Genomic DNA, 144,179 nt, shown 5'->3' with positions numbered 1-144,179 from the left:
ATTGCTACCTACTAAACTGAGCTTGAGGAAAAACCAGGTCTGAGGTGCTTCGTTCCTGGTGCTATCGATGGGTCGTTTTGTTTTTAATTGAAGTATAGTTGATTTACAATGTTGTGTTAGTTTCAGGTGTACAGCAAAGTTATTCAGTAATACAGACACATATATCTATTTTTTTTAGATTCTTTTCCCTTATAGGTTATTAGAAAATATTGAGTATAGTTCTCTGTGCTATACAGTAGGTCCTTGTTGGTTATCTATTTTATATTTAGTAGTGTGTATGGGATAAATTAATGAGTCTTAAGTTCATGTAAATTACAGCTGCCTTTACAGTATAGGGTCCCCTAGGGAACTTCTTGTGATTCCAGGGAAAAATTTCTATCTCCATCCAAGGCTTGATTCTGACTTATGCAGTATGAGCTCCTGGAAAGCCTGTGTTGGTTCCCAAATGAATCTATTTTCATATTAAACTTGGCTACTGTAGTCTATATGTGCTCAATCACCCTGCACAGCTGCAATCTCAAACCAGCTGCAGCTCAGTGACAGCTGACAGAATCACTTTCAGGGCCAGTGAGTGAGGTCAGGGGCTTTGCAGCCAGGAACCCTGCCCCAATCATGCTGCAGGTGGTCTAGTGAAGACACCGTTCTCCTTGCAGCTGGATACTAGACGCCACCACTCACCCTTCTGATGCCACTACCACTGAATTTTGCCCACCCCCGCTAGAGCTAAGACCATTGCTGCTTCTACCACCTATCACCAGAATGGATTCTATATAGTTTGTCATTCTCTCCATCCCAACTCAAAGCCTTGGGAGGAAGCACCTGATTGGCAGAACTTAGGACATGTGCTATGCCTGGTTGCAAGGAGGCTAAGAAGGTAAGTGTCTCTTATTTTCAGCCTCTGAGGTAGGAAATAGGTAGAGGTATTCTCCAACAATAGGAAGCAGGTTCAGAGACTCAGCAGCAAAAAAGAGAAAAATACTGTTTCCCTGTAACATCCCTTCATGCCCTCCCAGCTCTCCACACACCATGAGAGCTAAGTCACAAAGCTTAGTGTCTCCCTTATAAAAGTAACCCCTTAGAAAAGAAACATCCATAAGGTCGGAGCAAAGAAGACAAATTTAGGAGGAGTTCTGACTAGCAGAGATTAAGTAGAATTCTTACTGGGAAAGGGAGAAAGATTAGGAGGGTAGATAATAGGGGGTGTGGTTGGCCTGGGGTCTTCAGGGACCCAACACCCCTTTTCCCCTTCCGGGGCCAGGGCCTGAGAGATGGGGGAGAGAAGAGGATAGAAAGACCAGATAGATATTGACTCTGAGAAGACACTGCTATGCAAGTGACTTTGAATCATCATAAAGTGACTGCGGCAGAATGTTAACGGCCTTGTTTGTTTATGCAATAATGTGCTGAAGGTCCTATTCCTGTTTCCCTTGGCTCCTGGCTGGCATGGAAGAGATTTATTTTTGTTTGTTTGAAAATTTTTTTTTAGACTCACATAGAAGTTGCTAAAATAATTCCGAGAGCGAGAGACAATGCACAGCAGATTCTAGGAATACCTGAGCCCACATGCTGATGCAAACACGTTTCAGAGGCTGGATAGACTTGAGTTGGGGCCAAGTGCAGGTAGGTTGAGGATCACTGAGACGTCTCAGTTATGTTGAGAGAATAAACCTCAAGTTCTATCTGCCACATACTTTATCAGTAGCTTGGGGGAGAAACAGAGGCCAGCAGGGCTTTAAGGACCACTCCTACCCCTGCCAAATCTTTCCTCTATCTTAATGTGACCTTTAGGCTAGAAAAGGGAGGAGGGAGAAATCCTGAAAGATTGCATTTACCCCAAATAGACCGAGTTACCTTTAACTGGTACCTTTAAGTCTCTTCTTCTGCCTCCCCCCACAAGAATGAGGACACGAGAACAAGCTAAGAGCATTAGAGAACAGTGTACACTAATAAAGCAACCCTCTTTTGTAGTGTATCATACACCTCACTCTGCCTGCGACTAGACAGAGCCCAGCTGTGAGTCTGGGAAGTGGTGTATTAGCTTCCCAGCAATGGCTGAGAAAGCCTTCATTCTCGCTCTTGTGGGCCTGTGGCTGAGCACACCTCATGGAAGATCACAGTTGGGTTGATTTTGCACTGACATTTCTGAAAGTAAGAATAACGCACACAACCTTTTTTTCTTTTATTCTTTTCGCAGTTTTTTTTTTTTAAACAGAATAACGGGATTATTGGAAAGACCACAATGCAAGATTGAAGCAAGTACCCTGCATGAAGATCTGGGTACTTGTGCCAGGTGGAGCTTGGCGACGGAACCGATACTCCGCTTGCTAGGCTCCCTCGTGAGATTGCGTTTGAAGAAGTTTGGCGCTGCTCAGTCGCCGTAGCTACGCCCTTCTCGGCAGCGGGCGGGAGCGTGGAGACCGCAGTTTACTGAGTTGTCCCACTGGCTTACCGTTGGTGGCCATATGCCCAAGGCTCACATTTACATCTTGATTCGAGTCTACATTCCAAACGCCCGCGGACTTCCTTGTGCCCAGTAAGCAAAGAAGCTCGCCGTTGGCCTGATGCTAGGATAGCGTCACGGGTAGACGCGCCTTTGTAGGGAGCAGGGGGCGGGGTGACGGGCACCAACCCTCCGGAAGAAGAGGGCCCCGCCTCCAGGCCACGCACCCTCCTGGTTGGAGGCAGCGCGGGGGCGGGGCGAGGTCCTGGCTCAAAGCCCAGGAGTGACCTTTCTTATTACAAGGGCTTTTTTAACTTTCAGCGCCTTGGAGTCTAGCCTTTCCGGGTTTCGGTGAGCCCCAGAATCAAGGGGTACAACGTCAAAAGGCATATGTGGACAAAGGGCTAAGAGTGCAAGGGGCTGGTGTAGGGGCGAGTTTTCAGTGACAGGACTGCGTTGGAGATTTAGGCTTGAGTTACAGAGAGACTTTTCTTGCTCTGCTTGAGAGTTGAAACCAAACTTTCAGAGTTGTAGAACCATAGCTGTCTGTTTGGCATCTCCAGCCATAGCTTCACTTCGCTTACTGTAGGCAGTTTGCCCAAAATTGAAATCGTGTTCCCTCCAAAAGCTGATCTTCTCCCACTATTCCTTATTTTGATGAATGGCCCACCGTAACCTAGATTCTCAAGCCAGAAATATGGGGGTTATTTCTATCGTTCTCGTACATTCTATTAATCAAAAAGACCTATTGACTCCATTTCCAAAAATAGGTAACTAATAAGAACCTACTGTATAGCATAGGGACCTCTACTCGATACTCTGTAATGCCCTATATGGGAAAAGACTCTAAAAAAGAGTGGATATATGTATATGTATAACTGATTCACTTTGCTGTACTACAGAAACTACACAACATTGTAAATCAACTATACGCCAATAAAAGTTAATTAAAAAAAAATCTCCAAATTACCCTCTCTTCAACATTTCCTCTGCATTACTTCTGGTCTCAATTTTTCCCAATAGGTTTCTGTCTGTTACCCCTGCCCACCTACAATCAATTCTCAATTATGGGGCAGAGTGATCTTTCCATGATGTAAACATTTCTCTGGAGTAATCCTGCTTAAAATATTTTAAGCACAAAATTCAAACACCTAAATGTGCTCTGACTCTGCTTGCTTTCATGCCCATACCCCATCTCCAATCTAGCTAGTACTTCTGTTGCCTGAGCAGTATTCAGTATAGTTCCCTGTGCTATACAGTAGAACCTTGTTGTTTATCCATTTTATATATAATAGTTTACATCTACTAACCCCAAACTCCCAATCCATCCCTCCCCACCCTCCTTCCTCTTTGCAACCACAAGTCTGCTCTATGTCTGTGAGTCTGTTTCTGTTTTGTTGATAGGTTCATTTGTGTTATATTTTAGATTCCACATATACGTGATATCATATGGTATTTGTCTTTCTCTTTCTGACTTACTTCACCTAGTATGATAATCTCTAAGCCCATCAATGCAGTAAGCAACAAAATTAAGAACCATTAAAAGATACTGCCTATGGGCAACTTGTGTGTCAACATACGTTAATGGGTGTTTTTTATGTGCATGTGCTTAGTTTGCTCTGCTGAACCTCTTTGTACTTACACTTTTTCTTATCAGTTCCACAGGAAAGAGAAAAGCTGGAATAGAAATTCAAAACAATAAGAAAATCATACATGGGTTGCTTTGTCTGTTAGTGCATAGACTCACTTTGGCTTGAGGAAACGTTTTGAAATTGATTTTAGAAAAGATTATCAAAGAGAACTTTAATAATGCACTTAATATTTGCAATGTCTACAGCACATAGCTCATTGTGTTTACTTTTTCTGGGTTTTTTTTTTTTTTTTTTCTGTACGCGGGCCTCTCACTGTTGTGGCCTCTCCAGTTGCAGAGCACAGGCTCTGGACATGCAGGCTCAGCGGCCATGGCTCACGGGTCCAGCCACTCCGCAGCACGTGGGATCTTCCCGGACCGGGGCACGAACCCGCGTTCCCCGCATCTGCAGGCGGACTCTCAACCACAGCGCCACCAGGGAAGCCCCTTTTTCTGGTTTTGATCATCCTGGTTTAATAAAAGAAAACTATTAGGATACTGATTCATTTATGTTAGTTCATTAGCTATAACTTAACATTTGCAAACATTTCTGTTAACCTCAGAAATTAGAATTTAAACTTGATGTGATGCAGTATTAATGTTTCTTAATTTTTGTTGAGAAGAGAAAAAGAACTGCTTATCTATAGACAATGTTGAAAGGTTTGTGATTTTCCTGTCATTTTATGTATTTTATTTTTGCTATTTCCTGATTATCTTTTTCAATGTTTCTAGTTTTATTTTGTTGTGAGACATATCATGGGAGAAGGCATAGGTTTTTACCAAAATTTGTTTCCAGGAACTTGATTTTTATCAATGAAACATTTCTTTTTTTTTTTTTTTTTTTTTGTGGTACGCGGGCCTCTCACTGTTGTGGCCTCTCCCGTTGCAGAGCACAGGCTCCGCACGTGCAGGCTCAGTGGCCATGGCTCACGAGCCCAGCTGCTCCGCGGCATGTGGGATCTTTTCGGACCGGGGCACGAACCCGTGTCCCCTGCATTGGCAGGTGGACTCTCAGCCACTGCGCCACCAGGGAAGCCCCTGCCCATTTTTTAATTGGGTTGTTTGTTGTTTTGATTTTGAGCTTCATGAGCTGTTTGTATATTTTGGAGATTAATCCCTTGTTAGTTGCTTTGTTTACAAATATTTTCTGCCATTCTGAGGGTTGTCTTTTTGTCTTGTTTATGGTTTCCTTTGCTGTGCAAAAGCTTTTAAGTTTAATTAGGTCCCATTTCTTTATTTTTATTTTTATTTTCATTACTCTAGGAGGTGGGTCAGAAAACATCTGTGATTTATGTCAGAGTGTTCTGCCTATGTTTTCCTGTAAACGTTTTATAGTGTCTGGCCTTACATTTAGGTCTTTAATCCATTTTGAGTTTTTTTGTGTATATGGTGTTAGGGAGTGTTCTGATTTCATTCTTTTACATGTAGCTGTCCAGTTTTCCCAGCACCACTTGTTGAAGAGATTGTCTTTTCTCCATTGTATATTCTTGCCTCCTTTTTCATAGATAAGGTGACTATAGGTGCGTGGGTTTATCTCTGGGCTTTCTATTCTGTTCCACTGATATATATTTCTGTTTTTGTGCCAGTACCATACTGTCTTGATTACTGTAGCTTTATAGTATAGTCTGAAGTCAGGGAGCCTGATTCCTCCAGCTCCGTTTTTTCTTTTTCAAGATTGCTTTGGCTCTTCGGGGTCTTTTGTGTTTCCATACAAATTGTAAAATTTTTTGTTCTAATTCTGTGAAAAATGCCACTGGTAATTTGATAGGGATTGCATTGAATCTGTAGATTGCTTGTGGTAGTATAGTTATTATCACAATATTGATTCTCCCAATCCAAGAACATGGTATATCTCTCCATCTGTTTGTGTCGTTTTGATTTCTTTCATCAGTATCTTAGTTTTCTGAGTACAGTTCTTTTGCCTCCTTAGGTATTTATTCCTGGGTATTTTATTCTTTTTGTTGCAATGGTAAATGGGATTGTTTCCTTAATTTCTCTTTCTGATCTTTCATTGCTAGTGTATAGGAATTTTACATCAGGAAGTGTTTTAATATAGCCACTATGAAAAACAGTATGGAGGTTCCTCAAGTAATTAAAAATAGAACTGCCATATGATCCAGCAATTCCACTTCTGGGTGTATATCCAAAGAGAACAAAATCATTATGTTGAAGAGACATCTGCACTGTCATGGTCATTGCAGCATTATTTCATAGTCAAGACATGGAAACAACCTAAGTGTTGACAGCTAAATGGATAAACAAATTGTGATACACACACACACACATCAGAATATTATTCAGCCATGAATAATTGAACTTTGAATTCATGAGTATTTCATGAATAATTGAACTTCTTTCAATTGATATGTCTGTGAGTTTCATTTATATTGTTGTATGTGGATTTTGATTTTGATTCTCATTGTTACATACTACTATTATGGACATATACCACAGTTTATTTATCCATTCTAGTGTTGATAGGCATTAATAGTGTAGTTGGCAGTTTTGGCCTATTATAAACAGTGATGTTATAAACATTCTAGTTCCTATACTTTTGTAAATCCATCTATGTATTAGGTGTACACCTAAGACGGAAGGAAGAAAATAGAGAACAAAATTATATAGTTCTAAAATTAAATGTCTTTAAAATATAAATAATAGATGATAGACTCAGACATGACCATCTACTTAAGCAAATAATCTGAAATATTTTCCATTAGATATCACACATGGCTCTACTGATGTTCAAAGACAGAAAATTTAACCAAATAGACTTAAATGAAATTAAACACATCTTTGTCTGTCTTTGATGATTCAAATGTACCCTGGAAGGACCTTACATATATAAATAAAAGTTGTTAATTTTGGACGGTCACAGTGGTGAAAGACTGTTTAGAATAGATCAGTTTAAGCAGATTGCATTATATAAACTGAAAAAATCCAGCTCTGGGGAAATTTTTTAGAGTATTTAAAGTTTTGTCTTTTCATCTTTATTTTCATTTAAGAAAACTTTTTTTTCTGAAAATAATTGGCTCTGAAAAGTATCTTTTAATAAAGATTTTTAAAAACTTTTTTCTAAACCTCTAACCCGTAAAAAAACTCACTGAATTACTATGCCTGCATTAATTTCCATCTACTGTTAATTTAAAACTCAGTGGATTTTCTTAAACTAAACATACTGTGTAACCAGCACTGAGATCCAGAAATAGATCAGAACAGTACTATACGATCTGCAGTTGCTGAATCCATGGGTGCAGAACTGTGTATAAGGAGGAACCACATAGAGGGATGGCCGATTATAAGTTATACTCAGATTTTCAACTGTGTGGAGGGTTGTTCAACAATTCTCTCATTGTTCGAGGGTCAACTGTACATTGTGATTCAGCTTCTCCTTCGGCCAGATTCTGCCTTTCTCACATTCTAACAGGTGAACTTCCTAAGAGCATTGTCCATCAACTTTCCCATTAAAAATCCCCATTTTCAGGAAACCCGATCTAAGAAAGTACCAGCACAAATCCCAGAACATCCATATGGAGAACTATTAGGCTTGCTAAGGAATGAGGAAAACTATGTGCTGCCGTTGCTGCAGGATTTGGCTAATATGTACCAATATACCAAGAGTAGATGCACAGGATTGTATATGTTAAGGATGCTGAACGAAGGGGAACAGAACAAAAAAGAAAGTTGTGGATGGGGGAGTTTATCAATATGGGAGATAGTCCTGTGAAATAGAATTTAACACTCTGGCATCTACAGTGGGAGATCATGCTATTCTCTCCTAGGATAGCTATTAGAAACATTTAAAAAAATACTGACACAAAATAAATTAAGTAGGAATGTCAGAGTTATCAGGGCTGATGATGGAAAAAGGATTCAAAGATTCAGAAAGAGAGCTAGGTAGGATATATAACATAAAGCTGAATAAACAGCTGACAGTATTTCACGCGAAGGCCTAGAGGACATGCCAGGTGACAGTACTAAGCAAGTAACTGGTGAAAGGGGAACAAAAATTGTTTAGGAGCTCAGGGATGGCTGTTCCGTCTAGGCAAAGAATGACAGTAAGAGATGCTGTTTTAGGACTGGGAATCCTGATAGCAATTAATTTGATTGCATCTCAAAATAACAAAGAGGAGATGGTAGTGCTTAGCAAGCAAAAGCAAGGTAAGTGCAATTATCACAACGAGCAACAAGATCTGTGCGGCAGATGAGGAAGCTTGACTCACAGTGAGATATAGAAATGGTTAACAGGATATGTTAGTCCTTACAGACATATGAATATGCAGCAAGCAAGCATTTTGCATAATATGTGCAATCAAAATAAATAAAAATAAATGATAAGGAGGCAGAGGGAAGCTGCCCATTAAAAAGTCACAATTCTTTTTTCCTAGATTCCAGATGTGATCTGATTCTCAGACCATGAACCCATTGACTGGAAGAGAGGCCTATGATGAAAGATCATTTTTCACTGTGACAAATGTATAACAGTAATTCCCCTGTACTTTACCTAGGTGACCCCGAACTTTAATTCAGGTGCCTCAGCACTGGGAAAAGGGAAATGTCCAGATCATTCCAGGGTTGATGTAAACATGAACATAGTGTGGACAGAAATTCCATATATTAAAAGGAATAAAATAGAATGTCTAGAACCCAAAATACGTTATGTGCAGATTAAACACCACAGAAAAAATATCAGTGAGCTTAAAGACATAACAATAGAAATTATCCATACAGATATATTTAGCTTTGGTGAAATATGGGATGGTACTAAGAACTCTAACAACAGTGTTATTAGAGTTCCAGGAAGGAGGTGGACAGGAATTGAATAAATAATGGCTAATATTTTCCAAATTTGTTCAAAATTATAAGGCTGCATGTCCTAGAAGCTCAAAAAATTCTAATCAAGAAAAAGAAAAGCAAAGGCACATAATTCAAATTTTATAAAATCATTGTTAAAGAGAAAATTTTAAAAGCAGCCAGAGAAAGGAGAGATTAAGTGCAGGAGAATAACCATAAGAAAGTTGTTGACTTTTTATCAGAAACAATGCAAACCAGAATATTTTGGAACAACATCTTTAAAATGTTGAAAAAATGTCTGTCAACCTAAAATTCGATATCTAGAAAAAATATTCTTCAGAAATGAAGCTAAAATAAAAACATGTTCAGGAAAAGAAAAATGTGGAGAATTCATCACCCAAGGATCTGCACAAGAAGAAAATTTACAGTAAATTTCTTCAGGCTGAAGGAAGAGTAAACCAGAGTTTTACTAAGAAATAAAAGATACTGTGAATAGTCACTATGTAGATAATTTTTTTTTTTTTTTTTTGTGGTACGCGGGCCTCTCACTGTTGTGGCCTCTCCCGTTGCAGAGCACAGACTCCGGACGCGCAGGCTCAGTGGCCATGGCTCATGGACCCAGCTGCTTCGTGGCATGTGGGATCTTCCCGGACCGGGACACGAACCCGTGTCCCCTACATCGGCAGGCAGACTCTCAACCACTGCGCCACCAGGGAAGCCCTATGTAGGTAAATTTTTAAAAATTCCTTCATTTTAAAATTTCTTTAAAATGTATTTTATTGTTTAAATTATAAAATAATAATATATTTGTGGGGTTTATGCCAATGAAGATGTAGATTATTTGACAATAAAAGTATAAAGAAGAGGAGGGCATAATAGAAATATACTGTTATACATTTCTTACATTAAAACTCAAGAGGCATGATATTACTTGAAGAAAGACTGTGATAAGATGCATATTGCAAACCCTAGAGCTCCTACTGCCTAAACTTAAAAGTTATAGCTAGTAAGACCATGGTAAAGAAAAATTGAATATTGAAAACATTTAAATAGTCATAAAGAATGCAGGGACGGAGAATAAAAAATATATGGGACACGTCCTCCTCAGCATCATGGCCGCCCTCAGACCTCTCATGAAGCCAAAGATCAAAAAGAGAACCAAGAAATCCATCCAGCACCAGTCAGACCGATATGTCATAATTAAGCAGAACTGGCAGAAGCCCAGGGGCATGACAATAAGGTGTGCAGGAGATTCAGGGGCCAGATTTTGATGTCCAACTTTGGTTACTGGAACAGCAAGAAAACAAAGCACTTGCTGACCAGTGACTTCTGAAAGTTTCTGTCCACAGTGTCAAGGAGCTTGAAATGCTGCTGATGTGGAGCATATATTACTGGGCTGTGATTTCTCACATCGTCTCCTCTAAGAACCACAGAGCCATTGTGGAAAGAGCAGCCTAGCCGGCTGTCAGTCACCAATCCCAATGCCAGGCTGCACAGCGAAGAAAATGAAGAGACAACTTGTGTGCACATTGTATTCGTGTTAATAAAACCATAAAACTCAAAAAAGTGTACATATAGGACAAATTGAAAACAAATAGCTGGATGGTACACTTAGAAACAACCATGTAAATCATTAGATTAATTATAAATGCTCTAAACTTTCTAAAAAAAAGCCAAAGAATATTACACTGGATTTAAGTGCTAAATCCAATTTTATATCATCTAGAGGAAGTGCATTTTAAATATGGAGTTACAGATAGTCCAACAGTAAGAGAATGGGAAAATATACAGAGAAGTCCTCACAACGAGGAATATTGACAAAGATGAGAAGGGGAATTTCATAAAAATGAGTGTCAATTCTGAATCCCTGTGAACCTAATACCAGAGATTCATAAATCTATGAAGCAAAAACTGAGAAAAATCTGCAAGCAAAATTAGACAAATCCACATTACAGTTGAAATTTCTGCAGAAAATTACTAAGATATAAAAGATGTGAATAAAATATCAACCAGCAGGACATACCTGAAATTTATAGAAGAATTCACCAAACAATGGAACATACAAAGTCTTTTTCAAAGAGCACATTCAACAGGTGGAACAAAAAATAAAATTAATTAATGAATAACTGAAAAAAAGAAACTTAACAGTTGTTTGGGACACCTTCCATCTGATTTCACATTAAATGGAGGCATATTGTGGAAATGAATCCTTAGTGGTTATCCAGACTTTAAAAGTACTCACATCAGTTATTAAAGCTAATAGGAGCAATTTCAGTTTAAAAGCAGGACTTCCTGTCCACTTAATACTGCAGTAGTATTGACTACATTACTTGGAAATACCCTATGTCTAATTTTCCATTCCTTAACTGGAGGAGAACATTGTCTCGAATGCAGATGCCTCAGATACCTTGTAATTTTATGTAACCAATTTCAATGGACTTTATGCCATTTTTAGCTTGTCACCTATGTGTGATTACCCCAGAAAACAATCTTTTTTCCCCCAAACTCACTATTTATGTACTTATTATGTTTAAACTAATTACTGAACCTTAGTACTTCCCCATTGAAGAATGGGCTTATAAGTATACTTCCTCATGATTATATGATTTTTAGACTAGATGGTTTATTTGGTAGATTTCCTAGCATCATCTCCCTGGGCTCTAAGTTATTTAATACATTAATTTTGGGCAGTTCATCATGATGGTGTTAATTTTTTATTATAGCCTATTTAGTAGTTTTATCTTCTAAGATCACAAAGATTTTCTTTGATATTTTCTTAAACAAATTCTGGTATATCCAAACAATAAAAAGAAACAAACTACTAGACACACAACGTTGACGAATCTCAAAAAATGTGCTGAGCTACCTAGGACACAAAAGAACACATACCATATGAACCCATGTATATACTATTACAGAAGAGGTAAACCTAATCTATAGTAATCTCTGGCCTAGGCAACAACTGATAACATATCAGTTGTTGCCTAGGCCAGAGGTGAGGGTGGGTAAAATGCAAATGGATACAAGGAAAATTTGGGGGGTGATGGAAATATTCTGTATCCTGATAGGGTTGATGATCATATGGGTGTATACATTTGACAAGCTCACCAAACTGCAAACTTAAAATAGGTGCTTTTTTATTGCATGTAAGTCACACTTCAGTAAAGTTAATAAGGAAAAACAAACAAACAAAAAACTATTGTGTAGGCAGAAGAATGGAAGCAGGGAGACTAGCTAAAGTGCTGTGAATAATCTGAGCAATGATGGTTTAAACAGTAGAAATGGAAAACAAGAAGATAGATTTAGGATATGTTTTGAAGGCAAATTGTACATGATATGTTGATAATTTATATACGTACATTTGAGAATGAGGATGACAGTGAGAAATAAGGAAAAATCCCTGAAAGTTTGGCTTGAAAAATTGGATAGTGTTATTTATTCAAAACAGTTCATCTGAGAAAAGAGTTTGGTAATTGAGTTCTATGAAGAATCAAGAGTACTATTTTGGCTGTGTTAATTTTAAGATGCTTTTTAAAAACACCTGTGGGAGGGCTTCCCTGGTGGCGCAGTGGTTGAGAGTCCACCTGCCGATGCAGGGGACACGGGTTCGTGCCCCGGTCCGGGAAGATCTCACATGCTGTGGAGCGGCTGGGCCCGTGAGCCATGGCCGCTGAGCCTGCGCGTCCGGAGTCTGTACTCCACAATGGGAGAGGCCACAACAGTGAGAGGCCCGCTTACCACAAAAAAAAAACCAAAAAAAAAACCCCAAAAAAACACCTGTGGACAAATATCCAGCAGGGTGTTGGGTATATGATTCTGAAGTTCTAGGGCATGTTTGAACCTTAAGGTACAGATGTGGAAGTCATAGCAGACAAGTTCTATTTAAAGCCATAGGCTTGAAAAAATATCGCCTAGAGAGCCCAGGACATTTAGTGGTGGAGGAGGAGAAAATGAACCAGCAAAGGAGACTGCGATGAAGCAGCTAATAATGCAGGCACTCAGGTACAAGCACATGGGGTCGTAGACATTAAGAGATGAGAGAGTTTTGTGAAGAAAAGTGAGCAGTTATGTTGGAAGCAATGGAAAGGTCTGGTTAAGGAAAGAATGGTGATCACTGGATAAATTTTTGTGTGTGTGACCCTGACAAGATCTTTTTCTGGAATAGAAGGGGTGGAAACTTGATTGGACTGGATGTAGAGATCATATTGACATGACTATATTTGTCAAGAAAATGTACAGTGAATTGGGAAGGAATGGAAGAATGGTGGGAAGACGATTCAGGTCAAAGTCATGGGAGGTTTTATTTGATTTGATTTGAAAAAAAACAATATTAGTGCTTGTTTGTATGCTGGTGGTAATATTCCATCAAGAACTGAGAATTGGTTGAAGCAGGAGAGGGAGTGTTTGAGGAAAGTCTTTGAGAAAACACGGGATGCAAACCCCAAGTGGAGGAATTTGTATTTGATACCATGCTTCATTTTGGGATACATAGCATTTTGCTAAGAGAATGTATTGATGTCATTGTGCTCTATGCTTTAATACTCAACTTAGAACTAAAAAAGAAGACTGAGAAAAATAAGATTTGCTTCAAGTTAAGATTCGATTAACATTCTCTGATTTCTTTTTTGGTTTGGAACACACAATTTTCCCAGTTTTGCCTATCCTTCAGGAATATCTTGCCTTCATTAGATAACTACTATAAAGTTAAAATGAAAAGAGAGCATTTTCTAAAGGTTATACTATTTAAGGTTGTATTTATTGAAGGGAAAAAAATCTAAACAATTTTATCCTGATGGGAAAAATAGTTTCACCTGAGCCACAAATGAGACGAAACAAAAGACAGAATCTGAGAATTTGTTTGCAGGGTCTTCTGTTCAAAAGAATACAGCCCTTTGAAAAATCTGCAGCCATAGTAACAGCCATTCCCAGTCCTGTGATCTACAGAGCATAGGACCCTGTTAGGTGTCACAAAATTATACACCATTGCACGCCAGTCACTAGTGAAAGGTTGAATTTTTTTTTTTTTTTGATTGCTTTGGGTCTTGGTTGCTGTGCGCGGGTTTTCTCTAGTTGCAGCGAGCAGGGGCTACTCTTGGTTGCGGTGCACGGGCTTCTCATTGTGGTGGCTTCTCTTGTTGCGGAGCACAGGCTCTAGGCACATGGGCTTCAGTAGTTGCGGCACATGGGCTCAGGAGTTGTGGCTCTTGGGCTCTAGAGAGCAGGCTAAGTAGTTATGGCGCATGGGCTTAGTTGCTCCGAGACATGGGGGATCTTCCCGGACCAGGGATTGAACCTGTGTCCCTTGCATTGGTAGGCGGGCTCAACCACTGGGCCACCAGGGAAGTCCGAAACGTTGACTTTTTATTGTCAGTTCTTGAACAGCCACCAACAATCATTTGGAGCTAACGACACACTCTTCATCTAATGTGGTGAATGGAGCTAATGAAATAGTTAAGAGCCAGAGCAAGAAGTGAGGAAAAAGCTGTGACTTTAAAATCCCAAGAAACAAAGGATGTCTTAAAAATGAGAAGAAAACTTGAGATTGTGAAAGCCTGAGGTCGGGTCTCAGGAAAAAAGAATGTGAAAAAAGCAGATTATTTTCCCAAATACTGGCATTTAAGCTTCTAGTACTTCCACGGGGGTGACCACCAAGATCGTGAGAGGATCTCCTACTCTTGCTGGTAGATCTGCAGAGCTTGGGCTATCCCCTCACCTCTTCTCCTACCTCCTTCAAACATAGATAATAACACTAAAACAGGTGTATCAGCGAGGATCCTTTAGGTGCAAGTCACTGAATAAACTAAAAGTGGCTTAAACAACGAGAATAATTCGCTACCTCGCATAACAGGAAGTCCCAAGGTCAGCTCTATCAGAGTTGGTTACCTGCTCAGCTCCATGATGTGAGGGCTCCTGTCACTCTCTCTGGGAGTCTCTTGACTTTCCCCTTTGGGGCACAAAAAGAATACAAGTAGCTCCTAACATAGAGGCCTCACGTGGCAGTGCCAAAGGCAGGAACAAGCGAGTCCCTATTTTATTTCTCCTTTTTTAATTATGAGGAAAACAATCCCAGAGGCCTCTCACTAGACTTTCCTCTTTGTCTTGTTTTTCTAATACATGACCATGTGTAACAAATCACTGATAAGGGAAATGAAATTATAATGGCTGGCATAGACTGATGAGCATCTACCCCTGGGGGTAGGGAAGCCCCTTAAAGATACACAAAAAACTAGTTCCTAAATAAAGCTGGGTTTCTGTCAGCGGAGTAGAAAGGATAACTGTGACCGCTGAGAAGAGGGGGCAATGCACGCACAGTGATTAGCAGAGTGACTGGTGCCCAAATGCGCTTAATAAATATTAGCTGCTATTATTGTCCTATCAAGCCGCTCTTATGGGAAATACAATAGAAGAGCCCAGCCTCACACCCCAGACTACGTATTCTGACCGCCATCCAACCTGTCATCAAATAGTACAGTTAACCCTTAGCTGTAGCTTTACTTTCTTTCCTTGACTATAAATCCTTTTCCCTTGTCATCCTGTTTGTCTCAAAAAGTAGTAGCTAATGAGTTGTCTGCCTCCAGCCTCATCGATTTTCAAAAACTTTGCATATCGTAGCCAGACTGATCTTTCTAAAGGCAGATCTAATCATGTCACCATCTTCCTTAAGAGCTTATCACAATTCCTCATTGCATTACATCTGAAGGTTGAACTCTTCAGAATCATGTCCATGTAGTTGTTCTTCAATGCAGGTGGAGGGAGGCTCCTCTGTCCTTCAGCTCCACCATATGGAACATGCAGTCCCCTTGGTGCAGGAGGAGAGAAACAGAAGACTCCCAAGGAGGGTCTCCATTGTCCGTGAAGAGTGAGGTGCCCAGCCCATCTATAAGGGGCTGAGAAGCACCGTCTTGCATTCACCCAGAAGGGGAGGAGGACATACTTTTAGGGAACACTATTGTAATAGATCCAGAGATGTGCCTCCCAGATCCCCCTTCAGGGAAGGGCTTGCTGCCCAATTTCAGAGAATTTGTCTCAGTGGCTGAGAGCTGCTTTGCCTGCGGTCACGCCTTTCCTGGGGTAGCCAGGCAGAGGGGTAAAGACATGGCCGTTTTGGCCCATGCACATAACTCCAAGAGGCACTGGTCACTCGAGGACTCCCTGCTGGGGTGGCCAGGGCTTCCTTGTGCTTGCTTCACAGTTCGACTTCTTCCTCTTCTCTATCCTGTTTCATTGTTTCTTTCATATGTTTTGATCCTTTATGAACATCTTGTACCCCATACTCTACATGGTATCTGCTTCTGGAAATTACAACCTGCAACAACTAGTAATTTCGAGCAGAAAGTCCTTTAACCCTCAACTCTCTTTTCTCCCTCAATGATCATTATCTAAGTTGAAAAATTTTCACTCCAGATTTATAGAAATACAGTTACCTGAATGCATCACCAAAATTTCACAGATAAAATACATATTATTAAGTAATTACATGCTGCCAAGTGCTTTTTTTAAAATAAATTTATTTATTTTTGGTTGTGTTGGGTCTTCGTTGCTTCGCGCGGGCTTTCTCTAGTTGCGGAGAGCAGGGGCTACTCTTCCTTGTGGTGCACGGGCTTCTCATTGCAGTAGCTTCTCTTGTTGCAGAGCACGGGCTCTAGGCGCACAGGCTTCAGTAGTTGTGGTGCATGGGCTCGGCAGTTGTGGCTCGCGGGCTCTAGAGTGCAGGCTCAGTAGTTGTGGCACACAGGCTTAGTTGCTCTGCGGCATGTGGTATCTCCCCGGACCAGGTATCGAACCCATGTCCCCTGAACTGGCAGGTGGATTCTTAACCACTGTGCCACAAGGGAAGTCCCCAAGTACTCTTTTTTGTTTTGTTTTTCTTTTTTACTCTCTCATTTTCTCTAAGGTTCCCTATGAGTAGATAGATGCGTAGAAGAAAAGTCATCTGCCCAGACCCAATAGTTATTAAACCAGGGAGTTCAGACTCTGATCCTCCTTCGCCCTTTATAACTTTACAGCCTGTTTCCTTTATAACTAGTTTAAACCACCACTGCCTGGAGCACCCTTTCCCCCTTCTCTTTGAGGGGCTCACTGGTACTCACTTAGGTCAGCATCAGTACCTCCAAAAAACTTCCAAAGTTATCCCCTATCCTTGCATGGGCTGTCATGCTGTGTTCCGATAGCGAATACCCAAACATTTATCCCCATCTTGGTACTTATCAATACTGTATTATAGTCGTCGTTGCCTGTCTAGCATCTCTAATGGCTGACCAGCGCCTGGTGCATCCTTCTTTACCTACTTCTTGAAAGGATTTTTAGTGATTTAGTGTCAGCATGTAGTAGGTACTGAAAAGTGTTTACTGAGTGAATTTAATAATGCTCTTTTCTTTCTCTAGTTTTGCACTAACTCTATCATCCTAGGAGATTCAGTTAAAAGAGGAAAAAATACTGCCATTCTAGAATGTATGCAACAAACATCTGCGAGTCTAAAGGAATTTGGTTCATTAATATTTCTTTTCCAGTTCTGATAGTTGGCTATACTCGTGGCTGACTACACAGTGTGACGTAGCGCAGATAACTTGAGAAGGGCAGAGGTGTCTAGTGAATGGAGAACTCTTCCTAGACAGAACTATTTTCTGTTCATTTTTTTTTTTCACAAATCCATGTTCAACATCTATGACATGCAAGACCCCTTCAGGGATTACTATCTCAGTCAGTTTAGATAATCACTTTCAAGATATATGTGTGTAACAGGAATTATGATATGAGTATTCACATTCTGGTTCTCTTCCCTGCCCCCAAATACTATCCCCATTAATTTTATTTGAAATTAAGCAAGATGAGGGGAGAAATATTCTGAGCAAAATGTTTTATTGTCTGATAACAAATGAAAATTATGCAAGTGGAAAAAAACTGAACCACTCTACAAAAGAACCATGTTGGGAGATTATAATATCCTTCATGGAACAGTACTTTATTAAAAGCCAGAAAAAATACTTTATCAATGGTAGCATCCAAAAATCTGCCATTAATCTATGACAGGGATGCCAATGAGAGTATCATCTTCCAGGTAGAAAGTTCATTTACTTAACTGAATAAAAAGAGAGTATTTTATAGCATTTTAATTTCACTCCTCATTGCTATGTGCTTTAAATAAGACAATTGCCCTTATTTTTCATAGAAAAATAAAAAACACATGTACATTGTCTATGCAATTTAAAATAAAAATATGTACATATTTTATTGACTTCATTTTAATTATTATTAAATATGCAAATATAAAGACATGACATGAGAACCCACTTTGTCTTGCACAATATTTAATAACTATGTCCTATAAATGGGTGTGACCAAGAGAGTTCCACGGTGTGACAAGGTGGGCAGGGTGAAGATTACAAATAACACTCACTCAATTGTTGGCCTGCAGAAACCAGTGCTCAGGTGAATGTCAAAGTCAGGCCACGTTTCCCAGCTGTGACGACAGCCTTTCTACTCCATTTTTGGACACTCCTCACATTTTTAAAAGTACACCCACCAGGTCCCCCTCGCTCCCTCCTGAATTTTTTCCTTCCCTTTTGTCTTTGTGTCTTTCTACCTTTCCTTCCATCTGGCTTTCCCTCCAATTCTCTCTCCTTTCTTCAAACTAGTATCCAGCACCTGCTCTGAGTTCAGCCAGATTCTGACCCGGAGGGATACAAAGATGAATAAGTCAGCCGATTATTGTTTCCAGGGGCCTTTATTTTCGCCTCTCTCCTCATTTTAGACTTAACATTTGCTTTCCTATCTATCACAATAAGGCTTCAAACTATTGAAGTTTCTGTAACTGTCTCCTTCCAAATCAAAAAGTTACTCCTTTACTCTTTCATTGGATCACGTCAGAATATGTTCCACTTATGTGCAAGGGATGCTAATGGAATAAGGATGTCTCTCACAGAGAAATTTTCATATTTTCAGCATCCTGGGTTGTGTTTATCCTTAAAGGATATATCTACCTGTAAGAATTGTGGGCTCTAGGTAAGACATATTTTTGAGGATGTAGGTCTTGAGAAAAGGATTTGTGAATGTTGTTCAGAGTTGAGCTCATGGAGAGAGAGGGTTTGGGAAGCAGTTAGTCCTCTGGTCCATTCCCAGCTTGGCCATTTACTAGTTACGTGAAGCTGAGACCCTCGGTTTCCTCATCAGAATTCAGTAATGGGAATTAAATCAGCTGCAATTTGTAAGGTGTTATAAGTTAATGTCTGTGTTATAATTCTTAAGCTATTCCTACCCTAAACTTCTTCTCTTCATGTACTTGTCTAAAACCTCAATAATGAGGAGTTGGATCCTTAGCATATATTATTATTATTTCTAGATGCTTCTCGTTTTTTGCCAGTGTGCATGGCTAAAAAGCAGTGTGATGTGCTTAAGTTGGCTGATTCTACCTCTGAAAACCTGATTGTGAGCCTTTCTTCCCAAATTCACATTGCAGTATCATTAAAATGATAGCTTGAAATAGGTCATATTGGGAAAATTTATAGCGTGGAAATTAATAAACACTACAAAAAATGGCTCTGTTTTCTTCTGGAGGGAGAAAAAAAAATTGTTAACCCTTTACTAGCACACCGCTGCCAAGAGTCCAGGCAGAGAAAATCCTCTTTTTTCTTTTCCCAAATAACAGAATAGGACACGACAAGTCCCGAGTTTCCATTTCCCTATGACTGTGCTTCTGCTAGGAGGGGAACATATTTCCGAATTCTCTCCAAACCCAACTCTACCTTCTGATCAAGGTGGCCTTAATGTTCTCTTCTGCCTTTTGTTTCCAGAGTTGAGTTCAGTTTCTCTCCATGATTGCAGTAGTCTTGACCCCTAAGCAATAGTATTTTTTTTTTTTTAATTTTTAGTTTTGGCTGCATTGGGTCTTCATTGCTGCACGTGGGCTTTCTCTAGCTGTGGCGAGCGGGGGCTACTCTTCATTGCGGTGCGTGGGCTTCTCACTGTGGTGGCTTCTCTTGTTGCAGAGCATGGGCTCTAGGTGCTCGGGCTTCAGTAGTTGTGGCACGTGGGCTCACTAGTTGTGGCTCATGCGCTCTAGAGCACAGGCTCAGTAGTTGTGGCGCACAGGCTTAGTTGCTCCGCGGCATGTGGGATCTTCCTGAACCAGGGATCGAACCTGTGTCCCCTGCATTGGCAGGCGGATTCTTAACCACTGCACCACTAGGGAAGTCCCTAAAATAGTCTTGAATGAAGTCTTCCTTGCCTATTTAACCCCATCAATGCAGTTTTTCTTTGACACTGTCCCAGTTTTTTGACACTGACAATTCCATTTTTTTTTTGCAATACCAATCTCTATTCACACCCCTCTTAAAGCATGTACAATATTTCATGCTCCTAACATGTAGTGCCTCTGAGCTGTCAAATTCTTTGACCATTTATTAGAGAGTCTGGCTTATTTTGTCTCTATGATTAAAAAAAAAGGACAGGTTGTCTGATATTTACAGAGAATCCCAGGTAAATTTTATTGGCATCATTTGAAAAGTACTTAGTGGATTCTTTTTTAAATATAAAAACTATTTTCAAAGAACAGATTGAAAAATAGAAAGTTGTTCCCTTTTAGTTCCGCAAATTTTATCAGGTTCTGCAGGTTATTTCCCACAGCTGTGCTTTATGAGAGGCAATGAATCATATTTATTCAGCAGCTTCTCCGGGGCTGTGAACGCTGAGCTCTTGCTCAGAATTAGCATAAGTAAGCAGCACATTCCTGGTTGTCAGGCACTTTTGAGCCTCCAAGTCACCCTCAAGGGAGGCATAACACAGTGCTTCCACCTATTTCAGCTCTGTGCTTGCTGCCCTACCGATCACTTTAAAATGCAAATATCTCCTTTACTATTTGAGGATTCATGCCTGCTTCTCCCTTTCTCATTAAATTATCCCTACACCCACCCCACACCAAGGTGGGTCTCTGGATTGCAGACCAGTTGCCAAGAACCTTAAGAAGAACTGAAAACCTTTCACCTTCTACCCCACTTTCCTCTCCTTTTTTATTTGCTGTGGTCTCCGTGGCTGAGAACTATTTCTGGAGCCGTGCAGGCTGACAGTCGAGCCTTAGTGTGCTTCTTACTTCAGCGTTTCACCCAAGTAGATCTCAATCTCATGCTGGCCTCCAGAATAGAGGCTCCTTAGAATATTTTGCTCCCTTCGCACCTGCCTTTAATGGTAACTAGAAGTAGATATAATGATCTCCAGGTGCACCTATAACCATCCTCAAACAATCTGGATTTCAATTATTCAGTTTACTGTGGCCAGGGACCAGGACTCACCTTTCTTAGGGAAGTGTAAATTCTACTTATTCCCTATTTCCTCTCCATTTGGGCTCTTTACTGCCCTTCCTGTCCCCTGCCTCCCACCATCAAATCAGGAGAATCTTTGGCTGTCATGGTGTCATGGTAGGAAGTCTGTCTCTAACTCTGTCTTCAAATCTATTCAGACTCAGGATTTTGCCTTTAGAATCCCAAATGCCTTCTTTTTGCTATAAAATTATTTTCTTTATGAATGTCTCACAGTTTAGGTGCGTGAATGGTGAGAAGGCCATGGTCTTATAAAAAAACCCAAAAGATTAAAAGAGGAGAACTTCTGCTGATATTTCAAAATATTATGCCACCACATAAATACCATGCCGACTGAAGAAGGCATTTTAGTGTAGATGCTGTCTTTTAGTATCTTTAAGCAGAAATCCACTTAAAAGATATAAAAGCCCAAGCTCTACTTTTTATGTTCCTTAACCTCAAATAAAAGGGAAGTTGATTTGGGCAGAGATTAAACATAACAAATACAAAACTCACTTTCCTACCCATAGATGAGTTCCATTTAAAATAAATATTTTTTATCAAATCATCCCATTGTACACTTGAAATATCTTCGTTTTATTTCTCAATTATACCTCAATAATGCTAAAAAATAGAATAATATTTTTTCAGGAGCAATTTTGTATTGGTGACTGTAAATTATGATTTAAACCTGGCACAGTCACTGGTAAGTGTTGCTTGAAATGCAGGCAGGGGATAAGCAAGCCCTTCACAGAGTTTACAAAATGGAAGTAGGATACTACCACAAAGTCACAATTATCTTTCACAATGTGCATTAATATTTTCCTGCTGAAAATTCCATGCATTTTACCTGTTAATGAAGACGGTTTAAGTTAAAATTCCCTTTCTGAACAGGAATACTGTCCATATATACTATATATATACACACACACACTAATATTACACTTCTATTATTATACTATTATATATAATTATATATACTATTATATTTATGTAGTTATATATACATAATATATTTACTATTAAACTAGTTATTTACTATTAAGCTATTTAGCTATCACAATTAAGCAAGTTTTCAAAGAGATTCTTTCCAAATGTGTGCTTCTTTTCACAATATACATTATAAATATTTCAACAAGGAAAAGAATATGAAATGTTTGCAGAGTTCTTGTACACAACACATTTTTGTTCAGAAATAATGACTTCAAGGATTCTATTCAAAAATAACGCTTTGCAGGAAGTTGAAGAGGAAGCCCTTACTCCTTGCCCCTTCATTTCTTTGTGTCCTGAAATTTGTGACTCAGTGCAATGAAAATAATCAGAATGAAACCTTGCCCAGAGGGAAGTCCTCTCAAATTCTGGCGGGGTTCCACTGTCCTCCTCTAGCATCATCCCTCATTTTCTTTGGAATATTGTAAATTTTAAGACCTGCTAGTAGAATCTATATCAAATATATTTTATTGGGAAAGAGATTTTGAGGTGGAATAAAAGCATATTTTCTTAATCCTTTCATATTCTGATCGATTTACTTTGATCTGGATTAACTAAAATTCCTGAAGACCCTAAGAAATTACATGAGATTTCACTTCAGAGAACATTCTTCTCATATGTAAAACTACAATGCAATTAGGAAGCCAGGAATGGTGTTTGAACTCAGTACTCTTGAAGCTGAGAAAAGAAGTTTATTTGCCTTTACACAATTTTCATTCTTTTTGTGGCTATTCTTAAGTCTCGCTCAGGGCAAGACTCTCTATTGCTAATAAGCATTCCCAGTAATTTAGGGCACCTCCTGTTTTCCCAAATATTTGTTGGTGCAAATAAAATCTGTTTTTCTCTTATGTTTTTTCCCCCCATATTTGCAGGGGCCTATATTGATGTGTTTAATTTTGAAAAGTGTTATCGGATACCTTAAAAGAGAGTCAGTCCTTCTCATGCTGAGAAGTTAAACCTAAGATATGTATTGTTGAGTTTTAAAGGTATGTTGGGTGTAGTTTGAATCAAAATATAGGCCATGTGGCACATTTGAAATGCACCTTATGCCCTTGGGAGTGCCCCAGAGAGAAGGGTAGTCATCTTCCAGAGCAGATGGAATGTTGTGATTAGAGACCCCAGTGACTGTTAATGGTAGGTGGCATGGCATATATATCATGACATTTGGATAGTAAAAACAGATGTTTCTAATAAAATTTTCAGATCAAAGCTCTAAAAGCAGACACTCTAATTTGAATAACTTTGTAGCATGTTTCTGGGTGACCAGTAGCAGAAAGTTATTTTGCAATAGTTAACAGTTTTCCTGAGCTACAATCATCAAGCTCCCTACTGATTAATAAAAACATGCCAGGTTCTTTGATGTCAAGTTACTTGGGTAAGTTACTTCAGTTCCCTCAGCATGAATTTGTTTATTCGTTACATGTACATAGGACCTGGCTCTGTAAGCACACGGTAATCACCTGATTTTCAACAAATGAGTGCACACCTACCTTATTAATTGGTAGGTATTTAAAAGATTAAATGAGATAAAATAATATCATGTAAGCAAAAGTTTCATCATGCACTTGGCATCCATTAAACACTAACCACTTGAGTGTCTTTATCCCTTTTTCACAAAGTGTCTTCACATCGAATACCTTATTTAGACCAGACAATTTCTAGTTTTTATTTAGGGTACATGTTACCTTCATTTTCCAACAAAGCACTGAGATTCAGAGAAACTAATTGGCTTTCCAGTGTCCATGTGGCCAGTGCATATCTGAGCCTGGAGTTAATATTCAGATATTCAAGGTTCTGTTTCAGGTCCTAATTTCCAGCCCTGTTTCCACTACTATCCATCTGCTTCCACTTTTGGGGTCTGGTTTTCTCCTCTATAAACTGAAGGAGTTGAAGTTGTTGGGTATGGTATCAACTAATATATGGCACAATCAACCACATAGTCTCAGTATCCCACAGCAATAGGCATTTACCTGGTTCACAGATCTGTAGGTCACCTGAGGGTCTCCTGTTCTTGGCTGGGTACATCCCTGGCTGGCTCAGCCCTGTAGGTCTCTAATCCTTCTCCTCAGCTAGCCCAGGCTTACTCTCCTGCTCTGACAAATGTGAAGGAGAGCAGGCACAATAGCACAAACTATTTTCTATTAACATTCCATTAACCCAAGCAGATCATGTGGCAAACCCAAAAGCAAGGGGTAGGGAAGTATCTTCTGTCTCTTTCCTGGGAGAAGGTACTGCCAGGTCGTATGTGAAGGATGTGGATAAGGGCAGGGTAAAGAATTGAGGACATTAATGCCGTGTATTTCAACCGCTAAGATTGCTTTTAGCTCCAGCACATTGTGATTTTCTTCCAATTTACATTTGGTTGGCAGAGTCTCTTTTCCTTATTTCTTTTCTTAATGTTTTTCTTTTTTAAAAATGTGTTATTTTTTAAAATTAATTTTTATTGGAGTATATTTGCTTTACAATGTTGTGTTAGTTTCTGCTGTACAGCAAAGTGAATCAGTTATGTGTATACATATATCCCCTCTTTTTAAGATTTCCTTCCCGTTTAGGTCACCACAGAGCACTGAGTAGAGTTCCCTGTGCTATACAGTAGGCTCTCATTAGTTATCTATTTTGTACATAGTAGTGTATATATGTCAGTCCTAATCTCCCAGTTCATCCCACCCCCCCTTCCCCCCTTGGTATCCATAAGTTTGTTCTCTACATCTCTGTCTCTATTTCTGCTTTGCAAATAAGTTCATCTGTACCACTTTTCTAGATTCCACATATAAGATATATTATATGATATTTTTCTCTTTCTGACTTACCTCACTGTGTATGACAGACTCTAGGTCTATCCACGTCTCTGCAAATGGCACTATTTCATTCCTTTTTACAGCTGAGTAATATTCCAGTGTATATATGTACCACATCTTCTTTAACCCATTCCTCTGTTGATGGACATTTAGGTTGCTTCCATGACCTGGCTATTGTAAATAGTGCTGCAGTGAACATTGGGGTGCATGTGTCTTTTTGAATTATGGTTTTCTCTGGGTATATGCCCAGTAGTGGGATTGCTGAGTTATATGGTAGTTCTATTTTTAGTTTTTTGAGGAACCTCCATACTGTTCTCCATAGTGGGGCTGTACCAATTTACATTCCCACCAACAGTGCAAGAGGGTTCCCTTTTCTCCACATCCTCTCCAGCATTCATTGTTTGTAGATTTTTTGATGATGGCCATTCTGACCAGTGTGAGGTGATACCCCATAACCTCTTCACACTCTTTTCAGATCAAAATCCCTATATTCTGCATCTAGGAAGGACTAATTATTTCCCTCTTTTCTGTTTAAACAAAAAAACCTGCATCTGTGTGAACCCTGAGAGCATATTCACAATGAAGAAAATATAGTGCTCCAACCTCCTATGAGATTGTCCTTTAATATTGCCTTCTGGAACAATATGTTCAGGGAACGGCAAGATCAACATATAAAAAAAACACAGAATGGCAAACTGACATGAGTTTTCTGCCCTTCAATGAATTCCTGTTTGCCCTAGGCAACTTGAAAAACATTGACACTAATTATTAGAAAAGTGCAAATCGTAATGTTTTTGTTTCTATGTCCATCATTGACATTGACCTATAATTTCCTTTTTTTGTGATATCTTTGTCTGGTTTTGGTATCAGGGTGATGGTGGCCTCATAGAATGAGTTTGGGAGTGTTTCTCCCTCTGCAATTTTTTTGGAAGAGTTTGAGAAGGATAGGAGTTAGCTCTTCTCTAAATGTTTGATAGAATTCGCCTGTGCAGCCATCTGGTCCTGGACTTTTCTTTGCTGGAAGATTTTTAATTACAGTTTCAATTTCATTACTTGTGATTTGTCTGTTTATATTTTCTAATTCTTCCTGGTTCAGTCTTGGAAAGTTGTACCTTTCCAATAATTTGTCCATTTCTTCTAGGTTGTCAATTTTATTGGCATATAGTTGCTTGAAGTAGTCTCTTTTGATCCTTTGTATTTCTGTGGTGTCAGTAGTAAATTCTCCTTTTTCATTTCTAATTTTATTGATTTGAGTCCTCTCTTTTTTCTTGATGAGTCTGGCTAAAGGTTTATCAATTTTGTTTATTTTCTCAAAGAACCAACTCTTAGTTTTACTGACCTTATTTATTTATTGCTATTGTTTTCTTAATTTCTATTTAGTTTATTTCTGCTCTGATCTTTTTGATTTCTTTCCTCCTACTAACTTTGGGGCTTTTTTTTGTTGTTCTTCTTCTTTCTCTAGTTGCTTTAGGTGTAAGGTTAGATTGTTTATTTGAGATTTTTCTAGTTTCTTGAGGTGAGATTGAATTGCTATAAACTTCCCTTTTAGAACTGCTTTTGCTGAGTCCCATAGGTTTTTGGTCATCATGTTTTCATTGTCATTTGTTTCTAGGTATTTTTTGATTTCCTCTTTGATTTCTTCAGTGATCTCTTGGTTATTTAGTAGCATGCTGTTTAGCTATCATGTATTTGTGTTTTTTACAGTTTTTTTCCTGTAATTGATTTCCAATCTCATAGCGTTGTGGTCAGAAAAGATGCTTGATACGATTTCAATTTTCTTAAATTTACTGAGTCTTGATTTGTGACCCAAGATGTGATCTATCCTGGAGAATGTTCCCTGTGCACTTGAGAAGAAAGTGTATTCTGCCACTTCTGGGTGGAATGTCCTATAAATATCAATTAAATCTATCTGGTCTATTGTGTCATTTAAAGCTGTGTTTCCTTATTTATTTTCTGTCTGGATGATCTGTCCATTGGTGTAAGTGGCATGTTAAAGTCCCCCACTATTATTATTATTATTTTTTAAATATTTATTTATTTATTTTCGGCTGCATTGGGTCTTAGTTGTGGCATGCGGGATGTTTGTTGTGGTGCACGGGCTTCTCTCTAGTTGTGGTGCAGGGCTCCAGAGCGTGTGGGCTCAGTAGTTGCGGTGCGCAGGCTCTCTAGTTGTGGCACATGGGCTCCAGAGTGCATGGGCTCTGTAGTTGCGGCACATGGGCTTAGTTGCCCCACAACATGTGGGATCATAATTCCCTGACCAGGGATCGAACCTGCGTCCCCTGCATTGGAAGGCAGATTCTTAACCACTGGACCACCAGGGAAGTTCCCCCCCAACTATTATTGTGTTACTGTTGATTTCCGCTTTTATGGCTGTTAGCATTTGCCTTATGTATTGAGGTACTTATATGTTGGCTGCATAAATATTTACGATTATTATATCTTCTTCTTGGATTGATCCCTCGATCATTATGTAGTAATGTCTCTTTATCTCTTATAACAGTTTTTATTTTAAAGTCTATTTTAACTGATATGAGCATTGCTACTCCAGCTTTCTTTTGATTTCCATTCTCATGGAATATCTTTTTCCATCCCCTCACTTTCAGTCTGTATGTGTCTCTGGGTCTGAAGTGTGTCTCTTGTAGACAGCATATATACAGGTCTTGCTTTTGTATCCATTCAGCCAGTCTGTGTCTTTTGTTTGGAGCATTTAATCCATTTGCATTCAAGGTAATTATTGATATATGTGTTCCTATTACCATTTTCTTAATTGTTTTGGGTTTGTTTTTGTGGGGTTTCTTCTTCTCTTGTGTTTCCCACCTAGAGAAGTTCCTTTAGCATTTGTTGTAAAGCTAGTTTGGTTGTGTTGAATTCTCTTAGCTTTTGCTTGTCTGTAAAGCTTTGGATTTCTCCATCGAATCTGAATGAGATCCTTGCTGGGTAGAGTAATCTTGGCTGTAGGCTTTTCCTTTTCATCACTTTAAATGTATCATGCCACTGCCTTCTGGCCTGCAGAGTTTCTGCTGAAAAATCAGCTGATAACCTTATGGGGATTCCCTTGTAGGTTATTTGTTGCTTTCCCTTGCTGCATTTAATATTTTTTCTTTGAATTTAGTTTTTGTTAGTTTGATTAATATATGTCTTCGTGTGTTTCTCCTTGGGTTTCTCCTGTATGGGACTCTCTGTGCTTCCTGGACTTGGGTGGATATTTCCTTTCCCATGTTAGGGAAGTTTTCAACTATAATCTCTTCAAATATTTTCTCAGACCCTTTCTCTTTCTCTTCTTCTTCTGGGACCCCTATAATTTAAATGTTGGTTCATTTAATGTTGTCCCAGAGGTCTCTGAGACAGTCCTCATTTCTTTTCATTCTTTTTTCTTTATTTTGCTCCTCAGCAGTTATTTCCACCATTCTATCTTCCAGCTCACTTATTCGTTCTTCTGCTTCAGTTATTCTGCTATTGATTCCTTCTAGTGTATTTTTCATTTCAGTTATGTGTTGTTCATCACTGTTTGTTCTTTAGTTCTTCTAGGTCCTTGTTAAACATTTCTTGTATTTTCTCAATCCATGCCTCCATTCTATTTCTGAGATTTTGGATCATCTTTACTACCATTACTCTGAATTCTTTTTCAGGTAGCTTGCCTATTTCCTCTTCATTTATTTGATCTTTTAGGTTTTTACCTTGCTCCTTCTTCTGTAACATATTTTTATGTCATATCATTTTTTTTGATGGGTGGGGCTGTGTTCCTGTCTTACTGGTTGTTTGGCCTGAGGCATCCAACACTGGAGTTCGCAGTCCAACACTGACAGTTGTGTAGAGCCAGGTCTTGGTGCCAAAATGAGGACCTCTGGGAGTCCTCACACCAATTAATATTCCCTGGGGTCTGAAGTTCTTTGTTAGTCCAGCTGTTTGGACTCAGCACTCCCACCACAGGATCTCAGGCCTGACCCCTGTCCTGGGAACCAAGATCCTGCAAGCTGCAGGGTGGAGCAAAAAAAAAAAAGGGCACCAAACAAAAAGGAGGAGAACAATAACAAAGAATGAAAAATAAAATAAAGTTAGAAAAATAAAAAGTATATTAGAAAAAATAATAATATAAATGAAACAACAACAAGAAGGCAAAACAGAACCACAACAGCAAAAAAAAAAAAAAAAAAAATACCGGAAAAGGCCTTGGGGGGTTAGATGGGGGGGCGGGGCTTAGGCAGGGGCAGCTGGGCCTAGGCTCAGTGTGGCTGGAGGGGGCCCCGGAGGGCGGAGGTTCAGGCCCGGGACCCCAGCAGGCTTGCTGGGGCCCAAGCAGGTCAAGAAAATGCTGGCTGCATTCCCCTCCGATTCCCTGATCCCCCGAAGTTCTCTCCCTGTCCCCACTGATCCCTTCACCATGAGTGGGCCCCTCCGAGCATGGGAACCCCTCCCCTCCCCCAGCTGCCCCTTGGGGTACTGGTTCTCTCTCGCCTCTACTTCTCCTCCCTCCCATGCCCACAGGACATGCGTGACTGGAGGGGGCCCCAGAGGGTGGAGGTTCAGGCCTGGGACCCCAGCAGGCTTGCCCAAGCAAGTGGGGGAAATGCTGGCCACATTCCCCTCTGATCCCCTGAAGGTATCTCCCTGTCCCTGCTGATCCCCTAGTGGTGAGTGGGCCCCTCTGGGTGTTAGAACCCCTCCTCTCCCCCAGCTGCCCCTCAGGAGCACCAGTCCTATCCTGCCTCCACTTTTGCTTCCCTCTTCCCAACCCCCCACATCCTACCTGGTTGTGCAGGGGTTCCTCCTGTCTCCTTAGGTGTCCAAGGTCCCCCACCAGAGCCTGGTAGGTGCCCTAGTTGTGAGGAGATGTGAACTCTGCATCCCCCTATTCTGCCACCTTGACTTCACCTGCCCCCCATCCTGGAAATAAAGCTCCTTGACATGGGTCTTGGTAGTAATTTCTTGAATGTGATACTTAAAGCACAAGCAACAAAATCAAAAATAAACAAGTGGGACTACATCAAACTAAAAAGCTTCTGTACAGCAAAAGAAACCATCAACAAAGTGAAAGGACAGCCTATGGAATGGGAAAAATATATGAAACCCTATAACTGATTAGAGATTAATATCCAAAATATATATAGAACTTACACAAATCAGCAGCAAAAAAAACCAAACAGTGAAAAAATGGGCAAAGAACCTGCATAGACATTTCTTCAAAGAAGATATAAGAAAGACCAACAGGCACATGGAAAAAATGCTCAACATTACTAGTAACTAAGGAAATGCATTAAAACTGCAATGAGACATCACCTCGCACTTGTTAGAATGGCCATTATAAACAAGACAAGAGATAACAAATGCTGGTATGGATGAGGAGAAAGGGTTTGGTGGGATTGTAAATTGGTACAGCCACTGCAAAACAATATGGAGGATCCTCAAAAAATTAAAAATAGATTACCATATTACCCAGCAATTCTAATACTTCTGGGAATATATACAAAGAAAATGAAAACTCTAATTCAAAAGATATCTGCCCTCCCATATTCATAGCAGCATTATTTACAATAGCCAAGAGATGGAAACAACCTAAGTGTACATTAGTAGATAAAATGAGTAAAGAAGTTGTGGTATCTATCACAAAATGGAATATTATTCAGTCAGAAAAATGAGGAAATTCTACTATTTCTGACAATGTATGGACCTTAAAGGCATTATGCTAAGTGAAATAAATCACACAGAGAGTGACAAATACTGTGTCATCTCACTTATATGTGGAATCTAAAAAAAAATGTCAAACTCATAGAAAAAGAGATCAGACTTGTAGTTACCAGAGGCTGAGGGTGGGGGGAAGGGCAATTGGAGGAAGGTGGTTAAAAGGTACAAACTTCTAGTTATTAGATAAATAAATATTAGGGATGTAATGTACAACATGATGACTATAGCTAGCACTGCTGTGTGTTGTATAGGAAAGTTGTTAAGAGAGTAAACCCTGAGAGTTCTCGTAACAAGGAGAAACAGTTTTTTCCTTTTTGCTTATTTTTTCTTTTTATTGTATCTATATGTGAGCTGAGCCTATTGTGGTAGTTGCTTCACAGTATACGCAAATCAAAAAATCAAACCATCCTGCTGTAGACCATAAAGTTATATTATGATGTATGTCAATTATTTCTCAATAATTGGAAAACTGGAAAAAATAAAGAAATAAAAAACCAAACTAAATTAAACTTTTGTTCATTTGAATATTTTCTTTCTGGCTACCTAGAAGATTTCATCTTTTCTTCAATATTCTGTAATTTTACCATTATGTAGTCAGGTTTAGTTTTGTTTGTATTTATCTTGCCTGAATATTCTAAAATTAGATGGTTTATATATTTTTCATCAGTTTTGGTTAATTGTCAGTCATTATTTACTCAAATATTGCTTTTTCTTCATGTTCTCTGTTCTCTACTTTGGAATTCTTACATATCTCTTTGACCTTTAAGTTTTTTCCAGTATTTCATGATTTTATTTTTTCCATGTGCTTATGTCACATATTTTATTTGACCTATCTCAGATCACTAATTCTATCATGTGTAATTTGATAGTAAATACATTTTTGAAATTCTTAGTCATTATATTTTTATTATTTAAAAAAATCCATTAGATCATTTAAAATTTTCCATTCATGGCTTAAATTTTCAATCATTTTTTATTACCTTGAACCAAATAAGAATAATTATTTTGAAATCTATGGTCAGTAACTCTTATCTGGAAGCCCTTGGTGTCTGTTTTATAACCTTTGATTTCTCATGGATTTTGTTCACATTGTCTTGTTTCTTCAAATGCCTGGCCATTTAAAGCTATATGCTGGAATGTATATGTGTACATATATACACACGCACACACACACATGCACACATATGAATGTATATATATACATATTAATATGTATATATATAATATATTCTAGAGTATATTTAAATATGTATATTCCAGCATATGTTAAATATATATGTATATGTGAAAGATAATTTAAAGTTTTTAATATAGTATAATATGCATAATATTCATATTATCTAGCATAATATATAATATGCTAGACTTTATATAACACCAGCTGACATTTTTTAAACAATTTTTAAAAATTGAAGTATAGTTAATTTACAATGTTGTGTTAGTTTCAGATGTACAGCAAAGTGATTCAGTTATACATATGTAGATATATCTATTCTTTTTCAGATTCTTTTCCATTATAGGTTGTTACAAGATATTGAATATAGTTCCCTGTGCTATACAGTAGGTCCTCATTGTGTATCTATTTATATATAGTATTGTGTATATGTTAATCCCAACCTCCTAATTTATCTTCCCCCCACGCCCCCTGCTATCCCATTTGGTAACCATAAGTTTGCTTTCTATGTCTGTGAGTATATTTCTGTTTTGTAAATAAGTTCATTTGTATCATTTTTTTAGATTCCACATATAAGTCATATCATATGATAATTGTCTTTCTCTGACTGACTTACTTCACTTAATATGATATTCTCTAGGTCCATCCATGTTGCTGCAAATGGCATTATTTCATTCCTTTTTTGGTTGAGTAATATTCCATTGTATGTATATATATATATATATATATATATATATATACACACACCATACCTTCTTTATCCAGTCATCCGTTGATGGACATATGGGTTGTTTCCATGTCTTAGCTATTGTAAATAGTCCTGCTGTGAACATTGGGGTACATGTATATCTTTGAATTAGAGTTTTCTTCAGATATATGCCCAGAAGTAGGATTGCAGGATCATACGGTAACTTGACTTTTATTTTTTTAAGGAATCTCTATACTGTTTTCCACAGTGGCTGCACCAGTTTACATTCCCACCAACAGTGTAGGAGGGTTCCTTTTTCTCCACACCCACTCCAGTATTTATTATTTGTAGACTTTTTAATGATGGCCATTCTGACTGGTGTAAGGGGATACCTCATTGTAGTTTTGATTTGCATTTCCCTAATAATTATCAATATTGAGCATCTTTTCATGTGCCTGTTGGCCATCTGTATGTCATCTTTGGAGAAACATCTATTTGGGTCTTCTTCCCATTTTTTGTTTGGGTTGTTTGTTTTTTTGATAATGAGCTGTATGAGCTGCTTATATATTTTGGAAATGAATCCTGTGTCAGTAGCATCCTTTGCAAATGTTTTCTCCCAGTCTGTAGGCTGTCTTTTCATTTTGTTTATGGTTTCCTTTGTTGTGCAAAAACTTTTAAGTTTAATTTGTTTAGTTCTGTTTTTGTTTCCATTACTCTAGGAGACAGATCCAAAAAAGTATTGCTGCAATTTATGTCAAAGAGTGTTCTGCCTATGTTTTCCTCTTAAGAGTTTTATAGTATCCAGTTTTTCATTTAGGTCTTTGATCCATTTTGAGTTTACTTTTGTATATGGTGTCAGAGAATGTTCTAATTTCATTCTTTTACATGACCAGTTTTCCCAGTACCACTTTCTGAAGAGACTGTCTTTTCTCCAATGTGTATTCTTGCCTCCTTTGTCATAGATTAATTGACCATAAATGCATGGGTTTATTTCTGGGCTTTCTATCCTATTCCACTGATCTGTTTGTCTGTTTTTGTGCCAGTACCTTATTGTTTTGATTACTGTAGTTTTGTAGTGTGGTCTGAGGTCGGGGAGGATGATTCCTTCAAGCTCCATTCTTTCTCAGGATTGTTTTGGCTATTAGGGGTCTTTTGTGTCTCCGTACAAATTGTGAAATCTTTTGTTCCAGTTCTGTGAAAAAATGCCATTGGTAATTTGATAGGGATTGCATTGAACCTATAGATTGTCTTGGGTAGTATGGTCATTTTAACAATATTGATTCTTCCAATCCAAGAACAGGGTATATCTTTCCATCTGTTTGTGGGGTCTTTAATTTCTTTCATCAGCATCTTATAGTTTTCAGAGTACAGGTCTTTTGTCTCCTTAGGTTTATTCCTCTGTATTTCTTTTTGATGTGATGGTAAATGGGATTGTTTCCTTAATTTCTTTTTCTGATATTTTGTTGTCAGTAGAAATGCAACAGATTTCAGTGTATTTGTTTTGTGTCCAGCAACTTTACCAGATTCATTGATGAGCTCTAGTAGTTTTCTGGCAGTGTCTTTAGGATGTTCTACGTATAGCAACATCCCATTTACAAACAGTGACAGTTTTACTTCTTCTTTTCCAATTTGGATTCCTTTTATTTCTTTTTCTTCTCTGATTGCTGTGGCTAGGACTTCCAAAACTATGTTCAGTAAAAGTGGTGAGAATGATCATACTTGTCTTCTTCCTGATCTTAGAGGAAATGCTTTAAGCTTTTCACCATTGAGTATGATGTTAGCTGTGGGTTTGTCATATATGACCTTTATTATGTTGAGGTATGTTCCCTTTTTCTCCCTTTCTGAAGTGTTTTTATCATGAATGGCTGTTGAATTTTTTATCACAAGATTTTTCTGCTTTTCTGAGATGATCATATGGTTTTTATTCTCCAATTTGTTAATGTGTTGTACCACATTGATTGATTTGAGGATATTGAAAAATCCTCGCATCCCTGGAATAAATCCTACTTGATCATAGTTTATGATTGACAGTTTCATATCCAACTGAATTATCATTTAATACTGAGGGTGAAATGAAGATATTTTCAAGTAAAATAGTAAGAGTTTATCAACAGTAATCCCTGTTGGTGCTGCATTGTGTTCCCTCAAAATTCTTCTGTTGAAACCCTGACCCCTAGGACCAGAAAATGTGAGTGTATTTAGAGACAGGGCCTTTAAAATGAAGATTAATTTAAAATGAGGCTGTTAGAGTGGGCCCTAATCCAATCTAACTGGTGTCATGTAAGAAGAGGAAATTTGGACGTACAAAGGAACACCGGGGTATCTGCTGCAAGAAAAGACCATGTGAAGACACAGTGAAAGGCAGCCATCTGCAGCCATTAGGAGAGGCCTCAAAAGAAACCAAACAAATCGACACCTTGATCTTAAGCTTCCAACCTCTCCAACTGTGAGAAAATAAATTTCGGTTTTTTAAGCCACTAGTCTGTGGTATTTGTTATGGCAGCCCTAGCAAGCTAATGAAGATTCTTATAAGAAGTACTAATACTTTAACTCCTAAATATTTTCAAATCGTAGCACACATATAAAATATTCCTGCAGTATTCTGACAGAAGTACACAGGGGTTGGGGCGCTGAACAACACAGGGGTTGAACAACCCCTTGAACAGCACAGGGGTTGGGGCGCTGACCCTCTGTGCAGTTGAAAGTCCTCATATAATTTATAGTTGGTCCTTCATATCCATGGTGCCACACCATGGATTCAACTAACCTCAGATCTTGTAGTACTGTAGCATTTACTATTGAAAAAAAATTCACCCATAAGTGGTCCTGCACAATTCCAACTCATGTTGTTCAAGGGTCAACTCTAGATAAGAATGGTCACAGGTCAGAGATCAGCCAGGGCGTTCTAGCCATTCTGTTCTCCACAGCCGCACTAAGGGTTGAGGATAGCAAAATTTCATGCACATCTGTAACCCATTCATGACACCTCATCTGGCAAGCTCTTTTCTAAAGGATAAAATTCAGGAAGAAGTAAAATGATCTCATAAGGAATGTCCGACATTCACGGAGGAAGTTTCTTTCTGTGTATCAACTGAACCCCAGGCAGAGTTTCAGGATGGCTATTAAAAAAATTTTTTTTTTAAACAGAAGGACACTAGCTGATGACTTCTCAGAGAGCTGAGCCCCAATCTCCTTTATCACCTTTACCTTCCAGGTATATTTTCCTGCTTCTGCACTTGGATTCCAGTAAGTTGTGAGGATAGATCTGTGAGTATAGCCCCATTCTCTGCTTTGGGTTTCTATCTGGAAATACAAAGATTTTTGTTTGATCCTAGCTTTATAATTCTCTTTTTGTATTTTATTTATCATCACTATGTCTTTTTAAAATTTTTTAAAATTTATTTTATTTTTGGCTGTGTTGGGTCTTCATTGCTGCACGTGGGCTTTCTCTAGTTGCGGCGAGTGGGGACTACTCTTTGTTGCAATGCATGGGCTTCTCATTGTGGTGGCTTCTCTTGTTGTGGAACACGGGCTCTAGGTGCCGGGGCTTCAGTAGTTGCAGCACATGGGCTCAGTAGTTGTGGCTCATGGGGTCTAGAGCACAGGATCAGTAGTTGTGGCGCACGGGCCTAGTTGCTCCACATCCTGTGGGATCTTCCCGGACCAGGGCTTGAACCTGTGTCCCCTGCATTGGCATGCAGATTCTTAACCACTGTGCCACTAGGGAAGCCCATATCATCACTATGTCTTTTGGACAGAGATAGTATATTGAGAGTGTGAACAAATGGAGACTTAATCAGAAACCAAACATAACCATTATTCAAAAAGTTTCAGATTTCTCTTTGCCTAAGATATTGACTTATGAGACACCACATGAGGATTCATATGTTCAATTCAGTTGTGTTAAAATGCATGACAATATCCAAAATGAAATTTCACGCTTGAAAATTGGACACCACTGAAGCTATTTAGTAACTATTTAGAAAGCATTATTTTCACCTTGGAAAATAAACATTAAAGTTTATTTTTTCTGGTAAAATTATGTTTCCAAAAATGTTACTTCTGAGGCTTAGTTTATCTTAGTATAAACTAGTTGTTCTCATTCAGGGGTTATCCCCACCCCACCCCAACTGAGGACATTTGGCAATGTCTGGAGGCAATTTTGATTTTTGTGACTTGGAGGGGTGCTACTGGCATCTAGTGGGTAGAGGTCAGGGATGTTTCTAGACATCTTACAGTGCACTGAACAACCCCACATAACAAAAAAATTATTGACCCCAAATTTCAATAGTGTCAAAATTGAGAAAACCTACATCATTTGACTGTACTCACCATCCAAAAGCAAAAATCATTTAGGAGCACCTGTTGACATTTTTTTGTCCCCTGAGATTCTGTTACCAAGGCTGTTGCCCCGGAATCATATCCCTGCCCCTCCCTCGAATGGAAACCAGTTGTTCTTATCTAAGTTCAGGAGGAAGATGCAAAGAGAAAAGCAAGGACTGGTTAGAACAACTAGACCCAAGATGACAGAAGATTTGACTTCCAGTAGACCTTGATCCTCATTATATGCTTATCGTAATACCGTTAGCATGCTAAAGGGCCCATCCACCAGCACCATGACAGGTGACGATCGTCTTGACAACATCTGGAAAAGCCCATACAAGGACTGAAAAAGAGTGTTGCATCAGTTCTGTGTCCAAACCACAACGCTGTTCTCAGATAAGACGTGAGTATGCCTCCCACTCTTTCCAAATCCCTCCCTTTTACCTCGGCCCTCCTAAACATATGGTGTCTCTGTCCCAATTAGGTTGTGAAGTTGATTTGCGAACTAAATTTGTGCTTCTCCATTCTTTGGCCATTAATTAAAGCTTCTGCTGTTCCAGTCTCAGCATAGGTTTCATGATTGGCTGTGCGAATCTGAGCGGAACCTCCCTGGGTGTCGGCGCCTGGCTAGGACTTTAGTGAGGGTCCATTGGTAACAGTTCCATTTGGGAGGTCAGCCTGGGGGCCCAGGACTCTGCGTCTTTCCAGATGGTTTCCAAGAGGTCCAAGGATTACGTTCTAAGAAATCCTTTTTACCCCTTGCTATATATATATATATATATATATTTTTCCTGCGGTACGCGGGCCTCTCACTGTTGCGGCCTCTCGCGTTGTGGAGCACAGGCTCCGTACGCGCAGGCTCAGCGGCCATGGCTCACGGGCCCAGCCTTTCCGCAGCATGTGGGATCTTTCCGGACCGGGGCACGAACCCGTGTTCCCTGAATCGGCAGGCGGACTCTCAACCACCGCGCCACCAGGGAAGCCCACCCCTTGCTATTTCTGAAAGCTACTTAAGAATAGGGGCTGCATCCTCGCCTAAATCCAGAAAACTCTGTTGAGTGAATGACAAAACGATGGATGAAAGTATGAATGAAGTTAGGGGAGTCAATCATTTTACTACACAGGTCCCAGCAGCTCCCATTACTTCCGGCCGCAGAACTGGCCCTTTCAAGCCAAGCCTCTTGGGCAGGCTCTACCGGCGACTGGAGGCATGCTGGCCTACATTTCCCAGAGTTCCAAGGGATCGCTGCGCAGGCGCACTTGTAAAACTACGGCGTTTCTCTCCTCCGCAGAAACTGGCAGGTCATTGCCGTCCTGACCCAGCCTTTCCTCCTGTCCTCCTTGTCCCGCAGTCTGAACTCCAGTAGTTCTGCTAGTGTATGTGTGTCGCTGCAGGCTGGACTTATGGCCGTGCCGTTGAGGTTCGACGGGCGGGTGGTACTGGTCACCGGCGCGGGGGGAGGTGAGTACGCGAAGGCTAGAGGGCCGGCGTCCTCCAGCTCGCTCTCGTGCTGGGAGTCCCCCTTTTTTGGTCTGGAATCCGCACGCAGCCGTAGTTGCGATCTCAGCATCTGGGCTGCGGGCAGCGGGGGCGGCTTGGGGAGCGAGCGACTGGACTCGGTGGGGTTGAGGGTGGGAGGACGGACAACGATTGTTCTCCGGGCGCCTAATCGGCTGAGGATGGAGAGGAGGGGCTGGCCAGCCTTGAGTGGGGAGCCAGAAACTCCTGGTGCAGCCCACTTCTCCACCCCCCCCAACCCTGTGGGAGCTTCTCAAGGCTTCAGGTCTTGAGAGGAGAGAGGCCGGGCTCGGCTGCGGGTTGCAAAACTAGGTAAAATTCATCCCGACGCCCGTCTGTGCGTATCGATTGCGACTCTTCCTGTTAATAGACTCCCTAGGCCTCTGTCAGGTGTTTTAAACGTGGCTGAAAAGCCGTCTGGGGGCTGGAATCACCCCCGCAGGAGTAGAAATGTCAGCCCCTTGCCTTTGAAAAGTCAGTCATCTTTCCCTCTGTCGGATGATTTTAAGTTCTTGAGAGGGCCTTCTTTAAAAAAAGGCATCTGATAAGAGTCCTCCGTTTTGGACTTTGTGTGTTTATCAAGCGGATTGCAAACTCCAGTGCCTGCAGGACTCAGGCAGGCGATAGAGGAATAAAATAAGAGTGGGGTGGGGGCAGTAGGAACTGGAGAGCAGAGGCCTTTCTGAAGTGGACCAGATCTTCCTGTATTTCAGAAGCCAAGTGGAGATTGGTTATGTGAAATAACCCTATTTTTATTTCTATTTATTTATTTGTTTATGGCTGCATCAGGTCTTTGTTGCGGTGCGCGGACCTCTCTTTGCGGTGGCTTCTCTTGTCGCAGAGCCGGGCTCTAGGCGCTTACGCTTAGTTGCTCCACGGCATGTGGGATCTTCCCGGACCAGGGCTTGAACCCCTGTCCCCTGCATTGGCAGGTGGATTCTTAACCACTGCACCACCAGGGAAGTCCCAAAGTAACCCTGTTTTTAAAGGACAAAATTTAAGACAAACCACTCATACCCACACGGATGCTTTGCAGTGAGGTTTTACACTATTTCCCACCTGTCCATGATCTCTGTAATCTCCAAGTGCAGGGACCCTTGACCTTATGGGCCTTTGATTACCCACTGGTAGTGCCTTATACCTAGAATGGACTTAATGCAGAATTAATTTGAATTATATATTAAAAGTCACAAACAGTGGAATTCTGACAGTTAATTCATACGTATTTTCATGTCTCCATTTATAAAATGGATTCGCATGCTTCCTTTCAGAAAATATCTTTAGTATTAATTGGTGGCCAAATGTTTTATATCCATAGCTATATTTATTCTAAAATGATTATGTTTTGGGGAAAACATTTTGTTTACACTTTGCTTTTGATGGAAATAATTAAGTAATGCACTCATGTTTTAAACCTCTTTTGACAGTGAGTGATTCACAGTATGAAATACATTTTATACCAAGACCTGGTATACACACACACACACACTATATTTGAAACAAGCTCATGACACGGTACATAGTAAATGCAGTGCACTTCGAACTTTTCTATTCTTTTTCATTAAGTAAATGCAGATTACAACCCACTAAGTTGATTTTGTGAAGTATTAATGGGTTGTGACTAGACAGTTCTGAATTTAGCACCTCCTGTTCACGAACTGATTCATATTTTAAAGAGCCTGGATTATGATACAATTACTAGCCATTAGATTTGAATACTGATCTGGGGCAGATATAATTTTGTGGTAAAGTTGAGACTGTCATTAGGTCTACAGTGGGCCATCATTATGAAAGAGAGATTGAGATCTAATTCCAGTCCTATCATGAAGACTGTTGTCCTTGAGGTCTTGGGGTTCTCATTTAAGGATACATATCTGTAGAATTGAGGCACTGCTAAACATCCCAGGAGGGTGTCCGTGAATGCCTGCCAGGCCTGTGTCTGGGAATTAGTCTGACTCCAACCCATGCATGTTCTAGAGATGAATAGAAATATCTTTGCACTATTCAGGTGCTGTTGTTTAGCTTGGAATATTGAATAGTTTAATGGGAGACCTGGAAGGAGAGGTTTAGAATTGTCTAGGATTAAGGTAAACAATTTTGCCATGATGGGTGGGATAATGGGAATTCGTATTTATTAGCTGATTGTAGTAGTTGCTGGGGATGTAGTTGTGAGAGTGGTGGAGGTGGGCCGTGGAAGAAGGGAGTCTGGCCACTGTGAATTTGAGATGGTTATAAAATAGCAAGCTGTAGATCTGGAGATAGTGAAGTGAGAAGTGTGTGAGTAGTTGGAGATTCTGGAGTCAGGAGAGGTTTCGAAGTCATTTGACTTCCTTTGATTGGTAAAGCCAGAAGGTGAAATAGTCCAGGAAGCTAATCTCAGAGGCTCTGTCAACTTGAAGCAGAGAAAAGTCTAACCCACTGAAGAGAGCACTGAACAAGCACTGTGAGAAAAGAATCAACTGATATTAGACAATGCTAAAGAAGTTAAGGTCTGAAGAGAAATGGGGAAGAGAGGACAGTTGACAATGAACTTAGGTGTGGGAGAAAGTTAAGGCAGGATTTAAAAGAGGATTAAGAGAAAATAGAGGCTCTTGGCTTTAACTTTTTGTGCGTTTTGACTGTAAAGATGTGCTGGGCATTGTGGGAAATGTAAAAGAATGACATAATCTCAACCTACAAGGACCTTCTAGTTTACTTGGGGAGACAGACTAAGACACATAAAGTATTTAAATAATGTTTATGTAAGCACAGATACAAAAACATGGGAGGACACTTAGCGAACCTGTTAATGGACGAGTGGTGTTACAGGGAAACAGGGAGGAGAATGTCACTTTTAACTTTATATACAGATTTGTGTACAGTTTGCATGGGCCTTTATGGTAAAAGTAGATTACTTACATATCTTTTCAGAGTATTGTATAGCTTGGTTTTGAGATAATTCTCTGATTAACTTAGATCAATCTGTACTAGAGACATACCCCATTTCTTTCATCTGATGATTTTCCACTTTGTTACCATTTTTTTTTTTTTTTGCGTTCTGGTTATGAGTATTTGATTTCTCTGAAAACCTCATGTTTAGAGCAAGTGCTTCAGCCTAGATCTGATAAAATATGAGGAGACTGGAGTTATTATATTGAGTGGGTTCTCTCTCATCCATTCAGAGTGGATTAAATTTTAAAATAAATTATTTGGTGATCTTTTAGTTTTGGAAAACTTTATAGTTTGGGTTCTTTTTAGAAGAGGCTGATAATTTAGCCATCTCAATATTTGTTTACTTGTTTATCAATTCAAATTAAATTTACCAATTAAATTTATCAATTACATTTTAAAAAACGTGTGCATGTTAAAATGATTTAAACAATACAGAAGTAAGCTTTCCACCCCTTGTTGCTAGTTACACAATTCTGTTCCCCAGAGGTAACCACTAATTGCCAGTCTCTTATATAGTCTTCCTGAGATATTCTCTGCCTATAAAATTTATATAGGCACGTATCCATTTTTGGATGTATAAATTTACACCTCATACCTTTGAGTCTGAATTAAATATTTCCTGTGTTTGGTGATTATGTAGTCAAGGTTCAGAGCAGGATATAGAAACCACTAGATATTTGAAACAGGAAAGGACTTAATTTAGGCAGTTGGGTTTTAGGCAATTCCTCTTGGAATTCCTTGTGGAACAGTATAAAACTGGTCCATTAGTGGAGCCACTACCTCTGAGGCTACCATTGGAACTGCCACAGCCCAAATAGCCACTGGCCCCAGGGATCTAGAAAATGGAAGCTGCCATCCAGAAATTAGGGAGCTAGATCTAGAAGCTGCCACTATATCTGCTTAATACCTAGGAAGCCTCAAGAAATCAGCTTCTTAACCAACAGTAACATCCAAAAGTCACAGTAAGGTGGCTTCTGCCTCATTTCCTCCTTCCACATTTCATGCAAATGCGTTTAATGGTGGAACCCAATTCACATCTAGCATCCATCCTAGAAGCTAGGTAGAATGATAGGAAATGGTAGGTAGAATAGGTGGAAAATACAGTGTTAAGCTTTCCAACCCCTGAAAGTAGAAGTAGGTGAAGTAAAGGCTGAGAGTACCAATGAAGGCTCTGCCCTTGTAATGTAATTAATTGTTCACCAGTTACTTTGCAATAGGGATTGAGTTGAATGGACCAGAAAAATTATGCTGACATTTGCTCAACCTTCTGATTTTTTTCTTTTTTTTTCAATAGGATTGGGCCGAGCCTATGCCCTGGCTTTTGCAGAAAGAGGTGCATCAGTTGTTGGTAAGTTGATATATTTTTCTTTTCATTCAGTAGCTAGGAACTAAAATACACAGGTCACAGGTTCGAGCCCATGTTTTCACAAGCCAGAGGCCTTTGTATTCACATCAAATAATTTGTCAAGGTCAAATTTCATCACTAATATTTTCTTCTGCCAACAAAATTTTTTTCCCTGTTGTGGCTAACTTTGTAACTTACTTTTTAAAGTAAACTAGTTTCATAGAATTTGCAACTTAATAGAACTGAGAGAGATGAGCCAACATTCATTATATAAAAGGAAATTCTTGAATTTGGTATATTGTGGGCTGTAATTTTTCGATGTAGAAGACTGGTGCAAGATGAATCCTTGTAAGTGTAAATATATTGATAAGGTAAGAAATAAGTGCATTTTCATAACTAAATGTTTGGAATCGGGGAATCCAAAGTATTTTTTTTAAAATCTCTTTCATAAAAATTTTTTAAAAGGAAGCTTTTATAACAGTTAAAAATGTTTTTAATTAAAGGGGCACTTGCATGAGTTTTATTGTGGGGGGATCAGTTGGAAGATGGTGTATTGAGGAATACACCAAAAGTGGGAGGTTTTAGTAATCTCAGTGGTTTGCCTGATGTACTTGGCAGTTGGTATGGACATAGGAGTGGATTTGTGTACAGCCAAGTCTTTGTGGGGAATATCTAAATGAGTGCCGGGTAGGTACGTAGGGCAGATGTATGGCCCAATATTTATTAATATCTTTCCTGGGCTAAAATTGTTGGCCCACATTGACCTCCCAATCCCAGTTTTCCTACATCTTATCAGGGAATACAGAGAGACAAATTTCTCCCAATTTGTTTACAGAGATGTGTAATAAAATACTGAACAAGCAGCCAGGTTTTCTAAACAAAGAAGACCTAAGCAGGATATTGGATATACTTTTCTTCCTCAGCATATATCTTTTTTTTTTTCATTCATGAGATATTTATTAAAATAACACATTTAGGGAAAAAAATCAATACAATTGTATACATCATTACTGAAAACTGTATACCATCATACAAAAAAGGATTTTATTTTGGGAAATCAATTCCTAATTTATGGCAGATTTTACTTTCAGAAATAAAACCACAAAACAACACAATCTAATTCAGTCTTAAAGGCTGGCATGCTGAGCAAGGAATGTTCTTATTCTTTGTAGGAGCTCTCTCTTTACACCGTCAGGTACCAGGGCCCTGCCTTTTGGTGTGATTTCAGCCACCAAGTCATCAACAGCAACGTGTTCTAGTCCTTTTTCTTTAATTACCTTTACAGTGTGCCTTCAACTGATCCTTCCAGCCACGTTCAATTAATTTAGCTCTCAGCAACTCCTTGAGGCGTTCTCTTTCTCCAGTTTCTATCAACTTTTGGTTAGTTGCTGCTCTCTGCGCATCTTTGTTCATCTTGCTAACCACACTCTTCGGCTGTCCAGACCTAGCATATATCTTTATGGAAGGGACACAGAGACTTTGGATATTCCTTGTTTAAGGTCATAGCCATTCTCTGTTAATCCAATCTACTTCTTGGGGCAAGGACAAATTTTGATATTGTGGTATTTGGTCAGGGGGTGTATAGTTCAGGCCTTTTTTGCCAGATTTTCCCCAAAATATTTCATGTCAGGGCCTAAAGGCACATGTTGTAACTTTTTTTTTTCCTTTAAAAAAAATATATTGCTATTTATTTATTAATACTTACAACTTTTTATTTATTTACATCTTTTCCACTCAGTTCCATAAGTGCAAGTATCTCATTTTATCTTTTGTATCTCCTAAGGGACCTAGAATATTGCCTTTTGTAAAGAAGGGACTTTGTTCATTCGTTCCTTTATTGTTTGATGTAGCCCTTTTTGGGGGGTGGGGTGGGCTGGGGAGTGGTTGGTGTGTCTTTGAGATTGGTTGAATAAATTCCTGCTGTTTTTGTTGTGACTAACTTATAATCTTAGTTTATAAACTTGTTTTGTAAAACCTTTTGCAGCAATATGTGTTTATGTGGATCAGTTTTCCTGTATTTATTTATTACCTTTGAATTTGTTGAACTCAGATTGGAGTTTTTCAGTTCTAAGAAAAAGGTAAACAGGGACAGTGTATCTGTTTATTTTGTCATTGCCTCAGGGATGGTATTGCAGCAAGTGCTTGTGAAAGTCCCAAAAGGCAGAAAATTAGTGTTTTGGGAAAAATATTTGCCAAACTTGGCTGGAGAGCCAGATTTAGTTTAGTTTAGTTTATGTGAAAATGTAGAACTTTTCACTGATATTTTCTACCACTTTTTAGCCTGTGACCTAGCTGTGAACTTTCTAGGCTACCAATGGGTTTTGTTCTTCCGTAACCACCACTACCCTCTGCTTTAACTTTTTTAAAACACAGATGCCCTGAGTCCAGGTTTTATCATGTGCACTAACATTTCTCCTGCGTTAATTTTGTTCTGCTCAGCATATTTTTACCTGAGTAAGCAAAAAATAGTAAAGAGGAGTAAGCAAACCTAGGATTTATAACATCGGAGTATCTTGTTTGTGGAAAAATTACTAATCAGTTAATCCTATGACTAGCTCAGAGGCCAGTAAGAAGCAAGACCTTAAGAAATGGAGTACCTTGTTTCTCATATAAGTCAACTTTTGCTAGGTTATGCTGAGTTAACAGACAAATCTCAATGGTTTATAATAATAAAGGATAATTTCAGGACTTCCCTGGTGGTGCAGAGGTTAAGAATCCACCTGCCAATGCAGGGGTCACAGGTTTGAGCCCTGGTCTGGGAAGATCCCACATGCCGCGGAGCAACTGAGCCTGTGTGCCACAACTACTGAGCCTACGCTCTAGAGCCCATGAGCCACAACTACTGAGCCCGTGTGCCGCAACTACTGAAGCCCACGTGCCTAGAGCCCATGCTCCGCAACAAGAGAAGCCACTGCAATGAGAAGCCCACGCACCGCAACGAAGAGTAGCCCCCGCTCGCCACAACTAGAGAAAGCCCACGCACAGGAGGGAAGACCCAACACAGCCAAAAATAAAAATAAATAAATAAAATAAATTTATTAAAAAAAAAAAGGGTAATTTCATACCTACCTGACCTTTCAGCTTCTGGGCAGCTGTGTCTCTGCTTTATGTGTCTTACTAATTTCAGGATCCCAGCTGAAGGAGCAACTTTCATCATGGCTGTTCTTCCGGCAGAGGGAAAATAAAAATGGATCCCCTTGGTGTCTCATAAAGCTTCTGTTTAGTAGTGGCATGTCACTTCTACTCACCTTTCATTGGCCAAAGGAAATCACCTGGCCAAGCGCAAAGTTAAGGGTATCACTTAAGATACTCTCTTCATGTAAATATGATTGCTCTGTTTTATATTCCATAATATAAAGCATTATGGGAGATTTAAATCTGGATATAAGAACTGCTAAGCCTTTGGCTGATAATTACAACAAGGGGCATTTGGTTTCGTACACATTACATCTTTCAAGAAATGTTCGCACATATCTGAAGGAAATGTTGGGAATGGAATAGGTTTGAGGTTTCCTCAGTAGGTAAGCTGTATCGAGTTCTCTGAATATTAAGTTTTGTCTTGAGGGCGTGAACACAAAGAATATCAAAGTGTTCCAGCAAGGAGAACCTCTTTTTTGGACAGTAAGAAAGGCAGAATGCTTTCTATTCTTGAACTGGAGGAGTAGCACTTTTGGGTAAATGAAACTGCAATCTTTTGAAGTAAGATTGACATGATTTCTTTTCTGTACTGCAGTTGCATAGTAACTGGTAAAGATGAGTTACAAGTTCCTGTGGTCTGATGCCAGAGCCTGTATTTTTAACGGCTGTGTGATCCTGACAGCCAGAAGGTGAACTGTAGTGGGGAAAGTGAATTGTCTTTGAAGTTAGGTCAGGCTATAAATCCTGTTTCTGCTGTCTAATTACATGACCTCTCTGAATATTAGTAGCCACCTTACCTAATAACTTCCAGGATTATGATGGGGATTAAATGACATCAAGAATTAAAACCTTTTGTAAAGGGGGTAAAAAGCCAATAATAGTGACTGTGTGCTGGGCACTGTGCTCAAGATTATGTCAAAGTGAGCTTAGGGGGCATCCCAGGCTGGAGTGAAGTTATCTAGGGGAACAGAGTGAGAGATGAGAGATCACAGGAGGTCAGGTCATGTAGGACCATTTAGTTCAGAGTAAGGACTGGCTTTTACCCTGATTGAGATGGGAAGCCATTGGAGAGTGTGGAGGAGCAATGTGACCTCATTTAAGGTTTAAATGGCTCATTCTGAGTGCTGTGTGAGGAATAGGTTCTAGGGGAGCAAGAGTGGAAGTGGAGAAGTATGTTGGGCATATTGGAGTTTATTATCCTATTAACTCTTCTTGTCCACACTTGTAATTTTTCATTAAAAAGAAGAAGTGGAAGCAGAGAGATCTGTCAAGTTATCGCAATAATCTGCATCAGAGATGGGGGTGATTCAGACAGGTGGTAGGGATGGAGGTGGTGCAAAGAAGTTAAATTCTGGAAATATTTTGAAGGTCGGTATGGCAGGATTTGCTTATTTGCTGATGTGGGTTGAAAGGGAGAGAGAAGGATAAAGTGGTGGTTTACCGAGATAGGAAAGACTGGAGGAGGGCCGGATTCGCAGAGAGGGGACATTCCCAGTAGACTTTCAGATGGGGATAGTAGGTAGGCAGTGGGACATAGGACTCTGTAGTTGGGGGGACAGGTTGAAGCTATATAGATCTATTTTCAGTTTCTAGGTGGTATTCAAAGCCAGGAGACTAGATTAGATTACCCGGGTGGTGAGTGCAGATAAACAGGAGATGGGGTCCCAGGACTGAACTCTGGAGGGGACTCAATCTTTCATTTTCAGCTTCTTCTCCCTTTAAGGAGACCTTTGATGCCTTCTTGTTGTTGAGACAGATTAAGTCCCTTAAATTAAAGGGACCTAATTTAAGACGTTGCTTTCTAAACTATCATAACATTTTGGAGGCCTTCAAATATTTAGATACATTTATGGCCATCCTGGAAAAGACTCTGATGAACTAGGGTGATTGTGTCTTTCTACCAAACAGTGAAAATAGTATGGCAGCTCTGTGTTTTCCACCTTTTCTTTGGCTGTCAAGAAGCTTAAGGGTAAACCTGGCACTGTCCCCAAATAGAGTAACTACCATTAGCATATGCTTTGAGTAGGCTTCTCTTTCTCTGATGTAACGTTTTCTTAATTTTTCCATTTTTTAATAGTCCTTGCACATTTTTAAGGCACCTTAAATACTTTTTGGTAGCAGTCAGGACATGAACAGAATACAGGAAGAAATCCCCATTGGGCCCACAGCTCTAAAATCAATGAAATGATTCTTAGTGCTATTGTTTGCTGTCGGAAACTTTATCAGAATAGGAGGAAAGGCATCAAGCATAGAAAACAGAAATGTCTGGAAGAACATCCAAGAGATGGTTAATAGCAGTTACCTCTGGGATAAGACAAGGATTAAAAAGACTTTTTGAATCTGCGGGGTTTGAATTTCTTGAAAGCATTAAAAAAAAAAAAGTAAATAACCTCTCCAAAAAATAAGTACACTTGTAGTACAATATTGCCTGTGTCATATATATATATATATTTTTTTTTTGCGGTATGCGGGCCTCTCACTGTTGTGGCCTCTCCCGTTGTGGAGCACAGGCTCCGGATGCGCAGGCTCAGCGGCCATGGCTCACGGGCCCAGCCGCTCCGCAGCATGTGGGATCTTCCCGGACCAGGGCATGAACCTGTGTCCCCTGCATGGGCAGGCGGACTCTCAACCACTGCGCCACCAGGGAAGTCCCCGTGTCATCTTTTTATATGCTTCTCAGATTACTCATTGTAAAGGATGTCACAGAATCAATACATATGAAAGTTATTTTGATTTTGTAGCTTTGGAAGCACCATTTTACTTTGGAAATAAAAGTCTTTTATAGATATGTCATTGGTAGTGGATATGACTCAGCTGGTGTCAAACCCTTGGATTGAATAAATATATGAACGTGAATATGTGTAAGCACAGTTATAAAGCACTCTTCAAATACAAAGCTTTATAACATTATTACTCTTGTTAATTAAGTGGCAAGTTAGAAACTGCTATATAAGCAATTTCCCTCACTGAGCTACAGCAAAAAGGACGAACTACTTGTAGTAAAGTGAAGCAGTAAAGTGAGGGCAGACTTTAAGGGATCTTGAAAGTTAGGCAGTGAATAATAGGGTTCCACTGCAGATTTTGAGCAAGGGGATGACTTAGTATAAAGACTGCCTTTGGGCCATTACCTAGCAACAGTCTGCTGATTGCCTGGGAAGATTAAGATTGGAGGCAGAAGACCACCGGGAAGGCAACTGTAGTAATCTGGGCATGAAATTATAGAATAGGAAAGAAATGGCAGTAAACGATTCTTCGAAAGAACTGGAAACTCCTCAGTGCACAAACTACCTTGCGAGCTCAAAGCACCTAGCACAGTGCTGGATACAGAGTGGGAACAGAGTGAACATTTGAAGAATCATAATGAAATTGATGTCAAGCCTTGATGGCTAGTGACATGTGCTGTTCAGAAACGGGAGAAAGGAAAGAGTACCTGGGAAATATCTCACCCAGCAAAGTGATGTTGAGAAGGTGGGACAGTTTGAGGAAGATGATAATCAGTTTGATTTGCATTTTTTTTTTTTTCTGTCAAACTAAAAGTGACATATATTCCCTCAGCTGGTTTAGCAGCCCTGATATCAGGAGACCCAAAGCATGTTTCTTGCTCTAGTCTTTGGAGCCAATAGTCAGGGCTGAAGGATAGCAAGAATGAACAAGAAAACCAACTTCTGAGAGCAAAGTCCTGTACACAAATAGGATTACTAAAGACAAATCCAGATTTCTCAATCTGGTTTATGTAACAAAACACTGAAAAACAATGTACGTAATGCTCATCAAATAATATTAATGCTCCAGTGTTACCTCTGTTTCTCTTTCAACATTTCAATAAAGGAACTTATGATTTGCAAGACATATGATATAGAATTAAAATCTTTTATAAGTAAGGGACACGTACACATCTGTAAGAAAGAAAAGCACCCCAAATGAAATGTGATTTAAGCAGGCAAAACAATAAGTATAAATGACCAATAAGCCCATGAAAATAATGTTACCTTACTAGTGCTCAGAGAAATGTAAATTAAAATAATGAGCTACAACTTGTAATCATTTAATTGTTATACTGAAAAGAATGATGTCCAGTGTTGGGAGGATATGGGGAAACAGGCATTGTCACAAACATGGTTCTGTTTTCAGGCTTCGATAGCTGATAACTTGGTACTTTGTATTTAGGTATCCATTTACCTATTAGTAGAGTACTTTTACAGGCTCCAAGTGTGTTTTAGAATTCTCTGGATTCTTATATCCCTGCTCTAGTGGTTAGCATATTGCAGGTACTTAGTAAAATCTTGGGGTGGATTTTTAGTAAAAAACCTTATGTAGTCTTTAATAGACTATCCAAGTCATTGATTTATTTAAAATGACAGAAATAGGAAAAAGATTTTACATCTTAAAAAAACCCAAAACTCTTCAGAGCTATAAACTGGATTTTATATGGAGGATTTACAAATATATCACTTTTGGGGATATTTTGATGGTTTTAGCTGAGAAGACTCTGTCCTTAACTATCATAATCTTAACCATTTTTACTCCCTATTTTAAAGCTATTTGTTTGACTGGGGTGCCTGATTTACTGTTCCTTCTATATTCTCCCCAAGCACATGTGATTTTTTTTTTTTTTTTTTTTTTAGTGGAAATAATTAGGATAAAAGAAACTTGTTTACAGCATTAGAGGAGCAGAATGGTATTGTGGTAGGTCAAGGTTCTAGTCTGAATTTTGCCATTTCATACAGCCTTGGAGCCTGGACAAGCTTTGGAGCCTGGAACAAGTTACATAACCTTTCCTAAACTTTCCTCTTCTGTGAAAATAGGAACAACTGTTTCTGCCAAAGTCCTAAAAAACTGTATGGAGATCAAATGAAGCAATGTACATAGATGGGTCTTTGAAAATGCAGAGTATATACATACCAGTATAAGGCGGTAATGGTATTTTAAAATATTATTGTGATTAGAATTTTAGTGATATATTTAAGCGGAACAGTGTCACATAGTGTGGATACATTTCTCTTTGTATACAGTCTGTTAACATTGTTGCTATCCAAGCCCTTCAGTGTGTAATCAGTGCTTTTTTACTTAAACCTGTAATCCCTGTGATTTAGTTCTGGTGATAGCGGGATAACTGAGTGGGGTCAGTGTTAAGTTTGTACTCTCTAAGGTAGAGACTTGTCTTGAATAAATCTATTCTGAAACTGTTTCACTACACATCATTGATCTCAATAATTATTTATCCAGTCTTCAGTTCTTAACCTTTGACTGCACTTAGTTGCACTTTGAACAGTTTCCACTTGGGGGTAGTGTTTCATTTCACAATTGAACAATTCTTTCTTAAGTATGGCCTTTGCCAGTTTGCTCTTGAACTTTCCCTTGCTTAGTTAAAAAGGATCTTAAAAGACTGTTAGCAGCATGTTTTAAAATCTTGATTTTTTAAAATTGTTTCCTGTCATTTGAGTAATTGTACAGAAATGAATAATTAAGAGGAATTTAGTCTTGAGAATCATAACACTTTTTTTTTTAAATCTCTGAGGGATAACGTAAGCCTTTTCCCCATTATTTTGTGTCTTTGCGGCATTTTTTATTTACAGTAAGGCTGTTAAGACTATATTGCTAGAAAAAATATATCCCAGTCCACATTTTGAAAAACGCATTTCCTTTAAGCGTAAAAGCACATTAGGCGAGCTTTGCTCGGTATCATCCCTGTATCTCCCTTTACCACCCAACCCCACTTGCAGCCCTCACCCCAGCCCCCACCAAAAGAGAACCATTCTTGAAAAGAAAAATAAAATCTTGTGGGCTTTCTTTTTTCCCCAGTTATGGTAATTATCAATTTGGTAATATTAAGAGACTTTAAATTTTAGTATATACTTCTATGCCATTTATTAATTAGTAATTTTTAAATTCCGCACAGTATGTGCAATAACCCTACAAAAATGATCACTTTGCAATGCAAATTAATTCTTTGTCCCAGGTATTTGTTTTAAATTCTGTTTTTTCCAAGTTATTTGGCATTGATCTATTTATCTTTTCATTTGTTTTTTGTAAATAATTAAATTATTGTATAAATTACCTTTGTTATATTATTTAGTTATGTTGACTTTTATAAACTTTATGATGCAATTAGTGCATTAGTGTAGTTACCACATACTTAACTTTCAGTAGATTATAAACTCTGAGGATAGGCACCATTCTTATACATCTGTAGATTTCTGTAGATTTCCTTGCAAATAGTAAATGTGCAATTAATGTTTGTATCTATATAATTGGATATAGGGAGATGTTATGTGGTAAGTGTGGTCAGTTGTTAAACATATAAATTACATATATGGTATAAATTAGTGACTGAACACATATTAGTTGTGTATGTAATTTTTGACCTCTTTTTTTGGTAGACCATGACACACTATGTTTTATAAAAATTCACGTGTGCTTCTGCAAGAGTTTAATACTGTGCTTGTTCTTTATCACCATTCCTGTAAACAAACTCTTTCTTGACATGGAGAAGATATTTCACATTGTGTATTTGACCTTTCTTTGTTTCTTTTTTTTTTTTTAATTATGGTAAGAACATTTAACAAGTTTTTAAGTGTACAATACAGTATTATGAACTACAAGCACTATGTTGTATGACAGATAAGATCTCTAGAACTTATTCATCTTGCATTATTGAAACTTTATGCCCACCGATTAGCAACTCCCCATTTTCTCCTCCCCCTAACCTCTGCAACCACCATTCTATTCTCTGATTCTATGAGCTTGACTATTTTACATACTTTGATGTAAGTGGAATCATGCAGCATTTGGCCTTCTGTGACTGGGTTACCATATTATCTGCAAGGCTCATCCATGTCGTTACATATTGCAAAATTTCCTTCTTTTTTTAAAGGCTGAATAATAGTACATTGTATTTATGTACCACATTTTCATTATCCATTTTTATCTGTCAGTTGATATTTAGATTATTTCTACATCTTGGCTGTTGTGAATAGTGCTGCATTGAACATTTGGAGTGCTGTTATCTCTTTGGTTCCTGATTTCAATTCTTTTGAATAAATACCTGGAAGTGGGATTGCTGGATCGTGTGGCAGTTCTATTTTTAATTTTTTGAAGAATGTCCATACTGTTTTCCTGTGTATTTAATCTTAAAAGTGATCTTTAGGTTTTTTTCTTTTCTTTCTTTTTGCTAAAAGTGGGTTGAATCATGGTCTTTTTCTTTCCAAAAAAGGAGAAGTATTGCACAGTTAAAAATTTCATGACATGAACCTGTGTTTAAATATTTTTGCTGGTTCATATCTGTATTTAAAAACAAAGAGGCATGTTTTGAAAGTACGTATCTCATGGTGTGTTCAGTAAGATGGGAATATGGTAATAGGGAATTAGGAAGATGACTGAAGAAATATACTAATAATATAATTTCAGTTCCAACTCATATTTTTAAGGTCTAGAACTGAATTCTTATTTGTTTATTTTTGCATTGCAGTGAATGATCTAGGAGGGGACTTCAAGGGAGTTGGTGAAGGCTCCTTAGCTGCTGATAAGGTTGTTGAAGAAATAAGAAGGAAAGGTGGAAAAGCAGTGGCCAACTATGGTACAGTATTTGAGAGAACTATACTGCTTCTTTTATATTTCCTCAACTAATGCTGTTTCTCATGTTAATAATTATTGAGGAAATATCTTGGCATTCTAGTATAATTATGAGATTAGATTTTATCTAAGTCTGCCAAAGATGTTTAGTGACATATTTTTTAAACTTTTGATGTAGACTATTTTATGAGTCTAACTTTTATTCAGTTGTTTATTTAATATTTTTAATAATGAGCACATGATATAATCAGTACATTACTGTAGATGTGAATATGAATATGCTCTCTTCTTAAAAGACCTGTCTTAGCTAAAAGGTCTTATGTATTTCTTCAGAGTTCTTCTTTTTAAAATTGCTTTTAAAAAAAATTTCTGTAAGTAATATAGTGTAAGAAGTGAAGTGGCCCCCTTCTGTACCCAGCCTTCATATTCCATTCTGCACAGGTAATCATTGCTGTATGTAACTTTCTTATCTTTATGAAAATGTAAGAGTCAAAATTAGGCATTAAAAATAAAGAAAAAATAACAACAGCAAATACAACCTTTCTGTTTGATGTATTGATTCTAATAGTATTTGTAAGGAATCTTCTTGAGTAGATTTACTTTAAAAAGATAGTGCTTACTGACTTTTCTGAAAATTAGATTGTTTTTATGGGCCAGGGAGAAAATTAGATTGCCAATGACTTTATTCTGAAATTTTAGAGGAAAGGAAATAGGATATGATTTGTTTTGAGAGTTCAAGGGAATAATGAGACAGACATTTAAGTTTTCAACTTAAAAAAAATTTCTGGGGTTTTAAAACCTATTTTGTAAAGATAAAGATTTTGGATTCTCTTCCCTGCCCCTCACTTTTGATATTCAACCTGTATCAATCAGGATTCAGTCAAGAAAACAGAAGCCCCTCTCGGTTTTCCAAGTGTGAAGGGTTTTATACAACGAATTAGAGACTTGCCATTGGAAGGTCTGGGCAGGTGCATGTCAGGGAAACTGTCGATGACCGTCTCAGCCTGTGGCAGGTGGCTTTCAAAAGCTCACCTAGATGTGCTGTCAGTCTCACATCTGCAGCCTGCTCACAAGATTGCCTGCATTTACAGTCTCCTCCTACTTTTTCTCCCTTTAAGCGAGTATCTCTTTTTGGCAGATCTAACTCAGGACCTTATGGGTTCCAGGGAAGGGACTTGGCTCCCCCTGTGATTGCAGAGGAAGTAGAAAGAGGCAGTGGTGATGTTGAGTTGACAGCTGACCATTTGACACACAGCTCTGGGGATACGAGCCCTTCTCCTGGGCTGATTAGCAGAAAATAACAAATCCATAATATTTCATTGAGCTTTACTTTTTGTAGTTAGTATTACAAAAACAGTAGGTTTGTTTTCCAAATGTAGTGATGCAGAATTGAACATGCTTTTTCAAATTAAACACGCTCCTCCTTCTCTCTCTCTCAAAGTCCCATTTGCATCCTTAAGGGGAAGTGCTTATGTGGCTATTTAAAATTCAATAGAAATGAAATAAAATAGAATATTCCATTTGTCATACTAGCCACATTCCAGGCCACATTTCAGTAGCCACATGTGGTTCGTGGTTACCGTTATTAGTGCAGAAATAGGGCATTTCCATCTTCACAGAAAGTTCTGTTGGACCGTGGTATCTTGTATATTATTTGTCAAATACTTCTCATTTACCCCCTCTCCTTTTTTTTTTTTTTTGTAGGTTAAAGGATTGTCTTAGGGACTAAATTTCTTTTGTAACATGTATCATTTATATTTTAGTTTGTCACGTGCCTGCAATATGTATGTATTTTCCTTGGAAACAGGTTCTGTTGAATGAATAGTATCTGTCATGTGCTGTGAGCCACAGAATTTAGAAGTCATTTGTAAGGGATATTACTGAAGTTTTGTCCTAATTTCCCTTTCCCTCAGATTCAGTGGAAGCAGGAGAGAAGGTTGTGAAGACAGCACTGGATGCTTTTGGAAGAATAGGTAATGTTTCTTTGCATTTATGGTACCAACAGATCAGCTTCTACCTTTCTAATGAAATATTTTTTATTTCCCTTTTGTTTATTAAAAACTCGTTTTTGGTAATCAAATTTTTAGATTTGTTTTAAATTTTAATTTTTTTTTTTTTTTTTGCGGTACGTGGGCCTCTCACTGTTGTGGCCTCTCCCATTGTGGAGCACAGGCTCCGGACGCGCAGGCTCAGCGGCCATGGCTCACGGGCCCAGCCGCTCTGCGGCATGTGGGATCTTCCCGGACCAGGGCATGAACCTGTGTCCCCTGCATCGGCAGGCGGACTCTCAACCACTGTGCCACCAGGGAAGCCCCCAATTTTTTTTTTTTACATACCCTAATCTTATTCCACAAAGGGCTTGAGGTGACAGTTTTTATGCATGTATGTGTTGAGTTTGTTTTATATTTTTTTTGTACTTTAAGAACCTTTAAAAAAACTTGTAAAAAAAAAAAAACTTGTAAGTATTTTCTAAGTTTCCTTTTTATAATAATTTAATCATACCCCAAATATATTTAGAAAATAAAAAATAAATCAGTATTTTGGCAATAGAGGACCCAGTGGAATATTTTAGATAATTATAATGATTCAGATTAAAATGATTCAGTATCTTGCAAATTAATTAAGATGAATTATATAAAATAAAAATCTTCATTTTTAAGAAGCATTTCAAATATATTGTTTAATTTTCCTGACTTAGTCCCATACATTGTTAGTAAAAGGTTATTGAATTACTAGAGGGAAACTATTGCAGATAAGCCCAACATGTTTATAATCTGAAAAATGTTAATTTTTGTAGTTTGAATGTGTCCCCCCCCCCCTTTTTTTTGGTCTAGCGTATATATGTTTCTAGCTATATTTGGTTGAGCTTATGAGAGACGTGTTCACATAGTGTCTGACACAGGGATAGCGACCACAAAGTTTTGAAGTCATAAGGTGAAAATAGCCGCAAGATGGTGGTTGAACCTTAAGAAGTAATCCCTTTTTTTTTATAGTGAGAACGCAACTATGTATTAAGATAGGCCATCAGTTTCTAACTCTAATGGTTTCCTTTCTGGGCTTTTGACTTTTGAGTGGCAAGGAAAAATCTTTTAAACTTTTAATTTTCCCAGTGAATTTTGAAGTTAATTGAGGGATGCCTTACGATTACCACTGAGTTCTAAGAACCTAAGAGTTGTGTGACTGCTAATTCTGTAAATAAGCTCACAGAATTTTGGCAGAAGGTAGAGGTGGAAACATTTAGGTATGTAGACTTGAGAGGAAAGCACTGATATAATGGGGTATTTATTGTGCTTTTGTGAACCAGATTTTGTTTTGCTATAGGTATAAAATTTTGTTCTGCTAGCACTTGTTACCTATTATATCTACTTTTCCATGAGCGGGGGGAGGCAGGGAACACTTTTGAAAGAAATGTGAGTTGTAAGCAAAGGCAAATTAATATGCTTGCTTTTATATTTGTGACTTGAATATTTTTATATTGTAGATGTTGTGATCAACAATGCTGGGTGAGTATTTCTTTTTAAATTTCCAATAAAGTTATGTACATGCAAACTTTTTTTTTTTTTTAAGTGTTGACTTTCTCTTCTCAACATATGTAATATCAATTTTTTAGAATTTTGAGGGACCGTTCCTTTGGTAGAATAAGTGATGAAGACTGGGGTAAGTTATTTTAAATATATGTTCTCTGGAACATACTTATCCATTTAGCCTTCTAATATTTGATACATTTATACACTTAAGGAAAAACTTGCTTCTACCTATTTTTGCTTCTGCTAATATAAGTGATGAATAAGCTTTAAAACTGAAAATGAACAGTTGGCAGAAAAGGCTTTTGTGACTTTCGTCCATTTCCCTTTTTCTCTTTGAGAGATTGTCAGCATTTTCTTGCAGTATTAGCTGTTTCTAACAGCCTTTTGCATGCTTGTCTGGCTGTATGATTCTTATTTCAAGAGCAAGAGCAGGCTATGGAAGAGAGTCTGAGGCACTAAAAATGATGGAGATCGGAGAAGTGGGTGGGAAAAACCTAGACATAATTTTGAAACTTCTAATAAGTAGGAAAAATTTCCATTAGGAATGTCATGTTGGAAAGATTGAGTTTAGATGATGAACAATCACAGTTATAAAATTTTTTTATCCTGTTTGCTCTTTTTTGCCCTTACTTTCACTGGCTATCAGAACTAAAACAAGCATTGGTGGCTGAGATGGTGGCAGGCATGTTAACTGAGATGAATTACATCATTGTTTATAGAGTGTGTTTCTGGGAAATATTGCTAGAAGTTCTTTTGGAGGAAGCAAGATATCTTTCTGACTTAGAAGTAAGCAAAGACAGGCTTTTAGTTTCCAATTCCCTTATAATAACTGAAGAAAAAAAGGAGCTGAGAAAGATAGAATTTGTTGGCAGAGGAGACTTAAGCTGGTGCTTTGCTTTGAGCTCTCATGGGGCTGGAGTGTGTCCTTTTCTGGTTTCATCAGAGTAAGATTAAATCTAGAGTTGTTTGTTTATCTGAATCATCCTCCAAGTTGTCTGTTCATCAGATTGACATTTCAGAAAGCAGGCTTCTCTGTCTCTCTTTTTCCCTCTTCCCCTCCCCCTCTTTCCTATACCTCCACGCCCCGACCCCCAGCTCTCTCTAACTCATTTGCAAATCCTGTTAAAAATAGGGATTTAGAGATATACTGAACATTTTATAAACATTTCTTGATGAAGAGCTGAGTGGTTTTGATTATGCTTTAACTAATGTTTGTGTTGAGTCCCAATTATATATGTAAAATTCTTGGTTATTTGTATTAATGAATTTTTATATAAAGTAGGCAAAAATTAAAGATGGCATTGTACTTAGATGTGCATAGGCATCGTATTTAGGTGGCATTGTATTTATGATAAAGTTAGCTATGTTAGATAATAATCTAATCATAAATTATAGGCAAAATGGGTATGAATTATTGATTGGTTATGTAACTGGAACTAAAGCTAAAATGATTACTCTGAGTGCAATGTGACAATAGTTGATTTTGAATGCTAGGTATAAAATGAACATCTTTGTATAAGTAAGTCATTGCTTATGTTGATTCTGAGATAGCTCTGTCTAGATTTGACAATATTCATGATAAAAATTTCTTGTTTTAGATATCATCCAGAGAGTTCATTTGCGGGGCTCATTCCTGGTGACCCGGGCAGCGTGGGATCACATGAAGAAACAGAAATTTGGAAGGTAGAGTTGTATGTGGCTGTCAAGGGGGATTGGAGATGGCGTGTGTGGGTTCTTATGTACAGAGGAAAAGAATTGCTTTGACGTTGAAAAATACACCTTCAGATATGCACAGGCTTTTTAAATGTAGTTTTGGCAGATGCCTCCCCGTTACACTGGTGTCAGTCATAGATTAACGAGCTGGACAACTTAGTATTTCTTTTCACCTCCTACTTTTCATTATTAATGATTCTCCTGCTATTCTCTGATATTTTAGCAGTACAAACATTGAGGATTCAGCAGTACTTTATTCTCTAACCAAAATATCATTTTTTGTGTCCAGTGACCAACTGGGGAGAGATGAGTGGATGTTTTCTACTAGCTGGCACTGGTCAGACATGAGTTAGTCTTTGTAAACTAGGAACGGTAAGACTCTTATAGTTGCATCTGTGTGACTCAGACGTGGCAGACCTAGTAAGTGGACCCATGGGCTCTAATGTAAAAGTTATTCCTGTTAACTTAGTGTTCACACACATCTACTAGAAGTAAATTGCATGTGATATCTGTTCTTATTGGAGAGTTCTAGTATATCCTGATACTAGCAGTTTCTGAAAGTAAATGATAGGATTTACTTGTTCTACTAAGTAGAGTAAGTGAGATTAGGTCAGATTATGAGATGGTATTGTTTTAATATGAGGCATTTAATATTATCCAGAAAGGGAAAGGAGCAAAGTGATGAGGACTAAAGAATTAGAACTTCATGATCTAATATTTCTTACTAAAATTTTAACTTGTAAATTGGCAGTTTATTTTATGTTTATAAATACTTATTGTTTTCAGTAGATAATGAATATACATTCTTACACTTGAATTCATTTGATACTGACCAGGGATTCTTTCTAAAACAATAAAATCTCGCAGTTGAATTTTGAGAGATTACTTTTATTATTTATATTAATTTAAATATATGAATCATGACTTTAAGGACCTAATGGCAGTATACAGAGTTGCTTTTGACAGATATAATAGTAATGAAAAAGAAAAAAAAATGCTTAGAGTTGCAACATTATCAAAATATAGAAAAGATGATGTTGAGAGATTGATTTTCCTTTTAGGATCATCATGACTTCATCAGCTTCAGGAATATATGGCAACTTTGGCCAGGCAAATTATTGTGCTGCAAAGCTGGGTCTTCTGGGCCTTTCAAATTGTCTTGCAGTTGAAGGCGAGAAAAGCAACATTCATTGTAACACTATCGCCCCTACTGCTGGATCACGGTTGACCCAGAACATTTTGCCTGATGGTAAGTAGTTTAGATTTTTTTAATGCTGTTCCTCACATACCTGTGTGGTGTGAGCTTTGTAAAAGTATTTAATTTTTTGAGTAGCTAAAAAAATTTCCTTACAATTTAAAAAAGCATTATATGTAGTTTATGTTCATTATAGAAAATTTAGGACAGCACAGACAAACAAAATCTGACCCATAATTCTACCACACTGAGATAAACTTTCTCTTTGTGTAGGTAGACATACATACATTTTTTCTTTACAGAACGAGGTAATAGCATTCTTACTGTTTTATAATAATAATTATTTTAAACAATTAATAGATTATGTTTTTTAGGGCAGTTTTAGGTTTATAGAAGAATTGAGCAGGTAGTAAAGAGAGTGCCCATATACTCCTCCTCCCACACAGTTTTACATCGGTGTGCTACATTTATTACAATTGATGAACCAGTATTGACCAATTTTTATTTATTTATTTGGCTGCATCGGGTCGTTGAGGCATGTGGCACCTTTCGTTGTGGTGCGCGGGCTTTTCTCAAGTTGTGGCATGTGGATTTTCTCTCTCTAGTTGCGGCACATGGGCTCCAGGGTGCGTGGGCTCTATATTTTGTGGCACACTGTCTCTCTTGTTGAGGCATGTGAGCTCGGTAGTTGTGGCACCCGGGCTTAGTTGACCCTCAGCATGTGGGATCGTAGTTCCCTGACCAGGGATCGAACCCGCATCCCTGCGTTGGAAGGCAGATTCTTTACCACTGGACCACCAGAGAAGTCCCTGATTGATTATTATTAACTATAGTTAATAGTTTACTTTAGGGCTCGCTCTTTAGGTTGTATGATTATATGCGTTTTCACAAATGCATGATGTTATGTACCCATGATTATAGATCATACAGAATGGTTTCATTCTAAAAATCTCCTGTGTTCCATCTCTTCATCCTCTCCTCTTTTTCACAAATGTCTGGGAGGATTGAAGCTCATTTCTTTTTATCACTACATAATATTACATGGTATGTAGGTGCCACAATTTTTTTTTCATTCACCTATTGTGGAACATTTTGATTGTTTCCAGTTTTTGACAATTGTGAGTGAAGATGCTATAAACATTCATGGGCAGGTTTTTGTGTGGACGTAAGTTTTCAACTCATTTGGGTAAATATTAAAGAGAATAATTGCTGGATTGTATGGTAAAGCTATCTTTAGCTTTGTAAAAATTTCCAAACTGTCTTCCAAAATGGCTGTATCGTTTTTCATTCCCACTAGCAGTGAGTGAGAGTTCTTGTTGCTCCACATCTTTGCCAGCATTTATTATTGTTAGTCTTTCGCATGTTAGTTCTTTTAATAGGTGTATAGGGTATTTCATTGTTTTAATTTGCAGTTCCCTAATGACTTATGATGTTGTGCATTTTTTTCCTGTGCTTATTTGCCATTTATTTGTCTTCCTTGATGTTTCTGTTCTTATTTTTTGCTCATTTTTAAATTGGGTTCTTTGTTTTCTTCTTGTTTCTTGGGGGGGGGGTTCTTTGTTTTCCTGTTGTTGAGTTTTAAGAGTTCCATGAATATTTTGGAAACAAGTTCTTTATCAGATATGTGTTTTGCAAATATTTTTTCCCAGTCTTTACCTTGTTTTTTTATTCTCTTTAGTCTCTTTCACTTTTTTTCGCCCCCCCCCACCCAGGTTTATTGAGATATAATTTAGTCTCTCTCACTTTTGAAGGATAATTTCACTGGGTACAGAATTCTGGGTTGGTAATTTTTTTCTTTCAGCACCTGAAATCTTTCACTCCACTCTTCTTTTGCTTACATGGTTTCTGAAGGAGAGTCTGACATAATTCTTCCCTTGTTTCTTTATGCATAAGGTATTTTTCCCTCTGTGTTCCTCCAAGATTTTCTCCTTGTTTTTTCTGCAGTTTGACTATAGTATGCATAACAATAGGTGTAGATTTTTGGCAATATTCTACTTGATGTCTTCTGAGCTTCCTGGATCTGTGATTAACTTTGGAAAATTCTCAGCCATCACTACTTAAAATATTTCTTCTGTTGTTTTCTTTTTTTCTTCTACTTCTGGTATTACCATTATGTGCCTGTTCTTTTTATTTTAATTAATTAATCGATTAATTTATTTGGTTGGGCTGGATCTTAGTTGCAGCAGGTGGGCTCCTTTAGTTGCAGCTCGCGGGCTCCTTAGTTGTGGCTTGCAGGCTCCTTAGTTGCAGCACGTGGACTCCTTAGTTGTGGCATGCAAACTCTTAGTTGTGGCATGCAGACTCTTAGTTGCGAGATCTAGTTCCCTGTCCAGGGATTGAACCCGGGCCCCCTGCGTTGGGAGCGTGGAGTCTTAACCGCTGTGCCACCAGGGAAGTCCCAATATATCTTTTGTAATTATACCACAGTTCTTAGATATTCTATTCCCTTTTATTTTTTTGTCCTTTTTTCTCTTTGCATTTCATTTCAGTTTGGGAAGTTTCTATTGACATATATTCAAATCAAGCTTACTGATTTTTCTTTTTTCATTTCAAAATGTTATATATATATATATATATTTTTTTTTTCCTGTGGTACGCGGGCCTCTCACTGTTGCGGCCTGTCCCGCTGCGGAGCACAGGCTCTGGACACGCAGGCCCAGTGGCCATGGCTCATGGGCCCAGCCACTCCACGGCACGTGGGATCTTCCCGGACCGGGGCATGAACCTGTGTCCCCTGCATCGGCAGGCGGACTCCCCACCACTGCTCCACCAGGGAAGCCCTGTTTTTGTTTTTGAGCATTTCGTTTTGATTTTTTTAGCATTTACTTCTCTCTGCTTACAGTTGTCATCTGTTCTTGTAAGTTGTCCACTTTTCTCCATTAGAGCCCTTATCATGTTAATCACAGTTACTTTAAATTCCTAGTTTGATAATTCCAAAATCTCTGCTATATTTCAAGCTGGTTCTGAGGCTTGCTTTGTCTCTTCAGCCTGTACTTTTCTTGCCTTTTAGCATGCCTTGAAATTTTTGTTGAAAACAGAACATGATGTATTGGGGTAGTAGAAAGTGTGGTATTCAGAGCTTTATTGTGAGGTTTCATGTTTATCTAGCTAGGAGTTAGGTTGCATTTATTGGTTGCTGTAGCTGTTGGTGTCAGAGGCTACATTTTCCTCTTTGTCATTGTTTTTGTGTCCCCTGTTGTCTTTGGGTTTCCCTAGGTACTCTGTGTTTGCAGCTCTCTCAGTTGTAATCCACTGTTGTTATACTGGAGCCCTGTTGAAGTGGCTGTAAATTATGGCGAGGGGAAGTGTTCTATAATCTTATGATTAAATCCCCATGTTTTTTAGCAGGTCAAAGTCTCTGGACTCTCACCTTCAGTAGAGTTTTTTAGTCTTTTTTATTTTTCTCCCCTTATTTGAGACAGGAAGGCTAGAGGGGTTCCACTAGTCTAATTGTTCTTCCCTTAAGTCAGATAAGGCTAGGGTAGCTTCCCTTGAGGATAGGCCTTTGTTAAGGAGAACAGAATGCTCTGGGCATATTTCAAAATGATTTTGTTTTATTGATTTATTTATTTTGTTACCCTCTCCCTTTTTCTCTGTAACATTTCAAAGCAAATCTTAGATGTTGCATCTCACCTAATAAATACTTGGAAATGTGTCTCTAATAGATATGGACATTGTAACCACAATGCCAATATCACACCAAATAAAATAATTCATTAACATTGTCTAATACCAGATTTATATGAAAACTTCCTCATTATCTAAAAAATATCTTTTTAGAGTTAGTTTATTCCACAGTGATCTAAACAAGGTTCACAGTCGTTTTGTTACTGTATCTCTTAAGTTTTATCTAACATATAATAGCTCATTCTCCTTTTTAAAAAAGTGCCAATTATTTGTGGAAGAAACTGCGAGTTCATTTGTCCTGAAGACTATTCCTCATTCTTGATTTGGATTGCCTTTGCACTTTTGTGGAAAATCAATTGACCATGTATGTATGTGTGGGTCTATTTCTGGATTGTCTGTTCTGTTGTATTGATCTATGGGCCTGTCCTTTTACCAATACCATGATGTTTTAATTACTATAGTTTTACAGTAAGTCTTGAAATCAGGTAATGTGAGTCTTCCAACTTTGTTCTTTGAAAACATGAAATACAAAGTTTTAAATTTAAAAATTTAAATGTATGATTGAGAGCCAATCCTTATTTATTTAGTTATATAATAAATAGAATACTTGACTGGTGAAAAACTGTGTATGGTTTTTGATACTCCTGGTTTTAACATATTTCTAAAAAGAAAATATCTATAATACTTTAAAAGTAGTTTCTGTGAAACAGTACAAAACAATTGATGAGTGAAATTACTTTAGAATTAGCTTCATGGCATACAAATGCTTTTTCACAGTACCATTTTACTTTCCACGTTTGAGCTAACGTTCATTTTAGAACTTGGAATTTGTAATACCAAACAAGTATGCACTTGCTAGCTTTTCCTAAGAGCTGTGCCTAACCAGTTTGCTTTAGTGTAGAAGAGCTATTTGTACCTGAGATCTAATTTTTTTTCCTTTTCTTTTGTCAGCAGGGCCATTTAAAAAAGTCCCTTATTTTAAAAACTCTTTATACTCTCATATCTTATTGAAGGAATTCTTGTTAAAGAACTGGATTATTTAAGTATAATACTACATATATATGCACAACAGTGTAGGTTACTGGCAAGAAGTAAAGCATCAAAATGTAATGCATAGGGGCTTCCCTGGCAGCGCAGTGGTTGAGAGTCCGCCTGCGGGTTTGTGCCCTGGTCCGGGAGGATCCCACATGTCGCGGAGCGGCTGGGCCCGTGAGCCATGGCTGCTGAGCCTGTGCATCCAGAGCCTGTGCTCCGCAACGGGAGAGGCCACAGCAGTGAGAGGCCCGTGTACCGCAAAAAAAAAAAAAAAAAATGTAATGCATAGTCACGAACTCACTGCGCAACCCAAGAATTGGAACATTACTTGCATCTAACTTTATACCTTCTATTCTATTCCTCTGCTTCATGCCAAGAGACAACCACTATTTAGAATTTTATGCGTATCATTTCTGTGCTAGACTCCTACCTAAGTCACTTTTTGCCATGGGCTGTAGACTTTCTTGGGGAAGCAGCAAGTTTTCAAGAAAATATTGAAAACTTTAGCTTTTAGGGCTTCTCTGGTGGCGCAGTGGTTGAGAGTCCGCCTGCTGATGCAGGAGACGCGGGTTCGTGCCCCGGTCCAGGAGGATCCCACATGCCGCGGAGCGGCTGGGCCCGTGAGCCATGGCCGCTGAGCCTGCGCGTCCGGAGCCTGTGCTCCGCAACGGGAGAGGCCACAACAGTGAGAGGCCCGCGTATTGCAAAACAAACAAACAAACAAACAAAACTTTAGCTTTTAAATTTGCTTTCCTTTGAGAATGTAGCTTCCATTAATTTTGACCTCTAGAGATGTTAAGTCACTGTTTAATGTAGTATCTTTTATGCCCACCAAACCCTAGTGAAAGATGTTTGGAGAATAAGATGTACTTTAGACAAATAATTTAATCTTTCTGGACCCGCTTTCTCTTCTGTAAAAGAAGAGAGTTGTTACAGATCATTTTTAAAAGCCCTTCAGGTTCTGAATTTCTGTTATTTTAAATTTTGGTATTTATTACTTTTTTATAGTTTAGAAAAAGCTGAAAATTTATTTTGCCTCAGCGTTTTTCCTCTTTTCCTCTGAAATATTAACTTACAGGCTGTCAAAGGAATTATTTGTTAAAGAACCAGGTGTTAAGAGTAATGTGTGGAGACATTTGCAATTTCTTTTCCCCCTTTGAAATATATTTGAAAAATGGAAAGTCATATATGTGACTTACATGTTTCTTACATGAAATGAAACATAATCTTAGGATGAATACTCATGAACTAACTTCCCACGCTGTATTAGTTATTTACTGTTGTGTAATAAATTACTTCAAATTTTGTGGATTAAAACAATAAGTATATATTATCTCACAGTTTCTGGGGTCAGGAATACTGTAAAGTGAAGGGTTTTTAGAGCTGCTCTTTAATTTACAGGGACTGTAAATGTCATCTTTGTCACTTTAAAATATAAAACTATATTTTGTCCCTTCACAGTTAAAATTTACATTTATTTGATTCTTTAAAGATTATAAGATGTATTTACAAATCTTGTCTCATTTGAGCCTTGCAGCAACTTAGTAGAATAGGCAGGTAACGCATTTTAATTACCATCTTACAGATACAGACACACGTCCAAGAGAGTTGAGTGCTGTGCTCAATGCCCTAAATTGCCTACATGGCAGGGCCAGCAGTAAAATCTAGGTGTTCATGCTCCTTGTGTAGTACCTTTCTGCTCTGTTAAGTTGCTCACAGAAGGTATATAACAGGAAAATATTTCTTACACTTTGTGACTCATCAGTAATGGTTGCAAGGTCCATTTTACATCATCTTACTGTCATTACAGTTGTCAAGGCTGTTTTGTAGTGTTCTAGCTTCTGGGAGAGCAAAATAGTTTTGGGAATGAATGGTACCTAAGTTCATTATGCTATGTATGCCTTTGCTCACCAGTCTTTGCCAAGGCAGATTTAACTTGTCTTCTAAACAGTACGTTACCCATCTTGGAAAGGTATATCTGATGCCTTCTATGTTAGAAGCCTGAATGTCTCCATTGGGATGAAAAGATTCTTCTAAAAGCCTTGGATGTTAATACTAATTAATTATGTATATCTATTTTTTTTCTTGTTTATTTAAAAAGTCTCTGAACCTATAATTTTATAAGTGAGGAATTTTCAGAAAGTAAAATGATTGATTGAATACGTATATATTCTTGTTGATAGTTTTTTTTTTTTTTGGCTATTTATTTCAGATCTTCTGGAAGCTCTGAAGCCAGATTACGTGGCACCCCTGGTCCTTTGGCTTTGCCATGACAGTTGTGAGGAAAATGGTGGCTTGTTTGAGGTATTCTGCACCTTTGCACTTTCTCCCAAAGCAATATTTGTATAAATAATATAAAAAAAGATTCAAAAATTAGTATTTTCCAATTGTTCACATTTGTAAAAATCTGCATCAGTTGGTATCACTTGTATATTTTTTAATATTATGTATATGTTATAATTAAGGAACAAGTATGACTATTGTCCTTTTTTGAGAAAGTAACAGTAACTTTGTAAATTGTTCTTCCCTAGTTCTTCATTTCTGATATTCTTGTCAAATGAAAATGTGACTGACTGGTTTGATGTGTTTAGTCAGATACAGAAAGTCTCATTTGGTTAGAGATGCTGAGTAGTAAGTTAAGTGAAAGGACAGAGGTGATGGTTTAAAGTCAGCCAGGCCAGGTTTTGATTTCTTGCTCTGGTAATTGCTGGCTCGCTGGAATATTGTACAAATTAACCTCCCTGAGTTTTCGTTTTCTTGGGGTTTTGTTGTGAGAACTGGAGATCATATTCTTAAACTCTTAGCGTACAGAGCAGTCACCCCTCAATTTTAACTATTATATCAGTATAGCAGGAATTCAGTCTGGGTATGATAGATCAGTAAACACAACTTATTATTTGTATTAACTTTAAAAATAAACTTTGCTATATTTCCCTGTTGCAAAGCTTTACATGTTTGCTATAAAAATAAAAACCACACATAATCCTACCATCCAATGAGGTTCAGTTTTCACTCTATAATCAAAGTCCCTTTAGATCTCCTTATGCTGATTTATATATTTTTTAGTCCTCATTTGAGTTTGATCTCTTTTTTCTTTTCTAGGATGAACTGTTATATTTTAGACCACCCCCCTTTATTTGATTCTCTGTGGTAGTATAATAATAAACCTGTTGCATGTGGAATACATGACATCCAAAGATATTTCTTGGTAGCAAAATTACCTGGCTCAGTTTGAAGTGAATGATATATATTAGCCTGATTTATTTGAATAAAAAGCTGTTTAGTAAATGAAAAACAGTCTATGCAGAGATAGGTGCCTCTGCTTTCTTAATCACAGTCGTTGATTGTGAATTGTGGAAAATTAGAGGTGGAAAGAACTTTACAACTCTAGATTTACAGAAAAATTTAATAATATCAAGCCATGTGGAGCTCAAAATTTGGTCTGTCTGTCTTTTTATCTCATTAAGGAATTTTTAAAAAATTCTTTGTCTTTTACATTTATGTTTGTTATTAATTCTGTGAACAAAAATAATACATGCTTTTGTAGAAAACTTCAAATATATAGGGGAGTATATAGAGGAAAATAAAAATCACCCACATTACCACTATCGAGAGATAACTCCTATTAATATTTTTGTGGATATTCTTTTCCAGTCTTTTATTAGATGTGCATTTTACACGAATAGGCTTTTTTTTTTTAGGTATACAGTTTACACACACACCCAAACATACACAGATAACTAGGATAATGCTGTAGATGAAGTTTTGTATGTTGTTCTTTTATTTTACTATATTGTGAATATTTTTAGTAAGGGACATTTGCTATGTGAGATTGAGTACAAAATACAGTAAGAGAGGTGTGTAATATCCTGACTTAAACCTTGAATGTAAATTGACACTTTGTTTGCCAAGTTTTGATAGATATCTAGAGTGGCAGATAGAGATTTTTTGGATCGACTGGAGCTGTTGTTTCTAGCACCTGTGAGGAGTTTGCAGCTTGTTGCTTCACTCCCCAAGTATGGTAAAAGATGATATTTTTCTTGCCTGTTATCAGTACCACTGCCACTTTAACTACTCTGACAGCATCAAGGCCGATTGTCCTGTTAATATACGTAAAGGAATGAGTGATTAGAGCCACTGAGAAGTGTGCTGTCTGCTGGTACTGTTTCTTCCGTCATATGCATATGGAACACTGTAGCTGTGGTGTTTGAAGATATGACAAACAGATTTTCTTACATCAGACATTTTCTTCTGAGAATTTCCTTGAATGGCTTCTAGAAAAAATATCATCTTTCTGTACGGTGATTAATGTATTTGGTCATTTGCCTTATTTCTATATAAAGGTGTTTCATTAAAATGAGTATATGTAGTTCATTAAGTCAAATCCTGGCTTTATTTTTTTTTGCTTTTTATTTTTTTTATTCATTAAGTCTTTCCAGAAGGACATGTATTTCAAGTGATGTGCTGGGCAAATTTGGTATTTATATTGTTTAACCTTCATGGTTACTTCATGAAGAGTGTATTATTATCCTGATTTTACATAAGGGGAATCCTGAGTTTAGGGAAGTCAAATTATTTAACCAGGATCAGACAGCTAGTCTGTAGAAGAACTGGTATCACACCTTGGTTTCTGTGCAAAGTCATGCTCTTCTACTACATGCATTTCTGCTATATTGTGTTGCTTTATTTTTCTACTCTGATAACATGAATAGTGCAAAGTCATGTGGGCCAACAGACTTTTGTAGAGCTGCATTATTTTCATCCATTGTCATCTAGCATTCTGATACTTGTAAAAAGATAGCTGCCTGTTTTGTTAATTTCATAAAAATTTTATTAGTAATTTCACATTAGATGGTATAACTTCTTCCTCCTCTTTTTGGTAGGTCGGAGCAGGATGGATTGGAAAATGTAAGTCTCTTTTGGTTTTTGGTTTGCCATACATTATTTGCATATCTTTAAAACTGCATATCCAGGTAGAGCTGGGTAAAGACCTTGTCAAATGCCAAACCATTGGATTTAGTGCACGCATAATCAAACTCAAACATTGTTATAGCAACAGGTCTTCTAAAACATGGAAATTGCCCTGCAGGCCTGTGGTATTTTCAAGGATCTTTTCAATTTTTTTCCTATTAGCAGTGCTTATTCAATATTTGTCCTGTCCTATTCAGAACTGGCTGTTTCTTCAGACAGCACAGTCTCTCTTTATATTGATGTTTGTATTCCCATGTCTCCGACACCCCACATGCCTGTTCAGCAGAGTAGTGAGTGGGAGGGAGGGCGTTTTTTCAAGATGGGAAGAGCTCTGTCCTAGGCAAGTTCTCCAGTTCTCTCAGTGATTCTTTTCTTCCTTGGAGCATGAGACATCAGAAGGAGATAGTGGGGAATCACACTGGACAGCTTTCTAGAAGAGAAATTGCAGCTGATCTATAGAAATTATTCTCCTTCAGCCCAATAGTAAATTCATCTGGCTTAAATCCTCTCTTCCCCCAGTTCTTAAACCTTGTGAGCTCCAAATTGGATAATTACTGTATGGTGTTTAAAAAAAATTGTGAACATTCCAATATCCCAATTCAAGTTTTCAGTTGGATGCTGGTATCAAAATTAATTGAATTATTTAAAAGGCTGCCATTACTGGATGACATTGTTACAACATATTGTAGTGTATTATTAATGACTATTCTCTAAGTTATGAAGTAACTTATTCAAACATTTTTAAGTGTCTTATGACATCTTTTAAGAAAGGAAGATCAGTTGTTGCAATAAAAGCTGTATATGGGACTTTATCAATAGGAAATCTCTAGAAGCTTCTGTCATTTCCCAGGACAAACCTTCAATTTAGTAATCATCAGAGTCTGACCATTCTGTTTAAATAAGGTTCTATTTATTCCTCAGGCTTTTAAAATGTTAAAAATTATCTTTATGGAACTTATGCAGCAATGATGATTTTTGTGAATCTGGGTGGGCAATCTAGTTGACTTCCCATGGAAAAGGAGGAAGAGCAAAGGGAGGAAAAGGGAGAATTATGTGGGGTTGTGTGATATATTAATTTGATTATCTGGAGTCTTTGACCTGTTATCACCACTAGTTTTCAGTTTGCTATTCAACAGAGCTCTATTCTGTTCTGTTACCTTGAAGTGTATTATCTAAGTGATCTGTGGTGATGAAGACAGTCTTTTGGTGTGATTATATATAATTTAACTTTCTGATTCAGCATTTCATCCTACCTTTAGTAGTATCTGGCATAGTCAGAGGAGGGAGAGGTTTTCCCTTCAGCTTCAAATATTAGAAAAAGAAATTTGACATCCTAATGGGTTTGTTATTTTTTTTAAAATTTGTAGTAAAAATCTTTAGAAGTTAGAATCTTTTTTCCAAATTCCATTTTTCTTGATGTTAAAAAAAAAATTCAGGGGACTCATGAATTCTACTTTCTGTCTCCCTCTTAAACTATGTGTTCAGTATCTTGGTTTTATTTCTATAACCAGTACGATGGGAGCGGACCCTTGGAGCCATTGTAAGACAGAGGACTCAGCCAATGACTCCTGAGGCGGTGAAGGCTAACTGGACGAAGATCTGTGACTTTGATAATGCCACCAAGCCTCAGAGAATTCAAGGTAAAGAGTCCCAAGTCAGTTTAGTCCTGGTTGGGTAATAGAGGCAACAAAGCATTCTCTTCTCTTATGGAATTGTCTTCTTAATTGTGATAACTTAGATGCTCAGATCATCAAGAGCACATTTTCTGCTCCAGTAGGTATTAGAACTCTCCAATTTAAAGTATGTATGTTACTCCCACTGTCAGTTTTTCAGTTTTCTTATGATCCTGATTTTTTGGTATATGTGTGATTGAGGGGACGTAAGGAGGTGTTTACCCATTTGTGCTCAATGCATCTATTCCCCATCTGGTGGTTGGTTTCAAAGTCTTGCCTTATCTAATCACATGCTCCTTATCTGACCTGATTTTTCTTTATTTCCCCAAAAGTTTATTTAAGTCTTATATTATTTAGGCTTAGATCTTTTCTCTCTAGTGAATAGATTTTGCTTTGTTTTAGCACTTTGTCTTTGCTACTGTTTCTCTGCCTTTCTAAGATGCCTCTTATTCCTTTTATCACCTCTGCTAATCTCGGTGCTTCTTTAGAAAAACTCAAGCCCCAGATGTTCAACAAAACCTCCCCAGATATTCTGGGCTTCATATTCTGGGCTTCAGCTCTTTCTTAGCTGAACTCTTACCACTTGAGCGTCTAATCATGACTGCTTTCCACTGCTTTTGTTTCATAAGTGTGTGGTTTCTTAACTGCATAATAAGTTCCTTTGGAGGCAGAGAATGTATCTTGTATGTCCTTTTGTATTTGGTGCTAGCATAGTGCTGAACTCATAGAAAGGATTTAGTGAATGCTTGTTACCTTGAATTATTGAATCATCTATGATATGCCACAGGAAGAGACGGCCAATAAAAGTCACATTATTTTTTCTAGTATAACTCACATATGTATGTAGTATATGAAATTTAAAGGACCTTTCTGGGAAGGATCATGAATCAGGATTATTTTACAGAAAAATCTTTTTTTTACCCTTCCTAGTATTATATTTAATGTTTGATAGAAGAATATATCTGAAAAATGACTGTTCTTTTTTTTTTTTTTAATCCCAATGTTACTTTCTTGTCTGCTGGTACACTCACTGAAATTTTCATTATACTTTTCTCAATCAGAGGATAACATGATTGTTATGTCATTAGCGGTAGCATTTTCTGTATTCTTTTTTTTTGATATATGAGGTAAATTTAGTCTACGAATAGCAGTCACCTATCAATGAAAATTAGGAAAAGGAAAAAGGAAGAAGTATCTTAAAAACTCTTCTCTGAGGTCAGAATTCCATTTTATTGCCTTAAAAGTATTAGACTAATATAAAGAAAAAGCTAATGATGAATTATATAGTTACAAATGAAAAGATAACCCTAGTATTTGAAGTACAGTTAGAAAAAAAATCTTACACTTTCTGTAGAATCACGACTTTCCAAGCACCCATTTCATCATTTTCATTTTACAGATGATGGAACTAAATCCCAGAAAAGCTGAGTAAGTGGCCCAAGCTTTCTCAGTGTTTGAGCCAAGAGTTAACTCAGGTGGTCTGTCTTTGAGTGCAGTATCGCCAGCCTGTACCGAGGTTACTTCAGTTAAATAGACTCCCATCTAGGCAGCAGCCTAAATGGGGTGGTAAGAGGAGGATTGGTAGGCAAGAAACCTACCTAGTGTCACCAGGAATGGAAGAGAGCCCTGGTCATCTCACATTCTGTAGTTTCGTTATAGTTTTTGTCTGAGTTTAGAAGGAGACCCATATATCTAAGGTTTGTTAGAAAGGTCCCAGAGCTTTTGGAACCTTATGGCATATGTGGATACTCTGTGAATCTCCTTTATTAACCTTTTAGACCCCAGAATAGCAGCTTCTGAATTCTGTCCGTAGTCACTGGTCATAACGGTGGTTTTCTCTGGAAGAATTTTTAGTAATGTTTTCTGAGCAGTTACCTGTACAGAGACCTGGGAGGTAATCTTGACATTGTTGCATCCTGGAGGAGGGGTGATGGTGGGGAGAGAAGGAAAATTAGTTGTCCCTCCACCAGATGGAAATTGCACATCTGTGGACAAGGATCCGACTTTACAGAGTTGTAAAATCACTCAAAGACTTTGCAAGCTTAGAGCCTCTTTGGAATCATAACGTGGGGAGAGTATGTTGGAAACACCCAGTTATCTTTGGTCTATTCAGAGTCTTTCACGATTTTTTCCTGCAATAGCCTGACATCATGCAGTCAGTTCATGAATGCCAGTGAAGGTTCTGCAGCAGGCTTGCTGGATGATATAGGAATGATTGTCTAAAGCATTGTAGCTTTTCTTAGTCACGTCTGTAACAAAAGCTTTTTTTTTTTTTTTTTGGAAATAGCTTACATTTATTTGGATTTCACCAGGGGAATATTAGCTCTTTAGGATATTTGAAAGATGATGCTTTTATGATCTTTATGTAATAGGTTTACCAAAGCACTCTGTCTTATTTAAATTCCAGTGATCCTAAAGAGAAAATTCAATTCGTTCATCCTTATTTATCCTGAAGTTGATTGACTTGAATCATTCATGATTTAAATTTTTTTTCAGTACAAATGAAATATAGTTCAACTATATAGGAAAAACCTGGAAGTTTGTCCTGTAGGTCACTATTTAAATAGCACTGTAAAATAACTGGCTAGATATTTCACATATGCAAATTGCTCTTCCCACTCCATAGTGGGACTGATTTTTTTTAAATTAATTTTTACTGGAGTATAGTTGATTTACAATGTTGTGTTAGTTCCTGCTGTATAGCAAAGTGAATCAGTTATACGTATACATATATCCACTGATTTTTAGATTCTTTTCCCATATAGGTCATTATAGAGTATTGAGTAGAGTTCCCTGTGCTATACAGTAGGTTCTTATTAGTTATCTATTTTATATATAGTAGTATGTATATGTCAATCCCAGTCTCCCAATTTATCCCTCCCTGTCTCCCTCCCCACTTGGTAACCATAAGTTTGTTTTCTACATCTATAACTCTCTTTCTGTTATGTAAATAAGTTCATTTGTACCATTTTTTTAGATTCCACATATAAGTGATATCATAGATATTTGTCTTTCTCCTTCTGACTTAACTTCACTCAGTATGACAATCTCTAGGTCCATCCATGTCACTGCAAATGGCATTATTTCATTCTTTTTTTATGGCTGAGTAATATTCTATTGTATATATTTACCACATCTTTATCCATTCATCTGTTGATGGAAAAAGCATTATTATTGTTATTTATTCCTTTTTTTAGAATCAATTGGCGGTGTAATTGAAGCTCTAAATAAAATAGATTCAGATGGAGGAGTTTCGGCAAATCATACCAGTAGTGCGACATCAACAGCTACATCAGGATTTGTAAGTGGAAGAGAAAGCCTAACGCTTTGCCTTCTCTGGAGACTTTTTTCTTTTCTTTCCTTTTCTTTTATGCAAAAAATACTTTTCCAAGCTATTAATTTATTGTTAAATAGGAAAGGTGAGTGACCATAAAACTTTATAGAACATGTACTGAATGTTTATAAAATTTGAATGAACATAAGGCTAAAATATTAAATGTAACTTTTACTTTCTCTTCTTCAGTGTAACAAACAAGTGTCTTTTTTGTTTTTTGGAGCATTTTTGAAAATCGTCCTTCAGTCACTTTCTAACTCTTTAGAAAAGGATATTTAACTTAGTGCCTCTTTTGAGTCATTTCTTTTAAGGAAAAGCATTGATAGATTGTATTTTGGAAATATTTCAACATGGCTGCAAAGTAAAAAGTCTCCCATTGTGTCAGAAATTCTAGTAGAGCTGTGGTTATAGCTCTTGTGAAGTTTGCTGATTACCTATCTCCAGTACTTCTTTTTTAAAAAAAAAATTATAGTGCATAAATAATAAGAAATAAGTCATTTGACACATTCAGTTATGGTGTTTTGTGACTCAGGGGAGACATAGTGATGAAATAAACAATCTAATTGTAACCCTGAGAATATGATCAGTTTATAAATGTGATTTTACTTTAGAGTAGGGGTTGGCAAACTTTTTTGGTAAAGGGCCAGATGGTAAATATTTTAGGCTTTATGGACCATGTACTGTTTCTGACACATAATCTTCTATTTCTTTTTTTAGACCACTCTTAAAAAAATGTAAAAACCATTTTTAATTCTCAGCTGTTGTTTGCTGACTCTTGCTTTAGAATGAAAGTGATAAAAAATTGGACATGATTCTTTTATAACCTAACATATGCTTCACAAATTAGCTAGGCATGTCATCACTAAATAGAAAAATACAATATCCAGTTAGATAAAGGACAGTCCTAGGTAGGAGCTTACAGTAAAATCTAATTATAACCAAAACCATTATGAGGGAGTCTGATTTACAAGCATTAAGCAGTGTTTTGCTCATCTGTTTATACTGACTTTTATAAAATAGATCTTATAGAGCCATTCATTATCCCTGTTTATAATAATTTTTTTATTTTTTGTAATTTTGAGTAGCTAACAGTCACTGTATTAATAGGCTTCTCCATCATCAGAGACAGGAAAGTTGAAAATGAGATATACTATCTGTTAACAAGAAGTGGGCAAGAAAAAAGTACTTATTTGTAAATGAAGTCTTTTTCCATACAATTGATTTTATTAAAAAAATATAGTGAAACAATTATGATACCCTATCAGATTCACTAAAATGACATTCTATTCACAAAGCTAAGTATGTAGCAGTTAATAGTTTTGAAAAGTCAGAAATTTAAAGATTTGACAAGAATATCAGTGAAAAAATAATTTTCTACAATTGTTCCATAGGCTGGAGCTATTGGCCATAAATTTCCTCCATTTTCTTCTTCTTATACGGAACTGGACACTATTATGTACGCCCTTGGAGTGGGAGCATCAATCAAGGAGCCGAAAGATTTGAGGTTTATTTACGAAGGGAGTTCTGATTTCTCCTGTTTGCCTACCTTTGGAGTTATTCTAGCTCAGAAATCTATAATGGGTGGAGGATTAGCAGAGATTCCTGGGCTTTCAGTCAACTTGGCAAAGGTATGCATAATAAGAAACCTTTATTTTGCTCTTCTTCTCTTCCTTTAAATATGATTGGTAAATGTCACATACTCTGTGTGTGTGTGTGTGTGTGGTGTCTTAATACAATAGTTTATAGTGGTTGATTCAAGAATAAAGATTTAGCATGTCTTTTAATTTTTCTTAAAAAGAAAAAAAGGGTAGAGAGTTCGTTGAAAAGGCAAGCAAAAAGAAGGCAACAGTGATTATGTACAGTCCGTAACCCTGGCATAATGTTATTAATTCTCTCTCTGCCATTACATGCTATTTGACCAAGGGTTAATAACTTCTCTAAGCTTCAGTTTCCTTATCTATAAAATGGGTATGATAATCCTTACCTGACGATAGTGATGAAGGAGCAAGAGAGAAGAATATTTGAAACAGAGAGAACAGGTGTAAAGGGCCCCGAGGCAGGTGCATACTTACCTTGCTTTTGGTTGATACAGCTATAGAATGAGCAAGGGGGCAGCAGTAGGAGAAGAGGGCCTTGTAGTCATCATAAGAATTTCAACTCATACTCTGATTAACATGGGAGGCCATTTGTAGTGCTTTGAACTGAGGAGTGGTATGATCTGGCTGTGTTCACTCACAGGCTCAGTTTTGCTCCTCTGTGGAGAATAGATTTATGGGAGCCAAGCATGGAAGCAGGGAAACCAGTTTGGAGTTTATTATGGTAATTCCAGCACTAGTCTGGATATGCATGGAAAGAAAGAGGAGTCAAGGATGAAGGTTTTTGGTCAGGTTAACTGGGATGATATATATGCATATATACCCGTATATTCATAATTATGTACAATGTATTTAATATGTATAGTAGTTACATATGACATATTACTATATATAATAAAATAGATATATACAATCACTTTAAGGTGGGATGATCAGGAGTTGGTTTTGGACAGATCTGAGATGCCTATTATACATTCAAGTGGAGATATAAAGTGGGCAGTTAAATGTGTGAGTTTAGAGTTTGCGGGGGAGGCCCTACTGGGATTTGTAGCATTTAAGTAAGATTTAAAGACATGAGACTGGGTGAAATCACCAATGTGTGAATGTAAGTAGAGAAAAAAAGCCTGAGTTTGGTGAGAGTTTGAAGAGATGAGAAGGAGTTAGCAAGAGAGACTGGGAAGGAGTAGCCAGTGAGGTATGAGGCATATCAGGAGAATGTGGTATTTGAGAAGCAAAGTGAATAAATTGTTCCAAGAAGAAGGAGCAAACAATTGTGAGAAGCCTTTGGGGTTATTTTATTTCTTGAAGTAAGGGTCAGGCCATGAGTCCAGTTGATAACTGTTGAATCGTAGACTTTTGAACTGATTTCTGTGATTTTGACTGATTGGAGAACCCATTTACTGGAGGATCGATTAGCTCATTGCTGCTCTGAATCTATGAGAATCTACGGTTATTTTATTAAAGTATTCGATGAAGTAGGGAAGGACGCAAGAAATAGATGCCAGGCAGTTTGTTGTTTTAGTCACTCTCCCATGGTATTTGTTGCATACAGTTCTTCTGTTTGGGTAATGTCAGTACAAACAATTAAAGTAAATGTTTCAGAATTCTTCCTCAGAGTTGGAAGGAGTTGGAAATCATGAATAGTGTTCAAAATCTGTCCCTGGGAATGGTAGCCGTCTTGGGATTTGAATCCCAGTCTTCCTAACCTTGAGCTTCCAGGTCGTATGATAGTGAGGCAGTCCTTCATTTGTCCTCCCATCACTACCCTCACCCCTTTTCTTTTTCCCTTCTGGGTTCTGAGGAAGACTGGGAATTAAACTGTCCCATAGCAGTTGAGTGTGGTCATTCGGATATATGGGTCAGGTTTTGTTTTTACTGTCCTATAGTATTCCTACATATATTTTTATATTCTTGCTTTGATACATTGAGGTTAAGTGGCTATGAAGTTGCACAGAGTCTTTAGTATTTACTCTTACACTAAGAAAATGTTGACATTGCTTTTACTTGAATGTGGTTGTAAGATTTATATTAATGTTTTGGTTGTGTCATTTGTATGTGGCAGGTGTGACCTGAAATTACTTTTCTAGTACTGACCTATTTGTTCATTTTTATTCAGTAGATATTTACTGGATACCTGCTATGTTCCAGGCACAGTGATGAACACTGGAAATACGCCTAGTTTAGTGTCTCCATTGGCAAATAATCCACAGTTATCAGTCAACAAAAATTTATGAATGTCAAGAAAGAACACAAATGTATCTCTTCTATTCTAGAGAGCTGACAGTCTTTAGATTGGGGTACTGATTATTTCTGAATCATATAATTAAGAAGTGGGAGCCAAATTGAGACAGATAATTTGGGGGAAGTAGTCACGTGAACGTGTGGACAGTGAAATGCCACTTGTGATTAGCGGTATCCACAGAAGAAGCTGTGGAAGAAGAAAGTCTACTAATAAAATTTTACTTACCCTAACGCAGGTTCTTCATGGGGAGCAGTACCTGGAGTTATATAAACCACTTCCCAGAGCAGGTGAGTTCTTGATCGTTTTATTTTCTGACTAACCTTCCAAACTGTGTCAATGTGTTAAACTGGCATAGAGCAACCTAAATAAACTGTAAGTTATTTATGTGCATGTCAGGCATTAGAGTAGATTGATGTTAACTAGTACCTATTTTGGTTCCCTTAAACTTTGTCCTATTTGAATAGTCTTATTGAAGAAATTACTTCAAAATACTAAACATCTGGTCAGCAATTGAAAGGAGCATTTTCTGTGTGTGTCCTAAACTTAGTGATTGTGTATAATCAGTTATGATTCCCATGAATATGATTCTTCATTCTTTTCTCAGGTATTTGTGTTGGTACTGATTTTCATAAAGCAAACAATGTTTAAAGATACAATGTCTTGTAATTAACTTTTTTCTATTTTCTTTTAGAGTAAGTAAAACCAAGGCTGTCTTAATAATCAATTTATTTTTCTCAATAATATCTTACTTGTTCAGTAAATCTTCTCATTATTTTTTCACTTTACTTTGATATATTTATGTTGCTACTCTGATGTCAGAATATTAATTATATACTGACCATGTAAGGTGGTAAAATAAAAAAAAGTCTTTTTCATTTCACATTACATAATGGTAGAGGTCAGCAAATAGCTAGAATTGTACTTTAATTTTTTTTGAGATTTTAATTAAAAAAAATTCGTATTGCTTAATGCTGAATAGTTCTGTTTCAGTGTTAGTGTTACTTGTTTCTGGTTGTTTTTGTAGTTCTTCCCTGTTTTTTTCTTCTTCTTTTAGTTTTTTCCTTTGTGGTTTCACGCTTTTCTTTTGCTTATGTTCCTTTCTCTTTTGTTTTTGGGTATCTGTTGTAGATTTTTGATTTGTGGTTACCATGGGGCTCATAGATGTTGATCTATGACTCTATTTATTTGTTTTAAACCAGGTAGTCCCTTAAGTTCAAACACATTTTAAAAGCTCTATATTTTTTTACTCACTTCCCCCATCTGTGTTTTTGATGTCATATTTACATCTTCGTGTTTATCCCTTTACTGATTATTGTAGTTATACTTGATTTTACAATTTTTTGTTTTTTAATCTTTGTACTAGCTTATTTAAGTGGTTGAGCCTCAGCCTTCCCTATATATTTGCCTTTACTAATGGGATTTTTCCTTTTCTATAGATACTTAATTCTTGTTATAGCTTTTTCTTTTCCAGTTAGAGAAGACCCTTTAACATTTGTTTTTGGGTTGGTTTAGTATTGATGCTTATCCAAGAAGTTCTTTATCTCCCCTTCAGTTCTGAAGGATAATCTTGCTGGATAGAGTATCCTAAGTTGTAGGGTTTTCCCTTTCAGCCCTTTAAATATACCATGCCACTCCCTTCTGGCCTGCAAAGTTTCTGCAGAACAATCAGCTGATAGCCTTATGGGCATTCCCTTGTATATGCTTTTTGTTTTTCTTTTGCTGCCTCTAGAATTCTCTCTTTCAGTTTTGCCATTTTTATTATGCTATGTCTTGGTGCGGGTCTGTTTGGATTCATCTTGTTTGGGACCCTCTGTGTTTCCTGTACCTGGATATCTGTTTTCTTCTTCAGACTTGGGAAATTTTCAGCCATAATTTCATTAAATATATTTTGACCCCCTTTTCCCTTTCTTCTCCTTCTGGGACCCCTATAATGGAATGTTGGTATGCATGATGTTACCCCAAAGATCCCTTAAAATGTTCTCATCTTTTTTCTTTTTGCTGTTCTGATTGGGTGATTTCCATTTTCTATATTCCAGATCACTTATGTGTTCTTCTGTATCACCTAGTGTGCAGTTAATTCTTTTTAGTGTGTTTTTCTTTTCAGTTGTTGTATTCTTCAGTTCTGATTGGTTCTTTTTAGAATTTTCTAGTTCCTTGTTAAAACTCTCACTGTATTCAGCTATTCTTTTCCCTAATTCAGTTAGCATTCTTATTACTAATGCTTTGAATTCTTTATCTGGTAGATTGTTTATTTCTATTTCATTAGTTGTTTTTTTCAGGAGTTTTCTCTTGCTCTTTCAGTGGAAACAGATTCCTCTGTCTTTTCATTTTGCTTATCTATTGAAATTTGGTGAAATAGTTACCTATGGTGGTCTTGAAGGGGCGTTCTTTTGTGGGCGTGTCCCTATACAGTCTGCGTGTTCCCAGTGGCATTGATGGGAGAGCTGGATTTGATGTGAGCACAATTTATGTCTTTTCTCAAGGTGTGCTGGCAGCTGTCATCCTGGTAGGGGGTGGGGCTGGAGATGGAGGAGTAGGGCCAAGCTAGATGTTAGGTAGAGCTTCCCCTTTGCTTAGTGGCTGTTACCCCACTATTTGGTGCGGGGGCAGGTCCCAAGTTGCTGGAGCAGAAGCCCTGAGGGTCGGGTCTGAGCTGGCTAAGTTTCCTTTAAGTGTGTGCTTTCCCCCCCTCCCAGCGCTGGCACCCTTACCCTAGAGGGGAGCAGTGGTGGAGCGAGAGGGGCTGGGGTGGGTAGTCAGTGAGGGTCGGAGCATGGATTTTGTTTGGCATGGCCACCATCAGAGATCTGGAGCCCCAGTGCAGTCACCAGTAATGGCTGCCCCCTCGCCACTCAGTTGCCACTTAGGGTTTGAAGCTCCTCAGTGTCTCATGGCTGAGCCTTTTCCTCAATCACGGCAGCCCAGAGAGTGAAGCTGCAACACGAGGCAAATGGTGCTGGCGTGTTCTCTCAGCTCAGGCTGGGGACCAGGGCAGTTGTAGGCAACCAGTCAGCTACCCAAGTGGTTTCAGTCTGCCCTCTCTGCCCTGCCTCGGGAGCATGTAAGTGTTCACATTCTCCCGGAGTCCAGGCTTCCCACAGCCCTCCTGTTAATCCCACTGGCCCTCCAGCCAGCCAAGGGGACTCGTGTTCCCTCTGTTGGACACCAGGGCTGGGGTGCCCAATATGTGGCTTGAAGTGCTCACTCCCCAGGGAAGGTCTCTTCCTGTGTAATCTTTTTCCTCTGAGTCCCCTCTCAGGGGCACAGGTCCTGACCCGCTCGCTTTTCTTCCCTTTCTACCCAGTTACCTGTGGGTCTTTCTTACAGTCTTGGTTGTACAGGTCTTTCTGGTAGTCTCCACTTAATTTTCAGGGAGAATTGTTCCACGTGTAGATGTATTTTTGATGTGTTTGTCGGGGGGGAGGTGAGTTCCGTGTTCTGCTCCACCATCTCAGTTTGAGTCTTCCGTTCAGTGTTACAGCCTAAGTTTTCACGCAGCCCTTTTTTATCTGAGGCAGTGTGCAGTGTGTGGTCAGGTGAAGAAGTTTGGCTTTTATTTTAAAGACAATAGATAACCACTGAAGGACTGAAAGGAGAGAATTATATGATCAAACGTGGATTTTAGAAAGCATCAACTCTGGCTCATGTTTGTAATGCTTGGATTCTAAGGGAATGAGATAGAGAGAAGGAGATTTTGTAAGAGACTGTTGTAATAATCTAGGTTAGAGACCGTGGTTGATTGAATAGGATTGTGGGCATGAGGATGGATATAAGTGGAGAAATTATAGCGATATGTAGGGAGTGGGCTTGGTGTTTCATTGGATGTGGAGTTGATCACCTGAAGAGATCATCAGCAATTTGACAATTATTTATTGATTACTTCCTAACTTCTAGGCTTTCTGCTAGGGTTGTGAATAAATGGAGAATGGAAGCAAATCTGGACTCTGCCCTCATGGAGCATATAACCTAGTTGGTGGGGAGGGCAGTCAATAATCAAAAAGCCACACAAATAAATGTACACTTGCAACTATATGTGCTAAACATTACAGATGAAACATACATGATACCATTAGAACTTAAAATAGAAGGATTTGGCATAATCAGGTTGGTAATCAGGTTGACTTTGGGAAAAAATAACTTCAGACATAATAGGAGAGCAGGTTTTAAAGTTGGTCAGAGTGGACATGCAGGTACCTCGTTAGAAGTCTGTTGTGGTAGTTCAAATGAAATGATGGTAGCTTAGGCTAAGGTGGTGGTGGAGAGATGGAGAGAAGTGGGAGAAGCAGAGAGAGATTTAGGAGGTGAAAGTGACAGCAATCTAGTTATCCTTAGTGTTTCTTTTACCATCTTTCACACCCAGGCAGGTACCAAATTCTTTGATTCTCTCCCTTCAATACATTTAGAATCCTATTTCTGTCCACCTCACTTCGACCACCGTCATCTCTCACTTTCTAAGTGTTCTCTCTGCCTCCATTCTTGCTCCCTTCAGGTCTGCTCTTCTCACTGTAGCCAGAATATTATTTCCAAAATGCAAGTGTATTTGTCACTTCTCTATTAAAAACCCCAGATGGCTGTTCATAGACTTCAGGATGAAATCAGAAACTTTTCATATAATCTAGCTTCTCCCAGTCTCTGCATACTCAAGTCTTGCCACATACTTAGACACTATTTTATGAGGCAGGGGTCATGCTGAAGTTTCTGGCTTGGCAGTTGGGTGGATAGTACCATTCATTCGTATAGGGAACAAAAGAGAAAAACAGCTTGGAGAAAAAGATTATGAGTTCACTCCCAAACAATTGTTAATCCATCAAGATTTAACATTACCAGTTAAATAATGGAACAGTCCCTAAAAGAACAGAGTAGTTAGAAAGAAACACTGTCTAATTGAAGCCCGTAGAGTAGAGATTTGAGAAGGAATGGGGTAGATGGTGTTGGCTGTATGCTTAACAAGTGTTCATTGAATGATTGAAAATTGTTACTTTTTACAACCTAATTTATCAGAATTATTGATGTTTCAGATTTGGTGATTCAGGTATTCTGATTGCTTTTAATGTTTATGATTCAACATTATATTGAAAATTATTCTAAATCATGATTTTTTAGTTTTGCTGAACTTACAGTGGAAGTTATGTTAATTTCTCTCATGTCCTCATATAACTTATGGTCTTTAAAACAGTCTCCTTATTTATTTATTTACTATTTATTTATTATTTTACTTCCCATTTTAGGAAAAGTAAAATGTGAAGCAGTTGTTGCTGATGTCCTGGATAAAGGATCCGGTTTAATAATTCTTATGGATGGTAACTCATTTCTAGTTCTTATAATAATATTGTTAGATTCATAGACTTTGTATGTAATACAATACTTTATCACAGAAGTTGATGAATAAGTTTCTATTTATCTTCCAATTGTGAGAAAGCAAGATTAGTGTTCTAAAAATTCACAAGCTTTTTTAGAAAATAAGGGAGGAGGGGGTGGTCCAGAGAGTGGGACATTTCAGGGGATTTGTAACAACATAACCAAAGCACAGAGGTGAGAAATGTGGCTGGTATAGCAAGCATAGAGGAGAATTATGCTTCCTAGATTACGTTTTTGGCAGGAATGAATACATAGACTGCCCTCAGTTGATAATTAGGCTATGTTGTGGATACTCTTTTCTATGTTAGCTCTTTGGAACTTGGAACATATTTGACCCCTGAATCATTCTTATAAATTGTAGTTAGGTTCTTAACCTTGCACATTCAAACCTGTTGAACTTATAATGTGGTTTAAACACCATAGCCACATTTTATTTGCAGTGGAAAAAAAGATTATAGTAGTTTAATGAATGTTGAAATACTAGTATTTAAACATAAGCTAAAGATACATTGCTTAGAATTTATTTGTTTTAAAGTTTAAGAACAATAGAAATAGATAAGCATTATAAAAAATTTTGGAAATAGCAGTGGAAAGTTTAATATTGTCTGGTATTTGGAATATAGGCTTTATCATTTTTGTTCTAAATATACAGGAGGTTATACTGAATATGTTGTTTTGGAACTTGCCTTGTTTTTACTTAATAATATATTGAGAACATTTTTAATGCTCTTAAATATTTTTCTACTACATTGTTTTTGTTAACTCATAGTTTACAAAGTAAACTATGTATTTCATCATAGACACGTAGAACATGTGTCTGTTCTCTCTCTTTCCCTCTTCCTCCTTATCCCTCTTCTTTCTTTTTTAAGATTTTTGTATTTTCTAACCATTTCAAATATTGGCTAACATTTGGCTGCAACTCACCCAGTTTTCTTTTAGTCTTCTCACCATTCTACCAAATGTCTACCACAAAAAAGTTCTGCAGTAACCTTAGCTTTAATTTTTACTCTTCTTTCTTGATCTACTCCATTTATTTAGCTATAGCTTAGTAATGGATAATAATGTATTAGAATTTGTAGATAAAATATAGATGGAATTAGAGATCCAATTTTCTGTGTAATAAGGGTAAAAGTCTTATTTTAAATACAAATCACCATGACTTCCATTATTTTTTGTTGTAATTATAGTTTTCCTTATTATACAATTCAAAATCATATTCCTAGTTTTATAGTGCTGGTGATTTAGGTGATGCTCAAACTGTCACCAGGAAAGTAGTCAGTAGAAAGAGGGACAGCTGTCTTTCATTCATTACTTGCTTACTTATTCACTAACTTGCTCAATCACATCGTTTGTTCATTGATTTACTAATTAATTTAATACCTATTTATTAGGTGCCTTTTCTGTCCCAGTTACTGTTCTAATTGCTGGGAATATGATGGTGAGCAAAAAAGCCATGATCCTGCCCTCCTGAAGCTTATACCTTCATTCTCACTTATTTCTTCTTTTACATTCCAGGCTCTATTGAGGACTTCAGCAGAATGTTTGAAAATTTGGGAGTGTGGTTATCTGTATTTTATTTTAATTTTTAAATTTTATTGAATTTTAGTGGATTTACAATGTTGTGTTAAATTCTGCTGTACAGCAAAGTGATTTAGTTATACATATATACATTCTTTTTCATATTCTTTTCCATTATGGCTTATCACAGGATATTGAATATAGTTCCATGTGCAATACAGTAGGACCTTGTTGTTTATCCATCCTATATATAATAGTTTCCATCTGCTAATCCGAAACTCCCAATCCATCCCTCCACCACCTTCCTTTCCCCTAGGCAACCACAAGTCTGTTCTCTATATCTCTGAGTCTATTCCTGTTTTGTAGATATGTTCATTTGTGTCATATTTTAGATTCCACATATAAGTGATATATGGTATTTTTCTCTTTCTGACTTCTCTTGGTATGATAATCTCTAGGTGCATCCGTGTTGCTGCAAATGGCATTATTTCAGTCTTTTTTATGGCTGAGTAATATTCCTGTGTGTGTGTGTGTGTGTGTGTGTGTGTGTGTGTGTGTGTATCACATCTTCTTTATCCATCTGTTGATGGACTTTTAGGTTGTTTCCATGTCTTGGCTATTGTAAATAGTGTTGCTATGAACATAGGGGTGCATGCATCTTTTTGAATTATAGTTTTGTCTGGATATATGCCTAGGAGCGGGATTGCTGGATCATATGGCAATTCTATTTTTAGTTTTTTGAGGAACCTCCATAGTGGCTGTACCGATTTACATTCCTACCAACAGTGTAGGAGAGTTCCCTTTTCTCCACACCCTCTCCAGCATTTGTTGTTTGTAGACTTTTTAATGTTGGTCATTCTGACCAGTATGAGGTGGTACCTCATTGTAGTTTTGATTTGCATTCCTCTAATAATTAGCGATGATGAGCATCTTTTCATGTGCGTTAGTCTGCATTTTATAGTGGAATTGTTTGAAAGGTTTGAGAAGGAGAGAATTGAAATACGAAAGGCAGTTGGGGAACTTTAAGAAGAGGTGAGATGAACTGCTGTTTCATAGTCAAGAAAGGATTTGTCAAGATCCTCTTCTCTCTGCCTTCCAGAGACTGGTAGTGAGTGATTAAAATGAGTGCTCTGTATCCCAAACCTGGGTGTCTTTAAATTGCAAAGCCTTTTAGTAATTGGATTTTGTTTCTGAAACTTTTCAAAGGATTGTTGATCATATATTGGGTAACTAGTTATGTCTTTTGGTAATAACCTCTTTTCTTTTTTTCTTTCATTTACTTTTCAGTCTACTCTTATTCTGGGGAGGAACTTATATGTTATAATCAGTTCTCCATCTTTGTTGTTGGCTCTGGAGGCTTTGGTGGAAAACGGATGTCAGACAAAGCTAAGGTAGGCTATGACTTCATAAGCGAGATACATGTGTCGTTAAGGATCCTTATCTGTATTTTGAACTTACCATATGTGTAATTTCATAGAGTAGGGCTTCAGTAGTCCACACTTCTTTGAATCAGAATGTGTTCCTTGGATTTGAAATGCTGTTTATATTTGTATATTTTAATATATAACATATGTTATATATAGAAAAGTCTGGCTGACGTAAGTGTAATGTAGCTGAGGTAACTATGGGAATATCTTTGCTTTCTTATGCAAACTTTGCCTGCATCCAAAACTCTTTAGAAAAACCTAACACATACAAGTGATCCTTGTATAAATGCAAATCATCATTCATTAAATGACTTGAGCATTTCTCTTGTATAAAACAATTCTAGTTGCTCTTTAGTTCTCAAATTCTATCCAAAAACATATTTTTTTTCCTAAAAATATTTTGTAAATTGGATTTTACATCAATTTAACCTAGCTTTTACCTCTGCCCTCAGTTCCCAGAATAGGGCCGCACTGTCTTCCTAGGAGGACCAGCCCACTCATTTTTCCTATTACCTCCACACCAGCTCCCCAGCCCCAGCTTGTGTTGCAGAAGCTCAATTCCAGGTAAAAGTGGCTGAGAGTTACGGGGCTGTCTTCCTTCACCCCGCCCCTACTTGTAGGGTGGAGACTGTGTTCCACCGTGACAGGCTGAGAACACGAGGGCCCTGATAACTCTTGCCCAGCCTGCTCATAGGGTTGTGGTCCCCTGCTACTAGAGGCAAGCTGAGAAGACCAGAAGCTCCTCCCTTGCCTAGGACTCTTCTTGTAAAGTGAGGATGTCACTTGGAGAGAAGTGGGCCACGATGCTTGCCCTCATGTCCGTTGCAGTGGTGCAGAGGTTTGGCCTGGGGGGCAAGGCAGGCTGTAATAATATAGAGAGCTCTGAAGCTCTTCCCACGGAAACTGACTCATTTTGGTACCAAGTATTTGGAAGCTCAAAAGTAAGGATGGTTTCAAAAACAGTGTTACTTTAGTGATAATCAAGAGGAGGCTGGTAGCTCCATGAAAGCAGTAAACTAAACTAGTCCAACTAGAAATTTGCTAGAGAGAACCATGGGAAGACAGCTAAGAAGAGTCATCATGGGATCATAACAAACCTCAAAGACTGGCCTCAAAGACTACACCTCCAAAAAGGCCTGACTTTAATTGGATCAGATTGTGGAACAATTTATGCCCCAGGGCACTGTTGAAAATAATAGAACAGTCATCTGTCAATTTGTGAAGCTGAACAGCTGGACAGACAGTTTAACAGAGAGATCAGGGAGAGATCTGCTAAAACCACTGTCATCCATCCCAGGCTGACTGTGCTTGCCCAAGGCTGTACCCTCTGAGGAGCAACATCAGAGTCTGCACACTGTGGGGGAAATGTACTTAAGTAGTCTAGCCAAGTCACTAAACAAACAAACAAGTTAACAATAACAACAAGCCCTGGAAGGGGAAAGGGGTCTCAGTATCCAGAGTTGCTGCAATATGTTATCTAAAGTATCCAGTTATCAACAAAAATTAAAAGATCTGAAAGAAATAAAAGAGTATGACCCATATATACGAAAAAACAAAACAAAACAGGCAACAGAGATTGCTTTTGAGAAGACTTAATAGGAAAAGATTTCAAAGCATTTATTGTAAATATAGTCAAAGAACTAAAGGAAACCATGCTTAAAGAAGTAAAGTGTGTAAAGAAGTAAAGTATGATGACAATGTCTCATCAAATAGAGAAAAATTGGGGAATTCCCCAGTGGTCCAGTGGTTAGCACTCCGCACTTCCACTGCAGGGGGCACGGGTTCAGTCCCTGGTCGGGGAACTAAGATCCTGCAAGATGCGTGTTGTGGCTCAGAAAAAAAAAAAAAGAGAGAAAGAAATCAATAAATAGAAATTATATAAAAAAAGAACCAAATAGAAGTAGTTCTGGAACTGAAAGTACAATAACTGAAATGAAGAATTTACTAGAGGGTCTCAACAGTAGATTTGAAGTGGCAGAATTAAAATCAAAAAGCTTGAAGATCGATCAATCTATTTCTGTCTGAAGAACAGAAAGAAAAAAGGTGAAGAAAAAGAATGAAGAGGCTCAGAGAAATGTGAAATACCATTAAGTACACCAGCTTTTATGTAATGGGCATACCAGAAAGAGAGGAGAGAGAAAGAAGCAGAAAATATAATTGAAGGAACAATGGCATTGATGAAAAACGTTGATCTACACATCCAAGAAGCTCAACTGCTCCAATTAGGATATAAATGCAAAAAGGAAAATCTAAATAGACATTTCTCCAAAGAAGACATATAGATGGCCAAAAAGCACATGAAAACATGCTCAACATCACTAATTATTAGAGAAATGCAAATCAAAACTATGAGTATCACCTCACACTGGTTAGAATGGCCATCATCAAAAAATCTACAAACAATGAATGCTGGAGAGGGTGTGGAGAAAAGGGAACCCTTTTGCACTGTTGGTGGGAATGTAAATTGATACAGCCACTACGAAGAACAGTATGGAGGTTCCTTAAGAAACTAAAAATAGAGTTAGCATATGATCCAGCAATCCCACTACTGGGCATACATCTGGAGAAAACCATGCACCCCAATGTTCATAGCAGCACTGTTTACAATAGCCAGGACATGGAGGCAACCTAAATGTCCATCAGCAGAGGAATGGGGGCTTCCCTGGTGGTGCAGTGGTTAAGAATCCGCCTGCCAATTCAGGGGACACAGGTTCAAGTCCTGGTCCGGGAAGATCCCACATGCCGTGAAGCAACTAAGCCCATGCAGCACAACTACTGAGTCTGTGCTCTAGCACCCACGAGCCACAACTACTGAGCCTGCGGGCCACAACTACTGAAGCCTGCATGCCTAGAGCCTGTGCTCCGCAACAAGAAAAGACACCGCAATGAGAAGCCTGCACACTGCAATGAAGAGTAGCCCCCGCTCACTGCAACTAGAGAAAGCCTGCACACAGCAACAAAGATCCAACACAGCCAAAAATAAATAAATAAATAAATAAATTTATTAAAAAAAAAGATTTATGCACTTAAAAAAGAAAAGAGGAATGGATAAAGAAGATGTGGTACATATATACAATGGAATATTACTCAGCCATAAAGAAGAATGAAATAATGCCATTTGCAGGAACATGGATGGACCTAGAGACTGCCATACTGAGTGAAGTAAGTCAGATAAAGACAAATATCATATGATATCACTTACATGCAGAATCTGAAAAAAAAACGATACAAATGAACTTCTTTACAAAACAGAAATAGAGCCACAGATGTAGAAAACAAACTTATAGTTACCAGGGGGGAAATGGTGGGGGAGTGATAATTTGGGAGATTGGAATTGACATATACATACTACTATATATAAAACAGATAACTAATAAGGACTTAACTATATAGCACAGGGAACTCTACTCAATACTCTGTAAGGACCTATATGGGAAAAGAATCTAAAAAAGGGTGGAGATATATGTGTGTATATGTGTATATGTATATGTGTGTATATATATATATATATATATATATATATGTATATATATAAAAAACTGATTCACTTTGCTGTACACCTGAAATTAACACAACATTGTAAATCAACTATACTGCAATAAAAATTAAAAAGAAAATAAATGCAAAGAGATCCACAATCTTGGTAAAGTGCATTTAAAGATTAAATCAATATAGATGTGAATTGTTTGTCTAATTCTTACAGTTACTGTCATCTTTTGCATTGGGAAAAGAGTCTTTACCTTTTTCTCCTTTGTGGCCTAGAGAATGGATCTGCTTATATAATTCCTTTCATTAAACAAGGTCATTTCAGGGAAATCTTAATGTAGATGAAGCTAGCAGTTATGAAATTTTAAATGTCATTATGTGCTGAAAATAAAATATTAAAATAAACTTTTTATCCAGTTTGCAGATTTTGTTACAGTCAGCCCTCCAAATCTGTGGGTTCTGTATCCACAGGTTTGGCATCTGCAGGTTGAATCAACTGTGGATCAAAAATATTCAGAAAAAAAAATTCCAGAAAGTTCCCAAACTATTTACACAGCATTTACATTGTATTAGGTATTATAAGTAATCTATGCACATCCTCCCAAGTATATGGGAGGATGTGCATAGATTATATGCAAATACTACACCGCTTTTATATAAGGGATTTGAGCATCTGCAGATCTTGGTATCCATGAAGGGGTCCTGGAACCAATCACCCTTGGAAACTGAGGGATGACTGTATATTGAAACATGGTTGTTTATCAAATATCAGTTTGGGTAAAGAGAATAACAATTATTTTGTTATTATTTAACGTGTAATGTTTTTTGATCTCAGGTAGCTATAGCCATACCTAATAGACCTCCTGATGCTGTACTTACAGATACCACCTCACTTAATCAGGTAAGAATTTTTTTTTTAACATCTTTATTGGAGTATAATTGCTTTACAATGGTGTGTTAGTTTCTGCTTTACAACAAAATGAATCAGTTATATATATACATATGTTCCCATATCTCTTCCCTCTTGCATCTCCCTCCCTCCCACCCTCCCTATCCCACCCCTCCAGGCGGTCACAAAGCACCGAGCCAATCTCCCTGTGCTATGCGGCTGCTTCCCACTAGCTATCTACCTTACGTTTGGTAGTGTATATATGTCCATGCCTCTCTCTCACTTTGTCACAGCTTACCCTCCCCCCTCCCCATATCCTCAAGTCCATTCTCTAGTAGGTCTGTGTCTTTATTACTGTCTTACCCCTACGTTCTTCATGACATTTTTTTTTCTTAAATTCCATATATATGTGTTAGCATACGGTATTTGTCTCTCTCTTTCTCACTTACTTCACTCTATATGACAGACTCTAGGTCCATCCACCTCATTACAAATAGCTCAATTTCGTTTCTTTTTATGGCTAATATTCCATTGTGTATATGTGCCACATCTTCTTTATCCATTCATCCGATGATGGGCACTTAGGTTGTTTCCATCTCCGGGCTATTGTAAATAGAGCTGCAATGAACATTTTGGTACATGACTCTTTTTGAATTATGGTTTTCTCAGGGTATATGCCCAGTAGTGGGATTGCTGGGTCGTATGGTAGTTCTATTTGTAGTTTTTTAAGGAACCTCCATACTGTTCTCCACAGTGGCTGTATCAATTTACATTCCCACCAACAGTGCAAGAGGGTTCCCTTTTCTCCACACCCTCTCCAGCATTTATTGTTTCTAGATTTTTTGATGATGGCCATTCTGACTGGTGTGAGATGATATCTCATTGTAGTTTTGATTTGCATTTCTCTTTGGATTTGCATTTCTCCTTGGATTTATCCTGTATGGGACTCTCTGTGCTTCCTGGACTTGATTTACTATTTCCTTTCCCATATTAGGGAAGTTTTCAACTATAATCTCTTCAAATATTTTCTCAGTCCCTTTCTTTTTCTCTTCTTCTTCTGGAACCCCTATAATTCGAATGTTGGTGTGTTTAATGTTGTCCCAGAGGTCTCTGAGACTGTCCTCAGTTCTTTTCATTCTTTTTTCTTTATTCTGCTCTGCAGTAGTTATTTCCACTATTTTATCTTCCAGGTCACTTATCCATTCTTCTGCCTCAGTTATTCTGCTATTGATCCCATCTAGAGTATTTTCATTTAATTTATTGTGTTGTACGTCGTTGTTTGTTTCATCTTTAGTTCTTCTAGGTCCTTGTTAAATGTTTCTTGCATTTTGTCTATTCTATTTCCAAGATTTTGGATCATCTTTACTATCATTATTCTGAATTCTTTTTCAGGTAGACTGCCTATTTCTTCTTCATTTGTTAGGTCTGGTGGGTTTTTATCTTGCTCCTTCATCTGCTGTGTGATTTTCTGTCTTCTCATTTTGCTTATCTTACTGTGTTTGGGGTCTCCTTTTTGCAGGCTGCATGTTCGTAGTTCCCGTTGTTTTTGGTGTCTGTCCCCAGTGGCTAAGGTTGGTTCAGTGGGTTGTGTAGGCTTCCTGGTGGAGGGGACTAGTGCCTGTGTTCTGGTGGATGAGGCTGGATCTTGTCTTTCTGGTGGGCAGGTCCACGTCTGGTGGTGTGTTTTGGGGTGTCTGTGGACTTATTATGATTTTAGGCAGCCTCTCTGCTAATGGGTGGGGTTGTGTTCCTGTCTTGCTAGTTGTTTGGCATAGGATGCCCAGCACTGTAGCTTGCTGGTCGTTGAGTGAAGCTGGGTGCTGGCATTGAGGTGGAGATCTCTGGTAGATTTTCGCCATTTGATATTATGTGGAGCTGGGAGGTCTCTTGTGGACCAGTGTCCTGAAGTTGGCTCTCCCACCTCAGAGGTACAGCACTGACTCCTGGCTGCAGCGCCAAGAGCCTTTCATCCACACGGCTCAGAATAAAAGGGAGAAAAAGTAGAAAGAAAGAATTAGTAGAGGTAGAAAGAAAGAAAGAAAGAAGGGAGGGAGGGAGGGAGGGAGGAAGGAAGGAAGGAGGGAAGGAAGGAAAAAAGAAAGAAAGAAGATAAAGTAAATAAAATAAAGTAAGATAAAATATAATAAAGTTATTAAAATAAAAATATAATTATTAAGAGAAAAAACAAAAAAAAATGGACGGATAGAACCCTAGGACAAATGGTGGAAGCAAAGCTATACAGACAAAATCTCACACAGAAGCATACACAGACACGCTCACAAAAAGAGGAAAAGGGGAAAAAAATCATAAATCTTGCTCTCAAAGTCCACCTTCTCAATTTGGATGATTCGTTGTCTAAAGGAGATAAGGAAGGAAAGAAAGAACGAAGATAAAGTAAAATAAAAGAAAGTTATTAAAATAAAAAGTAATTATTAAGAAAAACAAACAAAAAACGGACGGATAGAACCCTTGGACAAATGGTGGAAGCAAAGCTATAAAGACAAAATCTCACACAGAAGCATACACATACACACTCACAAAAAGAGGAAAAGGGGAAAAAAATCATAAATCTTGCTGTCAAAGTCCACCTCCTCAATTTGGGATGATTGGTTGTCTATTCATGTATTCCACAGATGCAGGGTACATCAAGTTGATTGTGGAGCTTTAATCTGCTGCTTCTGAGGCTGCTGGGAGAGATTTCCCTTTCTCTTCTTTGTTCTCACAGCTCACTGGGGCTCAGCTTTGGATTTGGCCCCGCCTCTGCATGTAGGTCGCCGGAGGGCGTCTGTTCTTCGCTCAGACAGGACAGGGTTAAAGGAGCCGCTGATTCGGGGGCTCTGGCTGCTCACTGAGGCCGGGGGGAGGGAGGGGCACGGATGCGTGGCGAGCCTGCGGCGGCACAGGCCTGCATGACGTTGTACCAGCCTGAGGCGCGCCGTGCGTTCTCCCGCGGAAGTTGTCCCTGGATCACGGGACCCTGGCACTGGCGGGCAGCACAGGCTCCCCGGAAGTGGGGTGTGGATGGCACACAGGCTTCTTGGTGGCGGTAGCAGCAGCCTTAGCGTCTCATGCCCGTCTCTGGGGTCCGCGCTTTTAGCCGCGGCTCGCGCCCATCTCTGGAGCTCCTTTAAGCAGCGTTCTTAATCCCCTCTCCTCGAGCACCAGGAAACAAAGAGGGAAGAAAAAGTCTCTTGCCTCTTCGGCAGGTCCAGACTTTTCCTCGGACTCCCTCCCGGCCAGCCGTGGTGCACTAATCCCCTGCAGTCTGTGTTCACGCCGCCAACCCCAGTCCTTTCCCGGCGCTCCGACCGAAGCCCGAGCCTCAGCTCCCAGCCCCGCTCGGCCCAGCGAGTGAGCAGACAAGCCTCTCGGGCTGGTGAGTGCCAGTCGGCCCTGATCCTCTGTGTGGGAATCTCTTCGCTTTGCCCCCCGCACCCCTGTTGCTGTGCTCTCCTCCGCGGCTCCGAAGCTTCCCTCTCCGCCATCCACAGTCTGCCCGCGAAGGAGTTTCCTAGTGTGTGGAAACATTTCCTCCTTCAGAGCTCCCTCCCACTGGTGCCGGTCCCGTCCCTATCCTTTTGTCTCTGTTTATTCTTTTTTCTTTTGCCCTACCCAGGTACGTGGGGGGCTTTCTTGCCTTTTGGGAGGTCTGAGGTCTTCTGTCAGCGTTCAGTAGGTGTTCTGTAGGAGTTGTTCCACGTGTAGATGTATTTCTGGTGTATCTGTGGGGAGGAGGGTGATTTCCGCGTCTTACTCTTCCGCCATCTTCCTGGAAGCCTCAAGAATGTATTTTTGAAAAGTGATAAAGCCACCTGACTCCTGACACTTTTTGATTTATAACTCTGATACCCTGTAATTTTGTGAGTCCAAAAGTAGTGGCTCTGTTCTGAGTATCCACTAGGTATCAAAAAAAATGTAAAATGGCTTTTCATTAGTCAATTGAAAAAGCGTTATGCTTTGTTGGCAGTGGATTGCTTGCCTTAAGGAGACTGCCTAGCTTAGTAGTGAAGAATTTCATTAAAGCCTTAGAGAGCAGGATAAAATAAAAGGCAAATTTCAGTTATCCTTTCTTCTATTGGAAAAGAAAACTGAGCTACATTGCTTCGAGAGAGATTATTTTATGCTAACTTTAGTGGACAGGTACAGTAAAGCATCGGGGAAGGAGTAGATGATTTAATCTCTTTTGTTTGGCGTAAATAATATGTTTTCTGATGGAGGAGTTAAAATGCCCTGTCAGTTAACAAATTCTGTAAGCATGCAAAGATTTATCTAAGAAACAAAAGGTGACCATAAAGATGAGAAAAGCAACTTTGTTTTTGAGAGACCTGAAGATTCTTCCCTATGATGGCCAGAATACTAACCATGCAGACATAGAACAGAATTTGTAAAGCTCTGAAGTTATGCTGTGAATAAGCAGGTAATGACAGCACATTATTTGTAAAATTCACTTATTTTTTGATACTAATTTTGATATACTTGATATGAGAACTGCAGGATTTATGTGTACTGGCAAATAGGAATATAATTTCATGAGCCAGAAAGAATTAAGTTTGGAATATATTAATTGTATTTTTTTATACACTATATAATTGGGTGATAGAACAATACTTTCTACCTCAGATTAGTTTTTGCCTTTAAATGTTCTTCCTATCCCTATTTCTTATCAGTTTCTTAAGAGAGCACTCATATTTATGTTTAATTAAAGCTTCATAGTGAAATTAATTTTATTAGCACACTAAAGAACAGAAGACTTCATGGTTTCATGGTTCAGAAAACCCAGAAATGCTCCATTATTATTCTTGTGTTACTGAAATAATAAAATGTATCTGCTGTAGATAAGAAAAGCTGAATAGTTTCCATGGCTTGAATTTCTTTATACAGTAAGCAGAAAGATTTTTTTTTTCTTTTTTCAGATGAATAGAACTTTTTGTTAGCTTTTAGCAGACTTGAGTATTTTGCTGTGTGACAAAGGACAGTTTATAAGTTAACAAATATTTTTTGTATAAATAATGGACACCCATCATTTGACAGAGGTTCCTGACCATTTGTATCATATGGTCACTTGAGAATATGATAAAAACTACCGACTGTTTCTTCAGAAACATTTTGCATAAAACTTTGCTTAAATTTCAGGGGATTTGTGGGCTGTTTTAAATTGGATCTGTGCTATAGGAGATACAAATCAAGTAGAAGAAGTGTGATCTATTGACAAGGAACTGAAAGGATACTTAGATATAAGGTGTAGATGTCTTAATTTCTGGGGCACCTATTCTAAGCAACGAATGATTAAATACAAGGCTTTGAATTGTAGAGTAAGTGCTGTAGACATTCTGAGATGGGCTACTTATTAGAGAATGACATACAGAAGAGTTTGGTAGGAAAGATGGGACTTCTGAACTAAAATGGTGTATAGATATTCTCTCTTACCAGGGATATAAGGCTTGCAGTATGGCCTGGAAGGGGATAAGAACTTAGTAATGATAGCAGAAAAGAGCATGATGTATGTACAAGGAGTAAGAATTAGAGCATTCACACCGGAGAGTGGTGGGAGATGATTGTGGATGAACAGACCTTTAAGGAGAAGTGGAAATGGAACAGATTATGTTGTTATAGCATAAACTTTGTGCCAGCTATTTAAATTAAATAAGTAACTTCTCAATCAGTAGGGAAACTAGCAACCATCGCTCTACCAATATCACTTCTGGAATATTTTGTTTTTCATGTCTCTAGGAGAATTTCTTCATCTTCAAACTGGTATGATATTACATGTATACTTCATGGTTTTTCATAATTAATAAAGAGAAAATTCATCCCCAATAATCTAGAAAGACCAAAGAATAAATAGGTAACAGGTGTTAGGCTTTGTATTTGAGGAGAATGAAAACAAGTATCTTTATTTTCCCCAGATACATATCTCATACTACTTATTCTAACAATTAGGATTTTAGCTACCATCATTGTTAAATAAAGTTAATCTTTGGAATATTGGTTATACTCCATTAAAATATAATTCTTTATTATATTACCATGTGTATTATAAGTACTTTTAAAATTTTGTTTTGAAACAATGATTTATTATTTTGCATGACTCTGGGTTGCCTGGGCGGTCCTTGTGCTACAAATGGTGTTGGCTGTCACTCATGTAGCTGTTCTGAGATGGCGTCTGGGTGGGGCAGGAAAGTCCAGGATGGCTTTTTCACAAGTGCAGGGTCTTAGTGCTCCCTGTTGGCTGGCGTGCCTCTAATCTCCACCTGGCTTCTTCTTCACGTGGTGTCTCATCTTCCAGGGCCTTTCTCTGTGGCCCTCAAGGGGACTTCGATTTAAATTTCTGGAACTGTTTCCTGTGTAGCTTCCTCCTTTTCAGTACATCTACATTCTAACTGCCCATTCTCCCAGAACTCTGATCTTTATCTCTTTAACTCTTTGAGACTGTTTTGCTATGTTTCTGTTTCCCTTTTTGCACTGCAGTCTAGAAAGTGCTGTCAGGCAGAGCACTGTGGCCATTGTAGAGTCCATCTTTTTTGTTTCTTTTCTATCAAGAATCATAATCCTGTTCTGCCTCCTGTCCAGTATCTAAGAACAGTATCCCCCTCGCCCACTTAAAAAAATTTTTTTTCCTAATTGTTTACTGTGGAAGAGTAAGTTCATTCCACTTATTCCATCTAGGCCGGAAGTGGAAATTCTATACCTTTTTATATGCCCATAGTGCCCAATTTTCTCATTTATTACTATTTGTTTTTTCAGTTTTTATTGCTGTGCTTTGTTTCCTACTTGTTTCTAACAATTAAAGAGCCTATTTTATTTTCTTGTTTCTCTTTCCCTTATAGTTCACATTTTGGGGAATGCATTAATTTTACTTTTTCAGAACAGTTTAACATTTATATATTATTCTTGCCTCTTCCCCACCTTTGTTTTAGTCTTAGATTTGCAATTGAATATATATCAATCCTTTTGCCAAAGTTTCTCCCATATCTCCTGGTTGGATAAAGCTCCTCCTGTGGTAGGTTCCCCAAGAAGGCCTCGTGTATAGTATTCCTTTGGTTCCTATGTATTTATTTATCTTATTATTGTTTTTAAAATAAATTTATTTATTTATTTTTGGCTGCATTGGGTCTTCTTCATCGCTATGTGCGGGCTTTCTCTAGTTGCAGCGAGCGGGGGCTCCTCTTCGTTGTGGTGCGCGGGCTTCTCATTGTGGTGGTTTCTCTTTGTTTCAGAGCACGGGCTCTAGGCGTGTGGGCTTCAGTAGTTGTGGCACATGGGCTAAGTAGTTGTAGCTCACGGGCTCTAGAGCACAAGCTCAGTAGTTATGGCGCCTGGGCTTAGTTGCTCCGTGACATGTGGGATCTTCCTGGACCAGGGCTTGAACCCATGTCCCCTGCATTGGCAGGCGGATTCTTAACCACTGCGCCACCAGGGAAGTCTGGTTCCTATGTATTTAAAACTATTTTTCTATACCCTGGATACTTGAAGGACAGCTTGGCTGGATATGAAATCTTGAGTTTCTTAAAATGGTGTTCCATTGTTGCCTGGCTTTCTATATTGCTGTTTAGAAGTCTGATGCCAGTCATTATCTTCCTCTAAGTTACTTGATCTTTATCCTTGAGGGCTTTAGGATTTTTTTTTCCTTTATCTTTAAAAATCTAATAGTTTTACTAGGATAAATCTCAGTGTTGCTCATTCCAGGTCAGTTTTCCCATGTACCTGGTGGGCCTTTTTAATATGTGTGTTCAGATCTTTTATTTTCAAAAAGTTTTCTAGGGTGATAATTTTAAATATTAGTTCTTATTCATTGTTTTATTTTTATTTCTTCAGGTACTGTTTATGTACATTGGATCTTTTTCTATCTTTCTTCCAACCATTTTCTCTCTGTCCTTTTTTAGTTCTTTATTTCATTTCCATCCTCTTGGTTTTTTTCTTTTTTTTCTTCTATGCGCCTTATTAAAATTTTGTTTGAATATGTTCTCCTTTGAGAACATTATAATTTAGTCTTCAATTTCTAATATGAGTTTGATTTTTCTTTTATTTCTTTCCCAAGTTTAATCATCTCTTACTTCATTTCTTCATGTTTTTTGTCCATTTATATTCTTGGTTTTTGAATTTCAGATTCAAGATGTTTATTTCCTATCCCCAAATGCTTGAGTATTGTGTTATCGTTTTCTTCTGTTTGCTAGTTGTTCTTTCTGGGAAAATTTTTTTTATAATAATGTTTTGGTTCTTATTTTCTTTTTTAGTCTTATTGTAGCTTTGCACAGATGGAGATTACTTACCTGTATGCATTTTGTAGGTAAAGTTAGTAGTTTGGGATGGTTTACAAGATTCTTTCTTAAAGAAATTCAAGATTGTCATCTTCTGTCAGTATAGCAAAGTGCCTTTTCTTTAATGGATGGCTTTTTGGAGTAGGGCATAGTGGGGAAGTGTTTCATTAAATTTTTTTTAGTTCTCTTTATCCTGCAGGATCATAAATTTCCCCTCTTGCTTCTTTTTCTTCACCATTCAGTCTTCAAAGGGGACATCTTTGTTTTATCCTCTTCTCCCTCAGAAGTATTGCCTTTCTAGGACTGCCATTTGGAGGTGCATGCACTTTTAATTCTTTGCTCAGTAGTCAGTATTCTAATCTTCCAGGATTCTTCTCAGTATTTTTGTCCTCGAGGTAGACTGTCTGTGTCTCAAAGTGATTTTTCTTTGTTTCCTTTTTTTCTCTTCCATGAGCTTCTGCTATACTCCCCCGCCCCACCCCTACCGCTCTCTCTAGTAGTTTTGAGAGTGTGCTCAGAAGACAATGCTGCTGGATATAGGTGTTTATTTTTCTACTTAGAGGAATTTGAAGTTTGTGGTTTTTCTCTTCTAGTTACACTGTAGGCCTGAGATCTGTGTAGTTTTACTTGTTCTTGTTGATCTGTTTGCTTTTTTAGGGGATGTGAGGATTTGGGAAGAACTAATTCCTGACCCTTTTAATTTAGCATTTAGTTTAACTTAATGGTACACTTAAAAAAATTACTTATTTATTTGGCTGCATTGGGTCTTAGTTGTGGCACGCAGGGTCTTCGTTGCGGCATGCGGAATCTTTCACTGCGGCATGTGGGCTCTCTAGTTGTGGCGCGTGGGCTCAGTAGTTGTGGCACGCAGGCTCTCTAGTGGTGCGCAGGCTCCAGAGTGTGTGGGTTCAGTAGTTGTGGCGTGTGGGCTTTCTAGTTGTGGTGCGCGGGCTCTAGAGGGCGTGCGCTCAGTAGTTGTGGCACAAGGGCCTAGTTGCCCCTTGGCATGTGGGGTGTTAGTTCCCTGACCAGGGATCAAACCCATGTCCCCTGCACTGGAAGGTGGATTCTTAACCACTGGACCACTAGGGAAGTCCCTACTGGTACACTTTAAATAAATAAAACTAAGAACTAATTTACTCATATATGGAAGATCCTCCCACTTACATTTAATACTCAAGTAAGACAATATAGAGCTATTTTTCTTAGTTTGTATGTGTGAATTTTAGTGATTTTTACATCTAGGCAGAAATGAAACAGAACAAAACACGAAGCTTTTTGCTTTTCTTCTGAAATATGAAAGTCCTTCAAGATATTCAGAAAATAAACCTTGATAGTGTTCTTTATTGTTTGGAGAACGGTTATTTTGCGTTATGATTGAATTTAGTTAAACATCCAATCACTTGACTTTAGTCATTTCTCATGATAGATCTTTTATATCTTTGCTAATTCTGCCTTCTGTTGGAAGCAATGCTGTCATTGAAATAATATGAAAATTTTCATATTCCTTTAATATGATTTCTTTAGAAGAGTTGTTTCTTTTCATTTATAGGAATAATATCTGTGGGGTAAGAACACTGGCACTAATCTTAAAAACTTGATTGTCTTATACTGTTGCTGAAATCTTTTAAAATAATCATAATAGTTCACATTTATTGAGGTATTAATATTTATCAAGGATAATGCTCTGTAAGAGTTTGATTAGCCTCTCAGTTTTTTAAATGAGAAGATTGAGGCTTAGGGTGATAAAGAAAATTGCCCACTAATGGCAGAGCTGGATTTGAACCTAGGTCTGTCTGGTGCCAAAGCCCATGATCTATTATGTGTTTGACACCTTCCCCTTTGGACCCTGAAATTCGTCATTTTTTTTTTCCATTTGTATGCAACATGATGATGTATATTTGCCTAGTGTTTTATTTTTTTTAAAGTGCTTTCTAAAATTTATCATTTAATCCTCTACCATCTTATACAGAATCTTAAGTCACATCTATTTGATAATTGTTGATTTGATTTAATTATTTTTAGAAGTCATATAAAGGGAAAAAATACTGAGTCATTAAAAAAGTGAATAATTTAGAAAACTATCATATAGAGTGATGGGAAAGAGAAAGAGCTTATTAAAATTGTACAAAACATTAAAAAGTAAACAACATTTTCCTATGAATTAGAGGAGATGTTATTTTCTGTAAATAAAATTTGTTAAAAAAGAATAATCAATAATTAAAAACAACAAAAACTCATTAAGAAAGTCAGGTATGCTGACATGGCTAGTCTCTACACAACATTTTAATAGTCTTGGAAAGCTTGACCTAGCAGTTGATAAGAAAGAGAAGTCTGGAGGCAGCCCCATAGTTAATACACAGGTACATTAAATACTTACTGTTAGCTCTTTTATGAATTTCTTCCCTTCAGTACCGAAAAGTACTCTCTCATTTGACCAATGCACAATTTAAATGCTGGGAAGTGTGGTGACTTTTTTCCTATTGTTATCTATATCTTTCTGCTAATTCTGCCTTGTCTAAGTACAGAAGTGATGTGAGGATCTGGAGTAAGCAGGAATATAATCTTAATGGCAAGTTATTAGTCTGTTTTTTTGCAGGATGAGCTGATCTCAGGATTTAGTGTACCCAGTAGAATGAAAGTTTGTGAGGAGTGTGTGATGTTTATATGTCTAGTATTGGGTTACAGGCTTCAATTTAAAACACCCCATTAAGAAAGTTGGCATAAATTTTGCTTGGTTAGAAGAGGCTATAAACATTTACACCTTATCTTCACTGTGTTTTTTTTTTAATGTTTCTTTCTTTTCTTTTTTAAAAAATTAATTAATTTTTGGCTGCATTGGGTCTTCGTTGCTGTGCGCGGGCTTTCTCTAGTTGCGGCAAGTGGGGGCTACTCTTCGTTGTGGTGCACGGGCTTCTCATTATGGTGGCTTCTCTTTGTTGCGGAGCGCGGGCTCTAGGGCATGTGGGCTTCAGTAGTTGGGGTGCTTGGGCTTCAGTAGTTGTGGCTCGCAGGCTCTAGAGCGCAGGCTCAGTAGTTGTGGCACACGGGCTTAGTTGCTCTGTGGCATGTGGGATCTTCCCAGACCAGGGATCAAATCTGTGTCCCCTGCATTGGCAGGTGGATTCTTAACCAGTGCACCACTAGGGAAGCCCTTCATTGTGTTTTAATGAGAGTAGATTGATGGATTCCTTTTTGTGAATTTCTCCTTAGGCAGTGGTAACCAGTGTTGTTCCCAGATGTAGTTCTTGGTTCCCCTTCCTATTATTTGACAGTCCTCACCCCTTCTGATTTCAGTGGCAGGTGTTACAAAAAGCATTTGATTTACACTTAATCTTTTTTTGTTAGAAATAGTTATTTTTTAATCAGAGCTACTATTAGGTACATTATAATGCATTTCTTATGCAATAACCAGCCATATTTCCTGTTTTTAGTTTAATGTATTCTAAGAAGGCACTGGGTGCTAGTTTATTTTATAATTCTTTCTCCACAGGCTGCTTTGTACCGCCTCAGTGGAGACTGGAATCCCTTACACATTGATCCTGACTTTGCTAACTTAGCAGGTGAGTTGCTAGTAATGTGAGCCAATGAAAATATTAGCTCAGTTATCTAAATAATACTTAAAGATGTCGCTACTTATGACTGGAAGTTTGAGTAACATTTAAAAAATAGCCCTCTCCTAATATGTTTATGCAAAGGACATGGAAAGGTGGGAAGTAGTGTTCAGAAATTGGTGTACGTGAAATTCAGATTATGGTGGAAGGTAGCTCCTGCTAGTGCAAGGTCTAGGATAGGACCATGGGGATGGGTGTCTGAGTTATCGTGAAGGTCGAGGCCGTTGGAGGGGAGAGCAAAGAACTGAAAGGTTGAAGAAGGATCATCTACATACATGGATATTGAAATCACTGTGGATGATTTCATGGTTACAACCAAAGCTAAACAAAATAATTATTTGTGTCCCCAGATTTCTGACATTCCTTTCTTTTTTTTTCTTTTTTTGTTTATTTCATAATTTTTTGCCCAGGAAGTATTATTTATAAAATATTTTCCATGTTTCTTAACACATTATTGACCGGAGACGTATTAACGCCATAGGCGTTAGTTTCTGCAAAAATCCCCCCAGTCAATAATGTGTTAAAATAGATGGTATGATTCAGGCTAATGCAGTTTAAAAATGTATTTTTCAAGTCCTGAATGAACTGTTCTTGGTTTTTAAACATGAAATGTGCCTTTATCTAACTAAATTCTCTCTCTCATTTTTAGGTTTTGACAAGCCCATATTACATGGATTATGTACATTCGGATTTTCTGCCAGGCATGTTTTACAGCAGTTTGCAGATAATGATGTGTCAAGATTCAAAGCAATTAAGGTGTGTGTAAATTAGTAATAATTTAACTACTTGTTCCTTTTTAGTTTTAGAGGAGTCTTAGTGACTTCACTTAAAAATAGGTACTATACTGAAGTTATTATTTTTATTATTTCATTGACTTGGCAATCAGCAAGTTTTCTTTTTGTAGCTATAAATGCCTCTATTACACATGCATCATGAAGGATATTATATACAGTTATACTTTTAACAGATTAATTTGATTGTTTTATAAATAGTTAGGGACATACATATAGCAGCTTATATGCCTTAACAAAAACTCGAGATTTACCTTTAAAAATTTATTTATTCATTTTTTACTGTTTTATAATTTGCCTTAATTTAATTAAAAATGTTAAGTGGCTGCATTTGAACTCTAATAAACATGCACTTATATCAGTATGTTGGCTGCATATTGATTTTAGTTTTGCACTTTTTTTTTTGTGGTCACTTTAAGTTTATTTATTTTTGACTGCATTGGGTCTTCCTTGCTGTGTGCAGGCTTTCTCTAGTTGCGGTGAGCAGGGGCTACTCTTCGTTGCAGTGCATGGGCTTCTCATTGCGGTGGCTTCTCTTGCTGCGGAGCACAGGCTCTAGGTGTGCGGGCTTCAGTAGTTATAGCACGTGGGCTCAATAGTTGTGGCTCACGGGCTCTAGAGCACAGGCTCAGTAGTTGTGGCGCACGGGCTTAGTTGCTCTGCGGCATGTGGGATCTTCCTGGACCAGGGCTTGAACCCGTGTCCCCTGCATTGGCAGGCGGATTCTTAACCACTGTACCACCAGGGAAGCCCTAGTTTTGCACTTTTAAGTTGGATTCAAGTTTTCATCCATTATAAATTACAAAGAAAACTGACTCTGCACAATTTTGCATAAATCGAAAGACATATACTTAAAAAAAAAAGAAACAAAATTTTAAGGCAGTGTCAAATAGCTCCAAAAGCTTTTATCAGTTTGTGATCCATGCAGCAGTGGAAATTTATTTTCTGATGTCTTGCCTTTGATAACACTGATTATTCTCATTATTATAACTATTTTATAGTTATTATAATTATTTAAAAAATCAGCCAATAATATGTATACAGAGCAAATAAAATAGTATAGAAAATTAGGAAATAAAAAGTGTAATTATTCTGTCCTATACAACAACCCCAGGTCTTATTCCTCAGACTTAATTAGTGCCACTTTTAACTGCTTCTGTTAAGTTGTTCTGGTGGTTACCTATATAACTCTACTTAATATGATTATTCTTCTGTGTTTTGATTTGTCAAGATTAAACTATTTATTGATTCTATACTTTGAAAGACAAAGAATTAACTTTTACTAACTATATCCTTTCTCTACTAATTGTATCATATTACTATTTTTATGAATTTAAGTATAGTCCAGTCTCTGTTTCTTCCTTTTATACTCTCCAACCTTCCCCTCAAATTCCACCCCCCCTGCAAAGTGGAAAAGTTTCATATTAAAACATTTTTAACCCTAAAACACATTTTTTTTAAAGGTTCGTTTTGCAAAACCAGTATATCCAGGACAAACTCTACAAACTGAGATGTGGAAGGAAGGAAGTAGAATCCATTTCCAAACCAAGGTATGAATAATGTAGTTAGAGGTACATTGTTTTGTTACCCTCTTCACTGTATCCTATAATTATGTTCCATCCTAGCATACTTTTGGTTATTACTATGGATATGATATAAAACTTAGAAAGTTTTTAAAAAAAAATCAGTGGTAACTTTTAATTGAAAATAAGATGCTTCTGTACCTTGTTTTTTATTTTCTGTTTTTTTTTTTTTTTTTACAGTCCAGGTTTTTTATTTTCTTTACCCCCATCATGCCATGAATTCATAGGGAATGGGCTCCAGCAGTTCAGGCTCTTTTCCATTGGTTCTCATGAAGTGTGCTTCCCTGGGTGGAGCAGGCTGGCACTTCAGCTGAACCCAAGTACCTTTCTCTTTGGCTTCCTTCTTTTTCTGATCATTTTCCTTCACTAGTTTCAGGAAGCTATCTTGGCTCTTAGAGTGCTTAACATGCTCGATACGCACATTAATTCTCTTGGCAAGAATCTTGCCCTTAACTTGTTTGCTTACAATGATGCCAACAGCATGCTGGGTAACATTGTAGACTCTCCCAGTTTTGCCATGGTAACATTTGTGGGGCATTCCGTTTTGAACAGTGCCCGTTCCCTTGATATCTACAATATCACCTTTCTTGTAGATTCGCATGTATGCAGCCAAAGGAGCAGCTCCATGTTTTCTAAATGTAGCGGGTGCCCCTCCTCTTTCCCTTGTGTTGGTCATTTTGGTGAATTACTGGAAGATGGCTGTTCTGGCCGAAAAGAAGCTATTTTCTGTTTTTTATTCTCAGCTAAATTGGTGCCTGTCTACATAGCATTTCTGAAAACCCAACCAACCATATCTTTTTGGCTCAACCCATCATTCAAGTTGTTGTCAGAATATAATCTTCAGAAAATTAAAGGCATGACTCTCAGATATAAAATGAAAATGTGATGAAAATTTATTTAATTCCTTAATGAGGGAGCTAGCAAGATGATAAAACTGGTTCAAAGGAGAACTAGAACAACAGGGTTTATGTGGTCCAACAGGGAAAGCATTCTAAAATAATTTTGCTGAGTTAGAGACAAAACTAGTCAATTGTCCTATAAAACAGTAAAACCATATCTGTTACGGTTATATTTCCTACTGGACAGAAATCGTGTGCATTTTGATCACACAAAACCCCACAAATTAACGTCTTAGGTCACAGAGTCTGGGCTTAATTAATAGTAAGTAACAAGACAGTATATCTCCCTATAGAGTTAAGTAATTTTGGGGTGAGGCTGTTAGCAGTGCTCCAGTAAAATACTAAAAGGACGTGCAATCAGCCTTTTATAAGTTTTTTACAGATTATTTTTGTTAATACAATTGACCAGGGTGATACTTTCTGGCCTGACCATTTGTACTACATTGATGGTTTGTGTCGAGCAGTTTAAATACCACCACCAACAATAATAACAGTTTATATTCCATTGTATATATGTGGCACATCTTCTTTATCCATTTATCTGTCGGTGAACACTTAGGTTGCTTCCATGTCCTGGCTATTCTAAATAGTGCTGCAGTGAACATTGTGGTACATGACTCTTTTCGAATTATGGTTTTCTCAGGGTATATGCTCAGTAGTGGGATCGCTGGGTTGTATGGTAGTTCTGTTTTTAGTTTGTTAAGGAACCTCCATACTGTTCTCCATAGTGGCTGTACCAATTCACATTCCCACCAGCAGTGCAAGAGTGTTCCCTTTTCTCCACACCCTCTCCAGCATTTATTGTTTTTAGATTTTTTGATGATAGCCATTCTGACCAGTGTGAAGGGATACCTCATTGTAGTTTTGATTTGCATCTCTCTAATAATTAGTGATGTTGAGCATCCTTTCATGTGTTTGTTGGAAATTTGTATATCTTCTTTGGAGAAATATCTATTTAGGTCTTCTGCCCATTCTTGGATTGGGTTGTTTGTTTTTTTGGTATTGAGCTGCATGAGCTGCCTGTGTATTTTGGAGATTAATCCTTTGTCAGTTGCTTCATTTGCAAATATTTTCTCCCATTCTGAGGGTTGTCTTTTCATCTTGTTTATGGTTTCCTTTGCTGTGCAAAAGCTTTTAAGTTTCATTAGGTCCCATTTATTTTTGTTTTTATTTCCATAACTCTAGGAGGTGGGTCAAAAAGGACTTTGCTGTGATTTATGTCGTAGAGTGTTCTGCCTATGTTTTCCTCTTAAGAGTTTTATAGTGTCTGGCCTTACCTTTAGGTCTTTAATCCATTTTGAGTTTACTTTTGTGTATGGTGTTAGGGAGTTTTCTAATTTCATTCTTTTACATGTAACTGTCCAGTTTTCCCAGCACCACTTATTGAAGAGGCTATCTTTTCTCCATTGTATACTCTTGCCTCCTTTATCAAAGATAAGGTGACCATATGTGTGTGGGCTTGTCTCTGGGCTTTCTATCCTGTTCCATTGATCTATATTTCTGTTTTTGTGTCAGTACCATACTGTCTTGATTACTGTAGCTTTGTAGTATAGTCTGCAGTCAGGGAGCCTGATTCCTCCAGCTCCATTTTTCTTTCTCAAGATTGCTTTGGCTATTTGGGGTCTTTTGTGTTTCCATATAAATTGTGAAATATTTTGTTCTAGTTATGTGAAAAATGCCATTGGCAGTTTGATAGTGATTGCATTGAATCTGTAGATTGCTTTGGGTAGTATAGTCATTTTCACAATATTGATTCTTCCAATCCAAGAACATGTTATATCTCTCCATCTGTTTATATTATCTTTAATTTCTTTCATCAGTCTCCTACAGTTTTCTGCACACAGGTCTTTTGTCTCCTTAGGTAGGTTTATTCCTAGGTATTCTATTCTTTTTGATGCAGTGGTAAATGGGAGTGTTTCCTTAATTTCTCTTTCAGATTTTTCATCATTCGTATATAGGAATGCAAGAGATTTCTGTGCATTAATTTTGTATCCTGCTATTTTACGAAATCCATTGATTAGCTCTAGTAGTTTTCTGGTAGCATCTTTTCTGTGTATAGTATCATGTCATCTGCAAACAGTGACAGTTTTACTTCTTTTTTTCTGATTTGTATTCTTTTTATTTCTTTTTCTTCTCTGATTGCTGTGGCTAAAACTTCCAAAACTATGTTGAATAAGAGTGGTGAGAGTGGGCAGCCTTGTCTTGTTCCTGATCTTAGTGGAAATGGTTTCAGTTTTTCACCATTGAGGATGATGTTGGCTGTGGGTTTGTCATATATGGCCTTTATTATGTTGAGGTAAGTTCTCTCTATGCCTTGTTTCTGGAGAGCTTTTTTCATAAATCGGTGTTGAATTTTGTCGAAAGCTTTCTCTGCATCTATTGAGATGATCATATGGTTTTTCTCCTTCAATTTGTTAATATGGTTTATCACATTGATTGATTTGTGCATATTGAAAAATCCTTGCATTACTGGGATAAACCCCACTTGATCATGGTGTTTTATCCTTTTAATGTGCTGTTGGGTTCTGTTTGCTAGTATTTTGTTGAGGATTTTTGCATCTGTGTTCATCAGTGATATTGGCCTGTAGTTTTCTTTCTTTGTGACATCTTTGTCTGGTTTTGGTATCAGGGTGATGGTGGCCTCATTGAATGAGTTTGGGAATGTCCCTACCTCTGCTATATTTTGGAAGAGTTTGTGAAGGATAGGTATTAGCTCTTCTCTAAATGTTTGATAGAATTCGCCTGTGAAGCCATCTGGTCCTGGACTTTTGTTTGTTGGAAGATTTTTAGTCAGTTTCAATTTCAGTGCTTGTGAATGGTCTGTTTATATTTTCTATTCCTTCCTGGTTCAGTCTCAGGAGGTTGTGCTTTTCTAAGAATTTGTCCATTTCTTCCAGGTTGTCCATTTTATTGGCATATAATTGCTTGTAGTAATCTCTCATGATCCTTTGTATTTCTGCAGTGTCAGTTGTTACTTCTCCTTTTTTATTTCTAATTCTATTGATTTGAGTCTTCTTCCTTTTTTTCTTGATGAGTCTGGCTAGTGGTTTATCAATTTTGTTTCTCTTGTCAAAGAACCGGCTTTTAGTTTTATTGATCTTTGCTATTGTTTTCTTCATTTCTTTTTCATTTCTTTATGATCTGATCTTTATGATTTCTTTCCTTCTGCTAACTTGGGGTTTTTTTTGTTCTTCTTTTTCTAAGTGCTTTAGGTGTAATGTTAGCCCGTTTATATGAGATCTTTCTTGTTTCTTGAGGTACGATTGTTTGAAAGATCTTTTTTTCTGAAGTATAATGGAGAGTAGTCAAGGGAGAATGATCTTCCTGATTGTTAAAAGTCAGTTTTAATAAATGCTGCCTTAAGTTTTAGACATTGTCCTATACATTTGTAGCAATACCATACTTTTATGAAAGAATACCACTGGAATAATTTTAGCTCATATATTAGGAATTAGAATTAGAGTTCCTTTAATATTTTATAAAAAGGCTATTTAAGTATTACTTTATACTGTGTACATTTCCTTTTTGAAATAAGAGCTAGAATTATTTCTTTAAAAAGACTGTGGTCTGTTCCTACCCAATTTCATTCTATGTTAACCGAACAAATACGCTTTACGTACCCCTACCTCATGTGGATTTTGTGCCATGCCTTTTACTATTTATAAGAATTAAGCAATTCTCACCCTGGCTCCCCGTTAGACATACTTATATTGGAAAAAAAAAAATCCCCCAAATACCAGTGCTCAGGGTCCACCCCAGACCATTTAAATTGGAATATTTGGAGATGGGACCTGGTCATAAATATTTTTTGAAAGGGCTCCAGTTGATTCTACAGTTAGGGTTAGTTAACACTTGTATTAAATCAGTAAGCTTTCATGTTTATTTCTCTTGATATTTAAGTTATGAACTGTTTATTTAATTTGGATTATTTTCTTTTTCATATGAAGAAAAATGTAAATTTCTTTTAAAAGATTTTATACTGTTTCACAATGAAATTGTATTTTCTTTGGAATCATCGGAGTGAACTGGTTGTTTTTCTTTTTCCTCTTGTACCTTTATAAGGTCCAAGGAACTGGAGACATCGTCATTTCAAATGCATATGTGGATCTTGTGCCAACAGCTGATGTTTTAGCTAAGACACCATCTGAGGTGGGTTATAACCACTGACATCCAAGTCATACCCTGACTTATGAATTTCAATTAAGATCACTTTAAGAATATTCAGTCTACTTTAGTAAATTAAGAGCTATGAAAGATTCTTAACTCGAACTGGAGAACATTAATTTAAAACTGCTTGGAGAAAAAGGAATATTTTGACAACTTATGAATTTTTAAAAAAACTTTTTTGTGTGGATACTAGGGTATCTTTCAAGAGAATATAAGTAATTTTCTAGTTTTAGAGTAAGTAAATCAGTTGTTTAATGAGAAATCTTAAATAGTATTTGGGAGAAAAATATATTAAAAATTTAAATATCCTGTACCTTTTTCTTGATTTAAAGATTTGTATAATGCTTTGAGTGCAGATATAAAAACAGTAGCATGTATTATTTATTAAAACATTTGTGTTATTCTGTATTAACATGCTGAGACTTTTAATAAAAATATTTATATTTTCTGTCTCCAAAATATTAACTTTGTAATGTCGAGGTTTTCAAACCCATGATCTTTGTCTTTCATTTGCCATATTATCATATAACTGAATGAAAATTAAAATCTCTTTAAAGAGAATCTAAGATCAAAAACTTAAGACATTTTAGAGCTAGACAGAAATTCAGGCTTCGTGTAATCCAGTCCTATTTTAACAAACAGAGAAATGAGACCACAGTAGTTGACTGATTTGCACAGTATCTTCCTGCTGAAGTTAGTTAGGATATAAGTTATCCAGTTAGTTCCTAGTCTACTTGTAAAATATTATTTCTGAATTTTGATAAAAGTAAAATTCTTTTATTAAGAGGAGTGAGGTTCTGGATGACATAAATTAATATAAGGAAAGGTGTGAAAGAAACCTAGTGAGAAAAAACTAGTTTCCCTTATTTATGTGCAGGTTTTTCAAAAAAAAATCACATTGTTGCACTTTTATTTTGTAATAGTTTTTATCCCCTTGAGTCATTTTTACAGAACTTCTAAAATTAAATTAACTTTTCTCTTTTTGCTAGGGTAGGGAGCTTCAGAGTACCCTTGTGTTTGAGGAAATAGGTCGCCGCCTTCAGCATATGGGGGGAGAGGTGGTGAAGAAAGTAAATGCTGTGTTTGAGTGGCATATCACTAAAGGTGAAAATACTGCAGCTAAGTGGAGTAAGTCATGTCCCTGGCTCTATATTTTAAGATAACTCTTAGTCAATAGAGATAAAGTATCCTTGTTATAACTAAAGCCCGTCTCTTTGAAGGTAGGTAAATCTTAACCTTCTTCGGTAAGTTGTTTTTTTATGGAAAATAACGGGTTTCGTGGCACCCAAAGCCATGCATGTTTTTTAGAGATGAAGGGAATCAATTAAAATGAAAATATCTGTTTTAAAGATTTCATTGTAACACCTGAAATTAGTACTTTAAACAGTCACCTTAGCTGTATGCTTCTTTAACTAATCTTCAAATTCCTCTTAAATGTGAAGAAAGTACATCGGGTTAAATGAAATATTTTAAAGTTTTGAGTAATTCTCATTATATTTTAACAGCTTTAAAAATATTTTCTTCATTCCCCCCAAATTAACATTTTGGATTATCACCTTAACTATCAGTATATAATCATAATTATTTTCTTCGTCTATACAGATGGCAATCAAAGGTACTAATTTTATCTAATCTAGGGAAGTTATCTACTAGAGTGCCATGTTAGCAACCTGGCAAGGCATCCAATATAAGCCAAGTTGCTGCAGAGAGAAAGCAGTCACATTTCCATTCACTTCTGTGGAGCTCCAAAAGGACTCTGGTACCATTTTAAGAAGAAAGAGAAGATAAAAAGGGAAAGGGGTAAAAAAAATTCTACCATGTCTTTTGTATCTGTTGTGTAACTACATTCTTAATCATGGCACAAACTTTTCTGTGCTGTGGTCTCTTAAAAGATTGCAGTGTCCAGTTTTAGTTTAATTCTTAAAGTGAAATTGGGGAAGGTAAGATGAAATTACTGAAGATGAGTAAAAAAAATTTTCTAGATCAGAGAATTTTCTTCTTTTTCTGTCTGCATAATAAAAGCACTAGCACTTTTGTGGGCTCACTTTGCTAATCAGCCAGATCTGTTAGCAAGTTTTTAAGTATCCAGTGTCTATATGTCATGACAGAAAAATATGTGGCTTTATCTGATTTCACTGTGCTGTTTCTATATAGGTTAAGGGAAGCGAGTATATATCCATTCTCTTTCTTCAGCATCAGTCAATTATAGATTGCGAGGCCACTGCTTCTAACAATGAGAGTGTCTTTGTTCAGTTTGCTATAACAAATATACTATAGACTGGGTAGGTTCAACAACAGAAATTTATTTTCTCATAGTGTGGAGGCTGGAAGGTGCAGTGTGAGGGTGTCAACATGTTTGGGCTCTAGTGAGAACCCTCTTTCTGGTTTGCAGATGGCCGCCTCCTTACTGTTTCCCCACAAGGCAGAGAGAAAGATCATCTCTCTCATGTCTGTTCTTCTAAGGACACTAACCCCATTATGGAGGCTCTACTCTCATGATCTCACCTAAACCTAATTACCTCCCAAAGGCTCCATTTCCAAATACCATCATTATTTGGAGATTAGGGCTTCAACATATGGATTTTGGAGAAACACAAACATTTATTCCATAGCTGACCGCTATTCATATTTTGAATCATGAAGCATGCTATTAATGAACGCTGACCATCATTTCTTTACCTTTATATTATAAAGTGTTCTAGCCTTACTTTGATTGGTAGAATATTCTTTCTTTATAGAGTATTCTAGCCTTAGGTTTATGTTATAGAGTATTCCGATCTCTAGAGTTGTTGGAGAAAAATGGTGTATCAGTGAATGTTCACTGAAACTTCTTGATTTCTCGTGTTTTTTGTCTTGAGGTCCCAAGGGACAGGATCCTTTCATTTGTAGTCAAGCAGCTGTGGTCCCTTGAATCTGTCTACTGATGTGGTACAAGGAGCATCCAGAATACTTTTTAGCTCAAGGATTTTCCCCATCCTTCATAACTGTGAAGTACAATGGGATCCTGTGTAGTTAAGGTTGGCCAAGAGCCCCTGGAATGCTGAGGGACTCCTGGAAGTGACCTGTGATTGGCTTACACTCCAGGACCATGTTAACTTTCAGGCCCATCTCAAACCTGGTTGTAATCCTTCTCTGGGGACTGTAGGCTAGTGTATGAGATGTAGTATACTATGGTGGTACCTGAAAGCAAGGATTATAGGCTGTGCTTCTGCAAGTCCCACAACTGATGGTATGAACCATCTTCCTTCATTATTTGTATACCACATATCATGCAGATAATCTGTCTATACAGACTTTTTTTTAAAGGAAAGAATCTTTAGGTTTGGGATTTTACTTGCACAGTAGAAACTACTGTTTTGTAGATTTTCATTATTTTTATTCTGAGATGACTATTTTAGAGTGCCTAAATACCTTGTAAATCAGACTGTTTTATTTCTCATTACAATTAAAGATCACTGTAAATGCTCACTGAGACCAAAAAAATTAAAATGTATTTCTAAATCAACTAAAACTTTTTGAGACCATCTTCTATTACATATTCCTAGGAAACATTTTGAAGTTTTGTTCAATTGATTTTGGTTTAATGTAAGTTTCTTTTTAACATAACAATTGCTATTCCTTTTAGGGAGTATATTTTCATTATATAAAATTTGGTATATAAAAGTATAGAGCAGAAAATAATGATGCATAATCCCACTACCTACAGTTAACATTTTGATGTTTGTCCTTCTGGAGGACATTTTTGCTTATAGGAGGTTAATTCAGAAGGGGGTAAAGGAAGCCAAAACATGAAATATGTATTTAGTTACCCAAAGTTCAAAGTGTCTATTTTTTTTTCTAAAAAACTTCATAGATAACAGTGATATGTAGGTATCATCACTTTCTTTCTATTTTCTGTCCTTCCTTCTTTCTATTTATTCATGATGGAATAAAACCTTTTCCCCTATAGATGAAACTATATTAGAAGTTGAGTTATAAATATAAAACACAGGATTTTTGAGGACACCGGTGAAGGAAAGGAATGCGATCTATAAGAGAGAAAACGTGCTGGAATTATGTATCTCACAGTTGGCAGAAAAGAACTCTGTAGAGATTTGTAAAGTATACAAGTGATTCACTCTGGCAAATAGCGTAATTTCTTTCAATATAGTGTCAATAACCAACTAAGATTATCTCCTTATCTTAGTATCACTTTCCTTGTAGAAAGTATTAGAAAATGTGCTTACATTTAATAATTACCTTTAATTAACCTAGGCAAAAGGTTATTTCTTGTATTTTCACCAGAAAAATGGGAATATTAGAAACCTGTTAATAACTACTTGTAATTGATGCTTGTGGCTTTTGTTTGTTTTATCATCTCTTCTTCAGGTCCAAATTTATCAAAGCTAACAATCAAATTAGATCTTGAAGCTTTCTCTGAAAGGGTTCATCATTATCTTTGGTTATCTGCCTGTCTTTTATTTGATCTGATTCTCAGCTGTGTAACTTTTTTCAGTTCTGGTTGTTTTCTCACCATCTTTGTGTCACTGAGCTAAATCAGAGTAGCTGGCAGCAGTAGAAATTATCTAGGTGTTTTGGCTTATGATATTTTAGAAGATGATTCCATGTTGGTATCTCTCTTTTGCATCTTGGTGCTTAATGACATAAAATAGATGATTGAATGCTCTGACTTAGGGAATACCTATTTTTTTTTTTTTTTTACAAGCAGTTTTAAAAATGTTTTGCTAAACAGTTAATCACCAAATTCTTGGTATTTTAAATTGCTGTTAGTTGTCCTAGTCATGTTTGCATTATGGCAGATCCAAACCTGTTTACAGAGAACAGGCTCAGCTCCTTAGTTCACCTATGGAACTGGAGTTACACAAGTGACAGGCCTTGAGCAAGTCTAGGAACCAAGGGGTTTGGGCTCAGTGGCCTGGAAGATGCATGTCAAACCCAAAGATCCTGGACCGTGCCCATCTTCCCTGCTCCTTCCCCTATCTTGCCATTCAAACAACACCAACAATGAATCTCTGGGCAGAATGTGTGTCTGTGTCGGGATTTTTAAAAACCAAATTAGTGTGAGTCTAGAGAGAATGGAGAGAGTTCTGGTGTCAGTGTTGGTTTTGGCTGTGGAGGAGGAGTCTTAGCTGTGTCTTTCGAGGTTAGGCCTCTCTGAGGCCTATCGTGCTTGATCATCTAGGAGCAGGAGGGCTGCCTGGGCGAGGACCCTTCCTCTTTTCTGGGGAACAAGAGTGTGTAATGGAGAGATGTAGCCCCTTGACATGCATAAGAAACCAGAGGGTGGGCCTCAGTGAGGTGCTTTTGGGAAGGAGGCCCAGATCTTGGAATGCTCACTTGCACCTTCTTATCCATACTGATGTGCAAAATATTAATGAAATAAAAAAGAATCAGAAAGAGAGACATTGTAGACTTCTTCAGCTGTTTTGGGAGCTGAAATCAGAACATTGTAGCAAGGTCGTCCTGTTGAGTAAAATCTGTAACACTATCTATTATTTATTATAAAATAAAATTTTTTTATTGAGGTATAGTTGATATACAATATTGTATAAATTTCAGGTATACCACATAGTGATTCACAATTTTTAAAGGTTATATTTCATTTATACTTATTATAAAATATATTTCCTGTGTTGTACAATGTATACAATAGATATAAAGCTTATCTATCTATCTATTTATTTATTTAATACATGACATCGCTGGGTTAGTTTGTTTACTGGATCTATACTTTTTTTTTTAATTGACATACAGTTAATTTATAATGTTGTGTTAGTTTCTGGTGTACAGCAAAGTGATTCAGTTATATATATATACACATATACATATGTATATACATATATATATATTCTTTTCATATTCTTTTTCATTATAGCTTATTACAAGATACAGAATACAGTTCCCTGTGAGAAAGAGTAGGACTTGTTGTTTACGTATTTTTTATATATTAGTTTGTATCTGGTAATCCCAAGCTCCTAATTTATCCCCTCCCCTCTTCCTCCTTTGGTAACTGTAAGTTTGTTTTCTGTCTGTGAGTCTGTTTTTGTTTTGTAAATAAGTTCATATTTTGGATTCCACATATAAATGATATCATATGATATTTGTCTTTCTCTGTTTGACTTACTTCAATTAGTATGATATTCTCTAGGTCCATCTATGTTGCTGCAAATGGCATTATTTCATTCTTATGGCTGAGTAGTAGTCTATTGTGTGTGTGTATACACACACCACATCTTCTTTATCCATTCATCTGTTGATGGACATTTAGGTTGCTTCCATGTCTTGGCTATTGTAAATAGTGCTGCTATGAATATTGGGGTGCATGTATCTTTTCCAGTTAGAATTTTCTCCGGAATTATGCCCAGGAGTGGGATTGCTGGATCATATGGCAACTCTATTTTTGGTTTTTAAGGAGCCTCCATACTGTTCTCCGTAGTGGCTGCACCATTTTACATTCCCACCAACAATATAGAAGGGTTCCTTTTTCTCCACACCCTTTCCAGCATTTATTATTTGTAGACTTTTTGATGATTGCCATTCTGACTGGTGTGAGGTGATATCTCACTGTAGTTTTGATTTGCATTTCTCTAATAATTAGCAGTGTTGAGCAACTTTTCATGTGCTTGTTGGCCATCTGTATGTCTTCTTTGGAGAAATTTCTATTTGGGTTTTATGCCCATTTTTTGGATTTTTTTTTTGATATTGAATTGTATGAGCTGTTTGTATATTTTGGAAATTAAGCCCTGTCTATCACATTGTTTGCAAATATTTTCTCCCAGTGTGGAGGTTATCTTTTCATTTTGTTTATGGTTTTCTTTGCTGTACAAAAGCTTATAAGTTTGATTAGGTTCCATTTATTTATTTTTCCTTTTATTTCTTTTGATTTGGAAAACTGACCTAAGAAAACATTGGTACAATTTACGTCAGATAAATGTTTTGCCTATGCTCTTTTCTAAGAGTTTTCTGGTGTCATGTCATATACTTAAGTCTTTAAGCCATTTTGAGTTGATTTTTGTGTATGGTGTGAGGGTGTGTTCTAACTTCATTAATTTACATGCAGCTGTCCAGCTTTCCCAACACCACTTGCTGAAGAGACTGTCTTTTCTCCATTGTATATTTTTGCCTCCTTTGTCAAAGATTAATTGACCATAGATGTGTGGGTTTATTTCTGGTCTCTCTTCTGTTCCACTGATCCATATATCTGTTTTCGTACCAGTACCATGCCATTTTGATTACTGTAGCTTTTTAGTATTGTCTGAAGTCTGGGAGGGTTATGCCTCCTGCTTTGTTCTTTTTCCTCAGGATTGCTTTGGCAATTCTGGGTCTTCTGTGGTTCCATATAAATTTTAGAATTATTTGTTCTAGTTCTGTGAAAAATGTCATGGGTAATTTGATAGGGATTGTATTAAATCTGTAAATTGCTTTGGGTAGTATGGCCATTTTAACAATATTAATTCTTCCAAGAGCATGGGATATCTTTCCATTTCTTTAAATCATCTTCCATTTCCTTTCAGTGTTTTACAGTTCTCAGCATATGAGCCTTTCACCTCCTTGGTCAGGTTTATTCCTAAGTTTTGTATTTTTTTGATATGATTTTAAAAAGGATTTTTTTTTTTTTTACTTTCCCTTTCTGATATTTCATTGTTAGTGTAAAGAAATGCAACTGTATGTTAATCTTGTATCCTGCTACCTTGCTGAATTTGTTTATCAGTTCTAGTAGTTTTTGTGTGGAATTTTTAGGGTTTTCTGTATTTAGTATCATGTCATCTGCATATAATGACAATTTTACCTCTTTCCTTCTAATGTGGATACCTTTTATTTCTTTTTCTTGTCTGAATGCTGAATAGACTTCCAGTACTATGTTGAATAGGAGTGGTCATCCTTGTCTTGTTCCAGATTTTAGCAGGAAGGTTTTCAGCTTTTCACCATTGAATATTATGTTGGCTGTGGGTTTGTCATAAATAGCTTTTATTAAGTTGAGGTATGTTCCTTGTACACCCACTTTGGTAAGAGTGTTGTAATTTGTAAGGTATATATTCTAAAACCTTCAAAGGTCTCTAAGTCCAAATATATGTTCTCATCTAACACCTTTCCCTCCCCCATTAAATTCTGTAAAGTATAACTGAAATTTTTTGGACTTTTTTAGTGCATTAATGATTATATAAATACTGAGCTAAAATAATTCATAAAGCTTTTAAAATACATTCTGACACAAAAAGAAAATACATATAGCTTGTTCTTCATTTCAGTTAGATTACCCATGACCTGACAGGTATCTGTAAACCTAAGGTGATGGTGGTAGATGACGATCCTCCCGCAGGAGCCATTTGTAACCATGACTTGAGCCACTGTGGAATGGGGAGTTTCACTCCTTTACCCCAAGTTTCTGTATTCTTGCTAAGAACTTCCCCCTTTTTAGCCCTCTTTTCTTTTACCAGCACTAGTTATTAGCTTTCCACAGAAAAAAATATTTTATTGCTTCATAAGAGTCATGGCTGTGAAGCAGCACGTAAAACCAAGTGAGTGAGAGGGCACGTAGACAGCCCTTCATTAGAAGGGCCTTCATTAGCTAACAGACTTATTCCACACTGAAGTATTAAGATGCGTGAGTCCAGTTTTATTCCTGAGCAAGACTAGTACATACAGTGGTCCTTACACTTACTTGTGAAGAATTAAAATCATGTCTGTTGAATGCCAGAGGTTTACTTTTCTTTAGTCTTTCCTTTCTGCCCTCTGACCCCTGCCCGTTATTCTCTCCCTGCTCCCTCCCTGCCTGCCTTCCTCCCTCTCTTTTTCTACCTTTCTTTTTAACTATACAAATAATACATAAAAACACATTTGTAATATGTGTGTACCAATAAGAACAGAGCCTTTGTTCTTCATGCCTTACTTTTAGTACCTTGTACATTGTCTGACACCCATAGAAGAAACTTAACAATGAAGTGAGTGAATGAAGCATAAAAAGCAAAAAGGTCTCCTTCTCACTCTTACTCCTTCCCAGGTAACCGTCATAGTCATGTTATTATTTTTTAGTTTAGTTGGCAAGATTCTCTTCTGTTGACAATGGGAGTGACTTAATTTTCTCTTTGGAGTAGGGCTTGGCTAAGCAGAATGCATGGTTTTGCTTACGTGTGTGTAGCTTTTCCTTGATCCTAAATTGGGAGTTTCCTGACACTCTTAGGGAGAGTGATGCAATCATAGCTTTCGCAGTAGCAGAGAAAGCACATTCAAGAGGCTGAAGCTGGATGAGTGGAATTACCTTCCTGGATGACTGGTCTCAGTCATATATGAGACAATTAAAACTTTCTAAAATGTAACTTTAACATAAAGCTCTGTAAATGTTGTATAGAGAGCAATGAAGGCAAATCTAATAGTTTTTCCAGTTACCCAGCCTGTTTCTGGGAGACTTAATCCTTCTGTCAAAAACATTTAAGGGAAAAGATTTTAATTTTAACGTTTCTTCACAACAATTAGGGCAATAAACATTTTATAAATAAATTATAGCAAACTAATTAGAATACTTTTAAAAATTTAATTTGTCGTTTAATTCATATGACAGAACCTTTGATGAATTCAGGTTTTTGAAAGGTAATTAGAGTGTGCGTTCCCTTCCCCCACCCCAACCAATATGCCATTGTTTTAAAATTCAGTTTTCTTCCTTTGTTGACTACAGAGTCTTTATTTTAATCTAAAGGCCTTAATCATATAACTTCCAACCACTTAACTTCCTTATGTTATTCTACATTGATTCACATTTCAAATATCTGTTGTGTAAACTTCCTCAATGAAGAAAAACTATTATTGATTTGACCATTTTGAAGATCATATTCTTTATAAAGAGGACATCTCAAAAAATCAAGGATTTAAAATTTTTTTCTAAGTGATAGGTAATATATAATGTATTGGGTTGGCCAAGAAGTTCGTTCGGGTCTTCCATATCTTACAGAAAAACCCAAACGAGGTTTTGGCCAACCCAATAGAATAAGTACCACAGTAACTTGGAAACTATAAAAATGTCTGCATTTATTTGGTTTGTGAAGAAAAAAATGACAGACATTTGTTTCTTCCTATTTTTCCCAGCTATTGACCTAAAAAATGGTTCTGGAAAAGTGTATCAAGGCCCTGCAAAAGATTCTGCTGATGTAACCATCACGCTTTCAGATGAAGATTTCATGAAAGTAGTCTTGGGCAAGCTTGATCCTCAGAAGGTAAAGTTCTTAAAATGTTCATTTATTTGTCATTATTGCTTCCTATTTGACAATTGCAGTTTTTTGGCTGACTCCAAAATTCTGATTTATAAGACAGATATCTTGCAACTCTGAGGAAAGACAGAGTGATAGCGGTATTCAAATTGACAGCTCATATATTTTTCTAATGGAGTTTTCAACTGATACTTTTTAAAATTAAATTTTTGGATGGAATTCTTTAGCAGATAAACAATGTAAAACCCACATCTAGACCTTTTAATATATTGTTAGTTCAGAGTTGAAAAACCATATGATATTTCATAAAATTAGACATTCTTTCCTGATATATAAAATTAAGAACTTGTCTTAATCGTCATTGAAAACTGGAAATAGAAGGATGGAACATAATAGCCAGTGTCTTACTGAAGGTAAAACATTTAGAGACATTTCAGTGGAAAATCATGATTGAAACAAGAGTGCCTTTGCTGGCCATTATGAGGTAATATTGTTCTGAAACCTATGGCTAGTCCACAAACACACAAAATTAGATGTAGCAATTAGAATGGAGTAGAAAATATGAATGATTATGTAGCTAGAAATCCCACGAGAATCAACTGATTGATTCTTAGACCAGAAGAGTTGAAACAAGTGGTTGAATGCACAATAATTATTTAAAAATAGCTTTCACATAGCAGCAAAACCAACTAGAGGATATAATTTAAAAATTTTGTTTGTAATCACTACCCAAACTACAAAGTACCAATGAGTACCCTAACAAGAAAAAGCACAGGGCTTATTTGCAGAAAACTATGCAATTTTACAAGGAATGGAGCAATTTGAATAAGGGAGAAAATGTTCAATTTTCCTGGATAAAAAGACTAATTTTAAAAGAATTTTAAAGTAGTATAATGGTTAAAAATACGTTCTTTGGCATCAGATAAATCTAAGTTTGAATCTTAGCTCTGCCACCTACTCTCTAAGCCTTAATTTTCTCATTGTAAAATGAATTGTGATAATCCCATAGGATTGTTATGATAACTAAATCCAATAATATACATGAAGAGCTTAGAATAATGCGTGGTACTGAGTGAGCCCTCAGTTAATTCCTTCCCAGGAATTTATTTAGTACCTCCTTTTATTCAGGTGCTAGATGTGGCTGAACAAGACAGTGCCCCTTCTGGGTAGAGCTTAGTTCTAGAGGGAAATGGAAAAGAAGTATAATTTCAGGTATGAAGAAAAATAAGAGTAATGGGTTATAGCAGTGGTTGGCAAACTTTTTCTGTACAGGGTCCCCCTAGTAAATGTATTCTAAACTTTGCAGGTCAGATGGTCTCTGTTGCACCTACTGAGTTCTGCCATTGTAGAGTTAAAGTAGCCATGGATAATATGTAAACAAATGGATGTGGCTGAGTTCCAGTAAAACTTTGTTTACAAAAACAGGCAGCAGACTGGTTTTGGCCCGTAGGCTGTAGTTTGCCAACCCCTGGATTAGAGTGTGACAGGATAGAGGAACTATTTTAGATCGGATTGTCCAAAAAGGCTTGATAGAGACCTGAACAAAGTGAGGGAAGGAGCTATAAGGCTAAAGAAACAACTATCACCAAGGCTGGAGGCACCGGTAGCTCAGCTTATTGGATACTATAACTGTGAGGAGGCCAGTGGGGAGAGAGGCAGGAGGCGAACAGGGAGAGGTAGGCATGGCGTAGGTCACACAGGACCTTGTAGATGTTGGCAAGACAGTTTAGATCTTGTGTGATAGGAAGCTATTGAGCTGTGGAGTGACATCTGATTTTTAAAGGTCATTGTGGCTGCTGAGTGGCTAATTAAGAGTTCTTTTTAAAGATATATTTGAGGTGCTTATACATAAAGATTAAATGTAGGATTTACAGAAACATTTATATAATTGCTAGGAATATCAGACCTTTGGGGGGGAATGGATTATTCAGTGAATGGTACTGGGCAGTTGCATAGGAAATGGTAGTGCTTTATGTCATTCCATATACCTTAGTCAGTACCATACAGGATGGAATTAAATGTAAAAAAATTAAAGCAGAAGCAAAACTTGATGAAAACCTAGGTGTTCATTATTCTTGGTGACAGTCCTTAGAGAAGTTCTAATTTAATATTAGGGGTTTTCTAAACTCATTTGGCTCAATTACGTCTGCCTCACCTCAGTGCTATCTGTCATCACTATTCTTCAGTTATCAAAGACCTTATATCCCAGTGTACAGTCTCTCTCTCTCTGTCTCTCTCTCTGCATCAACTCTTGTCAACCTTGATGGCTTCCTTCAGGATTTGTAAAAGTGACTTCTCTTAACAGATGACTCTTAGTTTATTGATATTATTTCTAATTTTACTCCATTCTACATCAGCTTTTGTCTTTACTGGGAACATAATATGTACAACTTCCAGTATCTGTTACAAAACATCACCATTTTCCAACACCATCACCTACAGTTTCATTAACTTGTTTTGTTATTCCTGCTACTGCTGTTGAGCTTCACAGAGACCTCCGGTTTGTTGACAATACCACTTTCTATCCATCAGCTCCCTTCTGTCTTCTCTTCTTGTTCAGCTTAGATTCCATGGTCCATCAGATATCTCCCTTGAAAATACCCTCATCTCCCTTGTACCTCTCTCATCTTATTTGCCTGGAAAACTCCACTCTATTTTAACCCTACTCTCTGCCATCTTTGCATCTGTACCTGAATAGATGAAGACGCCAGGAGAAAAGCCATACAACTAGATAAATTGACTTCCCTTTAAAATTTTGATTAGAAGTCTCAAATAGTCTCTACACACTGTCTAGCAATCTTACTGTGATTTTCCACTAAGCCTCCATTCCTGTTGTCTGAGATGAGTATTTCATACCTGTCTTCTCAAAACACCCCCATGCCTACCTCTCTTTCATTTTCAGCTGATGATCTTTCTCATGTTCTTTGGGAGAAAAAAAAGACTTTCAAATGAAAATATTCACTTTCCCATCACTATTTCGTCAGCATCTGCACCTGTCTTCTTTTCTTCCTATACATTACACTGAAGGAAGTCTCCCTCTTCCTGTCAAAGACTTCTTCACTTCTCATCCAAGTATCTACTCAAAGTCATTGCTTCTTCTCCTTTCCACTTTTTTCTGCATCATTCTCTCCCATTCTACTACATAATTGTCCTACAGCATAGAGGCAAGCTAACATCTTGATTTTAAAGCAAACACTCTGTCTTGATATCACATCCCCATCCAGCATACCATATCATTTCTCTGTTCCTTTTCACAAAAGAATTGTCTAAACCAGCACTGTTGAATAGACATAGAATGTGAGCCACATAAGTAATTAAAAATTTTCTAGTAGCCACATTAAAAAAAAGGTTAAGAATAAACTCAAAATGGCTTAAAGACTTGAACATAAGATGTGACACCATAAAACTCCTAGAAGAGATCATGGGCAAAACATTCTCGGACATAAATTGTTCCAATGTTTTCTTAGGTCAGTCTCCCAAGACAATAGAAATAAAAACAAAAATAAACAAATGGGACCTAATCAAACTTACAACTTTTGCACAGCAAAGGAAACCATAAACAAAACGAAAAGACAACCTACAGAATGGGAGAAAATATTTGCAAATGGTGCAAACGACAAGGACTTAATTTCCAAAATATGTAAACAGCTCATACAACTCAACAACAAAAAAACAAACAACCCAATGGAAAAATGAGCAGAGACCTAAATAGACAGTTCTTCAAAGAAGAAATACAGATGTCCAACAGGCACATGAAAAGGTGCTCCACATTGCTAACTATTAGAGAAATGTAAATCAAAACTACAGTGAGGTATCACCTCACCCTAGTCAGAATGGTCATCATTAAAAAGTGTATAAATAACAAATGCTGGAGAGGGTGTGGAGAAAATGGAACCCTCCTACACTGTTGGTGGGAATGTAAGTTGGTGCAGCCACTGTGGAAAACAGTATGGAAGTTCCTTATAAAATTAAAAATAGAATTACCATATGATCCAGCAATCGTGCTCCTGGGCATATATCCTAACAAAACTATAATTCAAAAAGATTCATGCACCCTTATGTTCATAGCAGCACTATTTACAATAGCCAAGACATGAAAACAACCTAAATGTCCATTGACAAATGAATGGATAAAGAAGATGTGGTGTATACAATGCAATACTACTCAGCCATAAAAAAGAATGAAATAATGCATTTGCAGCAACATGGATGCAACTAGAGATTATCATACTAAGTGAAGTAAGTCAGAAAGAGAAAGAAAAATACCATAAGATGTCACTTATATATGGAATCTAAAATATGACACAAATGAACCTACCTATGAAATAGAAACAGAATCATGGACATAGAGAACAGACTGGTGGTTGCCAAGGGGGAGGGGGTTGGGGGAGGGATGGAGTGGGAGGTTGGGGTGAGCAGATGTAAGCTATTATGTATAGAATGTATAAACAACAAGGTCCTACTATATAGCACAGAGAACTCTATTCAATATCCTATGATAAACCATAATGGAAAAGAATATATAAAAAAAAGAATGTATATATATGTATAACTGAATCACTTTGCTGTACAGCAGAAATTAACACAACACAGTAAATCAGCTATACTTTAATAAAAAAATCAAAATAAATTAAAAATCTTAAAAAGAAACAGGTAAAATTAATTTTAATATATTTTATTTAACCCAATACATTCAAATATTTTAACATGTAATCAATATTAAATATTAATGGGATATTTTATATCCTTCTTTAAAAAAAATCTTTAAAATCCAGTGTGTATTTTATACTTACAATACATCTCAGCCAGGGCTAATCATATTTCAAGCACTCAATAGCCGCATGGGCTAGTGGCTACTTTAGTGGGCAGCAAAGGTTTAAGAATTCTGTCTTGACTGCTCTTCTGCCTTCTCTTATCTGACTTCTACATCTGTTACTGCACTGATAATGTTTTTGTGAAGTTCTTGTGATGACCTATATTGCTAAATCCAGTAAATATTTCTCTATCTACATCTTTCTCAGCCTTTCAGTAGCATTCAACTCAGTTAACCACCAACTTCTTGAAATAATCTTATCCCTTGGCTTTCATGATACCTTATTCTCCTGTTTTGCTTTCTCCACCTTTGGCTCTTCCTAATCTCCTTTGGTGTCTTCCTCTTTTACCCCCAACTGTTGAGTTTTGGTGTTTCTCAGGGCTCATTTCAGGGCTCTTCTCTAAGTAACACTCTTCTTAAATGAGTCCATCCATCCTGTGGTATTTAGAGCCATCTACATGTTGACAACTTGCAGATTTAAATGTCTCACTCAGCATCTTCTCTGAGTTCCATAGTGGTGTAACCAGCTCTTCACTTATGTCTCTGATGGCACATCTTACTATGTCCAACTTAGAACTTGTGATTGAGTTTTTTCCCCCATTTTTTTTTGTTTTCAGGAAATGGCACCACGATCTATCTACCCAAATTAGTATGCTCAGTAATGTAAGAATTGTCTTGGCTTCCTTCTTCACCTCTGTATCCTTTCTATCCTTAATCCTGCTTGTTCTTTCTCCAGAACGTATCTTGAGTTCATTTTCTTCTCTTCATCACTAGGGTTATCATCCTGATCCAAGCCTCCATCATCTCTCACCTGGCTTCCTGACTGGTCTTAGTGCTTTTATTCTTGCTTTTCCACCAATATGTTCTTCATACAGGAGCTGGAGTAATCTTTTAAAACTGTGAATCAGATTATGGGTCATTCCACCTGATAAAAACCTCCAAGATTTACTTTTGTACTTGGATAAAATCCAGGCTACATATTATTATATTGTATGTGAAGATTCCCTTGCTTATCTTCCCAGCTTCATCCTGCACTGCTTGCCTCATCACTTACAATGCTAATTCAATTTACGTTGCCTCTCCTCTTAGTTCCTTCCCATCAATTTTTACCCCTTCAATGTCTATTTATTTGCCTTTTCTGGAATTTCTATTCTCATCTTTTTGCATGGCTGGCTTTGTTTCATCCAAAGTAGTTCCCTCCTATTATATTATCTAAGTAGCCTCCTTCATAGCATTTATAACAGGCTTTAATTACTTGTTTGCATTTTACTTTTTGACTCCCCTACTGTAATGTTGGCTCCATGAGAACAGGGAGAGATGTCTCTTTCCTAGCATAGAATATTGCCTAGTGTAATGTAGATGCTCAATTAATACTTGAGTAGATTAAAGCAAGGATAGAAATAAGGAACATAAGCTCAATAGCAGTAGTTTAGGCTATGTAGAAATTAAAAACTTCTGCATGTCAGACTCCATAAGATATGCCATAAACCTGGGGAAAAATAAAATGATGATACATAGTATATTGGTGTTAATAACTTATAAAAATTCTGGACAACACAAAGACCTCAATATAAAAAATGGGCAAACAACATGAACCAGTAATTAATGAAAGAAATAGGTATGACTAACATACATGAGAAAAACTATTAATTTTTCCCAGTATCTAAAACATGCAAATTAAAGCATGTCATTTTTGCCTCAGATTTTCAAAGATTAAGAAAGCAGTATTATTAAGGTTGGGATAAGTGGATTCACACGTAGCTAGAAGGAATATTAATTTAGCAGTCTTTCTGGACAGCACTATGGCAGAGTTTCACTGACTTTCTTCCTTTATGGCCACTTACTGTCTCAGCACTTTTTGCGTGGCACTCCTAGGCCAAAAGAAATACCTAATGGTTCAGTTTATTAAGTAGTTAGATCCAAACAAGGGTAGTTTTCATGTTGTGTTTGACCAATGTCACTGTATTTCCTTCAAAAATTTAAAATATTTTGTAGTGTCTGTTGGAGTTTGGTGTGGTGCCCCAGTGCACTGAGGTGCACAGTTTGAAAACTGTGGTGATATGGAAGCATGGTCAAGAAACTTATTTAAGAAATGCCATGATTTAGTAATTCTTCTTCTAGGAATCTATCCTAAGAAAACAGTTAGATAGGAACAAAGATTTATGTACAAAATTCTTCCACTCAAATAACAACCATCAAATATTGGTATATTTACTTCAAGGAAGTTGGTGTTTTGTTTTGTTGTACACGGGCCTCTCACTGTTGTGGCCTCTCCCGTTGCGGAGCATAGGCTCCAGACGCACAGGCTCAGCGGCCATGGCTCACGGGCCCAGCCACTCCGCGGCATGTGGGATCTTCCCGGTCCGGGGCACGAACCCGTGTCCCCTGCCTCGGCAGGCAGACTCTCAACCACTGCGCCACCAGGGAAGCCCGGAAGTTGGTGTTTTTATTTTAGGTTGTAAGTCCCTCTCAGACTGTAGCACCTGGCAAGCCCGTCTACGAACTGACTCTGCAGGAGTCGCAGACCATCATTTCTGTAACTGCACAGTGAAAGCTGTCTTAGTTTTAAAATTCCAGTCTCTAGTTTGAATGCTTAGCACTTGAACCTGATTGAATGAAATTCTCCTGCAGTATTTTTGGGATAAAAAGTTTAAGCAGTTTTTGCTTTTCCTCCAGTTGGTAAGGATTCGCTTCTGAAATTAAATTGTTGCTAGTTAATAAGCAGGAGATATTATTAAGCAGAGAACACCCGTGTTTAGTCCTGGCCCACTTTTTGTTGGCTCTGTGGCCTTGAGTAGGTTTTTAAGCTTTTGAATTTCTTTTTTGCTGATATGCCCACTTCAGGTTGATGGCTGTGCTTCTCAAGTGATATTTTATTTGTGAGGCTGCTTTGTAATGTTACATGTACATGTAGATGTACATGTACATCTAGCTAAAAATCTAGAGACTTCTTTTTCACTTCATATTCCGTATGTTATTTTCTCAATAAGCTATATTGTGTTTTATCATTTTAATCTTACTGATAGGGAACTTGACACCGGGGGGAGAACTTGCACAAGTTTCTATTGTCAGGTCAGAAAAAAAGTGGTACAGGAGCTCTTAGTGTTTTGACATTATAGTCTTTTGCTTGGTAATAATGAGCTTAATAGCTCCTTCCACATGTCGAATGCTAAGCTAAGCACTTTTCACACTGTTTCATTTAACTCATACAACAAAGCTGCTATTTAGGTGCTGTTGTCATGTCCTTTATAGATAAGGAGGCCAGAGCTCAGAGAGGTTAAGTAATTTGTCCAAGCTCACCTTGCATTTAGTGGCAGAACCTAGATTTTGACCCAGGCATTCTGATGCTACAGCCCAGGATCTATTCACTACTTTGTTACACTATCTTATTTTGCCATTATATGGCCTTCTGTTTCATGAAGATATAATAAATATTTTAAATCTACTTTTGAAAGTTCTGAACTCAGTGTTTTTATTGTTAGTAATACAGTAAAGCCTTTTATTCATATGGTCTTAAATTCACATTTAAGAATATAGACTAAAGCCAGAAGCATAGGTTGAAGCAGAATTCCCAGATCTGTCAATTCAGATAAATTATTCTATGGTTTTCTAAAATACACAAGGAGTCTTTATTTTTTCTTAGATATCTAAAAATATGGGTGTTATCTATAATCATTGAACTATCATTGCTAGATAAAAGTTGCCTTTGTTGTCCAGCGTTATTAACTCAATTGTATTCAGTCTAAGCAATGATCTTTTTAAAAAAGAAATACAATGTGACATGGTAAAGGTTGGTTCTGTCTTTCCCTCTCTCCTTTCCAGGCATTCTTTAGTGGCAGACTGAAGGCCAGAGGGAACATCATGTTGAGCCAGAAGCTTCGGATGATTCTTAAAGAATATGCCAAGCTCTGAAGGACATACTACGTTATTAATTACAATAGAAAAATTAAATACTCTCTTCAACTAAATATGCAAAAGTGATTCAGCAAAAATGGTCAAAATTAAGATACAGGGGAAATTGCTTAACCTTTTCAGATTACAGATAACTTTTCAGATGTTCATTTTCTACTAATTTTTCATGTTATTACTTTTACAAGGAACTGTAAGCTGGCACATGATTATCCTTCTGTTCTTAGACCTATGTCTTCATAATAAAAAACTTTCACTCAAGTCCAGTCTCTTCAGAATTGTGATGGCATTTATAAGTTGTAAGGAAAATGAAATGAGTAGAGGCCACTTTGATGCCTTTTACAGTTTGTTTTGTTATTTTCTCTTCTCTTTATTGATATCCCAATTTTAGCATGAATTTTCGTATATTTATTCATTTTCATACTTTGCTATGATAGATAGTGTTCTGCTTTAAGGCAAGATAAAGGTGTTTGTGTTTTCAAATAGTTTTCTTTCTTCTCCCTTCCCTTTTGCTGGAAATTCTTTACTTTCATATAGTGCTTGGAAATCTACCAAATATATAACTTTCTGTTTTTCAAAATTTAACTGTAGTTGAGTTACAATATTATGTTAGTTTCAGGCATACAGCTTCAGATTCTTTTCCCTTACAGGTTATTATAAGATATTGAATATAGTTCCCTGTGCTATACAGTAAATCCTTGTTGTTTATCTGTTTCATATATAGTGATATGTATATGTTAACCCTGTGCTCCTAATTTATCCCTCTCTCTCTCCTTTCCCCTTTGGTAACCATAAGTTTATTTTCTATGTCTGTGAATCTGTTTCTGTTTTATAAGTAAGTTGATTTGTATTATTTTTTTAGATTCTGCATATAAGTGATATTATATAATATTGTCTTTCTCTGTCTGACTTACTTCTCTCGGTACGATAATCGCTAGGTCCATCCATGTTGCTGCAAATGGCAATATTTCATTCCTTTTTATGGCTGAGTAGTATTCCATTGTATATATATATTCACATCTTCTTTGTCCATTGATCTGTCGACGGACATTTGGGTTGTTTCCATGTCTTGGTTATTGTGAATAGTGCTGCTATGAACATTGGGGTGCATGTATCTTTTCCAGTTTGAGTTTTTGTCTTTTCTAGATATATACCCAGGAATGGGATTGCTGGATCATATGGTAACTCTATTTTTAGCTTTATAAGGAACCTCCATACTGTTTTCCATAGTGGCTACACCAATTTACATTCCAACCAACAGTTTACAAGGGTTCCCTTTTCTCCACATCCTCTCCAGCATTTATTATTTGTAGACTTTTTGATGATGGCCATTCTGACTGGTGTGACGTGATACCTCATTGTAGTTTTGATTTGCATTTCTCTAATAACTAGTGATGTTGAGCATCTTTTCATGTGCTTATTGCCCATCTGTATTTCTTCTTTGGAGAGCTGTCTCTTTAGGTCTTCTGCCCATTTTTCGATTGGTTTTTTTTTTGTTGTTGTTGAGTTTTATGAGCTGTTTGTATATTTTGGAAATTAAGCCCTTGTCGATCACATCATTTGCAAATATTTTCTCACAGTCTGTAGGTTGTCTTTTCATTTTGTTTATGGTTTCCTTTGCTGTGCAAAAGCTTGTAAGTTTGATTAGGTCCCATTTGTTTATTTTTGCTTTTATCATAAATGGAGCTTTTATCATAAATGGATGTTGAATTTTGTCAAATGCTTTTCTGCATCTATTGAAATGATCATATGATTTTTATCCGTACATTTTGTTAATGTATGGTGAGTCACGTTGACTGATTTGCAGATGTTGAACCATCCTTGAATCCCTGGGATAAATGCCACTCAGTCATGGTTATAATCCTTTTATGTATTGTTGAATTTGGTTTGCTAATGTTTTGTTGAGGATTTTTGCATCTGTGTTCATCAGTGATATTGGCCTGTAATTTTCCTGTGCCATTCTTGTCTAGTTTTGGTATCAGTGTAATACTGGCCTTGTAAAATGAGTTTGGAAAAGTTTTCTCCTCTTCTAATTTTGGAAGAGTTTGAGAAGGATTGGTATTAATTCTTCTTTGAATGTTTGGTAGAATTCACCTGTGAAGCTGTCTGGTCCTAGACGTTTGTTTGTTTGGATATTACTAATTCAGTCTCCTTACCAGTAATTGGTCTGTTCAGGTTTTCTATTTCTTCATTATTCAGTCTTGGGACATCGTGCATTTCTAGGAATTTATTCATTTCTTCTAGGTTATCCTATTTATTGGTGGTATTCATAGTAGTCTCTTGTGATCCTTTTAATTTCTGTGATATCAATTGTAACATTTCCTCTTTCATTTCAGATTTTGTTTGTGTTTTCTCTCTTTTTTTCCTTGGTCAATCTAGGTAAAGGTTTCTCAATTTAGTTTGTCTTTTTAAAGAACCAGCTCTTAGTTTCATTGATCTTTTCTGTAGATTTTTTTAGTCTCTGTTTCCTTTATCTCTGTGCTAACATTTGCTATTTTCTCTCTTCTACTAACTTTGGGCTTCATTTATTCTTCTTTTTCTAGTTCCTCAAGGTGTGAAATTATGTTGTTTGAGACTTTTCTTGTTTCTTAAGATAGGCATTTATTTCTATGAATGTCCCTTTAAGAACTACTTTTACTGCATCACATAAATTTAATTTAGGGTGATTCATTGTTATGCCAGTTGAATTTAAAAAAACCAAATGGCAGTCTTTTAATGTTTGTCTTTTATAGTTGCGCTTGGAACAGCTTAGTGTCCTTCCAAATAGAAATAGCATAGTAAAGTTAATCAAATGCCACTACATATTAATGAATGAAGTTGTTGAATATATACCCTAGATGCTTAAAGCATATTAAGAAAGTGACCTTTTAATTACCTTACTAACCCATCTCTGTCAATCTTAATGGTCAGAGAGCTACTGGTATCCAGATTTAGTAGCTTCCTATTAGTCCTCATGCTCCTTAACCTTTTTGTAATATTTAATATTATACCATGTTGTGTACCATCATGTTGAGTGCACCATCTTTCTTTTTCTTTGCCGTGTGCGGGCCTCTCACTGCTGTGGCCTCTCCCGTTGCGGAGCACAGGCTCCGGACGCACAGGCTCAGCAGCCATGGCTCACGGGCCCAGCCGCTTCGTGGCATGTGGGATCTTCCCGGACCAGGGCATGAACCCGTGTCCCCTGCATCAGCAGACGGACTCTCAACCACTGCGCCACCAGGGAAGCCCGCACCATCCTTTTTAATTCTTTATTTCCCTTTTATTCTCTGGTGAGAAATATTTTACCTTCTTAAATGAACCTATGAGTTAATCTCCCTGACTTCTGCTTGTCTCTTCGGTAATTTCCTCTGTCTACCTGTCTTTACAGAATTTTTGATTGAGGTTTCAGCCCTCTCCACTTTTTGGTAGGTGTTTTCTTCCTGGGTGATTTCATTTACTGCCTTATCTTCAACCATCACCTGAGTATTCATAACTCTGAGTCTATTATCTTCAACTCTGATCTTGCCATAATTCCATAGTTCCACCCACAGTGCCAAATGATTACTAGACTGTTGTCATATATAGTTGACCCTTGAACAGTGTGGGTTTGAACTGCATGGCTCTACCTATACTCGGGTTTTTTTTCAATAAATGCATACTACAGTACTCTTCCATTTGTATAGTTGGTTGAATCCACAGATATGGAACCACAGATATGGCGGGCTGAGGGCCCACTGTAAAGTTATATACGAATTTTCGAATGCATGGAGGGTTGGTGCCCTTAACCCCCTTATTCCCATTGTTCAAGGGTCAAGTGTAGTTACTGCAGATACATGTTCAAAATAAACATGTGATCTTCCTCTCCACTCCTAAATGTGCATCTTTTCTTATTTTGTCTTAGTTAAGAACATCACCTTTTGCTGAGTTAAACTAAGAAACCAGAGTTATCCTTGACTTTTCTCTTCCTCACACCCCATATCCAGTCCTTCACCAACTCTTATCACTTCTATTTCCTGAATATTTAAGGATTTTACTCTATGCCACTCCTACCCAAGTACTTGTACCCTAGTACCTCGTACTTGATAGCTCATTTTAATGGCTTTCCAACTGCTTTCCAGTCTTTCATTACCACCGTCTTGCCACCCACTTCCCTGCAGCCTCCAGAGGTTAACACATCTGAGCATGTGACTTCCCAACTTAGAAACCTGCGATGATTCCTACTTGGTCATCTTACTGTCAGACTGTTTAGCATGGTTCAAGTTTGCATCATTTGGGATTCTTTCAGTGGCAAGTAATAAAACCAATTCAAATTGGCATAAAACTTTTTCACATAACGGAAAAAAATCTAGATGGGTAGATTTTTGAAGGGGGATCATTGAATGAGTCAGTGTTATCCAGGCCATCTCTCTGCCCGCTTTATCCACAGGCTCCGTGTGGTAACAACCCTGGCAGCTCCAAGTTATTCTCATTGTGGTCACAAGATGGCAGCCAAGAGGTACAGCCTCGTGGTCGCATCTCAAATCAACCAGCAGAAGAGAGACCACTGGGTTCTACCAAAAGCCCCAGGGAAGACCTTACCTGCTCTCACTAGCTGTCATTGATCATAAGCCAATCCCTGAACTCATCACTGTAGCTAGAGATTGTGGGTATGCTGATTGGCCTGCATCTATCAGGGTCCGTACATGTAGCAAAGGATAGTGTGTTGGGGAGCCCCAAGGCTTTCCCCAGATTTGGTGATTTGTCAGGAGGACCACAGAACTCACCATATAGTCGTACTTATGACTTATGACTTTGATTTATTATATCAGAATATACAAAGCAAAATCAGAAAAGGGAAAAGCGTGCATGAATAAGTCCAGAGGAAATCAGGTAAAAGCTTCCAAGAGTCTTTCCCTGTGGAGTCATCCAGGACATGCTTAATTTTCCTAGCATCAAATCATGATGGCATGTGAAATGTCTACCAAGACTCAGTGTCTGAGGTTTTCATCAGGAGGCTGGTCACATAGGCGTCTTCTGCCAGAGGGCACACCAGAATTCCAGCCTTCTAAAAGGAATGTGGTATTTAGCATCAACCACATTGGGCAGTTTGTGCGCAGGGAACCACTCTCCTCAGTGAGGGAACATCGGGAAACTTCTCAAAATTTTAAGTTCCCACATGTCAGCGAAGGGCCAACCTTGCAGGCGAGCCTTTCTAAGGACAGCAGTCTCAGGCCCGACATGGTAACTCTTCTGCACTAATAGGATCAGCCCCAGCCAGACCACAAGGCCTGAGGTGAATCAGGTATGATACCAGAGGAAATTTAGAGTATGGAGAGCCAAATCTCAACAGTCTACCCTAAGGTTTCTTTGCCTTTTCACCCCATCACCTGGCAAAGTCCTCCGTATCCTTAAGCCTCCCCCACGTGTTCCCTGTGTGAAGCTCTTTGTAACCCACACTGGTAGAACAGCCTCTGTTTGCTCCTCACAGGACTCTGTGTGTGTATTTTAAAGCAAACCATCTGAGAAAGCTGAATTCTATGTTGGAGAGAAATAGATTTGAGTAATAATCTATTTAATAAGAATACTACCCCAACATTAACTTTATCCTTTAAGTCAACAACTATTGCAGCAAAACTGAACGATAATCCAATGCCATGGAGAAATTCTGAAGTTGAGAAACCTCAAAAGGTGAAAGTTAAGGAAACTGATTTTCTGAAGAGCAGAAGGTTTTAGGTCGATGTGAACTAAGCTGTTTAAAGTGGGGAGAGGAAAGACAATAACCCACTTAAAAACCCATAGATAGGCAAAATAGAAAAACTGCAAGTGTCGACTGAAAATCTAGATTTATATTACATGTGTCTGCAGTATATTGGCTGAAGTTGCCTAGTAAGTGACATCCAGCTATCAGGGTTATCGTAGCTTAAAAAATAAAAAGATATCTGAGGAGGTAAAATATTGAGGCACTAAAATTCAAAATTTGCTCATGGGAGACCTGTTGATGGCCTCATCCAGAATCCGTCTTGTAGACAGTTTGGTTGCATAACTTTTGAGTCCACAGCTGATAAGAGTCAGAAAACAGAGAAGTAGAAAGCGCCGCGAGTTGGGGCAGTGTTGGCCAGGGAAGTTTTTGAAGGCAGCGTGGAAGAAGACATAAAATGATGTCTAAAAAGTATCACTTCAAGTGAGTTTTATGTGAAGGGAGATTGAACAGCTCTGTCTTCCTTAGTCTCTTTTGAAGTTGGAAGCATGTCAGTAAAGAACAATGATGGGTTAAATCAGCCGTCAGCAAACATTTTCTGTAAAGGGCTAGAGAGTAGCATTCTAGGCTTTGTAGGCCGCATATGGTCTCTGTAGCATCTTCTTTTTCTTAAAACAGCTTTGTAAAAAAAATGTAAAAACCTGTCCAAAACAGGCCAGGGTTGCAGGGGGTGGTGGCGGTGGATATGGCCTTCAGGCATAGGTGCCGAGAGTGCCAGTTTAGAAAACAAAATATTGAACTGTCACCTTTATTTGCTTTGAACAGTTAGGAAAATATGAATTCATATGAATTATGAAAGTGTGAAAGGCCCTCTCCCACTCCCACACCCAGGCAGGTAAAACCACACGGCACACACACTGGCTGTGCCCCTACCAGCCACACGATGCATTCCCTGTGTCGGCGAGTGGCACCAACATCCACTCAGTTTTCCAAACCAGCAGCTCCAGTATCCCCTTGATCTTCCCTTTTCATCGCCATCAACATTCACGAATCACTACCCTCTACTTAAACACTACTGTTTTAGACATTTCAATTCTTCTGAACTGTTTTCTTAGACAAAGCTTTTAGGGGTAGGATTATTGGGTCAAAGGGTGAGAGCAGCTTGTGACAGTCCTATACAGCCAAGAAGTTTCATTTGTGCTTATCCCACTTTGGGAGGTGAGGAGAGGAGAGCAAACATGTCAGCATGTTTATGAATGGCGAGTTCTGTCATAAAAAACAAAAGTCTTATACAAAAAGCCTTATACAAGTCAATGCCTACGGACTGCAACAGTCCCTTAGTTCCCAATGTGACTAAATCTTGTATCGCCAAGCAAGAGAAAGCAATTGAAGCAATATGACTTAGACCTCTGATTCAAATGAGGTGTCTGTGGAAGTAAAGTAGGCAGGAAGTGCGTACTGCTGTGTGCAGGTGCAGGACCAGGAGAAGCAGGCCCCCGCGTCTGATTGGGAACCCGTCATCATCCGAAGATACAGTCCTGTTCGCAGACTGTATCACAAGAAGGTGGGTAGTACTGTGTGTTTCAACGATCTGACTCTTTTGCCTTTCTGAATAATCAACTGAAGTTGGGGTTCTGTGGCAACCAAACCTCAGTCCAGAGTGAGCCATCACTTTGGCCCATGTCCCGAGGGAGGACACCTGGGCAGTAAGAGTATTTCACCTTAGATTTCAGATTGGGAGATTAGAGAGAGGGGCTTTTGGTACCACTACCTTCTGGCCCACCGTCCCCTGTAAAAATAGACGTGTCTTCTTTTTCCTCTGCCTGGTAAAGAGTACTCAAGTTTATTGGCCTGTGGAGGTGAGTTAGGACAGATTGGAATAAACCATTTCCCCTCACTCTTCACCTTTCAGCCTAATGTGTGAGCTATTCCAGATACATGGTTTTTGCTACATGTAACCGTACTGATTCCCAAATAACAATTTTCAAGCCCACCAATGGATAGTCAGTTAATGACTGTTTTTTGAACTCCTAATGTGCACCAGGCATTAAAGATTTAGATGGGAATAAGGAAGAGAGAATATCTGATCTTAAGCAGCTCATTGCATGAGTGAATCCAATTTTATCATTACTTCTTAAGGATTATCATTAAAAGGAATTCTTACTCTTTAGCAGATGTTCAGTGGTTTCTCTGGTTTGATTTAAATTGCGTTTTAAAATTAGAGAATGAACGTTTTCCCATCAGTTGTTTAAGGAGTGTGTATGTCTCCACGTGTGTATTGTCAGTTTCTATTATTTAGAGTTGACAATCAAAAAAAAAAAAAAAAAACATTTGACAGATGGCAGTGAAACTCCGAGAAGTTGGTGAGTTGTCCCAGGTCATACTGGGAGAGGTGTAAGAGTCAGACCAAGAAACATACTCACCATCTCCTAGTTTGTGTTTGTTCTACTATGCATTCCAAGCAGTATCTCTAAACATATCTTTCCATCCCTATCTTTTAAGGTAATATGATTTGTCTTAAAATAGACTCCTTAATTAAGGAGATTGGGGCTCTGAGAAGTGCTGTGTCTATAAAGCTAGCAGTACTTTGCTCTGTAACTTTGGAATTATAGAAAATTCTCTAACTAAAGGTGAAATAAGAGAAGTCTGGGTATTGTATAATTAATTGGACCAGAGAGGCCAATCTTTGGCATTTTTTATTTCTAATTCTTACAGAGTTGAAAATATGCTTCTCACTTATACCTTATACCTCCTTTCTTTATGTATTAAAGTTTCTTTCCCTAAGTGCCTTTTTACAAAACCTTAGGGACTCATCTCTTTGGGACCTCCACCCCTCCTCCAATATCCAAACCAATATTCTTTGTATTTTTCTGATAAAATCTTGTAGTTGACAAAATCAAGTTCTTTCTTGAATTAATTAGGCTTATAACTATAACTATTATAAAAGAATAATACTTAGAGGCCTAAGACATGGTCTCTTAACTCCAATTTCTTTATATTCTTTGTATATCTTTATCTTCTTTGTATATCTTAAAAGTAAAATTATTACTATTGTAAACATATTGAATTGCTGTAGAACTATGACTTTATCACACAGCCATTTAAAAACTAATCCCGTTACAAATCTCCAAAATTAGGTTAAAGTGTTTAGTTGATTTTCATTTCATAAATTCAGTGAAAATTAGCTTAATTACTTATTCAATAATTAGACTGCAAGAGAAACTATTGAAATTTCATATTCTTTGTAAAGGCATTGAATTTTGTAAATTGTGTTCACTTTAACTCACCTGAAAATCAGTTTGAGACATAGGAAAGCGAATGAAAACTTCAGAAGTTTTTAAAAATTTACTTTATTGAAGTAGAGTTGATTTACAATGTTGTGTTAATTTCTGCTGTAGCGCAAAGTGATTCAGTTATTCATATATATACGTTCTTTTTCATATTCTTTCCCATTATGGTTTATCACAGGGTACTGAATATCGTTCCCCGTGCTACACAATAGGACTTTGTTGTTTATCCATCCCATATATACTAGCTTGCATCTACTAATCCCAAACTCCCAATCCATCCCTCCCCGCCCCACCTTCCCCTTGGCTACCACAAGTCTGTTCTCTATGAAAAACTTCAGAAATTATGATAATCAAATGGGTCTGCTTTCATACTCAATTTCACTTTTATGTGTCAGAGATTGAGTTTCATCATGATATTTTATTCTAAGGAGAACGTTAGAAAGTTATCTGATATAATAATGCATTGATTGGTGTAGTTGAAATAAAGAGATTATCTGTTGCTAAAATGGGTTAACTAACATCACAACTCAGGAATATATGCAGGCAACTAGTAATAGCTCCCTAGTTTTATGAGCCCCCTTACATACCTAGGCTTAATTTTATTCCCTTTCTGACTTGAAACAGCCAATGATAAGGAAGGGAATAGTTGCCCTTGGCTGAAAACTCAAGTCCATTTGCTGCTGGTAACTTGCATGAAAACCGGGCAAGCATTCTCTAGGCTGGTCTCCTAGTTGTTAAGAGCTTGAACTAGGTAGGTCATCACCAGAAGGTCTTCTGGTTTCAAGATTTTAGGAGTCTATAAACAGTAAAGTTCTAATCTTCGTTTGAAACCAATTATTTCACTTTATCAAGTAGGAATAATACTGTATATAGATGTCTAATGAAAACCAGTGATGAAAAAAGAGAATTGGCATAGTCAAGATGTCAGCAGTCTTGGTGGAAAGAAGGTGGGGGGGGCCCAGGTTTTTCAGTCTCTTTGGTCACCTTTCATTTAATATTTAATTCAAAGAGTCTCCGTCCTGCTTACAATACGAACTCCCATGTCCCTACCAACATGTCCACGTATTCTTGGGGAGGGGAGCAGTGGTTAATAGTTTTTCTATTCATCTTTTGATATAATTTTCTGACTCCATTGAATTAGCAGTCTCTCATCTCTCCTTATTCAGTTATTCCCTTCTTTTATCATTGCATTGAATCTAAATGCGAAACAGCATTCATTTTTGCTCATATTTTATCCCAAACCATTTACACAAGGTAGTTATGTGTACTAGACCAGGACTGAAGCATTAGGATTAACACAGAGGGTTTACCTCACAGCTTAGCCCAGTAGGCTACTTGTGGAATATACTAGATTCTCTGGTTCTTAGTGCCTTTGCCACTCCCACTGTTGAAAAGCCCCAAATAGGCTGACTCCTCTCACATCTGCCTTCCTTACCTCCCACGTCTCCATGCTTAATAAAGCAAATATACCTAACAGTTTAGCTCTGTTTCTCAACCAGTCCACTGGAGCTCTTTTCACAGCTAGGGAGGATTTCAGTGTATATGCCTAAACAAAGATAATTCTTTCTCTCAAAGGAATTCTGCCTCTCCCTTCCAAGTATTTTTTCCTTTGGGGCAAAGTAGGATGGCAAGTTAGGGAGAAGTGAGTAGGGAAACTTGGAGACAGCTTGGGAAGAGGATGCTGGGAAAGGGAACTAGCATCCCTGAGTTGCCCACCAGCTGCAGGACCCAGTGCCAAGGGTTTTACAAGTATTATCCCAGCTAATCATCACGACAAGCCTACGAAGTAGATAATACCATCATCCCTATTATAAAGACAAGGAGACAGGTTTGGGGAGGTTCAATAACTTGCTCAACAGTATATAGCTAAGTGGCAGATCTGGGATTTGGATACAGGCAATCTTTGTAAATCACTATGAAACGCTGCTGCCTTATCCATTTTGCCGGCGCCCCACGTACATGATTGCATTCTATTCCTGTGAGTTATGTGCAATTTTCATCATTTTTTCCAAAGAGTAAACTTTCCCAAAGTCACAGAGTTAGGATGTAGTGGCGCCAGGAATCAAACCCAGCTCACGTCACTAATCTCCTAAGTCTGTGTGGCATGTTGCCTTGATGGGCTTTCCATTTAAAATACTGATATACCTATACTTTTCCTTGGGTTTAACAAGCAGAATTTGTAATGATCCCATTAAAAATTTGCCAGGTTTTTTAGTAAACATCACAGAGTTGTTGCCTAAGGACATTTATTTTCAAAGTTTACAGTGTGAGCAATAGAAAGAATAGGAGAAAGTGCATCAAAGAAGATTAAAGAAAACACTTTCAGATAGTAAAAATACCATTGGGCACGAAATACACACATTTAGGATTGTGAGGTATGGGTATTGTTCTAATTTTGGAATTCCAAACCCATGGATTCTGGTAAGAAACATTTTGCTGGGTACTTCAACTTGTCAAAAATAAATGGACTGGCAAGTATGAAAATATGCATTGTCATTTATGTTAAACATTGCAGTGAAAATACTGAATTTTCATTGTCTAAATAAAGTTACTGTGCCCACAGAAACATTTTACACATAAAAATTATGGAAGTGGTAATAGGGATGTTGAGTCTGTTTTTAAAAGTGAGCTTAATAGAGAAATTAAGAGAACTTAAAATCAATAAAATGAAACATCAGTCAATATCCATCCCACTGGATGCTTGAATTCCTTTTTTGATGTACCTGGTGGGTATTTGTGCAGCCTTTCCTTGGTTACCTCTAGTGATAGAGAACTCTGTTTTTCCTAAGGCAGGGAGGGACTTCCTTAGGAAAACAGGCTGTGCTAAGTGTTACATAATTGAGTGTAATGATGTAATATATTTTCTGGTATAATCTCTTGATTTTTGTTTTTGCTTAATGAAGCAGGAGAGATTAAATTTCTCCTGTAGAGTTGGTTCAAATTGTTTTCAACAAACTTATGGTTACTGAATGGGAAAGGGGGGTGGGGGAGAGAGATAAATTAGGAGGTTGGGATGAACATATACACACCACTATATATAAAATAGATAACCAACAAGGACCTACTGTATAGCACAGGGAATATACTCAATATTTTGTAATAACCAATAAGGGAAAAAGAATCTGAAAAAAATAGATATGTATGTATGTATAACTGAATCACTGTGCTGTACACCTGAAACCAATACAACATTGTAAATTAACTATATTTCAGTTGAAAAAAAAGATACATTGTACAATGCAGAGAATACAGCCAGTATTTTGTAGTAACTGTAAATAGAAAGTAACCTTTAAAAAGTGTATAAAAATTAAAATTTTCACAAGAACTAATAAAAATAAATACATACATAAATACACAAAATCAAGCCACTCCCCCCCCCCCAAAAAAAACCCCACAAACAAATCCTTTTCAAAAGGGAGGGAATATGAACTAAGGGGAACAATGTTAACCTTGGAGTCAGGAGGCCAATCCCAGCTTCACACAATGGTGGGTCTGAGAGCCAGTCCTGTGATTCCTGAGCATCCCTCCTCCTGGCTGTTTTCGTGGTGCATCTCTTGGGGTTGTTTTAAGAGTTAGATGAAAATGAATATGAAATATGTTTTTTTAAAATAGATCTTTATTGGAGTATAATTGCTTCACAATAATGTGTTAGTTCCTGTTGTACAACAAAGTGAATCAGCCATATGGATACATATGTCCCCATAACCCCTCTCTCTTGAGCCTCCCTCCCACCTTCCCTATCCCACCCATCTAGGTCATCGCAAAGCACCGAGCTGATCTCCCTATGCTATGCTGCTGCTTCCCACTAGCTAACTGTGAAATATGTTTTAATAAGACCACTTTATAGTTCTGTGCTTTATGAGTCATTAAATTGGGAGAGACAATGCTCTAAATGTAGTCAGATGAGTGTAGAGGTCAGCGATGCAGGTGTTTGCTTACTTATACAGGGGTTGTCAGGGCCTGGAGCACTTGCAGGCAAGTTTGTCTGTGTGGGGTGTGGGGTGGGTCCTGGTTGTCAAAGATCTGATGCCAGGAGAGGGAGCATGTGTTCCAGTCTACCTGCAGACGGGTCAGATCTTTCTTTCGGGTAGGAGATGCTCCCAGCTTCCCTCCCCTGAAGCTCTCTGTCCCAGATTCATTCCATCAGCCCCTGGGGACCTCCTACAACGTATTGGCTGGTTCCCTTGAGGGCTGAGGTCCTGATCTGATTTCAGCAGGTTGATCATGGCTATGGGACCCCACCCAGCTCTGTTCACTTTTCCTAGGGTGAGACTACTCCTCATCTGATGGTGAAGGGCCTGCCCTTATGCGGCAGATTTCTGGGACTCACCCATTACCCATCTGCTTTCTATCATTGCTAGCTAGTTGTCTCAACCATATCTTCTGTGTCTCGGATTGGATTCACCTAATACCAAACCATTTCCCAAACATGCCTCTGTTTTCTAAACTTCTGAGACAGTATGTCTTAGACCTGTGGTTTTCAAAATATGGTCTCTGCAGGCTCTTCAATAAGTGGTGCTGGGAAAACTGGACAGCTACATGTAAAAGAATGAAATTAGAACACTCCCTAACACCGTACACAAAAATAAAATCAAAATGGATTAAAGACCTAAATGTAAAACCGGATACTATAAAACTCTTAGAGGAAAACAGGAAGAACACTCTTTGACATAAATCACAGCAAGATGTTTTTGACCCACCTCCTAGAGTAATGGAAATAAAAACAAAAATAAACAAATGCGACTTGATGAAACTTAAAAGCTTTTGCACAGCAAAGGAAACCATAAACAAGACAAAAAGACAGCCCTCAGAATGGGAGAAAATATTTGCTAACTAAGTGACCGACAAGGGATTAATCTCCAAAATATACAAACAGCTCATGCAGCTCAATATCAAAAAAACAAACAACCCAATCCAAAAATGGGCAGAAGACCTAAATAGACATTTCTCCAATGAAGACATACAGATGGCCAACAAATGCATGAAAAGATGCTCAACATCACTAATCATTAGAGAAATGCAAATCAAAACTACAATGAGGTATCACCTCACACCGGTTAGAATGAGCATCATCAGAAAATCTACAAACAATAAATGCTGCAGAGGGTGTGGAGAAAAGGGAACCCTCTTGCACTGTTGGTGGGAATGTAAATTGATACATCCACTATAGAGAACAGTATGGAACTTCCTCAAAAAACTAAAAATAGAACTACCATGTGACCCAGCAACCCCACTACTGGGCATATACCCTGAGAAAACCATAATTCAAAAAGAGTCATGTACCACAATGTTCATTGCAGCTCTATTTACAATAGCCAGGTCATGGAAGCAACCTAAATGCCCATTGACAGACGAATGGATAAAGATGTGGTACATATATACAATGGAATATTACTCAGCCATAAAAAGGAACAAATTGGGTCATTTGTAGAGATGTGGATGGACCTAGAGACTGTCATACAGAGTGAAGTAAGTCAGAAAGAGAAAAACAAATATCGTATATTAACGCATATATGTGGAATCTAGAAAAATGGTACAGATGAACTGGTTTGCAAGGCAGAAATAAAGACACAGATGTAGAGAACAAATGTATGGACACCAAGGGGGGAAAGGTGGGTGGTGGGATGAATTGGGAGATTGGGATTGATATATATACACAAATATGTATAAAATAGGTAACTAATGAGAACCTGCTGTATAGCACAGGGAACTCCACTTCGCTGTACAGTGGAAACTAACGCAACATTGTAAAACAACTATACCCCAATTAAAAACAAACAAAAAAACTAAAAGTAAAAAAATAAAAACAAAATATGGTCTCTGGACCAGCAGTATTAGTGTCTCCTGGGAATTTGTTAGAGAAGCAAGTTTTGGGGCGCAACTTCAGACCTATTGTATCAGAAACTCTTAGGATAGGGTCTCGCAATCTCCCTCCAGGGGCTTCTGATGCACATTACTGTTTGCACACCCCATCCTGGACTGTCTGGTTGGCCTCTATGAAGGCAGATTAGGCCACTTCATCTCCCCCTCCTCCCTGTACTAGTCCGAGAGTAGAATTTCTGCCTGGGGTCAGGTTTCACTCTATCTCTA

General features: G+C 37.7%; 1 protein-coding gene, 1 long non-coding RNA gene and 3 pseudogenes across 7 annotated transcripts; 3 read left to right on the top strand and 2 right to left on the bottom strand.

The window, feature by feature from the left end:
* The first annotated feature begins 9,976 nt into the window (after positions 1–9,976).
* LOC117200540 (60S ribosomal protein L32-like) lies at positions 9,977–11,513 on the top strand (annotated as a pseudogene).
* A 25,680-nt stretch (positions 11,514–37,193) lies between these two features.
* On the top strand, positions 37,194–129,404 carry HSD17B4 (hydroxysteroid 17-beta dehydrogenase 4). 6 transcript variants are annotated; one of them, XM_049708511.1, is made up of 24 exons: positions 37,194–37,215; positions 42,557–42,610; positions 53,214–53,321; positions 55,231–55,290; positions 56,799–56,820; positions 56,928–56,974; positions 58,443–58,527; positions 59,619–59,806; positions 66,627–66,718; positions 69,298–69,322; positions 70,897–71,025; positions 74,256–74,359; positions 75,784–76,020; positions 78,465–78,516; positions 83,458–83,529; positions 86,393–86,496; positions 90,854–90,919; positions 102,659–102,728; positions 103,429–103,535; positions 105,034–105,120; positions 110,115–110,201; positions 111,209–111,347; positions 120,300–120,427; positions 129,057–129,404. In XM_049708511.1, the coding sequence occupies exons 7-24, from the start codon at positions 58,505–58,507 to the stop codon at positions 129,144–129,146; spliced, it is 1,800 nt and encodes a 599-aa protein (XP_049564468.1). In that variant the 5' UTR covers positions 37,194–37,215; positions 42,557–42,610; positions 53,214–53,321; positions 55,231–55,290; positions 56,799–56,820; positions 56,928–56,974; positions 58,443–58,504; the 3' UTR covers positions 129,147–129,404. The 6 variants fall into 6 exon arrangements, 3 of the variants coding, with proteins under 3 accessions (XP_049564468.1, XP_033279714.1, XP_004267533.1); XR_004482161.2 differs by lacking the exons at positions 37,194–37,215; positions 129,057–129,404 and adding exons at positions 38,076–38,274; positions 111,857–112,019 and having other exon boundaries at positions 120,300–120,429; XR_004482162.2 differs by lacking the exons at positions 37,194–37,215; positions 129,057–129,404 and adding exons at positions 38,076–38,274; positions 111,822–112,019 and having other exon boundaries at positions 120,300–120,429.
* On the top strand, positions 42,617–45,658 carry LOC125964099 (uncharacterized). The gene is made up of 2 exons (XR_007476764.1): positions 42,617–42,978; positions 45,294–45,658. It is a non-coding gene; the product is annotated as an uncharacterized LOC125964099 (long non-coding RNA).
* Positions 43,539–44,049, bottom strand: LOC101283402 (transcription and mRNA export factor ENY2-like; annotated as a pseudogene).
* On the bottom strand, positions 105,296–109,699 carry LOC105747879 (60S ribosomal protein L21-like; annotated as a pseudogene).
* Positions 129,405–144,179: the final 14,775 nt, after the last annotated feature.

This window comes from Orcinus orca, chromosome 3, assembly GCF_937001465.1.
Source record: "Orcinus orca chromosome 3, mOrcOrc1.1, whole genome shotgun sequence".
Classification (NCBI taxonomy): Eukaryota; Metazoa; Chordata; class Mammalia; order Artiodactyla; family Delphinidae; genus Orcinus; species Orcinus orca.
This window is presented reverse-complemented; position numbering and strand designations above follow the sequence as displayed.

Excerpts from the sequence above, each read along its gene's own strand:
- HSD17B4 (XM_004267485.3), top strand. The coding sequence starts at position 38,217 with ATGGCCGTGCCGTTGAGGTTCGACGGGCGGGTGGTACTGGTCACCGGC. Across the intron at positions 58,528-59,618 it reads AAGAAACAGAAATTTGGAAG|GATCATCATGACTTCATCAG; the intron begins GTAGAGTTGTAT and ends TTTTCCTTTTAG. Across the intron at positions 103,536-105,033 it reads CAAGATTCAAAGCAATTAAG|GTTCGTTTTGCAAAACCAGT; the intron begins GTGTGTGTAAAT and ends TTTTTTTTAAAG.